The sequence below is a fragment of the Clytia hemisphaerica genome, unplaced genomic scaffold (assembly GCF_902728285.1).
Source record: "Clytia hemisphaerica strain Z4C2 unplaced genomic scaffold, Clytia hemisphaerica genome assembly, whole genome shotgun sequence".
Taxonomy (NCBI): Eukaryota; Metazoa; Cnidaria; class Hydrozoa; order Leptothecata; family Clytiidae; genus Clytia; species Clytia hemisphaerica.
In genome coordinates, this window is record NW_027103756.1 from 102799 (window position 1) to 246977 (window position 144179).

Sequence of the window (144179 nt, forward strand, 5' to 3'; positions counted from 1 at the left end):
CTTTGATGACGTCATCGTACCATGGTTTTGCATTGTCAGCTCTTTTGATGGAATACAGTTCAATTTTCCTTCACTTGCGACGTCTTATGAAATACGCTAACAAAAAACCGACTATTTTCGGATTGCCGAGAATTTTCGTTGAAATGTTCGTGAAAGTCTTTCTCGTTTTAACAATGCTCGTATTCCGACATTTGCTATCGTTGTTTTTAATACGTCATATGTGGCAAAATCGCAACACCATTACTGGGATACCATTTTGGATTGGCATTACGTCATCAGTTGTTTTTATCCCAGTGAATATCGGATTATCTTATCGGGTTTATAAAACCAAAGACTTAGAGAAAGGAAGACGTCGCACCATTGTTTCACCTTAGTTATACGGCACAGATATAGATTTTTTTTACTGGATTGTCCCGTGTTGAAAAATGCTGAGTCAGCAGAAAAAACTAGATTAAAATATTTTTTTAGCGATGAAAGATTTTTCAGAGAAAAGTACAAGCAAATTTCTTGGAAATACAAGCATTTGATAACTTTTGACTGCTGTTTGCTTCAAGGATGGCTGAACCTGGGTATTTTAATGATGACCTTGATGAAGTACTGATAAGTTTCATTCCTGATGAACTAGTCAAGTCAATAAAGAATGGCACTGATCAAAATCTCAACCTGGTCCATACTGGAATTTGTGATAAAATCAATGATGCAACCAAGAAAATTCCAAACATAGTTCTAAAACTGTCTGCTGATGATGTACAAGAAAAGTCTGAAAAATTGTGGAAGAGTGCTCTCAGCTGTTTACAAGACGACAGATCATTTTTTATTGGTGATCAATGTACTATTCAAAAACGAAAATGTACTCTGAATAACTTGATTGCCAATTTATCAGTTTTTCAAGAACAATTCAAAACAATCCTACTAAAAATTTACGAGATGGTAGAACTATGCTTACCAACTACACCTTTGATTTCAGAAGGAAGAAGATTGATGTGGCAAAAGTTTTATACGTATATTTCCTCTGAACAATGTACAATTGACTGGATACCGTTACGCCAAATCTCAACAGTAGCAAACTTTGACTTAATTGTGTATAAGTTGTCTTCTAATCTAAATTGTTAGAATTATTGATCACTGAAAACATAGAATCGTATCTATCACTGCATGAAGAGTCAACAACATCAATACCAATGGGAGAAAAGATGGATGATAGAGAACAGAACATTGTTAAGTATGTTGCAGGCTTTATTGCACATTCTGCAACAAAATATTATAAAAAAAGGGAAGAGGGGGAAAAAAATTTGTTGATGCCATCAAAACGTGGAGCATCAAAACACGTGAAGCCAAGTGCTTTGAGTTTAAAGACAAGTGGGTTGACTTACAGAATAGAGGTGGACTGGTGGATGTCAATGACAATTGCTTTTTGTTTTTTCGTACCGTGGAATATTCAGTGAGAGATGTCTTTAATCCTGTCACACTGAATAACTATGCAGGTGAAAATTTGAAAAAGGTTATCCAAGAAAAAATTTACAAGCGAAAGTATCTCATATATAGATGGGATGAATTAATGAAAGGTGATAACTTGGAATCCTTTGAGAAGGAAAACCTTTTCAAATTGGTGATAGCTCGATGGATTGACATTCGTGGAAAGGCATTTGTCAGAGCTTGGGTTGATGGTCTTAGAAGTCAGTATAAAGATAAGGTTTCAGAGAAAGGGGAACATTCTCATAGAAAGCAGCTGAATGCAAAAAAGAGCACAAAATCTAAATCTAAATCTAGTAAGTAAATTTCAATCCATTAACCCATACCTCCATACCTCCTTCTGCTTGAAGGATTTGTCAATCTGTTTATTTAAATTTTTTGTGAAATTCTTGTTTAGGAAGGAGAAAATCTAAAAAGCACAAAGAGAATGTCATGAAATAATACGTTAGCTTTAGAATGCAGTGCTCTTTTTAGTACTCTTGTTTTTCAGTCCTGAATGTCAGGCGTAATGTCTATCCTCCGTCCGTTCAAAAAGTGTTCACTACACACTTATACAAACACCTGATAAAGAGAAAAAGTTGGTCATATTTAAAAATTGGGAATAACGTAGATTTTATTATTTTCCTTTAATAACAAAATTTGTTTATTGCCTAGTGCAAAGAATGCATGATTTTACCAAGTTTGTTTGCAAGCAAGCTAACCAAGCTAATATATTAGCTTAGTTCTTCTAATTTAAATTTAATTCTTTCATTGTCCCAAAAATCACTCCCATTATTCTGTGTCATTTCATTGTTTTCAGTTGTTTTTTGTCCTCAGCTCAGTCACTTGCTCTATCCAACAAACAGAGACTACCAAGGAGTCTAAATCAAACTTCAATTTTGAAACTTACTTAATTTAATTTTCATTGAGGTGTATTTTTTTAACAAATTGTACAAACTAACTATTGTTTAGAAAATAAACAAAAAAGAGAGTAAGCTTCTATTAATCTTCTCCTTTTGTAATTTTTAAAATTTCAAAAGGGGATTGTGAAAGAAGATAATTATCCTCTCTATAGAGATAGTCAAGAGTAATAAATTATAATTTTGTGCCTTATATTAGTTAAGTTTTGTAGATATCATTATAAACAAATAATAATAATAATAATATACTCTTCCACAAATTTTTGCCCAATATAACAATGTCTAAATTATTATTTTGAGCTAGCAAGTTTTTTCTTTGCTTTATTTTTTCTTTCTAAAGTGGCTCTTAACTTCTAGCATCCAAATGTATACACTTGCATAGAACTCACTCAAATTTCAATTTGAACCCTTTCTTTGTGCAACATCAAATACACTCAGCAGTGTTCTAAACACAATAACCACCAACAATAACTTTGGTCTCGTTTTTTGATTTGGTTACATACAGGGCCGAACCTTAACTGCAAACAAAAAGTAGAAAATAATGTTTCATTCTCTGAAATTAATCAGCAAAAAGTTTCAATAGGCAACATTATATCATAAATGACAGTAAGATAACTAACTCTAACTCTAATGAGGTTTTAAATTTAAAGAGTTGTTGCAATAAACAGACTGTACCTTTATAATTAAAAAGGTTGGTGAGTCCAGACAAAACACAGATTTGATCTGTAGCATCACGCTTCACCTTCACCTTGTCCTAATAGTAATAGATTGTCAAATTGAACAAACTCTCTGTTAGTTTTTCTAAATTTTTTACTTAAAGCTAATCAATAATCAAATTTCACCCTGGTACCTGATAGGTATACAGAAAACCACTTTTGATACTATAAATTATGAAAAATGACATGGACACACGACACAGAAAATTTTTTAAATTTTGTGACTTTATTTCAGTAATGAAAATGAAACAAAACAGTGTTGTGTTGTTGTAAAAAGCGTGAATAGTGTAAGAATAGTATAAAAAAAGTTGTATAGTGAATAGTGTAAGAATAGTTGTATAAGTGAATGGTGTAAGAATAGTTTAAAAAAGTTGTATTGTATGATTCTGATTTTCAAAACACCTAATAAAATGGTAATTTGAGATTTTGAACCTAGATCCCTGCAAAAATCTCTAAGTTAAAAACTAAAAAAAGAACAGAAAGACCTTTATTTGCGCTTTCGACGCTTCAAGGGTATGCCGACATCTTCCATGAACTGTTGTTGATTTTCCTTAGGTATGGTACAGTTTCCATTCAAACTTGCAACATTCTTAGATTTTGCACTGTGCAAACCAAGTTCACTGTGAGCATATTGGTCCTCTGTTGGATTTGTATTGAAACCACACTTCCTTCGTTGTGCTGAAAAGTGCTGTTCAAGGGGATCCTGAGAAAATTTGCCACTTAATACATAAAAGCCAGGGTATTCCAAAAGAAGATCTTTGATTAGTCGCACTGTTGACTTGACTAAATATTTGTAGAATGAACAAAAATTAAACAATTATAAACAATTCAATAATCTCTATAACTCGTCAAAATTTTAAAACATTGAATTTTTTTTACCTTTTGTACTCAGCTGTTGAAAACATTTTTCTTGAAATATCATGAAAAAAGAATTTTGATTATTGATATTATACCACGGTAGAAAAAAACTGAAGAAAAATAATCATATGATACCAAAAACTTGGTTAAGGAAATTTAACCTGTGATCTGCAATCCTTCAAATGTGGGTTGGCTCAAACATAGCTTGTTTCTCTCCTTCTTTGTCAAGTGTATTTGTGATTTTGCTTCTTCTTGCCATTGTATAATGTAATCTTTAATGAAGTCCTTCTCTAGCCACTAGGTAGAAAAAAGTTTATAGAATGTTAATAAATAACAGAAAAACTAAAATTTCTTGAACATTTTAACTCCAAAATCCGAACATCCTATGTGAAGAAAAGTACTTTGCTCTGAAAATGTCAATTGTGACTATCTAAAATTTCACTCACATCAAAACGAGGATCGTTGACTGATTTGTATGGGTTTAGTGCTGGCTTCTTTGTAACAATGCCTTGCCTTTCATATTGCCCATTGAGGCAGTCGAAAAAATAATCGAAGTTTCGACAGAATTCTTCTGTACCCTTTGTTTCTGGATTGTTTCTATACTTCAAACAGTTTGCAACAGTTGTACTGAGAACCTGAAACAGAAATAACCAGTTGCAGTTAATGTTGATTTAAAAGAATTAAAATAATCAAAATTACTATTGAGAAAATATGACTATGCTTAGTTTGGTATAGCATATGGGCAGTTGGTCTAAATTTTCAATTGCACAACATTTCAAATAAAAATCTTGTGAACTATTCAAACTAACCTGTGCAGCAAGCCTAACTTTCATTCTTGAAGAAGGTGTCAGCTTTACATGTTCTTTTCTAAGCTTTGTCATGTATAGACCAGGAGTTGTTGGATTTGAATCATAATTCTTTAGTGAGACAAGATGACCCCAGCTAATCGAGTAACTGTTGAACTGAAAGGTAGTAATAATCTTAATCTGTAATGACGAACATAATAACAAATTCTGTACTGTAAGACTTGAATTAAATGTTAATTAATGCAATTTTTTGACTCTCAAAGCCTATTTTTCAAATATAATGAAATCTTAGGACTTTTTCAGCAAGGTATAAAATTTTGATACTTTTATGTCATAAACACTTACAATCAAATTTCTAGAATTCCTGTTGCCATGAGAATTTTCCCAATTGTTTCTAACTGTTTTTATCAAATGGGGCACATCGCAGATTAGGTAAATTTTTCTTGACTTATTGCACAGGTTGATTGCAAAGTAAGGAAGCTCTTTGGAACCAGGTTTCAAATGTAACTTATAGAACTTCCTATTAGATGATGCACCATCAGATATGAAGCACCTGACAAGTAGACCAATCGACTCTACTGAACAAACTGCATTCCAAGCAATAGGGAATAGGGAATCACATCACATCACAGGTGCAATATTGCTTTAGTTGGGAAATGGTGAACAATGGTTTGAACTGAGTTTGTGTGATGTCAAATTTACAGTTAGCAATGCTGATTTGTGTAGATTCCACAAACCATTACAGCCATGACGTGGGTCGCAATTTCCTTATCTTGTGAAACATCTTTGGAGCAGACTCTTTCTAACTTTTCAATTTCATTTGTTATTTTGTCAAGGTCAACAAAACCAATCAATTTACCCGTTGTCTTGTTGTAGACAAGATCAGCCTTTATTTTCATTTCATCAAATAGTAATGAAATGTTTTTTTGGTGTAGTTGTAAATTTTCAACATTTGCTTCATCGTACAAGCGCTGTAGAACATCTGCATTAAAACCAGAGCCAGGTGTGGTGTATAGCGTGTAGTCTAACAGGGTTGTTTTATGAGGTAATTTTAAAAAAGAAGACTTTTTGATAAACTCATATGCAGCTGGTGAAGTGTGGTAAATGCCAAGACACCATCTTATAACAAGTGGGTGCCATCGCATTTGTTTGGCACTTGACAATTTAGAAGTTTTCATTTGTTCTTCAAATAATATTTCCATTGCAGATCCTTCAGGAAATTGAAAGTCTTTTGCTCTCGAGGCTTTCTTTTCATTTAGTATTTCATTTAAGGCATTGTGCATGTCGTCACCAGTACCAACTCCTTCATTTTCGATGAGATTTTTTTTCTCTCTCTCTCTTAATTGTTTGTTTTCCTTTTTCAACGCATGATTTTCAATTTTTCTGTTAGTAAGCTTACTTTGCATTTGTTTATTGTTCATAAACTTATGAGGAACTGAAGAAGAAGCAGGTACTTCAAAGTCTCTTTTAGCAAAAGGGACGTTTCCTTTTTTGTTTTTTTTGATTTTAAAGCAGCCAGTGTCAAACGATATTGGGTACAAATGTCACATCGTGATTGGTTTTTCGAAGGTGCAATTAGCATTTTGCAAGAATTGTGTCTAATTGTTGATTCTAACCCCAATGCCATACAAATGACATCTTGACATTCACGTGCAATTATTGTGTCCTGTCTATCTTTAAACATAACTTTGTTCCCTTCTTCCCTTCTGCTCTCACACAAATCAGCAAAATCTTCGTTTCCAGAACAGAATACTGCCTCAGTACATAAAGAGAGGATTGATTTACAGCTATCTTCATCTAGGACTTCATTAAAACTACTGAAAATCTCTTCTGAAGTTACATCTTTGTCATCGATGTGAACTTTCCAGCAACAGTCATTAGTCACAGTGACTGTTAAAAGACTAAAAGACTACGAATTTGCAAATAGGGTGAATCTCGCCTAACAAATATTGCATACATGACACGTGTATTATTATCATCAGACGTAACCAAAGCAAAGCCCAATTGCTCAGCAAAATCTTTAACTGTGATGGGTGAAAATGCATCTTTACTATCAACATGTTGTTCAGCAGGTTCAAAAAGGCTTGTTTTATCACCATTTACACAGTAACTTGACTCAGAGTACTGGTTAACCTGCTTCAGCACTCTATTCCTACATATAGCAGCTACAGATGATTTCTTATGGTGGCAAATCAAACATCCCTTTTCAGTATGTGGTTTAAAACAAAACACTTCAACTTTTGGGCAATACTGTTGTTCTTTTTTCAAAGCAATGTTTATCTTTGAAAGGGTCTTTCGGCAACTTTCACAAACTTTCTTTGGATGGACACTTTCAACATCATCATTAAGAAATACATCTAAATGCTTTGCAGCTTCTACATAGTCTATGGCATTTTTAGCATTCCTCCCCTTGTCCACATTTGATTGTTTTTCCACAGATTCTACATAAACTTTCAAGCAGCTTCACATGGCCCTCCATGATGGAAGTAAAATTCTGAGATTTTTGTTCCAAAAAACTTTTAAAATTCAAAATTTTAGGCGCCCTAAACCTCTAATAATTATTTCTTTCTAACAGGTACTCATAATTTATAACTTTTAGAGAGATTTCGAATAAGAAATAAGCAGCTTTACCATCAAAATATACAGCCATTTGTCTCTCTTTCAACATATAAGCCCAAATTTAACCCATGTAAAAAGTGAGCCAGGCCAGTCTGAAAAGAGCCAGGCCACAAAAGAGTCCTTCATAATTTGAAACTTTAACCCTTTTGCAATGCTAGAAATTATTTTCAATCACAAAAAAAAACTTTAAATATCTATTTCAGACCCATTTTAAGTAGTACCTTACCTTTATCACCAAAGACAAGCGTCCATCTTGTTTTTATAAAATATCGATGTTTTGACCAGATTTCCTCATTCAAATAAAATTATTTCATAATATAATTATTCTAAAATCAAACCAATCCAATTTCTTGACATATTTCATGATAATTAGACCATAATTAGCAAAATTACATGGACGAGTAGTTCCAAATTTGGTGGCCTTCGATTTTTGGCGGCCATTTTTTTGGATCTTGTCGGAAACTAACGTTAGATCAAAGGGGGAAAATTTCTTTTGTCCGAACAAAGAGATAATTTTGCATAATTATGCGCTGCGACGTCTTTCTCTTCTAAGTCTTTGATAAAACCGATTTTAAAACAAAGAAGAAGCCGGGGAAGAATGAATAAAGGAAGTCCTGTCACGTGATCAGAATTATCCTAAAACTGTCCATTCATTTGCGATGGAATAACAAACATAGAATGTTGATTTTTTTGTGAGAGAACTTGTCATAATTGATAAATGACAATAGTTTTTATCTTAATAGACAAATGAAATTATAATATTTTATCTTAATTTAAAATTTAGAGGATTGTATTTTCTTTTGATTTGGTTTGACTATTTTTTTTTTTTGAAGAATTCCTTATGGGTAGGATTAAATGTCATCAGAAAAATACAAAATGGAAATCTTACATCAATCAAGATTTTAGAAAATTCTCCGCATCAAGCAATAGACCTTTTCATAAATTACGTCAAGAACATCACTTGCCTCGTTTTGAAATTATTGCCAAGGTGATTAACTCCCATTGGATTTTATTAAAACTACTTTCTATTCATAAAATCATGTCTCAAAGGGATACTCACCATGGTAATTGTTTGAATACGAGGCAAGTGATGTTTGTGACGTAATTTATGAAAAGATCTATTCAAAATCGTTTTTCAATGAGGATTTACTTTTAATGTAGGCTGGGGTCCTAATTTTTTGAAGCGATTAATTAGCCCGGTATAGTATATCTGGTATATGGTAGTTCTCAAGTTTTATCTCTTGTTCCTTAGTCCGCCAGATTCTATTTGTTGTTGAAAGATTAAAGATGGATGGGGCGATATTTTCATTTGAAAAAAGGGTATTGCGAATCTATTTTTATATTAGTTTCTCGCATTTTTGAATTGAATATATTTTTCAACTCCAAGTAGCTTTTTCGTTGATTGGATTTTTCATGTTTGTTTTTTTATTCTCCTATCTACTTCACCAGACTCGACGTCATCAAAGAAGTAGACCCTAGTTTACTTTTAATGTTATCTCATCAAAATCATTGTTTAAAGTTTAATTAAAAAGGATTGCCAGTTTTTTATGGAACAGGCACAATAGTAGAGGGCATTTTGTAAAATCGCTCGATTGTTTTGTTAGAAGCACTTGTTATACATTTTTGGAAACTTCAACCTTAGAGAAATCGAAATTACGATGTTTCCAATTTTTTTCGGACACTTTGGTGTGATTTTTGGACAAATATGACGGTCTCAGGCAAAAATCATAGGGTTAAACTTAAAAATTAATGAAAATTTTAGCTTGAGAAAACGGAGACCTGTTGTGTTGTATATTTTTGGAAAGCTCTCAAAAAATTAGGACTAGAGATATATTGCAAGTATAGGTGATTTCAGTACCTAACTCGAGATATTGAGCTTCAAAAAGCGCAAAAACTGGACAAAACAGCTGTTTCTGGCTGAAAACCACGGTTTTAATATTTTCTCTTTGAAAACTTGGCCTCTGATATATGATACTCAGGGTACTCTCATCTGGCGCAACGTATAACAACTTTGTACACACCTATAGCTATTCATGATTGATATGGTATTCCCGATGTAAGGTTTTCCACGGGAACCAACCAGGCTTTAATGCCACTAGAGAAAAGTTGCTAAATTGCTAAGTTGCCACTACTGACTGTGGCAAAAGGGCGGGATGTTAGGTCGTGAATATTGTTGTAAAGCTTTTCGCTGAGGGTAGGGGCAAGTTTAGCCTACACGCAATAGACAGCTCCAGGTTTTTAGGCCTTACTCTTACGAAGGAGTTTTACGCTCGAAACGGGGGAAGAAATAACGTAGCCTAGGCGCTAGGGCAAGTTCCACAAAAAGCTCCAAATCCAGCCACCAGAGATTTTTTCGAAAAAAAATAGAAGGCTATGTGGAGCAACGCACATTACGTCATTGAAGGTGCGATCTGTTATCCAAAATGGTACCTAAAGCTGTGCCAAGTGCCAACGTGCCAAACATAAACCAGCTGAAATCACCTGAAATCAGCTTTCAATATTCCAGCTTCAGTACATAATTTTGATCTCGTTTACATTTGTCACTCATTTTCTGGAAGTCTGCTGTTGTAAATAGTTACAGAACAATATGTTTTAGAACTTGTGCAACATCTATCTTGATGTTTATAGAGAGTGGAGAAATTCGTGTGCAAATGAGCTGCTTCTTTTAGTGTGTTTTGATTTATTCAAGTTTTAAAAGCTATACATTTTCAATGACCAGAATGCAAATGGTTGTGGCTTCATTTGTAGTAAAAGCAAAAGACCGCAACTTATGCTATACAGTCAGGGAAATCCCTCAATTGCCAGTTGGGTGTTTTTAAGATAAAAACGGCAATTATTGCTCTTCTAGGCAATTATTTCCAAAAACGGCAATTTTTTCAATGATGAAATGCTGTATCAGCAAAATGTGTTGTCCTTAAAAGAGCAAAGATGTCAGAGGTGTTTGAAAATTGTAAAAGAGCATCGAGAAAAAGGTTTTTGGGATTTTTGAAAGTGATTTTTTCAATTTTTTGTTGCTCAATAACATGAAAAGTTCTAAAATAATATGTAAAAAGATCCTGCATTGATGCCCAAACACAGCTAGAAAGAGATAACAAAACCCCGTTGTAAGTTTGTTTACATACAGTCAGGCACATCCTGGCAAATGAACGGGGTATTTTTCACTTGCGACCATTGGCAAATGAACGGGGTCGAAAACGAAAGTGACGTAATAGCGCCGAATACCCAGTTTAATTGATCCGGGTTGGAAATATTTTGCTTCATTTCAAAGAACTGCATAGATGAAATTTTTTTTCCATGGGTCAATTTTGTCTTCGAAGATTGAAGAAACTTTTAACGAAAAAATAAAGTTCCCAGTTTTCTTCCTTTTTTCCCTTTTTCAGTTTGAAGTTCATTTTTATTCATTTTCACGCTTTTAGCCTGAGACGTCCTATCTCATTTACACTGGGTGACGAATACCCCATGCAAATGCTCACCCCGTTCATTTGCCAGGATGTGCCTGACTGACATATGACTCGATTTTGCTATCTACATTTCCAACAAAAACTACAAACTAAGTTGAAATCAAAACTAAACGAGACACAATAAGCCTACTTATCGCGAGGGTGTCAAATACCATGTGTTCAATAATAGAACCAACTTTTCTTTCCAAAAACGGCAATAATTGCCGAAAACGGCAATTTTCATTTATTTACTTTTTTTATTTTTCTGCTGATTCAGCATTTCATCGTTGAAAAAATTGCGGTAGTAATTTTTTATTGCAATTGAATTGCGGTATAAACAGTGCGTCACAAACAGCAATATTTCGATTGCACGGAAGCGCTTCAAAATACCAGCTTTTTTGGAGTTTTGTCTCGTTTACCCAAACGCCTCAATCTCGAGTAGGCTTAGGGGTAGACTAGAACCCCCAATACGAGACATTTGCCTGACTGAAAAAAAATCATCATCGCCAATTTTGTTAATTGTCAGAATCACTGGAAATATGCAACTTTATGAAGTTTCGTTTTTTTTCGGTTGTGCTTCATTTTAAAAATAACGAAGATGAAAAGTTACCATCAAGTCTGCCAGTAAAAGAAGGTATTCCAACTAGTCTACGAAAAGTGCGCTCGCGCGGCAAATAGAATATCTCGCAAATTAATATATGCAACAAACTGACGAAATCCTTTTTTTTTTTATGCTTAGGTGACGTCACCATTGATCCTGACTTGACAATGGAGAACCAAATTTGGCAATGCATAGTTATTACAAGCGACCGAGAAAGTTTGTGTGACGCAAAAATTGCGCGATAAACGAAGCGCTACGAAAACGCCCACTGAAAATTGAAACTAGAAAACACCCCTGTCTCAGTGCCCCGGTGGCCTGATTTCAGTACATGATTTTTTTCAGTACATGGTTTCAGTACATGATTTTTTCCTACGTCACTGCAGTAATCAAATTTTTATTGCCCTCATTTGTGAATTGAGATATAAATTGAATAAAGACAGCGACAATAAAAAACAGTTCTTGAATTCCCAAGCCATTTAGGATGATTACAAATGAGTGCAATAAAAATTTGATTACTGCAGTGACGTAGGAAAAAATCATGTACTGAAACTATGTACTGAAAAAAATCATGTACTGAAATCAGGCCACCGGGGCACTGAGACAGGGGTGTTAGAAATTTATTGAATATTTCACTAATGAAGTATCAAACTTTTTGTTTTTTGTAATTATTATAAATTCATAGTAAATACTATTATTATTATTATTATTATTAGTCTGCTTCCGCATCCCATTGTGGAATATTTTGGTGCGCGCGGCATTTTCGATTTGGCTTAGAAGAGGTTGGACACGTTTTGACCAAAACAATGAGTTTTTCACAATCCATTGTTCTTATATCTTTTGAATTACTTTACCATTTCTCAAAGGTGACCCCTCATTTTTTTCTTATGGTTAGGGCTATCAGATGAGCCTACTTTTGTTTCTTCTGATTAAGTTTGAAAATTCTGTATATTGGTTTTGAAATGAACTTTAAAGTTAATATTTCAGGTGAAAATTTCTTTTCTGTTAGCAAAATGTCCACAACCTATACCCCCCCCCCAAACGTCCAATCCATAAAATCTAGTTTAAATGTCTAGTTTTTTACAATTTGTCTTTAGTTTAAGGTCTGGTCCAACTAACTCGAGTCTTCCCTGCATATGTGATTCAATGCATGCCGCCAGCTCACTGATCAGAATTTTCAGGGGGTACCCGATTCTGCTATTCCGCCAATTTTTTCTCCAATTTCTATCAAACCGTCTAAAAATGAACTGAAATTCCGCCACCAAAAATTCCTTTGAAATTTAAGATTTTTTTCAAAAATTCTGTAATTTTGAATGATTTTTGCCAATTCCGAAATTCTGCAAAGCTTTTTGCTAAATTCCGTTTTCCACACTAAAATTGTCTAATTATCTGTCGCCAATCTCCCAATCTCCATAATTTCGTCTAAATTTTCGCCAAATTCTGCCACTCTGTCCAAAAAAGGGCTGATTCCGCTCCTCCGCCAACCAAGAAACTCTAAGCATTCATAATTTATGGAAAATGCTGACTCAGCAATAACATGAAAGCACAAGCTCATTAGGTAACAAAATTGTTGACGACTGAGAGCTTTTGATAATGTTGCTTATGTTTTGATGTAGTTTTTAGAGTAGTTTTAAAAGTTTTTTGGAGTTTGATAAAGAGGTTTCATGGTTAGTTGATTATGTAAGTTTGCCTAGGTTTACAAAGTTGTGAGATACAGTCAACAAGGATTCATTCACAGACTGTGTTATCCAAATTTTGTATATACCAAACTTTTTTTGTTACACCAGACACAAGAAATTTTAGAAACTTTGTACCTGTGTCTGGGTAAGAATTTTTTAATTTTGAGTCTGTTTTGAGTCTGGATACCCAGTTTAAAAGAGCCCTCCCCAACCCTGAAAAGGTTAAGTGGATAACAGGAAATAATTTTTTACTTGCAGCTAAGCAAACACAACATAGCTTTCATTTTTTCCTTGTTTCAAAGTCTTAGTTAGCAACAGAGAAAGGGTTGATCATGTGTTAAAACACACGAGTATTAGTGTAGACATCTTTTGAAACTGAATTTGGTAGATGAGTGGTGAATAATGCGAATATGCAGGGAATCTTTAAAGAATAACAACAATTAAATTCTATTGAGCTCTAACCATACTCGAGTGACTTAGGGCAAGTCTCAACCTAACAGTTTACCCTAAGTTTTTGTGATCAATAGCAGCCAGATTCAGAGATCCACTTGGGGCTCTAAAGAACCTCTATACCTTGAAGTTAATTAATCAGGTTGTGGCCTAATTGAAAATCACCCCAAAAATCAATAATAAAAGAAATTGGAATCGTGACATCATAATTTAATTGAATTCTGTGACGTCATGAATCGTATAATCACTATGATAAAAGTAAAAGTCCAAGCTTTACCAAATTTGGACCAAAGATGCATCTAACTGAAATGTAACTTTTTGAAAAAAAACTTTTTTTTAAATTTGATTACGTCAGCAAACATTGCGTTTTTCAATTATTGGCATGTTTTGCTGACGTCATCAAATTTTTAAAAAAGTTTTTACCTTAGAAAATTAGGCATTAATAATATGTATCTTTGGTCAAAATTTGACAAAGGTTTGACTTATACTTATAGAGTTAGAGCTATTTTGCGAATCATGACATCATAATTTGATGACGTCATAATTCACATTTTCCTTAATAATTAATTTATAGGTTAATATTTGATTACGTCACAATAAAAAAAACAAATTTAACCTTAAGGTATAGGTCAGCTAAAAACCCATAAGGGAATCCCTGAGAATGGCGACTATTTATCGCAAATTTCGTCATTGACAAATCAAAAGAGCCAATCACAAAATTATTGTCTGAGAAAGCTAAGAATTTTTTTTCAACTGGACTAGAAGTATATTCTTTACGTGCACATGAAAAATATATACAAATTTTACTTCATAAATACTGCAAGATGTATGAAAAGAAAAAAAATCTGTGTAAAAAAAACAACAACTCGAGAAATTTCACTTCAAAGAGGGGGACTTTTTTCTGGGACACCCTGTATTTGACCTCACTTCTGCTACAGTCAATCTGACTTTAAACGAGATATTCTTCTTTTTTTTGAGAGAACAAAAAAATACAAAAACGCAATGAGTCTGTCGCAACTGTCACCAGAACTGGTGGAAAAAGCAAAAGTGGAATTAAATGAGGACCCAGATACTCGAATGAACTTCATCCAAGAATTGCGTGAAAAATCAAAAACAAGACAAGATTTACGAATCGAGCAAGCTGATAAAGTAAGTCAATTGCAGCATATAGGATACAGTGTGTTCCAAAACAGCGGATTCGTTTTTATATAAAGTAAAATCTTCATAATTTATGCCAAATTTTATGACTTGTATATTTAATATTTCAATCTCAAAACCTATTCAATCCTCTTCAGAATCGAGTATCTATTGATTGAACTGAAATTTGTGCGCTTATTTCAATTATTCTAATCCCATTTTAGAAAAATGAGTTTCGAGGATTTTACTTTCCATAAAATTTGTCCGCTTTTTTTGGGACACACTGTATTTCCAACCTCGTTCCCGTGTATCCTAGTGTATGCCAGGTTTTATTTATGTTTCTGATTAACGTCAGAGAATATTATATATGCTTTTTAACTGGCTAACCATTAAGAGACGTAATGTGCTATTTTTCAACTCCTTGGTATGGAAATTTAAACATCTGCCACAGTGCTACCATTGAGTTTTAAGGCTAAAGGGGTAGCGGCGAGACTCCTGGATGGGAAATGAAGCCACTTTTTTCCCATCCAGAACGCCAGTGCGTAGTTTTTACACAAACGCCGGATTGAAACTAAAATCTATCGCTAAATTAAAAAAGTCCACGAAAACAAAGGAACCGCTAAATATAATCCGTCGTTATGATTACGGCGCGTTCTATGGGCGTTTTGGTTGGGAAATACGTGGCTTCAATTTCTCTTGACTGAGAAGGGTTAAAGTTTCGCCTCTAGCCTTTGGGATTGAAACTTAACGAGTGCTACAGTACAGATGAATGAATAATATCTCCAATTTCGTGCGGTCAGCTGAAGGGTAAAATTCTTTATAGAGACGTTCATGAACATTGAATTGTTTTGAGCTACTAGTTCACATGTGTTGTGTTGAGAAATTTGAAATGCAAGGAAGGATTTCATTTTTGTTTTCATCAAGTTCTTGTTAACAAAGTATGGGAAGTTTTGTTGCTGAGAATTTACTTTTCAAGTTTGTAATATAAAATTTCAATTTATTTGCTTTTAGGATTTAATCAAATTCTTACGCGCGCGGAAGTTTGATTTAGACCGCGCGTTCGATCTGATGGTGACGTACTATGAATCGAAACGAGATATGAGTGACTTGTTCACCAACTACAGTCCTTCAGGGGAGATCAAAGCATTCGAAAGTGGTTTCAGTATCGGCTTCAAAGACAGAGATCAAGAGGTTTGGAATAAAGATTTTTCATGTTTTGTTAAATTACGTAATTTCCGCCATCATGAAAGTAAATGTTCGAATCTGTAGAGGTGATCACTTACGCAAATCGAACGTTTGCTTCCATAATGTGGGAAGTTACATAACTTAAAACATGAAAAACCTCTATACATTTATTAAATCTAAGGCTATGAAAAGATAGTGTTGGACTTAATCAAATGTCTGTATATATAAAGAGTCTTTTCCGCCTCAAAACTCTACATAATCCTCCAACATTTCAAGATGTTGTGCTATTTTGCTGTGTAAAATCCATTTTTAGAAGGAATATCTTGCTTTAAGCACTAAAAAATGGAACAAACTCTGATAAAATGGCTTCGTTTGACCGTGATTCACTTGAACCCAACCCCTTTTTCAAGCAGGATTTCATGAATTGGATGGAAGGTTTCTCTTAACATTTGAAAGAGAAGAATTGGGTTTCATTTTGAGTAATATGAACGACTTTAAGAATCTTCTTCTTCCAAATAAACATTTTAAACAGTCTACGAGGACATGATTCTGCACCAAAATATTTACTCCTAGCAAAAATTACAGATCTAATACACCCATCAACCCTTAATGAGGTGGTCGGTTTTTAAGGGGTTGTGTAACGGTTTTACAAGGAAGTGACGTTGAATTTCTTTATCTGTAAGAATGTCAATGCACAGACTTCAGGATTTTTGACGTCATCACTTCTTCCTAGTTAACTCGAACCCAGCCTCCTTACACTTTAAAAGTTGATTTTAGTATAGGGATCATATCTTCTTTTTAATCTAGGGGCGAAAGATTTTCGCGTTCCGTCCAGGAATGTGGGAGCCAAGTGAACGAACCTTGCTGGACAATCTGCGTGCCAATTTGATTGCCATTGAGATGCTGCTTGAAGAAGAAGAAACGCAAATTTGTGGAATCGTCATTATTGGCGATTTCCGGGGGTTTGGGTTCAAACAAGCGAAAGCAATGTCGCCGTCCATCTTCCGTAGTTATGCTAACGTTTTGTTGAACTGTTTCCCCGTTCGAATCAAAGGGATTCACGTCATCGAGCAACCAAGGATTTTTACCATTGTTTTTGCTATTGTTTCACAATTCATGAAAGAGAAGTTGCGGAAACGTGTTTATTTACATGGTTCGAACATTGTTGGAATGCATCAACATATTGCAAAGTCTATTTTACCGAACGATTTTGGAGGTGATAATTCACCGACTGATGTTCAAGAATGGTTAAGGTTTGTTTTGAATGGTGAAGAAGAGTACCAACACCTCTGGATGTAAATGTCTCTGTGTGTATTTTACAGAATGGTTTTGTAATTCACCGAACATTTTGAAATTTTACCGAACAGGCCCCTAAAAGTGAAAGGTGATTGAAAGTTAATACACATTTGTGGATATTTCACCGAATGGTTTGTAATTTGCAGAACGGTTTCGAATTATATGAAAGGAGGCTTCAAAAGGTTGTAGGGGATTGATTTTCAATGTTTGTATATTTGTGGTGATTTCGAAATTTTATACAGTTAGCCCTCTCTAATTCGATTTTCAAGGGACCAACAGCATTATTCGAAATAGAGAAAAATCTGAATTATAAAGTCTGTCTCAATATAATCTGCAGCGGAGACAAAAAAGGCTTTAACTTTTGATAGAATTCGAATTAGATAGCGGTTTTGTGCTTGTTGAAAAGATTAGCAGGAGTGGAATATCGTCATAAAGAAAAAAAAAGATCGGGAAATGAAGATTGAAATGAAGAAGAAGAAAATCAACTTCTTCAATAATTGGGCTGTAATTATCATTTCCACACGAGGAATTCTTTGTTCTTAGAACATCATTAGTGTGAAATATATTCCATCGAAAGATATAGTCCACTGATTGACTTCAAAAACCATAAAAAGGAGCCTTTTTTAAGTCAACCAGGGCAAAGTTTTAAGCTGTATTATTTAACTGAATGAATAATGTTTGAATTTTTTTTCGCGTTTATGACGTTCTAATATTAAAGAATTTCTGATACAAAAATAATAAGATCATAGCATTATTCTAAGAAGTTGATTTTCTTCTTCTTCATTTTTTCATTTTCGTTTTTCCATTCTTTAAATTGATTTCCTTTTTGATAATATTCCACTCCAAATTATCTTTTTAACGAGCACAAAACCGCTATCAAATTCTATCAAAAGTTGCAGCTTTTTTTTGTCTCCGCTGCAAATTATATTGAGACAGACTTGAGGGAGTAATTTAAGGACACGTTTTTTTTTGACTGTACCAAAATGCCGATTTTCAACCAACCCGGTTCAAATCGGCACTAACAGAGACAGCTGAACCCTTTCTTATCGTTATTCAAAAATAAAAAAATAGATTAGTAGCTCTGTCCGATACTTTTTGTCCGATCTTAATAGCTTTTATGGAACTTAAGATATTGTTTGTTGAATCCGGAGTATTTCAGGATGAAAAAAATCATAGTCTATTTCGGATTTATAAAGTCGGCTCTATATTTTGCCTTTGTCGTGTCCAATTTATATACGAAACTTATATCAGGGTGTAGCTAAAGTATTGAATTTTCACATCGACCTCTCTTTTTTGGAAAAAACCGGAGGAAAGTGGGATCAAATTGATCATTTTTGAAATCTAGGTGCTGGTTCTAATCGTATATATTTTCCTGACAAGTCTATCTATCGGGGAAGTGATTTGAGATTTTTGTTTAGTTGATAAGAAAGGAACAAACTAAAGAAAACAGGAATTGTTAAAATGAGTGAAAAATGATTAAAAAGTCGTGATGATTGTTTTGATCATAACTCACTCCGGCCTTTAAAAAAATTACTCCTCAGGCTATTTTATGATTTTAGGCTACCTCAGGCATGCATAGAAACCTCCTCAGGACCGAATAATGAGTCATGGAGTGAGATATGATCCAAAGCACTCCATGATTAATTAATCCTGAAATACTCCGAATTTTGAAATTTCAAATAGCTCATTTTAAAGCCCTTCCCAAATCTCAATACATATCAAAATTTTGGGAAAATTCATCATGCGAATGACGAAATAATTAAAATAAAGTGATTTTCTCGATTTTCGAAAACCTGATTTTGGTACAGTCAAAAAAAAACATGTCCTTAAACCAATTTTCAGATGAGAGGACCAATATTTTAGTTCGAATTACAGAAAGATTCTAAAATAAGAGATTCGAATCAACGAAAGACTGTCTTGTAATCCACGCTACGATCGACTTGTGCAGCAGTGTTGAAATAGATTATTTGATTCTAGCAGAAGATGTCAGTTCCTAACATGAACAGTTTCTTTTTCGGGTTTTGACCAACAGATTATTTGAGAGTTTTTTACTCGTCCCTAAGAAGAATTTTATTTCTTATTTTTCATAAAAGATTACATGAAATCTTTTAAAACTGTTTTCAGCATACTTTTTCACTTCCTCTTATTTTTAATTTTCCCGTTCTTCATCGCCATTTTAATCGTTATTTATATTTAATGAATGTTACTTAATTTATTTTATTTACACCCTGGTTTTAGTGGCCTGTCAAACCTTGCTAAAAGCTTAACCTAGGTTCTAGGTTTAGTGTAAATTTAGCGAACCAAAATCTCAGTACGGTATCATAAAAAACTCGATATAAAGTATTGTTAAAACTTTGAGTATTTGGATGGGTCACAGGCAAGAAACAACAAAAATTTATTTATTCATTGATAAATTTTCTCCCTACTCTATGGTAGAGCATCTTCAGATCTAACATAACTCATAAAAAAAACCTATCTTATAACATCTAGCATCTTCAGACATTTGATTAAAAAATTATTTTTATTCCCTAGATAAAAAATTAATTAAGTTATTCTTATGAACAATAAAATCATTAATAAAAGACAATAAAATGATTATAAAAGATTTTCCCATATGTTTGATAAAAGTTTAATTTCTTCTTTTTTATTTAGTAAATTAGTTTTGTGTTCCTTAATTGCAACTGCCTCTTTGAATTTTCTCATTTTGAAATTCCTTTTTTTATGAGTTATGTTAGATCTGAAGATGCTCTACCATAGAGTAGGGAGAAAATTTATCAATGAATAAATAAATTTTTGTTGTTTCTTGCCTGTGACCCATCCAAATACTCAAAGTTTTAATAATGGAAAGGCAATCACTGAAGAGTTTTATAAAGTATTGGTTTGTAAAAATGTCATTACCAGTACGGTCTAGAATCTTCTATTGAAGCTTAGTTATTGTGAAAAACCCCGGTCTGGTAATGTATTATTTTAGCTTTATTGTCAACTTTTCCTTTGTTGTTAATAAAACGGGAACTTGCGATTTTCATACTTTTTGATCACGTTATCATTTTCGACTCTTTGGATTGGTTTATTTTGTAGTCACATGATCAAAGACTATGCAAAACAAATCCATTTAGGTACGTAAGTGCTAACTGTTAAATAATATAAAGGAACACAAGACTTCCAAACAGTTTCCAGACCGGGGTTTTTATAATGACTATGGTTAAAGTTGGTTCTCAGTCCTCAAATTATTTATATATTTTTCTGCTGACGTTGCACTGAACATGAAGACGCAGTTCTTATTTTATTCTTAGTTCCACCCATATCATCCTATAATTTGTAAAAAAAATGATATTTTAGTAAACAATAAATTTTCCATATTTTTATGCTTAGCGTAATTTTATTAAAAACAAGAAAACTATTTTTACAATGATTCATAAAGATTTTTACATCAATTTTATGTATGATTAAGGATTAAAGTCAACATTTAATGTTAAATTTCCTCTGTGTAGCGCCTTGTAAATGATCATTTGACATATAACCTTGCGAAAACAACGCTCGATGTTCTACTAATATCCATACTTTAGTAACATTATTTTCTTGACCTAAAATCCTCATTCATTTTTCAGTTCTCAAATTAAGCCATTCGATTTTTTATCCATACAGGGGAGTTGGCGAACATTTCCAGCCAGGGGGTAATCAATCTCGTCCACCCTCACTTTTAAAGTATTGAAAGAATTTTTCCAAGGGTTCTTTTGCGTATTTTGCCAGTTTACAATTTCTAAAAATCTTTTTTTGGCTTAAAAAAGTTCGTCCATCCCCCCCTGTATGGAAATTTAATGGAACAGCCCATTTGAACCTCCTTTAATTTGTTCTTATCGTTCTTATAAAGAACATGAGAAGATTTTATGAAATTCATTGCTATTCTCTTTTTTCAGTGTTATTAAAAATGAAAAGTGAAATAAAATGGTTCATTTGGCTTTGTCACCATCCAGCACAGCTCAACTCTCGGTGACATTGGTAAGGTAAGAATCTTTCCAACGCGCAACATTCTTTTGAATAAAAATTTTCAACCTTTTTTTTGAAATTCAAAACTTCGAACTAGCATAATAGCTTGTAATTCGAGAGTGAGACAATGTTTTTGGTTCTGTTAGAAAGGTATTTTATAAAAAGTATTCTGTTTATGCTCTTTTTAAGCAAGTGATCAGGAAGCTATGGCCTTAAGCCTAGGACTTTTTTTATTAGCTAGTTTTAACTTATGTACTTACACTTCTCCGCACACCTCTGTGCCATAGTGTCGGTCAGATCCGCCCCGGTAGATAACCCACTGAAAGAAAACACCAAAAAAGGGAAAACCAGACTTGCTTATGCTTGAAAGCATAGACCCTAGTCAGTTTTTGAGACCTCTACCCGGTAAAATTTTACTTTTCTTCATAGAAACCCTGGTGAATTTCAAAACCTAGTCGGGTCACTGAGACTGGGCTGTTCTTTGTGGCTTCTGAGTGTGTGAATGCATTTTTAAAGTTTTCCTTTGTGATATCACTCAGTGACGCGGCATACATTGGCTATATTGTTGTTTAGCGCGTTATTTCGATCTCTTTAGGTTCTCTGTTTACTTGACCTTGAAATGTATCAATGGTCCCTCGTTATCGATTCCAATTGCGAATGTTTTAGTTGATTCATGATCTTTATGATGTAATGTTTTTTACGGAAACGCCCCGGTTTTTGCCAGTAGTTACAAATTTTAAACAGTTTTTCTCTATCTTACATTTGCCACTACTGGCGAAAACTGGTATTTTCGTAGAAAACATTACGAAATTAATATCACGAATCCGGTGATATTAACCCTATCAACTCTTATAGGGGAAATCCGCTTTTGAGGGGTTTGGTAGTGAATTTACAAGGAAGTGACGTCAAATTTCTTTGTTTGTAAGGATGTCAATACAACGACTTCAGGGATTTTGACGTCATCACGTCTTCCTAGTAAACTCGAACCCAGCCTCCTTACGCTTTCAAGGTTGATTGGTGTATTCATACCGGGTACGGCAGATACCAGATTTTAACAAAAAATCCCGAAATTTTCCTTTTCGTCGGTAAAATCGCTTAAATTTCCTCTTTTGCCGTACCGGATTTAAAAAGCTTCCGTCGTGCATGACCAGCCTCAGACCATGTTCACACGCTACGGTTCCGTTTTTTTCCGGTATGGTTTTCGTTACGGATCGAGTGTGTCCATATTGGTTTCGGAACGTTTCGGAGCAAGAAAACGGGGCAGTTCCATTCCTGATGAAAAAGTGGAGTGAAACCATAGTTTGCAGAGGGGTATGAACCCCCCTAGGTTTATTTCATCCCCCCCCCCCCTTTATACCCATCCCCCCTTTTGTAATGAAATCTTATCCCCCCCTTTTTTTTTACAGAAAATCCGTTTCGAAGGAAACTCGCTTTCCCACCTACCAGCAAAATTATCAACAAGAAAGAGTATGAAGTATTATAGTCACGAGCCAACAATGACAGAATATAACTAGCGTTTTTCATTAATCTTGATCATTTTAAAATATAATCTAAAATGTGTGTGTTCTGTTGAAAGTTCTTCAGGTCCCCCCCCTTTTTTATTTGACCCCCCCCCCCCCCCCCCCTACATTCCCATCCCCCTAGTTTTTTCGGCAGATCTCGGTACCCCCCCCCCCCTACAAAGGCCCTCCAGAAAGTTGGCATCCCCCCCCCCCTATTAAAAAGGGCAAACTATGGAAACCGTTTCGATCTGTTTTGCTTTGTAATGTCTTCTTTTTTGACGTTTCGAATTTTGACGTTCACACTTGTTTCGGAACCGTTTTGTTTCGTAATGGAACGGAACCGTAACGTCTGAGCATGGTCTTATTGCAAACCCTTTCGCAACACAACATTTCATCATGAATATGATTCTGTTGTTTTTTGAGAGATCTGTGTGTGTGTCATCACACAGCTCGTTTTTGAAAGCACAGAGGATCTAAAACATGAGATAAACATGGTTTCCTTATCTCGTTAAAATCTTGGTCTGTCAATGTCATAGATTCATTTCATATTGACATGTTTAACTGATATGTTCTGAGTATATTAACATTTTTGATTTTTTTGGACAAAAAAATGTGGCTTATTTTTGGGGTAAGTTGATATTTGTAAATCGCGATAAATATCCATTTTGTTTTGTTTTGTTGTTAACATACCGCAAACCTAGTAGCTTTCAAATTGATTTAAAGCCACCAGCTAAAAAGAATCTACACTTGGAGTACGTGGTTTCCATTATCTCATTACAGTTTTCATTAAGTCTTTTCAAAACTGAAAATCAGTTCCAATACTGAGGCAAGTAATGTAGCCTAGAAACCACTGAACACCTCCAAAATTGAAATATCCCAGACGGCACACAACGTCAAATCAACGTCCATGTGACATTCATAACGTCCAAATAACGTTATTTGAACGTTAAAACAACGTTGTGTGCCAGCTGGGATCTAATGAAATAAAGTAGAAGTACTAAAATCACAATTCTTGCCCGAGCTTTAAATTCTGCGAAAACGTTAAAATACCCAAAATATCTCAAACTTGATTCTAATTAAAACTTGTACTCTCTTTTTTTTAACAGGTATCCATTTTTCTGCTCAAACTTCCATCATGTCAAACCCTCCCAATGTTAGGGTCTTGTTTCGTCAACGGTATCGTCTCACCTAGCATCTCGCGTGCGAATAGCGTGACTTTTTGTAGCAATGCAGATGGTGGTTCAAGGTAATCTTTGATGTTATTCTTCGGAAATTCATGCAGTGGAGTTAGTCTCTTTAAATCGAACATCTGTAAATTTTTCATTCACAACAATACCTTATAAATAAACCCCAAGTTTCCTTAATTCGAACAAATTTGTGTTTCCCGTGCGTGTTCGAGTTACGGAGACTCCACTGTGTTTCGTTTTGCGTGTATGTAATTATGGATGGTTAAACGGCCTAGTTATTCTCTAGAAATCCGAATTTCTATGGATCAATTCGAATGGATTCTTTGTAAACAGTCTCGTCCCGTGTATCCTGTATTTCAGGCTTTATTTACGTTACTGATGGACGCTAGAGATAATTACCAGGCGTTATCAGTAAGCATCGGAAAGGCGATAATGTACAGGGAGCCGTACTAAGGGGGAATGGGGTCTTCTCAAAAGCGTATGCTTGCGTACAGGGGAGGGGAGGGGTCAAAAGAAAATGTACGTACGCAGAGAAAAATTTTTCATAGCCTTTTTTCGCTTGTTTTTTGTCGACTTTTACGCTTGTTATACGCATCAAGGAAAAGTTGATAAACATTGAGTTTCATGTATGAAATAAAGGTCGGAACCAAACGATTTGAATTCGAAATTTTCTTCAACCGAGGGGGGGTGAATGAAAAAGTACGTAATTACCAGAGGAGGGTATAGCCAATTGCGTACAGGGGGAGGGATTCCTCAATTTTCGACATTTTAGTGTGTACGTACTATGTGGACGGCCCCCGCCCCAGAGAGATAAAGCTCGAATCAAAGGTCGAAAGAATCCTTCTGTAAAACTTTCCATAATTACTGCCTGTACACCTTTTTTTCAGTTTGTTATTTGGTCGCTTTACCGGCAACGACTTTATTGATATATTTTGCCACCGCAATTCGACCGGAGGAATGACGTTGTTCAACATGAACTCCATCCAGGTGTTGAGTATTGCACGGACTTTCTGTGAAGGAGGGTGGAGATTAATGACCGCTGATCTCAACGGTGATTCGAACCAAGATTTAGTATGCTTACGAGCGGACGGAAGTGTCAGCTACTTGTTAAACACAGATGGAGGAACATTTTTGACAGGTAATCCACTGAATCCAAACATTACTGAAGAGTTTTCACCTTTTCGAATGGAAAGTTTGAGCCTTTTAGAATATGAGGTCAGAAAACAAAGTCTCACAGAAATAGTGCAGTCAAATCTTTTCTACATCCTTGTCTCGTTGATCTGGTGAGAATTTACTAATAGGATATAGAATGAAGGTTCTGGATGCCAATGGGGCTGAATAATGAATTTTATCTTGTGTTTAGTTGGTGGCGGGAACTTCAAAATTCTATTGTGTACAGTTCAAACTTACAATTTTAATTAAAAAACTTTGCTATCTTTCCTGGCGAGGATAGGCCTTGAAAATGGGATTGGATTTTTATCACCTGGAAGAGTTTTTCAGGATGAAGGGGTCCGATCTTTTGTGACACAGGGGTGTTTTCTCTGACTAAAAAAAGTACCCGGACAGAACTTTGACATAGATGTGGGTCTTTTTCAGAAATTGATCATTTCTTTTATGAAATCGGCATTTTTTTCTTTCACAGCGGCCGAGCAAAATATCAATGCATCGTTTACGTGTAACAAGACCCTAATATTTGGTGACATCAACGGCGATAACAAAGACGATATTGTTTGTCAAAATGAAGATGGAATCATCCACTTTGCTTTGACTAACTCATCCAATTTAGCAACGGGTTTGTTTACATCACAACAGACATTTCCAACGAGCTGGTGTAATGGAACAATGGATCAAATTATGAAAGGTATTTACTTGGTTTCCCTGTCAACTGACATACCATAATTAGTGTCAAGGGGGCATACCATAATTAGTTGCGATGGGATAATTTTGACAACTTTTCTTTTATTTATCGCGCAATTTTTCATACACTAAATATTTTTCCTTTTAATCCCATGCTAGAGATAAAACTTTATCAAGCCATTCAAGAAAGTACAGTTGGCATTGATTTACCGTAGCCTTACCCCGCGGAAAATTTGGTATTTCTATTTTTACGTTTTCTTTGTGGGAAAACAATATGATATGCCAATAAATGCCAGGAATATGACAAAGCAACTGTCAAGTTTGTTTTTCACTGATTGCGAAATGTGAAGCGCGTATAAAGTTTGTTTTCAGTGTCGAAAGTAAGAGTCTGACGTAAAAAAACACTGCTTTTGAACCGTGAATTTATTCTCTTCATGAAATTAAGCAAAAAAGCAGCTGCTTTTGTGACAGACCCCAGTCCGCTCAAAAATCCAGTAAGAATTCTTTCTGGGATGGCTTTCCCAGTGGATTTCTAACTTTGAAGTTTGAAGAATTTCCGATGACCAGCCTATTTTCTCACCGGGACGATTTCTGGCTGATTTCTTTTCAGTGAGAAAAGAGGGTCCCATGGGGTCTTTCACAACCGGTTGGGAACAGTAATTTTGCCGGAAAACCGGTTTTTAGGCCTACAGAGCCGTCTGGGCATATATGAACCCTCTTTCTCTTAGGTGACCTGAATGGAGACGGTAAGATTGATCTTTTGTGTCACGCCGAGCGAACTTATTTGAGGAGCGCGCTCATTTCTTCGGGAGCAAGTTTTGAAGAAGAATTATTTGAGATGGAGTTGGAAGTGTGTGGCGATGAAAATCAATTTCTATTGTAAGTATTGTAAGTTATGATATGTTGTTAACCGTTTACTATTTCGAATAGGGTTACACGACTTTTTGCGCAATGCAATTGGTTCTTTTCGCATGACGACGGGCCTACACTGCCCAGAGTTGCCCGTCGTTAGGAAAATTTATTGTGACGTCACTTTTTCAAAGGAAAATGAACAACGCGTTGATATCATTTCTCTCATTTTTTTATTTCCTCGGTCAAAGCAACAACCTCGCAAGCTTGGTCGTTACTTGACCTTGGGCAATATTTCTCTGCCCTCCCTAACCGGTCATTATTGTATTAATAACATTAGCAGAAAAAAAACATCATCTTTTTAACGAACAATTTCAGCCTCTGGTTCTTTAAACAATATGTCTGGGAAAGACGACTGAAAAAAATAAAGATTTGTGTGAATTTCTGACATGAAAAATGAAAACAAATGATGTCAACGTAGTGTTCATTTTCTTTGAAAATAATTGGCGTCACAATGAATTTTCTTAACAACGGGCACATCGTGCTATGTAAGCCCGTCGTCATGTGAAAAGAACCAATCGCGTTGCGTAAAAACTCGCACAGCCCGCACAAAAAATAACAATAATTAATAATATAATTTTTAGCAGATTAAGAATAATTTTTTTTCCAAAACTTCACCTACACCTATATTCACCTACATTTATAGTCAACAAGCTAACGGTCAAATTTGGATCAATGACCTCCTTACCGGACATAATATTTACAAAAATATTCTAAATTCTATGTCAAATAGAAGTTTCCATTTCAACAAAGTCCACCACTTTTAAACCAAAATAGCCCAAATTATATCATCAATAGCTATCATTTCCCGCCAAGTTTTCTCCATAACTCAACTGGAATAATTATTACTTTCCCTTGTCGTTCGAGTTGTTAGACTCAACTTTATTTATCACGGAGACTTACCATAGTTTTGCATACATAAGATTTCTTTTCCCAAGATTCTCCAGCCACTTTTCTACTGGAAAAAGACCAGAACTCCGGGTAGCTGAGAAATGATCTTCGGAAAGTTAGGCAGTTTCGTGAGTAAACACAAGATTTTCCGTACCTTTAGAAGAAAATCCTTTCCAATCTCATGCCGGTTATCCCGGGAAAAATACGTGGAAAAAACCCCGGAATAGTGGCAAATCAATCTTAATGCGAGAATTGGAATCTTATGCAAAACGACGGCACGCGTTTTTTTATAAGAACAAACTATATAAGAACATAAGGCTTCGCAGACTAGAAAACACCCAATTTCTTAGAAAAATTGACAAAAATAGTCAAAAAATGAATTGTTTGAATGTTCTTATAAAGAAAACGTATATTCTACTGTCATTTTTTAGAGTTCGTGATATCAACGGTGACGGATACGCTGATCTGGTCTGTAAATCTTCCGACCTCACTGGTACCACTAAAATCATCCATAACAAGCCTGGTGAATATTTTACAGACCAGTCTGTACGCAATGAGTTCCGTTTTTGTGTAAATGGTGGACCGACAAATTTTTATGTGGAAGATGTGAACAGGGATGGCTTTGATGATTTGGTTTGTCAGACCAGCATCGCAAAAAGATATATCTTCATCAGTCGATGCTACTTTTAAAATCTAACACTTCTATCAATATAAACATTTGAAAGACTTAAAATTTCGAAAAGTAATACAGTCCCAAAAATTGGTTTCTCTCTTTGATATGAAGTGAATTTTAAAAGTTGAACCTTTTGGAAAGGGAATATATAAACTTAAATTGATGGGTTGTTTATCGATTGGGCCATTACATCAAATGTTACGATTCTGCAGTTACATTGGTTTCTTTGCTCACTGAGAAGTCATTTTGATCATAATCTCGGGTGCCTAATAAACGTACAGACTAAAATAAACGTACAGGGGGGGGGGGTAAAATTGGAATTAATAAACGTACAGGCTGAAATAAACGTACAGGCGAGAAATCAGAGCTAAAATAAATAAACGTACAGGCTAAAATAAAACGTACAGCCCGAGAGTAACGATCTAAAATTCTGTAACGATCTAATCTAGTTTTAGTTTAAAAAATTTTAAGCTAATTTTTATTGTTTTTGTATTTTTGAGTAACTTGTTTAACTGTTTTTTGTTCTTTGGAATATAACTTCTTCTCCAATCGACCAAATTGGAATTCTAAAAGTCCAATCGAAAATATGTATTCGGTTCTGATACAGAAGGGTTATAATGTTGAGTGTTGAAAGAAAAAAACTCATCACTCTTGCCTGCCCTAGCAAATTTTTGTTTTTGTTGAGGAAATCTTCGATTATAAAATTCCAATTGGTGTTTTCTTTGATTCTAATGTTACACTAATGTAAAATTTCGCCTCAGTCAGTGTCTTTTGAAATAAAAATTGCACCATTAAAACACTTCTATCTCAAGGTATTTATTGGTAAGACTATCTTAATTTAAAATTACAGTTGGTTGTACTTTCTTATAAGCCGGACTAAAAGAGTAACGATATTTAGATTCATACAAGCAAAGAGATTTTTTCCATCACAGTTTCACCTAATGATGATAAATCAAAAATATCCATGAGTCGAGATCGATCGTTTTCATTCGATAAATCAGTATCGCTTTCATCGAGGTATCCTTCATCGAAACTGATTCCTAATCGATCAACATCTTCGTTTCGTTCGTGTAAAAACCGTTTAAATTTCTCAGGACTCGATTCGATTCCATAAGCGAGAGTTGAATTCAAAACAATCATATTTGCTGCACTTATCAATTCCTCGGTAGTTGTTTCGGTCGATTTCTCGACTAAATCGACATTCGATACCATCGTTCCAATCGATGCATTCGGAACAATAACACCCGAATCTTTTCGTTTCTCGACTTGCATCGATTCATTGCTGTCATTACTCGATAGAGGGTCGGAATTATTTTCTAACATTTTCTCATCCTTGTGATTGGCCTTTGGAATACTCTCTTCGCGAGCCACTAATCGATTTTCGAATGTTTCTTCGCATTCGACGAAAAGGTCCAATTCATCTTCGTTTGTTGATGACATTGAGTCTGCTCGTTGCAAAATATTTTCTCGATTCAATGCTTTTCGAGTCACCATCAACAACAGTTTCGAACTTCGAGACATCTTGCGGCTGTAGAAAAGAAGTGTTTTGTGAATTTGATTAGTTGAAGCCTGTATCTGAGGATAGTGTACCATAAAAATATGGTACCGTGGAGTCTCTTTAGGGGGGGATTGTACTTTTATGGTGTGACGGGATCGGCCCTTTCTTAGTACGGTATTACGGGATTTGACGAAAAAATAGACGGAATACGGTATTTTAAAATCAGACGGTGACGGTATTTAGCCTTATTTTTTGTCAGTATTTCGATATTTCAAGCTTTTCAAACCGGTGTGAAGGTGTTATTTTCTTTTTCAATTTCCGGGATTCCACGATTCAGCAAAGATTTTGACGGGAAAACAGTATTTCGAAACCCTACAAACCCCCCTCTTTAATGTTAAAATGAAAAGTTTAATAGGCACCTATAAGTACACTTCCCGACTGTTTAGAAGTTTAACAAAATGCTTTTTTCTTACACGACGATTTTGCAGCAAACACCCAGTACAGTATGTTCATAGATGAATAGAGAAGCGAGCGCAAATAGAGTATGAGAGGTGAAGGCTGTGACAATCCACCAAAGGTCCAACATTTTGCCTGAGGAAAGGAGAAAAGTATGTATATAGAGATAAATTTTTAATTTTTTGAAGCCATGTGCAAGGCTAAATTTTCAAGTGTTGCTTTGATAGTAGTGTTGGCTTTTGCCTTTTGCTTAGTTTTTAAGAAGGTTGGGACGGTTGACTACCTAGTTAAACCTGGGGACCACAAGTGCTTAAAGAACACTAACTGACTGCAATAGAAGAAGGATAAGATTTTGAAATTATCATAAAAGTAAAAGAATCTAAAATTACCTTTATTTAGGGAATGAAATTTTTGTGTCATTTTATCAAAGAGGAACAAGTTGAGACGACCTTCCCTTCCAAAAGTTTTTTCCAAAAGTTGTGAAAGTAAATCATTTTGCAGCTTGAATCGATGTTGACCATTGAGATGGGTGTCTAAAAAAAGAATTCAAACAAAAATTCAGAATTCCAGAGGGGTTTAAACCTCCAATTGCCTCGAATTCTAGGGGGTTGCAGCATTTCCATCTGTCCAAGAGTTGGGCCTCCTCAGCGGCAGTGACACCTTGTGTTGTGGCACGAAGTTAGAGCATCCAGCTACAGTGGCGTGGGTTCAACCCCCGCCCAGCCCCAGCCGGGTCATACCAAAGATTTCCAGAATGGTACTTGATGCCGCTCTGCTTAATGCAAAAAAGAAGGGTCAAGGGTAAGTGGAGAAATCCAGGGAAAGGAGTAGCGGCCCCTACCTTTGGGTGGACAACTAGAGAAAAGGGAGCCTTCGGGTTGCTCTCGACTGCGGTCGCACAAAATACTTTACTTTATCTGGAGGAGAGGAAAATTTGTACACGTTTTTTTTTTTTTAAACTAGTTTTACCAAGCAGCCTCAATGTTTCTTGAGAAATCAGCCTTTTGAGCCTTAAATGTTTCTTACATGTTTCTAAACTTTTTGACATAATCAGCCTATTTTTCATGTTTTGATTGGAAGGTTCTTAAAAAAAACGAATTAAAAATGTCATTTTTTCATTTTCAGCCTCAGCATGTTTCTTAGATGTTTTTTAGTTTTTAGGCATTCTGAGCCTCATGTTTCTTAAAAGTGTGATTCTTAAAAAAAAACGTGTATCTGATGATAGCAACCCTGGTGGTAAGTCTTTTTTCTTAAAATGTTCCTTGAGGGCGGCTTGTTGGTAGTCAGTCACTTTCCCGAAACTTTACTGTAGTGTGAACCCAGGGGCGGGGGGTACTTAGGCAAATGGAGGGTACGGTATGTGCCGCCCTTAAAGGGTACCTTCTTTGGACTTCCAAAGTCCCACTAAGGGCCAGAAAAATAGAAAGATTTCAACCTTTTACTCCCTGAAAAATCAAAATTTGGACAAAATTGGTCAAATTTGTCCCGCGTAGGGTCGTAAAATTCCCAATTTTTTTATTTGTTTTCTCCTTTTTAGTCTCGGAAAGGGTCCAAAGTTCGAAAGTCGGGCGGCATCCCGTCCGTCAGCTTACAACCCTAAACCCCCCCCTCCCCGGAGTGTGAAAAGGAAATCGAAACTTTTCTGGTATTTCAAAGACGAAGGAAATACTTACTTACTCACTAGACTTTACAAAGGTTATTATTTTACTCAAGTTGTGTAAGCACCTGGTCTCCCACCTAGTCCCTGCACGCCAGTCGGGCCAGCCAAAAAAGATTTATTTTATCAGTCACGTCTCACGCTTAAGATCACGCCAAAGGAAGGACCACCTCACTCCATCACGCAAAACAATCGGGGGAGGTTTTGAATCAGATATTACAGTATTTCGAGAAAAGAAAAAAACACAAAAAACTTACCAACATTTTGAGCTTGGTGAAATTTCGATGGTGGTGGATGCGTATGAAAATAGAATGCGATTGGTAAAGTGAAAATAATTGGCAAAGAATTATAAATGTACATTGCTATAACAAACCACACAAAACAATAAATCTTTCAACATGTAAAAAAAAATCTAAAAAACCTCAAAAAAGGTCTAACCACCTCCAAACCTGAGGAACTCCATGTTTGTTTTGATTTTGACACGGAGGACATTGCATTGTCATTTTTGTCAACAATCAAAATAGAGACCAATGGAGTGACTTCTTTAAGAGCGCTCGGCTCCTCCCAAAAAGAGAAGGGCGCAAATAGTAGCTCCGTTTTTTTTGGCATACTGGAGAAGTGGGACGTGGGACGATGGGACGCTCAGGTGGGACGCTCGAGTGGGACGCTCAGGTGGGACGCTCAAGTGGGACGGTAGTGGGACGCTAAGGTGGGACGGTAGTGGGACGCTAAAGTGGGACGGTAGTGGGACGCTAAGGTGGGACGGTAGTGGGACGCTAAGGTGGGACGGTAGTGGGACGCTAAGGTGGGACGGTAGTGGGACGGTAGTGGGACGCTCTTTTATATGTATTTTGTCTTTTTCTTTTTATAATACAGTGAAGAGGGACAGGTCAAGTACTTATAAACAATACACAGATCGATCGAAATGTTTTTTGACTGACTTTTTTCATAGTGAATGGATTATAAAATAAATAACATAATCAATTTGATCGAAGCTACAAAGACACAAAAAGCTAGTCAGTCAGATAAATCAATTTCTGGCTCCTCCTCTTGGCTCTTTTTGTGTAATTCAATTGTGTAATTTACAGAGCAATTTCAACAATTCTAACGCTCTTTTTAGCCTAGAGGCTAAATGTCTAAATCTGCGAGAACTGATTTTAAAGAGTATCATATAAAAAATGAACATTCCAATCAAAGGAATTTCCCCAGAGACAAGATGTTTACTTTTCGAATTCAAAATTCGAATGAAAGGAAAACATTCGAATCGACAACAAAGGGTTACACCATCAGCATGAATAATAAAAGTATCCATATTGTTCACGTGAAAGGGAAAACCCGCGAGGTGAAACATACACGTGGCGCCCAAAAACTTCTTTCATCAAATTTTATGAAGTTGACTAGGCTAAAGATTTTTAAAGTCGCGTGTCCATCGTTGAAAGTTGTTTTTAGATTTTTATTGAGTTTTTTGGTTTTATTTTCATTTGTTTGTGCATCATTTTTTTTCGAAATACGTTATCGGGCTATCGGGCTTATCGCAGACTTACAGTAGTGTTCTATAAATTACTAGCCAAACCAAAAGAAAAGGAGCCAGAAATTGATTTCACATTTTTCATTAAATAATTATAAAGACAAAAAGACAATATTCTAATAAAAGAGCGTCCCACTTGAACGTCCCACTACCGTCCCACTCATGCTGAGGGGAAAGCCCTTTATTACAATTAGAATGTTTTCTTTTCATTCGAATTCAAAATCGTGTTTCTGGGGAAACCCCTCTGATTCGAATGATTACTTTGTTATTCTCAATAAATATAAACTCTTCGAAATATAGTCAGGCTGCTGCTGGACCACTTTTGTAAAAACCTTAGTGTGAAGAATCTAAAACCTATTGAAACTTGTTATATATGATTAAAGGGGGTAAAAAAATTTTACTGGCCATTAGGTTTTCCCAGATTTAGCCTAGACAAAGTTGCAAAGGATTGAAAGTGTTGAAAAATAATAAAATTGTTCTATAAATTAGACAATATGAGCCTGAAGATAACGGTTAGTGTAAAACGCAGGTCACAGGTCACAGGTCGCAGGTCACAGGTCACAGGTCAGTGATGACAGGTTAACTCTAATCAATGTCATTGCAGAGGAAAATGTTTGGAAAACACAAAGAATTATCAAAAATATAATTCTCAAGCAATTTCATCCATATAAAACCATTTCAAACATCAAAATTTAACCATGTGCTTTTATCGATCTTTCGCAGTTTGCGCCGTGTATAAAGCAGACCAGAAAATATTTGAAACCATATTATACGTATAACAGGTATATTACATATTGTAATGTTTGTAATGTTATATGATGGTTACATATAATAAAACACATCGCTCTAAAACTACCTACTCAGAGAACTCACGAGCTTCTGATTGGTGTAATTTTATATCCAGCCATATTGTTATCATCACATTCGGCATGCTGAATATTTTTGGTGTTTTTCTCTTGTAAGACATGATATTTTGTAATTCTGTCAATATTTTTGTCAAAAATTGTCATTAAGTCATTAAAATGACAATTGAATAATTAATTAGTTTCAGTCATTTCATCCTTCTAAAACCACTCTCTTAGGGACCTCACAAGCTTCTGATTGGTGCCGTTTTATATCCATTCACACTATCTACATCACGTTCTGTATGTAATTATAATATTTTCGTTTTTTTTTTGTCTGTTTTTTGCATCATATTTTATGATTCTGTTAATATTTTTTGTCAAAAATTGTCATTAAGACATTAAAATAATAACTGAATAATTAATTAGTTCCATCCTTCTAAAACCACTCTCTTAGGGTCCTTGCAAGCTTCTGTTTGGTGCCATATTATATCCATTCACACCATCCACATCACATTCTGTATAATAAATATTTTTCGTGCTTTTGTCTTGCTAGGCATCATATTTTATGATTTTGTCATTATTTTTGTAAGTAAGTGTCACTATGTCAAAATAGGTTGTTATTCTATTCAATTGTCATTTTAATATCTAAATAGCATGTATTACTTTTTTGTAATTTAATGCGCTATGTATTGATGTTATTGTTATGTATATGTTATGATCTTATTTTTTTTTCCGGTCTGCACTTTGTTGACCTGTGACCTGCGACCTGTGACCTGCGACCTGTGACCTGTGACCTGCGACCTGTGACCTGCGTTTTACACTAACCGTGAAGATAAGGAGCCAGAAATTGATTACACATTTTCCGGTGTTTATTTCTGACTCGCACGCATATTGCTTGGTAGCTTTTCGATCAAACATCCAATTTGAATATTATTATTATTCGTTTATCATCCACTATATGATAAAAAAAATCAATATATATATTTTGGCCGAAATCCTGTGTAGGTTGAAAACTGAAGAACAGATCATGTATATGTGTTTTGTGAAAGTATTCATTTACTCATATTGAGTTCTTTTTTACTCGTACATAATTATCAGAGAAGCAAAAATACAAAAGCCTTACGAGAGAGCGTTCCACTACAGTCCCACCTGAGCGTCCCATTACCGTCCCACCTTAGCGTCCCACTACCGTCCCACTACCGTCCCACCTTAGCGTCCCACTACCGTCCCACCTTAGCGTCCCACTACCGTCCCACCTTAGCGTCCCACCTGAGCGTCCCACTCGAGCGTCCCACCTGAGCGTCCCACCGTCCCACGTCCCACTTCTCCAGTATGCCGTTTTTTTTGCAATCAAAATAAAAAATCGAATGATGGTAATTTAAAAACTACGGAAGCTCTGAGCGGCCACAACGACAACAATTTTTCACAACAATTTAAATCACTTACAACAATATTTCAAACTTCTCATAACAATATCAAAATTCTCACAACAATATTACAAACTTTCACAACAATATCAAAATTCTCACAACAATATTACAAACTTTCACAACAATATCAAAATTCTCACAACAATATTACAAACTTTCACAACAATATCAATATTTTCACAACAATATCAAAATTCTCACAACAATATCAAAATTCTCACAACAATATCAAAATTCTCAAAAAAAAGTCAAGAAAAAGTCATTTGGTTTAAAACGGCTAAACAATGGCGGATGTATACCTTACAACCATTTTTCCCTCCCAAACAAATCTTACATTGACCATACGAAAGCATTTTATTTTGTCATCTCCTAGAAAAATTGATCTGTTTCCTTTTTCTATCTGACAACGTCAGCTGGGAAACAGAGAGTTTTAAGGAAAAGATATTTCCTGGAAAATCGGATCTGCTTCCCCATTTTTCAAAAAAAGCTCTCTCCTGGAAAAGGAAAACAGATATTTCGGGGAAATAGGCTCGTTGGCTGCTTCTGACCATATCATGATACAATCGATATTGCTGGACTTCCTTACAGATACCCTTGTCGTGATTCCCTATCCAGACAAGATCACTTTCCAGTAGCAGCGTCCTTTCAACTACCAAACTCGCCTACACCACGTCCATAGACACTGAGAATGATTATATTCCAGAATACATGTGGCACAATGAAAAGTTTGTAAATTCCTACCGTGAGAAAGTTGTTGAATCTGTTTTACCTCAGAAACAAAGCTACAAGATCAAGTATGTTTCCATCTTTATATGTGGGAGTGTTCATATATTGGGGGATGACATGGTCTTGCTAAATGGGTAACTGATTTAGAGCATTCAGTCAAATGGTCTAAAATCACTAATATCGAGAAAATGCTCTCAACAAAGGCTCAACAAATTGTCAAATTTTTAAAAAATTTTTAAAAGTTTTTGGGAAAAATCGCCGAACATTATGACATAAATCTCAAAATGTACAGTCTTTTTCCCTCTAAGGATCGAAGCGATCGAATTTCGATTTTTGGCCCGGACAAACCCTAGTATACCACCCCCAGGTGAGTTGCCAAAAAATAAGAAACAGTGCCCAAGAAAAACTTATAAAAAATGGGGGAGGGGTGGGTGTTTTCAAACTTGTATTTTTGTGTTTGTGAAGTGACAAGGTCTCAACCACAATGTAGATTTATAAAAAAAAATCTGTATTTTCAAGATACTCTACTTTAAAAAAAAAAATTATTGTTATGACTCACTGAGGGATATTGCCTTGTGGTGGATAAGGTCTTGTTTGTAAAAACATGAAACTGCCATATTGAAAAAATACTTTTCATTACTTTAACTACGATATTTTCAAGATATAAAAAACTCCTAAAGAAATCTAACAACAACGCTTATTTATCTACAATTTTGAATAAAAGTATAAAATTTAAAAAATTCATTATAAAATAAGAACAAATACCACAAAGATTATAAAATCAATTAACGATCATGTGTAATACCTAGCCTGGAGATCCATACTACGAAGAAATCTTTTGTATGCTGATGGCGAAATAAACAGAATGGTTTTGGCTATGAGTTTGGATTTCCAAACCAAGGGTAAAGTAAATTTTAGAAATCAAAAATAAATCAAAAATAAATTATAAATAAAAAATAAATCAAAACTAAATTAAATTTTATTTAGTAAGTGAGGACAGCGCTAAATTCAAATATCCTACTTTTTTTGAAGATTTTTTGGAGCACGTCCTGTATACATCAGTTTATAAAAATACAGGATTGGTCTCTTAACTTTATGATGTCATGGATGTCTAGCATTACATCAAATTCAAGGAAATGCCATTTAAAAACAGGCGATGCTTTCCAATCTGCCTTTTTATTTCAAAGATAATTGCATATTTCTAAAGACCCCCTAAATGCAACATGGCTTCCATTCTCAATCTGCAAAATTTTCCTTGTCCGGGGGGTAAACTAGCTCTGTTTAAGGGTAATTCTGAGTGTCCAGGGGGGGGGGTTCCATTACTTATTAAACCGGTTTAGCGAGGGAATCGTAAAGTTTATATTCACCTGCTTTCTCGTAAACAATATCATCATACCCAAACGCTTTCGGTCCAACAAATTCAAGTGCTTGAGATGACGTCATCAAAGGAGGTGCGGGAAGGAGGAGGACACTCACCCTTACGCCATACCTCACTTCACTGGATTGAATGGGTTGACCTGTATCGCTTTCAACCAATGAAATTAGATCTGGAGTTGAAGCTAGTTTCTGATTGGTCAATTCATTTCGAGCAATTAGATATTCGTTTTGGAACTCAACGATGACGTTTTGACCTTTATGTTTGTCAACACCTTCGATCAAGATACGGCCTTTCGTGAAGCCGTCCTTCGTTTGACGGGACACGTCTGATATCTAAGTCAGAGAAGGTGGAAAACCTAAAGTATCCGGTGTTTTCTTATAATTTTTTCAACTTTTCAAAAAATGTTACACGGTGGCAAGGTTTAAAAACAGTTTTTACTAAAAATGAAAGGGAAAGTCTCGGATTATTATAGGGTCTCCTTAATTCGAACATGCGCAAATTTGGTCGAATTATGGAAATTCCCAGTTATAGAGTAAGGTTTATAAAGCATTGTTAACTAAAGGGACCAAAAAACTTGTTCAAGTTAAGGAGACATTCGAGTTAAAGAGAACTCAATGTATAATTCTGGGAAGTAGTTTTTCTCTCATAAAAAATATTTGATTTCTTTGGTTTGATGTAACCAAAGGTTTTCCAAACAATTATTTTCCCTTACCTTCCCCTTGGCGATGAGAATACCATTGCATTCGTTAAGAATAGCTTGCGTGACGTCACAATGTGCTTTACGTGCGCGTAAGATGACGTCACCGATACTCCACGCTTGCGTCAACGTATGTTGGCACATCTGTGTGCGAACCTTTTCACCGTCGAAACACGAAATACTGACAGCTGCTGCACACCTGAAGGTTTGAAGGAAAAAATCGTAGACTGAATTGGATATGATATTACCATGCAACAGGAGAATATTGGATTGTAGACTTTATTTATGGCATTTATTATAGTTTTCCTTAGCCTTTACTATAGACGTAACGGCTTCATTTCTAAGCAGTAACGTCTATTCCATAGCCGAACGTGCACAACGCACTGCGCTCAACTTCAGTATTTTTCCCAACTAACTCAAAGGCCCAATTGTAGATGCTCAAATAATAGGGTGCAAGAACTCGGAAGACCTTTAAAAATAACAGGCTAAAAGGACTTTCAGCTCCAAAAATTTTCTCTAAATTCGAAATTTGTATCTGCAAACGCGATATTCACCAAGGAACAAGTGTGCCAAATTTTTTTCGAGAAAAACTCGTCCCCAGGCCCCAAAAATGGAAATTTTCAAAAAAATGAAAAAAAAACACCCCCAGATATTCTATACCTAAGGATATAGGTGTGCCAAATTTCAGCCAAGTCCGACAATTTTTGAAGTCTCCATGCTATGCCCTAAAGTTTTTGTGACAGACAGACAGGCACATACACAGATACACAGACATTGTCAGATTGTAGCTCAACTGAAGTTGAGAACTCTCATACTTTTCCTCTAACCTTTCGAACCTCTCGCAGTTAAGCGAAAAACATCATTTGCGTCAAAACACTTGAACTCTTTCGAAAATCCCACTAAGGATATAGCATAATATTTCCGAACACCACCGTTATAGGAAAACTAATAAAAAATGCTCATTTTCCTTCCCGTAAAAAATCCACCATTTTTCAAAATTTTCAGAGTGATGGATAAAGAACATTGAGATGAATTACTGAGAAAAGGTACACATTTTTATCTGTTTTGAATCTCGAATTGCTTAATTTCTGTGACTCAAATCTGAGCTTGGCTCTTTGATTGTTCTTATAAAAAATAGCATGTACTGACACCATAGCCCGTATAAAAAACCCCGGTCTAGAAGCCTTTTGTTTCTTTCCATTGTTTCTTACTTGAGCTTGCGTTGAGAGATTAGTTGTTTTGCTCACTTTTTGATCATGTGATTAAATCTTAAACCAATCCCAAGAGGAGTACTTGGTATCGTGATCAAAAACTGAGCAAGTCGATTTTCGTCCTTTGATAACAACAAAAGAAAAAGCTAACAAAAAGTTAAAACAATAAGCTTTCAGACCAGTGTTTTTTATAAGAACTATGCTGACACAAATCAATTTGTGGTTTCGAGAAAAACATTTAAATTCCACTCACCCTGACTTTACAACTTCACTTCGGAAGAAATTTTCCAAATCCGTCGCACTCTCAGCATGAACCAAGCATACGGAACGACCGTGGTTGTCACACAAAACAGCCGGATAGGCCGGTGATCCGCAAATGAATGGACCGTAGTGTTGAAGTTGCGGAAAGGCGCGTCCCATACCATCGCAATCGATCACTGGAGCCCCAAGTCGTGCTCCGACGCAAAGGGGCCCAAGTGAGTTCATACCACCGATTTCTGCTGAAAGGATAGCTTTGGGAAGTTCTTTCGATGCTTCGACCGTGTCAGTAATCGTCTAAAAAAAAACAAGAGGTTCATAAAACTTTCATAAAAGTCTATAGTCATATGATAAAAACTGATAAAAAAACAGCATTTGTCTCTAGACTGCAGCCATTTATAATCCGTTTAATACAGATCTAGATGTTGTGTGATAATACTGTGCATAATACGGGATAATATTAGATTTTAGAAAGGACTGGAAACACCCGGTGTTCCGGCCTTATGTGAGATCAGGAGGTTACGTGTCGATTTCTCAAGCTAATTGCCTAACCACTGGGATTTTCCGGACTTCTTATGAACTATAGACAAGACAAGACAAGACATACACCTTCCCAAATGGGAATAGGCTCTAATCTAAGCCAGAGATCACTGCACAATAATATATATATGAAATAATAATATATGAATTATAGAAGTAATTAAAAGTAATGTCAATCGCGTATTACTAACATCCCCTAACTCAAATCTACTAAAACTTCACTTTTAATAAGACTTATTTATTAAAAGTCATTATCTATTGTAAAAAAAAACAGAGAAATATTGCATTGGGACTGTCGTAAGGCCTCTTCCCTGTTAATGTTGACGAGAAAAAAGTTAAGCCCTCAAAATACAGTGGTCAAATCAAGGTTTTTCGTCTGAAACGGAAAACTGATTTTAAACACTGACCCTTATATATCCCTGGACCAAGTTTCTCAATCCCGGCAAAGCAAAATCTTTTGATCGGAGTTTTTCTAAAAGTGGTACCCTAATGGCGGCACTACTCAATAGCGGTGTAAATGCATCAAGAGCGCTAGACCTATAGGGATATATAAAGGTCAGTGATTTTAAATAGCAATTTAAGCATATAATCTTGGGCGAATCATACAGAATTTTGAGACAGAAACACCTCTTTATTAACTTCACTTAGACAGAAATCCGTCTTAGACGGAAAAAGTCACTGAAAATAGGTGCAAACATAGCTAGCTTGTCTCTGTTCGCCACACACCAAAAATACCCAGCTCACACCGAAAAATTTTCGGAGCACAATGAAAAATGTTCGGAACACATCGAAAAACTTTCGGAACACATTGAAAAATGGCAAAAGAGACAATTGTACCGGCTCAAAAATATCCTCAGCCTAATGGTTCACCGATCTCAAAGTAATTTCTTAATAGAACTTAAATAGCCTGGGGGACACATGTAGGCATCATAAACTAGCCTGTAGGGATGTAGGAATCATGTAGGGATCATTTAAAGGTTGTTATTATTTTTATATCACGTGATCACACAGTTGTGTCGTGGTCACTTATTTTTTTTGTGGAACGGGGGGGGGACTAGGATTGCGAGCTGACGGGGGGGGGGGGGGGGGGCCGCCCGACTTTCGAACTTTGGACCCTTACCGGGACTAAAAAGGAGAAAACAAAGGAAAATGTTGTGAATTTCACGACCCTTAGTGGGACTGAAATTTGATTTTCTGATTTTTCCGACCCTTAGCGGGACTTTGGTAGTCCAAAAAAGATACCCTTAAGGGCGGCACATACCGTACCCTCCATTTGCCTAAGTACCCCCCTCCCGGGTGTGGAACGAAACGAAAGAGGAAGAATATTCCAGAACAACTTGCACCACTTTTTGATCTTACTGATGGATGTGATACAACAAAACCTTTCGTGAGCGCTATCAAAGTCCTAAAAAGCGTATTCAAGGACTGGGTTCGAATTCGAGAACATTCACGAAAAATAAAGAATATTCACGAAACGAAAAAATTCTTCCTCTGTTTATAATCTTTTTAATATGAGTTTGAGTTTTGTAGGGAGAAATTCTTTTAAAAGAACATCTAAATCAGACCTTTTGAGTTCTTTTTCCCCATTTCGTGAGTACTTTTGTCCATATTTTCCAAAGAAATCGGTTGCTTTGGAGAAAACCTTGGAATGTTATTGAGTTGTTGTTCTTAAAATCTCAGTCAATGAAGCCTTCCCAGCTGCCACACAACGTTGTTCAACGTTAATCTAACGTTATATGGATGTTGTGAACGTTAAATAAACGTTGAAACAACGTTGTGTGCCAGCTGGGTTATGTTACTATATAGTTTGTTCTCCTAAAATACGTATATAATCAAATTTACGAAAAAATTATTCCTCTCCCAACTGGCACACAACGTTGTTTCAACATTCATCTAACGTTCACAACGTCCATATGACGTTAGATAAACGTTGAAACAACGTCGTGTGTCGTGTAAATTTATGCAATCATAAATCACATAAATGTCCTTCAATGTTTAAAGAAAATACATTAACGAACACCAATTAAATATAAACAAACTATATAAGAACATATGGCCTCCATGGCAAAAATATTAGAAAAAACTAATGATGAAATCTCGAGAAAATGTCAAAAGACATTTCCGGCACATTTCTTGCTGGAAAAATTTTCTTCTTTAAATATCTGGCTCCATATGACATTTTAGGTATTGCAATTTTGCATCAGTGTGCAAAATTTCATGAAAAAATGTAATAAAGTACAGCTCGAGAAATTCAAGAGAAACCGTTTTCCAGCGATTCTCAGCTGTTTCGGCGATTTTTAGAAAGTTCCAACTTCAAAAATCAGTTTTATTGACAATTAAATCATGCTTGATGGTGGGCATTATTATCAATAATGTTTTTGTTTGAAAAAACAAAGAAATATTAGGAAAAAGTCCAATGAAAATCTGCAAAATCAGAAAAAACTAATGAGTCAATCTTGAGAAAATATTGTAACAGACGAACGGACGGACGAACAGACAACAGACAAAGGTCAATTTATATGGGAACTCTACCCCATCGGGGTACAATCGTTACCAATATATTATGGCACATTTCGGGCGGTCAAATTTAGACACTGGGCAATAACCTCCCCCTCCCTTCCGAACAATGTTGCTGGGAAAGAAATATTGCTTGGCCGGTCTTTAGCCCCCTCCTACAACATTGTTTTTTTAAACAAAAATCAAAAAACATGAGGAAAACAACCAAATTTCAACAACAAACGGCTTCTCCTACTGCTACATCAACCAAAAAAGAAAGTGAAAATGGCACCGATCGATGCACAGAAAAAAGATGTATCAAAGATAATGATAATATGAGAATCGACAAATTGAGGAACAGAGGAAACAATCAAGGGATGCCAACATCATCATCCAAAGACTTCGTAGCCGAGCTCCTGAGCGACGTCAATATAAATACAGAACCAACGTACATTTTCCGTTTAGGAAAAGAATCTGGTGTGCGCCCAATGAAAGTCATGTTTAAAGACGCACATTTCAAATACAGATTTATGAAACAGTTGAGGGAACTAAAACAACATCAAAAGTACATCAACGTTAGCATAACGGACGACCTAACCAAAATGGAAAGAGAACAAGTTAAAGAGTGGCGAAAAAAAGCGAACGAAATAAATCAAGCGATGTCGGAGAAAGATCATGTACGAGTACGAGTACGAGGAAGTCCTCGCGACAAACTTTATTTCAGGAAAATATTTTGTAAAAGATCGGTTTAAGAGGCCCAATGAGCGCCTAAAACCATATTTCTCTTTAATAATAATAATAATAAAAAAAAATTGTTTAGGGGGGAGAGATGGGAGGGAACTCATTTTTGGGCTTTGTGCCATAGGTTTTGTCAATGATTGTAGGTCCATAAATGAAGACAATCAATCAGAAAATATATCAACGAAAATGCATAACGCATTAAATTTCATCATTGATTGTTGATGGGGGGGGGGGGGAGAGGGAAGTGGAGTAGGGAAAAAAGAAATAGAAAGTTCCGGTTGCACAGATCAGTTTTATTGACAATCGAATCATGCTTGATGGTGGTGTTTTTGTGTAAAAAAAACAACAAAACATATAGGGAAAAAGTCCAATGAAAATCTCCAAAAAAGGCGATTTACGACATATTGGGACGGAAAAAATTTTTTCTCAAAAATCCGAATCGGCCACAATTTACGCACATTACTAATACGCATCTTTGTGCAAAAAATAGGGAAATCTTATGATGAAATCTCGAAAAAATGCAAAAAAAACGGTTTTTCTGGCATATTTTGGCCGGAAAATTTAGTTTACCAAAAGTCAGGCTCCGTCACATTTTAGGTATTGCCATTTTGCATCAGTGTACAAAATTTCATGAAAAAATATAAAGTAAAGCTCCAGAAATTCAAGAGAAACCATTTTCCGGCAATTTCCGACGATTTTAGAAAGCTCTGGGCGAAAAGAATCAGTTATATTGAGAATTCAATCATGCTTGATGGTGGGCATTGTTATCAATAATGATTTTGTGTGAAAAATCAAAGAAATATAAGGAAAAAGCCCAATGAAAATCTATGCCCTTGATAATACACTTGCATTATAAAATCATTGTAAAAAGGAAAGATCGACAATAAGAAATTTAAACAAGCTTAAAATGACAGGGCTGAAAGAACTCAAAAATCAATAAAGTACCTCGAATGCCTTCAAAATATTTCAGTGAAATTATTTTAGAAATCAATGAAAAAGTACATCAAGATATTACTGTGAAAATTTCAAGCCAGTACCCAACCTCGTTCCCTGTGTATTATCAGCTTTCTTATTGCTTACTGATAGCGCTAGATAATACCCTGGCATTGGCTGGTTTTCGAGCGTGTAAGATTACGTAATCCAAAAACAAAACGTCGGATTTCATTCGTTCTTCGTTTTTGAAGCCGTTGCATTGTAGTGTATTCTCTGGCGTCTATCAGTAACATAAAAAAAGCCTGGAATACACGGGGACGAGGATGGCCAGCACCTGCAAAATTTATCATTCAAACTGACAGGAAAGTTGTCATCTTGAATATAGTTCTTATAATTTCAATTTTGGCGAAAAACTATTGTTTCTACAAAATACCCCTAAAATATGTTCAAAATTAGTTCAAGTGTTCTATTGGGTACAGATTCAAAGAAATCTAGCAAAAAAAACTTTTTGTGAAGGAAAATAAGAGCAAAATTTCAAAAAAAACTATCTACCAATAATAAAATTAGCATCTTGATGTTCCTATAAAGCTCGGAGACAGAGATGGAACAGCAATTAACTGAAAAGAAAGTGCAGTACATATTCCAGCCGCGGCTTTCTTATACTATGACTATACTAGTATAGTGAACAATTTTGATAAAATCTATTTAGCACAGCCATACTGTATATTTATAAAAAAAATATTGAATTCTTAAAAATTCGAAAAGAGAACGTTAATCTGGCGAAAACATTCTTCTTGAAACGTTTTTCGAACAATCAACAAACATCATCAATATAACATAAATATTTTATACAAATTAAAGAAAAAAAAATCAACAGATGGGCCGGATGGAACTGACCATTCAAATCAAGACTTTAAATTCTTTACAAATACAAACATAAATTGATTGAATTCAAAATTTGTTTATCCTATTTATTTTAAACGAATTATGGAGAAAATTTCAATTAGCAGATTGACTCACTAGAGCTCAGACCTTGAATACATACATAAATTGATTGAATTCAAAATTCGTTTAAATCCTATTTATTTTAAACGAATTATGGAGAAAATTCCAATCAACAGATGGACACACTATTAGAGCTCCGACCTTGAATACAAACATAAATTGATTGAATTCAAAATTTGTTTATATTTATTTTAAACGAATTACGGAGAAAATTTCAATCAAAAGATGGACTCACTAGAGCCCAGACCTTGAATACATGCATAAATTGGTTGGATTCAAAATTTGTTTATCATATTCATTTTAAACGAATTATGGAGGAAACTTTCAATAAAAAATGGGACTGTATCACGTCAAGTCTAAACAAGTTCGATCATGATTTCGTGAATAATCTGTCTGATCAGTAAGTGAAAAACTCTAATAAAGGCTTGGGGACACGATAAGTTTTTTTCCCGTTGGTGCAATTGCAACATGCTCCATCCCACCAACATGAAACGCTTTCTCCTGTCTCCACACCCTTTTTCTTTCTACCAATAAAGTCAAATCTCACTTTTGTCCCTGGGACGTTGAATCAAAATTGATTCAGGGGCAAAATCAGCGTGTCTTTTGGGTATTTCCCTCACTTTTTGTCCCATAAAACAAAGAAAGAAACCATGAGACATGGACTTTTTTCTTGTGTTGATGAGATGGAGCATGTTGCATTGCACCAACGTGAAAAAAACTTCTCGTGTCCCCAAGCCTTGAAGTCATAAAATAACATTTATACTTTAACATTTTAGCGAACAATGTATACAAATAACCTCACATTGAGTTCCCTTTGTTTTGGTGTGCTTTTGTTGGCATCAATTACTAGGGGAGACCTGATGATTTCATCGTGTTTAGAAGTCAGAAATATCACCCTTATTCCAATTATTACAATCACGGATGAGCCTGTAGGAAATTATATTATATTTGATGAAAACTTAAATTATATAGATACACAATTAAAATACTTAGTCAAATCAATATTGGATAAACCTTGCTTCACGTTTTGGGCATTTTCTCCAATACAAAGCCGCTTGATTCGGTTTACTGAGGAAAATTATAGAGAATTTTTCGAGACTGATTTCCAAGCTATAACACGGACTGATGGGAACGAATTGTTAAATGTGTTGGAAAATATGCCATATAATACTATTACTAGCAAACAGACGATTTTCTTTTTGGTACAGGAATACATGTATACTTCTTTAGAAAAACATCTTTCAGTGATCAAGAAAGCTAAAACAATGTGGGAACGAAAAGAAAGCGATTTCGTGGTATGGAATTTTGATTTTAGAAGCGATGGGTTATTTCTTGATTGGATACGAAAAGAAAACTTTATTCCAGGTGAACAATATATCAGACCTAAGTTCGATCCACACTTGCATCAAATTCTAATGGATCAAATGATCAATCCCCGGTACGACTGGCGTGAAAGATATACTCAGCATATAAAAGTTCAATGTTCATCGTCCAAAGAGCTTCATTTCTATTGCTGGAAGAAATATGGTTATGGTTATGCAATCCATAATTTCTGGAATATTATTGTTCTAGATGTTTTCCCCAACAATTTTCACGCAATCATTGTGGGTGATGCGAAAAGAAGAATATACACTTCCTTTAGGGGAAGGATGACGAGAGATGAATTAATGGAGCATTTGAAAGAAGAAGAAGAAAACGATGAAATAGTTGTCATCCATTTACCTTTTTTTGATGAAAAAGTAGATGATACATACTTTCAACCAATGAAATTCAACGATGAAAACACAATCAATATAATCGAGAGCAGTTTCATTGAACAGTCCCCTGTCCTTCAACATGGAAATATTGTTGTAAAAGATAATCACGATTATCGTAACCCCGTGTTTTTCAAGTTGCTATTTGAGAAAATCAACTCTACTTTGTGTAGAAAAAATTGAATATACATTTTGACTGTTTTACAATTCTGAAGAATTTGGCATTCATCATGATTTAACATTTTTGAATTTTTCAGCAAAAATTATCTCTGCAGGGTGTCCCATAAAACAATAAAATCTACTGCTCATCAAAATCTGTTATTATGGGACCCCCTGTAGGGAAATGAGAGTCTGTTTATCTATTGTAAATTCTGTACATAATATAGAAGTCTATTTAACACTGAGAGACGTGAATGTGAGTTATATGTGAGAGGTGCATTTCAGTATAGTTTAATCTAATGTGATTTCCTTGGTTCTTAATTTGATTAGTTCAAAGAATTTATTTGAATTTTATAGCTTTTGTTCTCCATTTTCTATTCCATTTCAAATCTGAAAATATCCTTCATAATATTATTCATTAGAATATGCCACATCAAATATTAATCTTCAAACAAAACAAGGAGAAACTGTTTTTTCCGGCGAGTTTCGAACATGGCTAATACGCATCTTTGTGCAAAAAAACCCAGCAATTTCGGCTGTTCCGACGATTTTAGAAAGTTCTGGGTGAAAAAATCAGTTTTATTGAGAATTCAATCATGCTTGTTTGTGGGCATTGTTGTCTATAATGATTTTGTCTGAAAAAATAAAGAAATATAAGGAAAAAGTCCAATGAAAATCTGCAAAAACGGCAATTTCCGGCCAAATATTTTCTTAACAAGCTAGATGCTGAATGGACCTACCTGATGATGAAAGTTAGATAGCAATGCGAGGAGAAAAATGTAAAAAAATCAGTCAGAAAATATAGCGTTTAGCAAAAATGCATATTAACGCAATAAATTCATCCTTGATTGTTGATGGGGGGAGAGGGAAGGGTTGTAGGGAAAAAATAAATAGAAAGTTCTGGTCGCAAAAAAATCAGTTTTATTTACAATTGAATTATGCTTGATGGTGAGCATTGTTATCAATAATGTTTTTGTGTAAAAAACATAGGAATGAATATAAAGAAAAAATACGATGAAAATCTGCAAACATGGTAGACTGGGAATCCAGTCGTTTATAACGTTTTTGTTGAAAGCGGGAAATTTTTATGTCGGGATATGGTTAAAATAAACGACTGGGCTAAGGTGGTTTCCGTAGCTTACGGGAGTTCCAGCAGGGCCCGCAGATTTCTGCGGGGTGAGAAAACAATCATATACAACAAAATACATAAACAAATAAAAATTTCAGCCAATGAGAATTTCTAAGTGAAAGAAAAAAAAACAAACCAAAACAAACCAACAAGACCCCCTGAAAATGTTATCCCAAAACATGAAAAAAGAGAATTTTTATGAAAAGTTTGTTGTGCACAAAATATTCTAGACGACTATATTGATGCTCCTGACAAGTTTTCTATTCCTATTTTTTACTGAATTAAGTCGTCTAGCATGCTAGACTACAAACATGGCGATTTCTTGCATTTTCAACCGAAAAAAATTTTCCTCAAAATTCGAACTCGGCCATGTTTTGGGCATTGTTAATACGCATCTTAGAGCAAAAAATCAGAAAAACTAATGAGAAAATCTTGAGAAAATGCCAAAAAACCAGTTTTTACGGCATATTTCCGGCATTTTCGGCCGGAAAAAAATGTTTCTCGAAAATCTGGCTCCGTCACATTTTAGGTATTATCATTTTGCATCATTGTGCAAAAAATCAGAAAAAAATTACGAGTCAACATTGAGAAAAGCTATATTTTCTTATTTGGTTAAAGGGAATTTCCCCAAAATACGAAAATCCGTTTTTTAAGGCGAATAAGAATTTTCTGGGAAAAACTACTTCAGCCATTCTTTAGAGAATCTTGCCCTTCATCTTTGTACAAAAAATCAGAAAAAACTAATGACAGGATTTTGCACAAAGTCCAAAAAACCCTATTTTTAGGCAGTTTTTGGCCCAAATTTGCCCAAATATATATTTTTTCGAAAATCACGCTCCGTCACATTTTTGGCATTGCCATTTTGCATCTTTGAGCCAAAAATCAGAAAAAACTAATGAACATATGTCATATTTCGTCAGTGTGTAAAATTTCATAAAAAAATATAAAGTACAGCTGTTAGCTATGCTAGCGAATATCAACACACCTTGGGCATCATTATGCGCAAGGTTGTTGATATAGCTATCAGGTCCTAGAGATAATTTAATATTGGAAATAGAGTATATCGGAGTTCATAGAGTAAAGACATAAGAAAACCGTAGTTACAAACTCTTACATTTACACGCTTTTTTTTTTATAAGAATACACTTTATAAGAATGTCCATGATGAAAATGGGCAAAAAATTAAGAATATGGTAAGAATATCACCATCATGGAATTTAGCAACTGAACCTAAGAATGTCATTTTTAATGCATTTTAACCTGTAGATTGCCAATTTCGATCTTAACCTAAGAATACCGTAAGAATATTTTTGGATGGTTTTCGCCAAAAAGTTAAGAATATCCATGATGAAATGAAAAAACACCATTCTTATAAAAAAAAAAGCGTGTATCACACCCCCAGAACAACATTTTGTTAGCTCACAAGGCTAACAAATGGAGGTTCTACCGAGATCGTAATGATTCGGAAGTTGTTGTGTTGTTCTGGGGATGCGATACGAGAGTGAGTTAGCTTGAGAGCTATAAAGATGAACAAAACAGTGTTGAACATTTGCATAAAATATTTTAGCATGAACATTTGAGATGTTTCATGGTTGGAATGGTCAAATGATACATTGAGTTGAAATGGCCATTCGAAGTTTCTTGAATTAAAAAGTTTCTTGGAATTGACTTATTGATTGATATTGTTATGGTATGGATATGATTTGGTGAAATCATTTGTTGTCCTGAGCAGGACTATAAAATGTTCTGGGGCTCCCTTGAGCAAGGACAGTACCCCAAAGCTCCCCTTTTTCAGGGTTACGACGAAGTTAATTAACGTATAATGACAGTTACAAGAGGTACGTGTGTACGAATTTTTGTGATTTGTGGGTATTTATGAGAAAATACGAATGTTGTGACTTACAAATATTTATGGTGAAATACGTATCATGAGTAATATAGCCAAAGGAAGGCGAGTAGCAATACACAGATGAATATGTTCCTAATGAGAAAGACAACGGTGTATTTGCTTAACGTAAGCACACATTGAAATGGTAGTCCAGCAAGATTACACATTTAAACGTAAACACGCTTTGGGAAGGCATCAAATAGAAATGAAGTATTAAACAAATAGAGGCACCAAAGATTATGTACCGTATGGGAAAGAGGAATCCCAGAAAGATGTAAAGGAAAAACTTTCGAAATCAGCAAAAGGCTAAGAATTCAATATAAAAAAAAAAGGGATGAGAAATATTATGCGCAAAATGAGAGAAAAATTAAAATAAAATTAGAAGATTTAAATTAAAATCAATGAATCAAGCATGAACACATGCTGAATGTGAGGAAGCAGTTAAGCGAATAACTTGACTAAATTCAAAATCTCATCACAGAAGATGAAAAAAGCTGTTTATCAAGCTGAAAAGTTTTGAAAACAAAGCAAACAAACGGAATATTGTCTAAATGTTTCGAGAAATTGTACCCAAGATGAGGTAAACATAAACAATGGAGAAATTATCTCAACATAGATTAGATAACAAAGTAATTGTTTCTAAACAAATATACAGATTCAAACAAACAGCCGCTTTCAAACAAGCATTCAATCATACAAGCAGTGATATCTGAAAAATCTGTGCCAGACGAAGCAGATTACTCAGCAGAAGAAGAAAGCGAGTCAAAAACAAGCTTATCTTCAATCGAAGAAAACGAAGAAGCTAAAAAGGAACAGTCAAACACACCGTTATCAATAGAAGAATGGTTAAAATGTCCTGAAAGACATAGTTTAGTGGTCAAAGATGTCCGAAGTGAAGGAACGCATGGTTTCACTGAGAAAACAGAATAACATAACAAAACATTATGAAGAAGCTGCCCATGGTTACGTCGCAGTAAAAACGATTGCATCGAGAGAAGAATGCTAAGTTGATCCATGGTTGTAAGACGCAGAGAAACGCAGTAACAGCTTTCCAAGATAATTATGCGTTATCAGATTCTTAAAAGTAAGGTGAATCATGCGGAACTCGACAAGAGACTCGACAACAGAAATCTGAACTATCTTCATCAAGAAACTAAAGCATCAAAATTCTGATAAGGACAAAGATAAGGAGTACAATTATGAGCATATGAACAATGAAGAGGCATAAGTTATAGCAGGAAACTTAAAGCGCAAAACGAAAGACTTCAAGCCAAGATTGAACACTTTCGTGAGAAAATGAGTTTCACTAATTGCGCACTTTATTACATAACATATTGCAACTGTTAGATATCAGAAGAGATGATGTATTTGAAAGAAAACTTGAGTTGCCAGACATGAGATGTTAGATATTATCGCCATGAACAGTGAACGATATGAGAATTCGCTACCCTCCATCGCATTGAAAATTGACACTCATTCTATCCGACGACGAAGTCTTTCTGACACTAATGGTTCAATTAACATTTTATTATATCACTAGAAATAAATATATTATTATTTAAGGCTGTGAACCGTTAGGGTACCAGTAAAAAGAAATTGTTTTATTTAAGAGATTATTTTACAAAATTTGTGGTATTTTATTAGGAGAAAATGTGGAACATTTTTTTATTTCAACGGGGCTGTTAGCTATGCTAGCGAATATCAACACACCTTGGGCATCATTATGCGCAAGGTTGTTGATATAGCTATCAGGTCCTAGAGATAATTTAATATTGGAAATAGAGTATATCGGAGTTCATAGAGTAAAGACATAAGAAAACCGTAGTTACAAACTCTTACATTTATCACACCCCCAGAACAACATTTTGTTAGCTCACAAGGCTAACAACAGCTCAAGAAATTCAAGAAATAATAGGTTGTTCCGGCGATTTTTAAATAGCTCCGGCTTCAAAAATCAATTTTATTGAAAATTGAAACATGCTTGATGGTGGGCATTGCTATTAATAATGTTTTTGAATGAAAAAACAACCAATTGTAAGGAAAAAGTCCAATGAAAATCCAGAAAAACGGCGATTTACGGCATATTTCAGGCATTTTCCGCCGGGAAAAAAATTTCCTCAAAAATGAAACTCGGCCATGTTTTGAACAATAATAATACGCATCTTTGAGCAAAAAATCAGAAAAAACTAATGATAAAATCTCGAGAAAATGCCAAAAAACCAGTTTTTCCGGCATATTTCCGGCATTTTCGGCCGGAAAAAAATGTTTTTCGAAAGTCGGGCTCCGTCACTTTTTAGGTATTGTCATTTTACATCAGTGTGCAAAATTTCATAAAAAAATATAAAGTACAGCTCGAGAAATTCAAGAAATACCGTTTTTCCGGCGAAAATCGGCTGTTCCGGCGATTTTTAGAAAGTTCCGGCTTCAAAAACCAGTTTTATTGACAATTGAACCATGCTTAATCGTGGACATTGCTATTAACGATGTTTTTGTGTGAAAAACAACCAATTGTAAGGAAAAAGTCCGATGAAAAAAAAAAAACGGCGATTTTCGGCACATTTCCGGCATTTTCGGCCGGAAAAAGAATTTTTCTCAAAAATCGGACTCTGCCATGTTTTGGGCATTGCTAATACGAATTTATGTGCAAAAAATCTGAAAAAACTAATGATAAAATCTCGAGAAAATGCCAAAAAACCGGTTTTTCCGGCATATTTCCGGCATTTTCGGCCGGAAATGATTTTTTTTCGAAAATCGGGCTCCGTCACATTTTGGGCATTACCATTTTGCATCATTGTGCCAAAAATCAGAAAAAACTAATAAGCCAATCTCGAGAAAAGCTGGTAACAGACGGACGAACGAACGAACGAACGAACGAACGAACGAACGAACGAACGAACGAACGGACGGACATCGGTTAATTTATAGGATCTCCAAGGAAGGTCCAAAAATAAGTTTTATTGAGAATTCGATCATGCTTGATGGTGGGCATTGTTATCAATAATGCTTTTGTGTGAAAAATCAAAGAAATATAAGGAAAAAGCCCAATGAAAATCTATGCCCTTGATAATACACTTGCATTATAAAATCACTAGCCGTCCCGGCGTCGTCCGAGACGACTTCTTACTCCTTTTAATACGCTCGCTTCGCTCGCTTTTCTATTTTTTAGAAACTTGTAGGGATTTGTATACAAATGTACTTATTTTGCGAGAAGAAATGTTCTTAAATTTAGGCCTTTTTCGTAAAAATTGATGTTTAAAATTTTTAAGGGGACACTAAAATTAATGCACATTAAAAAATATGGTGAAAGTATTTTTAGTTGAATTTTGATTTTTCTTCTCCTTATTAAATTGTATAAATTTGTCATAATTTCTTTTGTTGAAAACCTTCAAACAATAATGTTCTTGACTCGCTAAAAATAATGCTCATTCATTTTTTGGTGAAAATTGAGTTAAAAATTTCTCGCGAGAAATCGGTCATAGTTTAAACGTGCTTTTTTGGGGGTTTTTGGGAGAGGAAAGACTATTATTTTCCTCACGCAAGGATGAAGATAAAAAACAAATAGAAATTCAAATTCAGTATTAGAGGTACTTGGCAACACCGATCACTCCAAAGACCACAGTGCTTTACGGTGGAATATAAAGAGTGCCTTTTTTCAATACCTCTTAACAGAGTCAACAATTATTTAACAATTAAACTCAATGCGTAAGTAAAAGCGTTTTCATTTTGCTATCTCAATAGAACAAAAAAAAGCAAACATTGATTAAAAAATTTCATAATTGAATTGGGAATAAGTCATCAACTTTTCTCATATTGTCAAGTACATTAAATTGAAATGTTTTTATCAGAGTATCAAATAGAAGGGAAATGTCATCGGAGCTTTATTAATCTCAAGGGTAATCATAAATATGATATCTTTTTGAAAACTCAAATTTTATCTTCGACGTATTCCCATGTGAATCAAGATTATTTCATAACCGACATAAACTTTTTTTTAAAAAACTATAAATTATGCTGATAGTGCTATTGCACAGTCAGTTGTGTTTCTCCATCAAGGAGAAATGTGCTCTCTTGAATGGAAGTGCACTTGGCGAATAGAATTGAATATACAATCAAAAAGGCGCGAAAAAAATTGCCGTGTATTTAAAAATCGCTAGCGAAAAAGCCTCATGCGAGAATGGGAGAGTTCCGATTTAAGCGTATTATAATATAGATTGTAAAAAGGAAAGATCAACAATAAGAAATTCAAACAAGCACAAAATGACTGGGTTGAAAGAACTCAAAAATTAATAAAGTGCCTCGAATGCCTTCAAAATATTTCAGTGAAATTATTTTAGAAATCAATGAAAAAGTACATCAAGATATTACTGTGAAAATTTCAAGCCAGTACCCAACCTCGTTCCTTGTGTATTATCAGCTTTCTTATTGCTTACTGATAGCGCTAGATAATACCCTGGCATTGGCTGGTTTTCGAACGTGTTTACGTAATCCAAAAACAAAACGTCAGATTTCATTCGTTCTTCGTTTTTGAAGCCGTTGCATTGTAGTGTATTCTCTGGCGTCTATCAGTAACATAAAAAAAGCCTGGAATACACGGGGACGAGGTTGGCCAGCACCTTCAAAATTTATCATTCAAACTGACAGGAAAGTTGACATCTTGAATATAGTTCTTATAATTTCAATTTTGGCAAAAAACTACTGTTTCCACAAAATACCCCTAAAATATGTTCAAAATTAGTTCAATTGTTCTATTGGGTACAGATTCAAAGGAATCTAGCAAAAAAAAATTTTTGTGAACGAAAATAAGAGCAAAATTTCAAAAGCTATCTACCAATAATAAAATTAGCATCTTGATGTTCCTATAAAGCTCGGAGACAGAGATGGAACAGCGATTAACTGAAAAGAAAATGCGGTACATATTCCAGCCGCGGCTTTCTTATACTATGACTATACTAGTATAGTGAACAATTTTAATAAAATCTATTTAGCACAGCCATACTGTATATTTACAAAAAAATAATCGTAAAGAGAACGTTAATCTGGCGATAACATTCTTCTTGAAACGTTTTTCGAACAATCAATTATCATCATCAATATAACATAAATATTTTATACAAATTAGAAAAAAAATTAATCAACAGATGGGCCGGATGGGACTGATCATTCGAATCAACGACTTAATAAAATAGATAGACCAAGAACTTCATACAATGGCTCTTAAAAATCTTTTGTTTTCTATTCATTTTGTATTCTTTCATCTTGCCGTCTTTCCACCGTCCGCGTAAGTCATATTACAAAGAAATTAGACTTTTTACAAGCATCTCTAAATGGTGTAAAATCAATTATATTGAATTTCTACTGACCATAAACATAATTTTCGATTTTTTTTGCTTACGTCAGATCGCATTTTTAATCATCTTTCTTTCAAGATATTTTTCAATATTTTTCGACAACACTGTTGCGCTTTTCAGCGCATTTTCTTTAAGAACATAAACATTTTTGAAAGACTCTAACTAAGAAAATAAACGTGCGTTCATGGTGCGTTCTTAAGATAGAAAACACAAACACTATCCAAATACAAATGTTATAATTTTAACAATGTTTACTTATTTTTAAGCCTAAAAGTTTGACTTGAAATTAAGAACATATTCACAAAATTTAGGTCATGTGATCAATATCAACCAATAGCTAATCTTAAAAAGATGCTTTTGCACGCGGAATGACATTTTAATGATGCAAAAAATCATTAATTTTTTTATCATTCTTACGCGGATTATTTCAATAGGATACTGGTCTATCTATTTTATTAGGTCGTTGTTCGAATCAAGACTTTAAATACAAACATAAATTGATTAACTGAATTCAAAATTTGCTTATCATATTTATTTCAAACGAATTATGCAGAAAATTTCAATCAACAGATGGGACCATGAACATATAAACGACAGGACATCTATCTTTTATTATCTCTTTGAAGCGAGCTTCGTTGCCGCCTGTACTTCAAAATTGATATGAAAAATCCGACAATATTCCTTCATAATTTTATTTCTTTGAATTACCTAGGTAAAAGGATTGATAGAGCTTGAACACTACTTGTAATTCACAAAAATATTATTTTCGAATTTTTTCACAAGTTTGCAATATATTTTATCAACATTTTTCAACTCTGAAATGCAGAGTTTCAACTGCGTGTATACTTTTGAATCCCTTTTGTCACTCCGATAATTTTTTTTTCGACTTGAAAAAAATAGCTTGCAAAAATTGAGAGCCTGTGTCATAAGAATATCAAAATTAGAATGTGACACTCTCTAAAATTATTCGACACTTTTAAGTCAAAATTTAGAAATATTGGTCGGAGTTTTGACAAGCTGACGATGATTTTGCCTCTGTTATCTTTGTTATTTTATAGATAAAAGACTTGAGAAGAGTAGAACAACAGAGACTTTTGTCGAAGTTTTGACGTTTTTAGCAAGGTATTCCCAAGTGGTATATCATCAAAATCTATTGTTTCATTTTATGCTTTTAACGAGGCGGCAACGAAGCTAGCACTGTTATCTACAAAAAGACAAAGGAGATGGATGTCCAGTCGTTTATATGTTCATGATGGGACGGACCATTCCAATCGAGAGCTTGAATACAAACATAAATTGATTAACTGAATTCAAAATTTGTTTATCCTATTTATTTTAAACGAGTTATGGAGAAACGTTTCAATCAACAGATTGACTCACTAGAGCCCAGACCTTGAATACATACATAAATTGGTTGAATTCAAAATTTGTTTATCATATTTATTTTAAACAAATTATGGAGGAAACTTTCAATAAAAAATGGGACTGTATCACGTCAAGTCTAACAATTTCGATCATGAATCGTGAATAATCGGTCTGATCAGTAAGTGAAAAACTCTAATAAAGGCTTGGGGACACGAGAAGTTTTTTTCGCGTTGGTGCAATTGCAACATGCTCCATCCAGCCAACCTGACACGCATTCTCCTGTCTTCATCCCATTTTTCTTTCTACCAATAAAGGCCGCTACCCACTCAGCATTTTATGGTCGTCGAACAAGGCGCGCGGCTTAATTATTGCATAAATTACATAAATCAAGCCTTCAAAGGCTGTCGCCTTGAGCGCAACAACAATGCCGGAAAAAAGGTTGTAGACAAATGGAATTTCAGTAAAAAATGATGAGAAATAGAGCAAAATGACTCTTCAATGTGTCTGAAAGGGGATGGAAGTTAAGAAAAACACTTTTGAAGTCGTTGCATTGCTTTTGAATTGCTTTTGAGGGAGCCACAAGCAAAAAATCAGCGTTTTGATACTGGTGTAAGCCAGTTAACCAAGCCCTTGTGTTGCCCTTGCGGTTAGACTGCAGTTTTTGCAAATATTGCAGAAGTCTACAAACCTTTTGTCCAGCATTGAAGAGTTGAAACTTTTCAACTTTTTTCGCTAGGCTGTGCGGCTTCCCTATTGTTCTTTTTTAAATAGCCAATCAGAAGAGAAATTTAACTCTCTTGTACCGTGTGCAAAAAGATATCAACAATAGAAAAAAGAAAAAATGTGCAGCATATCTCCCCTTTATTTTGGATCAGTGGAATGGGAAAAGCGTTCTGCGACCAAAGTGCCCGAGCTGTGCGCCTTGTTCGCCCACCATAAAATGCTGAGTGGGTAGCGGCCTTAAAAGTCAAATCTCACTTTTGTCCCTAGGACAATGGATCAAAATTTTGGGTATTTCCCTCACTTTTTGTCCCATGAAACAAAAAAAAGGAACTATGGTACACGCACTTTTTATCTTGTGTTGGTGGGATAGAGCATGTTGAATTGCACCAACGGGAAAAAAACTTCTCGTGTCCCCAAGCCTTAAAGTCATAAAATAACACTTATATTTTAACATTTTAGCTAAAAATGTATACAATTAACCTCACATCGAGTTCCCTTTGTTTTGGTGTGCTCTTATTTGTATCAATTACTAGAGGAGACCTGATGGTTTCATCTTGTTTAGAAGTCAGAAATATCACCCTTATTCCGATTATTACAATCAATGATTTGGATGTAGGAGATTTTAGTAGGTTTAGTGTAAACTTAAATTACAAGGATACACAGTTAAAATACTTGGTCAAATCAATATTGGATAAACCTTGCTTTACATTTTGGGCATTTTCTCCAATACAAAGCCGCTTGATTCGGTTTACTGAGGAAAATTATAGAGAATTCTTCGAGACTGATTTCCAAGCTATAACACAGACTGATGGGAAGGAGTTGTTGAAAGTGTTGGAAAATATGCCATATAATAGCATTACTAGCAAACAAACGATTTTCTTTTTGGTACAGGGGTTAATGTTTAAGTCTTTTAAAAACCAGCTTTCAGTGATCAATAAAGCTAAAAAAATGTGGGAACGAAAGGAAAGCGATTTCGTGGTATGGAGTTTTGATTTAAGTAGCTTTGAACCATTTCTTAATTGGATACAAAAAGAAAACTTTATTCCAAGTCCCATTCCAGATCCAGATAAAGATATCAGGCTTGAATTCGATCCACACTTGCATCAAATTCTAATGGATCAAATGGTCAATCCCCGGTACAACTGGCGTAAAAGATATACTCAACATATAAAAGTTCAATGTCCATCGTCCAAAGAGCTTCATTTCTATTACTGGGAGAAATATAATAATGCTTTTTTTGCGATCATTAAATTTTGGAATATTATTGTTCTAGATGTTTTCCCCAAGGTGATGTTTCACGGAATCAGTGCGGATGATTCGACAACAATATTAACTTCCTTAAAGGGAATGATGACAAAAGATGAATTTATGAAGTATTTTAAAGAAGAAGAAGAAAACGATGAAATAGCTGTAATCCATTTACCATTTTTTGATGAAAAAGTAGATGATACATACTTTCAACCAATGAAATTCAACGATGAAAACACGATCAATTTAATCAAAAGCAGTTTCATTGACCAGTCTCCTGTCCTTCAACATGGAAATATTGTTGTAAAAGATTGGGACGATTATCGTAAACCCATGTTTTTCAAGTTGCTATTTGAGAAAATCAACTCTATTTTGTGTAAAAAAAATTGAATAAACATTTTGACTGTTACAATTCTGAAGAATTTGGCATTCATCATGATTTAACATTTTTGAATTTTTCAGCAAAAATTATCTCTACAGGGTGTCCCATAAAACAATAAAATCTACTGCTCATCAAAATCCTGTAGGGAAATGAGAGTCTGTTTATCGATTGTAAATTCTGTACGTAATATAGAAATCTATTTAACACTGAGAGACGTGAATGTGAGTTATATGTGAGAGGTGCGTTTCACTATAAATTTAATCTAATGTGACCTATTTCCTGTTTTCTTAATTTGGTTAGTTCAAAGAATTTATTTGCATTTTATATCTTTTGTTCTCCATTTTCTATTCCGTTTCAAACCCGAAAATATTTTTTATAATATTATTATAGAATCAAATATTACACGTTTTTTTTATTAGAGCACCTAAAATTTGGCTGAGCCTGGATGTGCTAATTTATTTAGAAATTTTCAGCCTAAAATGTTTTAAAATACGTTCTTTATTTTTCAGACTACTCTAAATCGACAACACCATGCAAAATAAAGAGCACTTAACATTGGTAAAATTTGGACATATTTGACTCTCGATTTAAAAAAATCCTTGACTAAGTTCGGTTAAAACTGCTCGAAATGAGGAAAAAAATGTAGCTTCTTGTAATATTTTTCCAAACTGAGACTGGGCATGTTCTTACGGTGTTCTTAATTTTTCGACGATTTTCAGCCTCGATGCTCTTATAAACTGGGTTCTAATAAAAAAAATGTGTAATCTTTAAAGGTTTCGTTTTTACATAAGTGTTCCCGTTTCATATCAGACACATATTTCAAATCAGGACAGTGTCTTCCTATTGTTACATTATGCTTATATAAGCAAAAAATGTTTTTATTTTCCTCTTTCTGACCAATCTTGCTCCACATCCGTATCGATCCAAAGTGAAAACGCTTGTTAATTTAAATTGATGAGTAAGCAAACGTTATCACGGGAGTTTCTAAACGTCGACCAGAAATGACGACCACGACCGGCGACCACGACCAGCGACCAGATAAATTTAGGTTATCGAGTTCTTCCCTCGCTCCAACGTAGAGTGTTTCTCCTAATCATTAGAATATATTTAATATTGAAGAGTAAGCTCACCCCTGTCTCATCTAATTAAAGCCACGTGCCAAATACGTAAAACAACCATTTCGACGCTCTTGGAGCTTGATTATGGTGTCAATTTTGATCCTTTTGTATTATCAGCATCACAATAATTAATGGCACAAAATCTTTTGAAAATGGTTTGAAAAGCTTTGTATTTCATCATCAGATTGTTATTTCTGTCGAAATTAGTCATTTTGTCAGCATAAAGACAATAGAGTAATTGATTAGATTCATATCTCTAAAACTGGCCTTCCCAATTTTTTCCTACTGACAAGTTCGATCTATCTACTAAAGGCATCTCATTCAGCATAATTAAAATATTTGGTTTATTAAAGCTTACAGACATCATACTTAATGACCCTGTCAATACTTTTGTCAAATAGTGTCACTTTGTCAAGAAAATGACTGGTTACTTCAAAGGCCACTTTTTAGTATTCTGAGGACTTGATTTAAACATTCTCTGCGGTGGAGAGAGCAGATAAACTCGATAATCCAAATTCATCTGGTCGCCGGTCGTGGTCGCTGGTCGTGGTCGCTATTTCTGGTCGATGTTTACAAACTCCCCGTTATCATTCTTATTTAAAAAAAATCTTTAAACAAAACCTTTGTTTGCAACAAGCAACATGCTGAATTGACCTACCTGAGATAGATAGCCGGAAACATGCTAAATGAAGATGAAAATGTTCGAACGAAAAAGAAAAGATAACAGCATAGCACAGCATAGAGATACGCAAGCTTGAAAAACATGATGAAGCTCGTTTCACACTAGCTTTTCGATGTCTTAGAGATAAAGAGCCATGCTAAATTTTTGGCACAAACAAAAAAACACCCCTGTCTCACAGCAGAGAAATGGGATGGAATATGAAAGTGCTACTCTGATTAGCCGAAGTGTTACTAATAAAAGTAGGTTGGTATTTTTTGTTTTTGATACATTACAGTACTCTTTAAACTTTCAGTATCCAGTAACAAATTTTACACCAGCTTTTAGTCTGAAAAGTTCTCATCACAATGATACGAAATTATTTCTTAAAAATTTGATAGAAATTCATTAAAGACAGATTTGATTTCTTATTTTCTTGCCCTTTAGCTTTTAATCTAATTATGCCGTCATTATGCCGTTACATCATTAGAATTGCTACAAATTCTGAGAAAGAAAATATAGGTATCTTTTGGTATTAAAAAGGTCTCCCCAAAATATAAGCTCCTTAAGTTTACTCATAATTTGACCGGAAACAAAAGAATTTCGTCATACCACGCTAATTATACAACTTTTTTAAAGCAACAACAAAAGAAATCCATAAGCTTGAAACAAACTCCCTTAAGGGTATAAGACGAGCCGCTTGTCTATGGTTCTCAAGAAGCTACAGCGGGGATAAAAATTTCCAATGGGGATAAAAATTCCATCGTTCCAAGGTTAACAAATCCAGTGGGATGGTTATGGAGTGCAATTTCTAAACAATGAATTTCGAATGGGGATGAAATCAAAGTCAATCTTCGGGGGGCTGAAACTCTGAGGTATTTTTCCCACCGGGGACGGATCTTTTGCCTAATTTTCCAGTGGGGCTGGGGCCCAAGCGGGTCTGTGACACAGGGGTGTAAAAACAATCCTTTCTTTCATGTAAAGATAACTCTAAGCTCTTTGAAGATAAAATCTAATGAAACAACTTCCACAAACCCAAAATTTGGACCAAATTTGGCTAAAAAATTTTTTTAAACAAATCTTGAAGTCATTTTAAAGGGATAATCGGATAGTTTGAGATATTTAGATTACAGAAGCCTTCAGTGGTACTTAGTAAAACTTTCAAAGTATTTTTGTGTAACAATTTTCCAAAATCGAGATATCAAAATTTGAAATTTTTGAAAATGGGTTCTTATCCAGTTCTTACGTTGAAATTCTATTGTTTTCATCCTAAAAGCTAAAAACTTGTAACTTAAATATCTCGACTTTGGAAAATAGTTAGGTAAATATATTTTGAGATTTTGCTCAGAGCAATAGAAGGATCCCACATGCCAAATATTACAAACCATCTGATTATCCCTTTAGTTACAATTTTGCATCACTGTGTAAAAAATCAGGAAAAACTGAAGAAGAAATTTCACAAAAAACCCTATTTTTTAGTTCATTTTCCCTAAAACGACAAAAAGGAAATTTCCCCAAATAAGAAAATCCGACTTTACGGCCAAAATAAATTTTCCAGAAAAAATGGATTCAGTCACTTTTTAAAGAACCTTGCCCTTTATCTTTATGCAAAAAATTAGGAAAAGTTAAAGAAGAAATTTCAGTCCAAAAAACAACATTTTTAGGCACTTTTTGGCTCAAATTTTCAAAAACATTTTTTCAAAAATCGGGCTCTATCAGATTCTAAACAATACAATTTTACATCAGTGTGCAAAACATCGGCAAAAAATACCAGGTCAATTTCATGTTTTGGCTGAAAGGTGTGCCGTAGTTAGGTAGGAAATCCTACCAAGGTCACGTGACATTACAATAGAATTTCAGCGCTTGACCAATCAGAAGCTTCGCGGGATTTCGAAAACAACAGCAACAATATTTTTTCCCGTATTCATTTTTTTTTGCTCGGGAGAGCTCAAAGCACAATATCTTGCCCTTCGGGTTTTATAAATCTGTGGTTTCATAATGGTGAATAACGATACGTTAAATATATCAAGTTTACAAATTCGCCAAATTTTAAACCAATCACAAAAAACAAAGGATTCCAAGAAAATAGGATGAATGGCAGTTTTTTGACCATTTCAGACACAAATTTGCGAAATCCACGTCACCAGATATCATTTAGGTTTTTCTTGTAACATTTTTTAGATAGAGCCTGGAAAAGGAGCTATTAACAGCAACACTATCTCATTGGGCTTTTCCAGAAAATAAATAAATTTTAGGGGGAAGAATATAACATTTTTTAGAAATTTACCCGCGGAGATGGTGAATTTTGACCCCCTGGACATTCAAAATAACCCTCAAACCGAGCGAAATTACTCCCAGGTAGGTCCACAAATGCTTTCCAAATAAATTTAACAAGACATACTAAAAGGAGTTACTATGCGTCAGATTTTTATGTAAGCCTGAAAATCAATTCTGGTAAGTAAATTACAAAATCAGCTGCTAATGTTTTTAAGTTTGGGATTTAAATAAGATTTTCACTTCAACTATACCAGTTTTCGTGAACAATTTAATTAAAATGTATTTAGCACAGCCATACCGTATATTTACAAAAAATTAATGAATTCTTAAAAATTCGAAAAGAGAACGTTAATCTGGCGAAAACATTGTTTTTCAAACAATCAATAAACATCATCAATATAACATAAATATTTTATACAAATTATAGAAAAAATTTTAATCAACAGATGTGATGGACCATTTGACTCAAGACTTTGAATACAAACATAAATTGATCAACTGAATTCAAAATTTGTTTATCGTATTTATTTTAAACGAATTATGGAGAAATTTAAATGAACAGTTGGGACGGACCATTCCAATCGAGAGCTTGAATACAAACATAAATTGATTAACTGAATTCAAAATTTGTTTATCCTATTTATTTTAAACGAGTTATGGAGAAACGTTTCAATCAACAGATTGACACACTATTAGAGCTCAGACCTTGAATACAAACATAGATTAAATGAATAAATGAATTCAAAATTCATTTATCATATTTATTTTAAACGAATCATGGAGAAAATTTCAATCAACAGATGGACTCACTAGAGCCAAGACCTTGAATAAATGCATAAATTGATTGAATTCAAAATTCACTTACCATATTAATTTTAAACAAATTATGGAGGAAACTTTCAATAAAAAAATGGGACTGTATTACGTCAAGTCTGAACAATTTCGATCACGATTTCGTGAACAATGTACCTGATCAGTAAGTGAAAAACTCTAATAAAGGCTTGGGGACACGAGAAGTTTTTTTCGCGTTGGTGCAATACCAACATGCTCCATCCCACCAACCTGAAACGCTTTCTCCTGTCTCCAACCCCTTTTTCTTTCTACCAATAAAAGTGAAATCTCATTTTGGCCCTGGGACAATGAAGCAAAATTGATTCAGGGACAAAATCAGCTTGTCTTTTGGGTATTTCCCTCACTTTTTGTCCCATGAAACAAAAAAAAAGAAAGCATGAGACACGCACTTTTTTTCTTGTGTTGGTGGGATAGAGCATGTTGCATTGCACCAACGCGAAAAAAACTTCTCGTGTCCCCAAGCCTTAAAGTCATAAAATAACATTTATACTTTACCATTTTAGCGAACAATGTATACAATTAACCTCACATTGAGTTCCCTTTGTTTTGGTGTGCTTTTGTTGGTATCGATGACTAGGGGAGACCTGATGATTACATCGTGTTTAGAAGTCAGAAATATCACCCTTATTCCAATTATTACAATCACGGATGAGGCTGTAGGAAATCCTTATATATTTGATGAAAACTTAAATTATATAGATACACAATTAAAATACTTAGTCGAATCAATATTGGATAAACCTTGCTTCACGTTTTGGGCATTTTCTCCAATACAAAGCCGCTTGATTCGGTTTACTGAGCAAAATTATAGAGAATTTTTCGAGACTGATTTCCAAGCTATAACACGGACTGATGGGAAGGAGTTGATGAAGGTGTTGGAAAATATGCCATATAATAGCATTACTAGCAAACAGACGATTTTCTTTTTGGTAAATGGGTTCATCATCTTGTTTAATACCTTTGAAAAACAGATTTCAGTGATCAATAAAGCTAAAACAATGTGGGAACGAAAAGAAAGCGATTTCGTGGTATGGAGTTTTGATTTAAGTAGCTTTGAACCATTTCTTGATTGGATACGAAAAGAAAACTTTATTCCAAGTCCCATTCCAAAGCCCCGTCCAGATACATATATCAGGCTTGAATTTGATCCACACTTGCATCAAATTCTAATGGATCAAATGGTCAATCCCCGGTACGACTGGCGTGAAAGATATACTCAGCATATAAAAGTTCAATGTCGATCGTCCAAAGAATTTCATTTCTATTACTGGGAGAAATATAATACTGCTTTTTTTGCGATCATTAAATTTTGGAATATTATTATTCAAGATGTTTTCCCCAAGGTGATGTTTCACGGAATCAGTGCGGATGATTCGACAACAATATACACTTCCTTCAGGGAAACGATGACAAAAGATGAATTTATGAAGTATTTTAAAGAAGAAGAAAAAAACGATGAAATAGTTGTCATCCATTTACCTTTTTTTCTTGAAAAAGTAGATGATACGTACTTTCAACCAATGAAATTCAACGATGAAAACACAATCAATATAATCGAAAGCAGTTTCATTGACCAGGCCCCTGCCCTTCAACATGGAAATATTGTTGTAAAAGATCATGACGATTTTCGTAACCCCGTGTTTTTCAAATTGCTATTTGAGAAAATCAACTCTATTTTGTGTAAGAAAAATTGAATAAACATTTTGACTGTTACAATTCTGAAGAATTTCGCATTCATCATAATTTAACATTTTTGAATTTTTCAGCAAAAATTATCTCTGCAGGGTGACCCATAAAACAATAAAATCTCCTGCTCATCAAAATCCTGTAGGGAAATGAGAGTCTGTTTATCGATTGTAAATTCTGTACATAATATCGAAATCTGTTTAAAACTGAGAGACGTGAATGTGAGAGGTGCGTTTTACTATAAGTTTATTTAGTTTAATCTAATGTAACTTATTTCCGTTTTTCTTAATTTGGTTAGTTCAAAGAATTTATTTGCATTTTATATCTTTTGTTCTCCATTTTCTATTCCGTTTCAAACCCGAAAATATCCTTTATAATATTATTATAGAATCAAATAATACACGTTTTTTTTATTAGAACACTTAAAATTTGGCTAAGCCTGAATGTGCTAATTTATTTAGCAATTTTCAGCCTAAAAAATTTTCTAAAATAAGTTCTTAATTTTTCGAACTACTCTAAATCGACAACACCATGCAAAATAAAGAGCACTTAAAATTGGTAGAATTTGGACATATTTGACTCTCGATTTCAAAAACGTTCGGTTAAAACTGCTTGAAATGAGGAAAAAAATGTAGCTTCTTGTAATATTTTTCCAAACTGAGACTGGGCATTTTCTTACGATGCTCCTAATTTTCGACGAATTTCAGCCTCGATGTTCTTATAAACTGGGTTCTAATAAAAAAACATGTAATCTTTGAAGGTTTTGTTTTTACGTAAGTGTTCCCGTTTCATATCAGACACATATTTCATATCAGGACAGTGTCTTCAATAAGTGGCTTCATTTCCCATCCAGAAGTCTCGAGTCTAGCCTTTTAGGCTTGGAAGTCAATGAGTTTCCCCTCCCCATAAAATGTAAAGTACAGCTCGAGAAATTCAAGAGAACACGTTTTTCCAGCGATTATCAGCTGTTTCGGCGATTTTAAGAAAGCTCCGACTTCAAAAATCAGTTGAACAATTGAATCATGTTTGATGGTGGGCATTATTATCAATAATATTTTTCTGTGAAAAAAACAAACAAAAAATATAGAAAATCTGCAAAAAGGGCGATTTCCGACATATTTGAGCGGAAAAATTTTTTTTCTTAAAAATCCGAATCGGCCACAATTTGGGCACATTACTAATACGCATCTTTGTGCAAAAAAATAGGGAAAACTGATGATGGAATCTCGAAAATATACCAAAAAACCGGTTTTTCTGGCATATTTTTGGCCGGAAAATTTTGTTTATCAAAAGTCAGGTTCCGTCACATTTTAGGTATTGCCATTTTGCATCAGTGTGCGAAATTTCATGAAAAATATAAAGTAAAGCTCGAAGAATTCAAGAGAAACCATTTTGCCGGCGATTTTCGGCTGTTCCAGCGATTTTTAGAAAAGTTCTGGGTGCATGTGCAATGTGAAAAAACAAAGAAATGCAAGGAATAAATCCAATGAAAACCCAGAAAAACGGCGATTTCCGGCATATTCGGCAGCAAAAACTTTTTTCTCAAAAACTTGGCTCAGCCATGTTTTGAACATGGCTAATACGCATCTTTGTGCAAAAAAAAATGTGTTTTTCGAAAAAAATTATTGAAAAATTATCGTAAAGAAAACGTTTATCTGGCGATAACATTCTTCTTGGAACATTTTTCAAACAATCAATTATCATCATCAATATAACATAAATATTTTACTCAAATTATAGAAAAAAGATTAATCAACAGATGGGGCAGATGAGACTGACAATACCATTCGAATCAAGACTTTTTAAATACAAACATAAATTGATTGAATTCAAAATTTGTTTATCCTATTTATTTCAAACGAATTATGGAGGAAATTTGAATCAACAGATGGACACACTATTAGAGTTCAGACCTTGAATACAAACATGAATTGATTGAATTCAAAATTCGTTTATCCTATTTATTTTAAACGAATTATATAGAAACTTTTCAATCAACATATGGACACACTATTAGAGCTCAGACCTTGAATACAAACATGAATTGATTGAATTGAGAATTCGTTTATATTTATTTTAAACGATTTATGGAGAAACTTTTCAATCAACAGATGGACACACTATTAGAGCCCAGACCTTGAATACAATGGATTCAGCCACTTTTTAAAGAACCTTGCCCTTTATCTTTATGCAAAAAACTAGGACAAAAATTAAAGAAGAAATTTCACACAAAGTCCAAAAAACCCTATTTTTAGGCACTTTTTGGCTCAAATTTGCCCAAAATTTTTTTTTCGAAAATCGGGCTCCGTCACTTTTTGGGTATTGTTATTTTGCATCACTATGCAAAAAATTAGAGAAAACTAATGCGTTTTTGTATAAGAACATCCAAAATTTTCGAAGCCTTCCGTTGTTCTTAACTTTTTGAGTTTTAGGCCTGAAAATGTTCTTACAGTGTATGGCCTCTAAAATGCTGGTGGCCCCTAAAATGAAGGTTGGTGCTTAGCAAAGTATTTTAGCCTACAGTTACACTTTAAACGAAAAATTTTTCCTAAGCTGTTTTGAGTACTTCATATTTTATAAGATGAAGAAGTTTTTAGTTTCAAACAGTACATTTAGGTGAAATTATGTGGGTTACATAAAAATTGAATCATATCAAAATTACCAAAAAATTGTGTTTAACTGACTCCAGTTCCTATATCCTATATCGAAAAAATACTGCTGAATCGGCAAAAACAGCAAAATTATTTTGCATTTTTGTGTAGAAATGGGTGAAAAATTCTTTCAAAGTCTGATATATTCTTATGGAGTAAAGCGTTAATCATAGAATTTTGACAAGATACACCACATCCGACAAGAATTGTTTCCAAAGTAAAATTTTCGTTCAAAAATTTTTAATGACGCCAGCCGCTAAAAATTGCTATTTCTGCATTTTTGAAATTTTCTATCTTGACATTGCGTTTAAAAAGCTCTCAAATTCTTTAACCTAAAACGATCAATTTTATGCCAGTCAGTTGGTACATTTATCGGATAACGAGAATATGTCAAAATGTTTATCTGTTTACTTCACTATAATCCATAATTTGGATTTAAAGAAACCTACATTTTCAAACTTGCATTTTAACAACCATGAACATGCTGTGAAAATATAAGTAAAGAATTTAAAATCTTCCAAATCACACTTTGAAACAAAGGTAAGAATTTCTACTCGATACCAATAGTAGTTTGGAGAAATCGCCAAAAATTCAAACCTTCATTTTGGGAGCCATTAAAAAAAGGAGATCTAACTTTTGAGCAATTAAAAAATATTGTTTCAATCATAGTTTTTGTAAAACAACTTTTGGGAAAGATAATAGAGATACTCAAGTTTTGAACACTACAAAAAGTTCGGTGAAATATTTTTAGATTCAACCTCTATCTTAGCCTTAAGAACATGCGGAGGCTTAAAAGTTTTTTGATGTTCTAATAAAAGAAACGCGTAGCCTAGTAATCAAAGATCAACATTTACGTCAAGTTAGGTATTTTTGTGGTAGAAACCTGTAACCTGTAAGCTGTAAGCTGTAACCTGTGACCTGTGACCTGTGACCAGTGACTTTTCACGTGAGCAGAAGGAGGTCAAACCATTTTTTAGGTTTGTTCATTATTTTAGCGCGTTGGTGAAAATATTTGAAATGATTTTAAATTTGCATTTAATTTGTGGTTAAAAGTAAACCTACATTGCTTACTCGCGTGTTGATTTTAAGTGTTGATAATCTAGCGTGATGTTTTAAGATGTTTGGTATCAGGTCACGAAAAATGCCACACCCTTTTATTTCAAACATTTGATTTAATTTAATTGTGATGTTAGTAGAAAAATCCTTCTAGAGAACGTTTTCCTATTATATCTTGTTAAATGACGCGCAAAACTTTTTATATTGAAAATAGGAAGCATTTTTAGCCGTGGCGTTCAAATTTTAGGAGCATTAATATATGGCACTGGGCTATGATGTTACAATATATATTTTAATACATTTATTTAAACCCGATAAGATACCATCACATCACATCATACTGTTGTCGATACTGCACATAAAAAAATGAAGACATTACCAATTTTGTTATTGCTTACTTTTTTCGTCTGTCAAATACTTGGTAAGAAAGAAAATAGTTGGTTTAATCTGAAAAAGTTTCGTTTTGAACGTTTACCACAAACAACTTACGCTACATAGAAAAATGCTCAATCATTTAAAACCTGAAGAAATACGGGTTCAGTTTTTCTCTAGTCCGATCTTCAGGGAACTAAAAATTTTCTTCGAATTAAAGAAAGTCTTTCAAACTAATTCTAGCCTGGTTCGAATTGTAGAAAGTTTCGAATAATGGAGAGAGAGACTGTATATTTTCGTTACCGTTAGTTAGTAATGTTCGCTACCATTCTATGTTTCAGGGGCGCCAAAATATCAAGAGGGGCGGAAAGATAAATATGCTGTGAAGGATGCACCGAACATGTACCGTAAGCTAATATGATTACTTTAAAGTCAGATTAACATCACTTAAATTAAGGTCTGAATTGCTGTGAAAAAAATGCTGAGCTTGCGAAAACATTTCAGTTGTTAAAACGAATCACAACTTATGTAGTACAAATTATATCTTTGATCCAAATATCAAAAAATGTGTTGACATCAAAACACAATCTGTTAAAACGCTTTGTTCCAATCAAGGACTAGATAACTCCCCATTGCAAAATCATTAACATCAATCAGTTAAAAAAAGAAAAGCTGTAGTCAGTCATTCTAGATATGAAATTCCGAATAAGAATTAGCAGAGAATCCACTTGTATTGACCCTTTTATAGGCTTCCCAAATTTGTATACAATTATAATTTTTCATCACATCCCATTTATAGTGCGGTCACCCATCGAAAATGGTGATGCCTGCAAATACTTAACAGATGGAAACTATGCTATCAGAGATGTTTTCAAATATTTACAATGCAAAGACAATAAAGGAACATTTGTCCCCTGTGAAGAAAAGAACACAATTTTTGATTCAGAGACTGGGAAATGTATTGATATCAAAACAAAAACTCCAGAAACCTTTTGCCAGGGTCGTACAAATAATGATTGGGTGAATCCTTGGGATTGTCATGGGTTTTTCAAATGTTGGTATAACACAACACATCAATTCAAATGTCAATTGCCTGAGCTTGTGTTCAACCCTTACACTAATCAATGTAATTATAAAGAAAAGTATGCATGTAAAGAAGTTTGTGAGCAACAAGGAAAAACCAAAACTAAAGAACTAAAGGTATGTGAATCTGAGTTCTATTCTATTTAAAACCTTACCTCTTTGATATAGTCAATCTCCTTTAGAACTAATAATACTTATGAATAGATTATAAGATTGAAGAGAAAATAACTTGTACATCGAAATTGATTTGAACAAGAATAAAAAAAAAATCAGTATGGAATCTGATTCATACCATATATCATATCAAAACCGGAAGATACTTGTCTTACAATGGTCAATGATTTATATCCGCTAAGAGGATGTCTTTAAGTATCTCAAATGTGAAGATAAGGTTGGAACAATCATATCATGTACAGTATATGGCCCCCAAAACGGAGACGGCCCCCAAAACGGAGGTTGTCATTAAAATGAGGATTGCGACTTGTAGATTTATCAGAATTAAACGATTTTTGTTTATTTAGAAAGAATGATGGTTATACTAAAAAATGAGCATGTTTTTGATGGTTTGAGACAGATTCAAAATAACATATTTGCGTATAAAGGAGATATTTTAACACCAAAATTAGATAAAAATTGCATATAACTCACTCTAGCTCCTTGGATATTGAAAATAAGTTATGAAAATGGGGTATAGGAAACTTTCTACACCTAATGCCGTTCAGAAAATGCAGATACATCAGTGACTTTAGGGGATGGGTAAAAGATATAGCATCTAAAAGGTCAACCAGTATTTTGGGACCCTAGAATCAGCATTGATAAAACCGAAAATCTAAATATGAGAAACAGCAAAAAATCTTGGAATTCCATTCCTATCAGGTTGAGTTAATAGCTTATAACAAAAAATTAACATTATATATAAAATTTTTCGCTGAATCAGCAAAAATGGCAAATTCTGTCATTTTTTGCAAAATATAGGAGAAAAATACCTTTAAAGCTTAATATTTTCAGTTTCAGTTAAGCTTTTCTTCTCAAATTTTCACAGCTTTTTCCATACATGAATGGAACTATTTTCAAAAGACATTGATTTTCAGAAACTTGATTAAGGTATGTGTACACCTTTTTTCCGATTTTTGTCAAAAAAAATTTTTTCAGTCAAAGTGGAAGAAAAGTTACTGGATTTCATTTTGGTAAAATCGCGATCTTAAAATCTTTTTTTGATCCAGAGTTATAACCATTTGAATTTCAAAACAAAGTTCGTCTTATGATGGATTATTTACTCAAATAATTGTCTCTTTCGGAAACATCAAAGACAAAAGAGAAAATTCAGCTGATGTTTATTCTCACCTCTATTGAATAGTAATATTTTTTACACATTTCACTGATTACTCAAATAAACAGCAATCATCTCGTTAAAAATTTCAAATTGATGTAGAAAAAAACGAAATTTTACCACATCATACTACTTTTAACGAAGTTAAAGTCACCCATAGCATTTAGATATCGACTTCATTCTTTTTTTGTGAGATTCCCAAAAGATCAAACTTAAAAAGTGTCTTAGGATTTTATTTCTAACTGAGTTGTTTTTCCTCAATTTACAGATAACTGAAAAACACACATTTAAATTTACTTTTTTATCGATATTTTTACAGAATTTAGGATTTAAAGAGTTAATGTCAATTCCAAAAAAAATCCCAAGACACTTTTTTAGTTCAATTATTGGGAACATAGTATCGAAATTATTTTTTCAAAATTTAAAAGCTATGGGTGACTTTAACTTCTTTGAAGTAGGTAAGGTTAAAATTCTTAAGATTTTAATTATATCCTGCCCAGTTTTTTAAATTCAGCTGAAACCATTAGAAAGAGAATATTATTGGCTTTCAGAAAATATATACTTTTGATATATAAAAATTTGTTGTTCTAAAGATATGATCAATTAAAGAGAATGTGTCAAGAAAGGTGAACACATACCTTAAGACGTTGTTAAATCTAAATTGTCATTTTGAAAATTTCTAAATTTTCAGTTTGGACTTTGCAATATCGAAAATCTTGAAATATTGCATAAAAATCATAAATTTTACATCTATCGGGTCGTAAATTTAAGGGTAAACACAAATATGTTCATAGTTTTTCCTCCTATTACCACTGGGCTTAATAATTTGATTTTAACTACACCTCCGTTTTATTGGGGGCCCCAAACCTGCATTTTGACAACCAGGGGTATACTGTAAAAAGTTTATCAAACAAATTTATGCCCAAAACCCTCTAAATCACATTTCAAAACTATGGTCAAAATTTTGTATTATTATCTTAAAGATATCTCAAGAAATCGCTAAAATTGCAAACCTCCGTTTTGGAGGCCATCAGAAAAAAGCTACCTATCTTTAAGCGATTGAAAAATATTATTGAAATTGAAAATTTTGAAAAAGAACTGTCGGGAAATAAAGTAGAGATGTTAAAGTTTTGCAGGCAAGAAAAATTTTTAAATTTTATCGCCGTTTTGGGGGCCACATACTGTAAGTTGATAATAAATCTTTTCATAAATTATGTTACGAACAACAGTTGCCTTGTTTCAAAATTATTGCAATGGTGATTAACTCCCAGCGGATTTTATCAAAACTACTTTCTATTCATAAAAAAATCACTTATTGTCTCAAGGGACATAATCACCATGGTAATTGTTTGAATATGAGGCAAGTGATGTTTGTGACGTAATTTATGAAAAGGTCTATTGTATTTTCGCTAGATCAGCAAGCAGCTTTTTATATATCTTTAGATATCATCAAAATGACTTAACTGACTACGTGAAGCCCTAGTCCTTATAAAAAACACTGGTCTGGAAGCTTATTGTTTTAACTTTTTGATAGCTTTTTCCGAGGGGTAAATCACTCGAAAAATTATCGTACACCTCTAGAAAAAGTCAAAAAAAAAGTTAAAAAAGTCAAAAAAAAAGTCAAAAAGTCAAAGAAAAAGTCAAAAAGTCAAAAATAAAGTCAAAAAGTCAAAGAAAAAGTCAAAAATTCTTAGAAAAAAAGTCAAAAAGTCAAAAAAAAGTCTTAAAAAAGTCAAAAAGTTTCTTGAATGGGCAGATGGGTGAAGCAAAATTTATGGGCGGTTGGCGTTTTTGGACAGATTTGGGCGGAAAATGTTGGGCGCCCGAAGGCGGTTGGCGTTTTTGTCGGCAAAAGTCAAAATGAAAGTTTGAAAAAAGTCAAAAAAAAGTCAAAAAGTCAACTAAAAGTCAAAAAAAAGTCAAAAAGTCAAATGGAAATTCAAAAAGTCAAAAAGTATCGTACACCTTTTTTCAAGTGATTTACCCCTCGGCTTTTTCCTTTGTTAATATCAAAAGATCAAAGTCGAATTGCTCAGTTTTTGATCGTTACCAAGTATTCCTCTTGGGATTGGTTTAAGATTTAATCACATGATCAAAAAGCGAGCAAAACAAACTAATATCCGAAACGCAAGCTCAAGTAAGAAACAATGGAAAGAAACAAAAGGCTTCCAGACCGGGTTTTTTATATGGATTATGGTGAGGCGAAGCTTGAATCTTGAATCTTTAGAGCTTTAACGTGGTATGCGGAAAACAATAACGATCTGCTCTCAGGTTATCTATACCTCACTCACTACTCTGACCTAACATGCTAGACAGTAATAAAAGCATATTATGATTTGTGTATTCCTAGACTCTGGTGGTGAAGACATGTTTGAAGAGAAAGAAGCTGATGATATCGTCTATTCTTAGAGAAAAATTCAAACGATCCAAAAGCTTGCTGGTGGATAAGCATTCCCTGCGGTTGAATCAATCAGAAGGCAGTGGCGAAGATTCCATATATGCTGACATTATAATTTTTTTTGAAACCTTCTCTCCTCTCGTTTGTGATTAGTCTTTATTGTTATTATTATATTATATTTATTACATCTTTGTATTTCTTTATGTTCACTAACAAAATACAGTAACCAATCAAATCGGACGACCTTTCGTTAAAAAATGCGGATGATCTGGAGTTTTTTTAACGTCGGCTAAAGATTTCTTCCTGTGTATTTTACCGAACCAGTTCTGTATTCTCTCTAAAAGGGGGTACATGTGTATTGTGGGGATTTATGGTATATTCTCATATCGAGGTGATAATATGATGTATACCCCCCACAATATACATGTACCCTCTATGCCCCAAAGGTCCCGAGGACCCGAGATGAAAATATACCATATACCCCCACAATATAATTGTACCCATAGGACCCAAGATGAAAATATACCATATACCCCCACAATATAATTGTACCCATAGGTCCCGAGATGAAAATATACCATATACCCCCACAATATAATTGTACCCATAGGACCCAAGATGAAAATATACCATATACCCCCACAATATAATTGTACCCATAGGACCCAAGATGAAAATATACCATATACCCCAACAATATACACGTACCCATAGGTCCCGAAACTATGACTTTTTTCTAATATAAAGGTAAAAACTAATATTTAGAAAGAAATTTATGTCATCAAAATTCCTTTTTTTGGCTACTTAAAAACCACGAAAACATTGTAATAACTGGGTCAGTATTTTATCCACGAGCATGTTTCTCACCAAAAATAAAATTGCTATTACGTCATAATTAAGGTTTTTTGTGTGTTTGAAATAGCAATGAACCTAGAGGGTGCATGTATATTGTGGGGGTATTTGGCATAGTATCATCTCGGGACCAGGGGGGGGGATATATGTATATTATGGGGGTATTTCATATATTATCATCTGGAAACTTGCGACCTTCGGGACCTAGGGGTGCATGTATATTTTTGGGGGTATTTGGTATATTCTCATCTGGGGACCTTCGGGACCTAGGGGGTGCATTCTCATCTGGGGACCTTGGGACCTTCGTGAATATATTGAGAGGGGTATTTCTCATCTCGGGACCTTGGGAGACAAATGGCTTCACTTTTTCTTGCCTGGGAAAGATTAGAGATTCTACTCTAGCCCTTCGGGCTTTAAATTAAAACTCAATGGGCATACTACGTCGAAATTAAACTAAACTTACATGACATTTGCCGTCAAACATGGAATCGATATTAAGATGGTTCTTTGAAGCAATATCTTTTATTTCTTCCAAAGATTGACCAGCATTGAACCCCAAGTCTAGCATTTTCTGCTGAATCAGCAAAACGTTGGACAGCTCATTTTTGTTTGGGAGTCGTTCGTAGAGGATTTCAGGAGCACCCATGTAAGCTGTACAGAATGCATATCCCTCTTTGAAACTGGAATGAGAACGAAATTCCTAATTTGAGCAGTCCTTATGCAAACCAATTTTGTCCGTTGGTGTTTTAGAATTTACAAAAAGAAATATAAAGACGTTTTTGTATCGACCGACGACATTTGTCAAGCACAATTTGTTCTCTCTGTCTGTTGCTTGACGGGGTTTACTCTGTACCAGAGTTTATCTCACGTTTATCGCTTCGTAGTACACTCTGTGCGCATTGTCTGTTTGATAAAAAAAATTCCCGTATGAAGACCTCTGCGATGAAGTATGATTTATAAATAGCAACACTTCTCTCGTCGTCTCCCCTCTCTCACCACCAACACTCCATCGCAGCGGTCGGTTTGAAAAATATCAAATGAGAATGACAACAGACCTAGACGATCCTATCGTCTACACAAGATCGCTAAAAAGGGAATAGTTTAGGAGAGGCGTGATAAATTCGGGTGGAGTAAGCAGTGGCGGAGATGTTTACAGTGTTTTTTGTTCCAAAACTCTACCGCAACTTTTTTCCCGTAAACCGCCCTGACGCCCTAACTCTTTCTCGCATTTACTTTAAACGGACGATAGCATCGTCTACAACAGACCCTCCACTGCAATGAATTTTGAAATTAGCCGTAGATACTGGGTCTGTGTACAGATAAGATGAGGTTATGCAGATAGAAAATTCAGTCCCTGACAGGAATATTTTTTAGAGATTAATAGACATTTTATTATTCAGTCTCATCGAGGATCGGGACTCTCCAACATCATCTAATCATTGATTAATTAGTTGATTGAATTGACAATTGTTTAGCGCAGAGGTCACCTTGCGTCTCAAAATGGTAGCCAGGCTGTGCAATTTTGTTCATTACAGTTGACGCTCACTAATGGGCTCTTCCAGAAAATGTCCGTACATGGGGGATGGAGGATATATTGTCCGGGGGTAGCGAAAAATCATCAAAATTTGCATTGTCCGGGGAGTAAATTTGCTCTGTCCGGGGGTAATTTGGGTTGTCCGGGGGTCAACTGATGCTTGTTTGGGGGGGGGGGGTAAAAAACCCGTTGTCCAGGGGGCCAAAAGTCACTTTGTCCGGGGGTAAATCACTTAAAAATTTTATATCCTCCACCCCTGCCCCCTATTCAAATTTCTTCTGGAAAAGCCCAATTCGACGTTTTACTATTCGATAAGCTCCCTTATTCGATGAAATTTAAAGTCGCCGCCGTCAACAAGAAACTCTCATAAACGACGCTCTACTATTCGATACGCTCCCCTTATTCGATGAAATCCAATTCCCCTTGAAAATCGAAATAGAGAGCGCCAAATGGACTTCTTTTTAAGCTCATTGAAGTTAGCGGAAAAACGCAAAAGCCTTCACATTAAAACCTGTTCAAAAAGCCCCAAACTCTTCTTACCTTTCAGGGTGAATAATCCTTGGTGTAAAACCTTCCTCAATCAAAAGCCTTCACATTAAAACCTGTTCGAAAAGCCCCAAACTCTTCTTACCTTTCAGGGTGAATAATCCTTGGTGTAAAACCTTCCTCAATCAAAAGCCTTCACATTAAAACCTGTTCAAAAAGCCTCAAACTCTTCTTACCTTTCAGGGTGAATAATCCTTGGTGTAAAACCGTCCTCGATACATCTCAACAATTCCATTTTTCCCAAGTACGGGCTACCACCACCTCCACACCCAAGAACGCCCGCTCCTAACGCCAAACATTCAACATCATACAAACTTAGTTCCCATTCCCCTTGTTCATTGACGTGTGGTTTGTAATCCTCCACTATTGTCGTTTGAGGACTGGTGCGAGGTTGGTTTTCATCAGTGGTTTGTTGAAGTTCGGTTTCTGAAAAAAGAAGAGAAATACCGGGTGTGCCAAAAAAAAAAAAAAAACAATTGAAATTTTGACGTAGCCTTTGCTACTTGTGCTATACCATTCAAACAGATGCCACCGATATCCTATTTCAAACATTTCCTGAAAGTTTCATCAACATAGCTAATCTAGTTTAGAAGATATGAGAATTTTTGTAAAGTATGTCAAAAATGAATCCGATATTTTTGTACAGCGCACCGATTAGAAGTCGTCTTGTCATTGAAAATTGTGTGACTCAACATGTGTTTAAAAGAACTTTTCTTTATCATGATTGTCATGTTGAATTAGAGCAAAAGTCTGTCAATTAAATGGCGGCCGCCCATGCTAAAGCTCTAAAGGTGCGGGTCAATTTGCCGTCGGAGAGGAATGATAATGTAATGTGTTTGTAATTTTCTTACGCACACGGTAAAAACCTCTGAAGGTCCTTCAAAATAGCCATCCCGCGGAAAATTCTACAACAAGAATCTTGTTGTGCGCCGGAAAGTCCTTTCCAGTCCTTTTAGACGAGCGCGGTCCTTACGATTTTGAGATAGCATATTCATCAGATTGTTATGTTTTCACCAATCCCTTTAGAGCTTCAGCGTGGTGGGCCGAAAACGATCACAATCTGATCTCAGGTTAGCTTAGACGATGTTATCGTCCGTTACAATGATAGTAAAGGCGGGAAAATATGGCGGTATGGCGTTATGGCGGTATACGGGAAAAAATAAAAAAATCGGCGGGAGAGTTTCGAAGAAACGGACGATAACTCTTTGGCATAAAAACTGTTTTGCGGTTTTGCTTGGACTAACCAGTGAGACTGGTTAGTCGCTCCGTGGTGAAAATTGCCTAAGTTTAAAGGCCGAGCTTGGTTCAAACGAACAAAAACACGCTGGTAGAAGCACAAGACAGGATGGCTGTGGCTTTTCTCTGAAAACAGAAAATCCAGCTCATTATGGATTTTTTCTTCTTGGTTCATTTGTTTTATTGAGACTTCCAGATAACTTAGTTAAGGGAGTACTCTTTCCTGTTTTTAAAATGATTTTTCAACTGAAGTCAACAGCAAAAAGACACAGAAACTATAAGGTAAGTCACTTTGTGTATTTATTATGAATCTTAGGAATCACAGGCAGTGTTTCATTAAATATGTGAATGCCCTCATATCTCCACTCTTAATAGTTATTTCCATCTTGTGTTAGCAGTTCTTTGACAACTTGAAAAATTCAAACAAAGTTTATTGTGGATTTTTAAAACTGCTTTTACAACTGTACGACAACTTTCACTTCCTCAAAATTTGGGACTTCTCATTTTGATTTGAATTGTCGAGAAGTTCATTACCTAGTTAAAAATTCAAGTTTTAGGTATACTCTGTAAAAATTATCAGATTATTATTCTAAATTTTTTTAGGTAAGCTATTAAATCAGAAATTGAACTGTTGTTGGATGCATGGGAAAATAATGAGAATGTTTGTCAGTAATTTGCAGAAGAGCACGATACCGAAATGAAATATTTGGCACAGTATCCTGGATCTTTGAGATTAAGACAATATTTCAATCGACGTTCTGGGTATAAGTTGAGATTATGACTTGGAATATTTCACTTGACGTCCTCGTACAATTTGAGATTGACACTTAGAATATTTCAGTTGACGTCCTCGTACAATTTGAGATTGAGACTTGGAATATTTCACTTGACGTCCTTGTACAATTTGAGATTTATGACTTGGAATATTTCACTTGACGTCCTCGTACAATTTGAGATTATGACTTGGAATATTTCACTTGACGTCCTCGTACAATTTGAGATTATGACTTGGAATATTTTACAGAAGCCCTGGTATAAATTGAGATTGTTACTTATGTGTTATTATGACTTAAAACTTTTCACTTGACGTCCAGGTATATTTTGAGATTATGACTTGGAAAAATTTACTATAATATCATGGTACTGTCGGAGAACAGTTTAGAATCATTTTTTTTATCATGATTGAACTACTTATTTATCAGTTATTATTTATCAGAATTTTAGTGTCATTTTAAATCTGCCTTAGGGTTTTTACTGATTGGTATTTTTCCATTTTAAGCTTTATAATTTCTGGGGATTTCTTAATATGGATGATTCTCTTTTCATACTCTTTTCAACGTCTCTAAAACTTTTTGGGTAGAAAAGAAATTCAAGCTCAGATTCATAGCAAGATCGACATACTGCAAAAGCTTTTTACAATTTACAAGCTGGAACTTTTTTACTTTCCGTGCAAAAATTATCATGAGAATTTTCATCCACTGTGTTTTTTATCAACAGGAAAGTCACAAACTGCAAGCATTTTATACTTTCAATAATTTTCATCTGCTTTTGTCTTTGAGCAATGTAAAAGGAAAAATAATAATGATTATAATCAATCCTCAGGCAAAAAAATACAAACCAACAAACTTGCATGATTTCATGTTTTTTAAGGAATTTTATAAAGTTTAGCTAGATATTCTTGTTGCAAAGAAGTTACAAACTTATTTAAAAAATGAATTGATAAAAATTTGTTATTCTTAGAAAAGAAGGTGTAGTTCCAAGAAAATATAAAGGGAATAAAAGGGAGAGGCAATCCAAAAGAAAGATATTATTTCTTGGAATCTCAGTTTCTCTCTCCCGCCAGTTTTCTTTTTGTTTTGATTTTTTCGAATACCGAACACGGCTGGCCTCGCATACAGAAACTCAAATTCATACGATTTTGGCTGTTTTTGTATTTTGCGCCAAAATCGTATAGTCTAAGACTGGCAACTCTACCGACTGTAAACTCTTTTCGGTAAAAAAATCTGTTTGCGAATTTTCTTCGGCTTTGGGCTTTTTTCTTAGATAGTGATTCGTCTTAGACTATAACATAGTCTAAGGTTAGCTTTACCTGACTTCTCATTTGATTTTTTGCTTTCTTTTGCATCATCGTTACTTTCAAAACGAACGTCTCCTGATCCTATTTGTGTTCCCTCCACGTTTGTTTCCGTTGAAACGTCTTGTAGATCTCCAACTGCTTTCACAGTAAGACGTTTACGAGGTAGAGCTACGTACGTCATGTTAATCTCTTGAATATCCAAAATGGCGCAGGTGCTACGAATGGCGCCATTTTGAACAGCCTGCTCTATAGCGTAATCTTTTGCTTGCTGGAGGATCGTCTGCCGTGTGTTTTGATCATCGTTCATTTCAATTAATTTGTCGAAAGTTCCGCTGACTTGACTCAAAGCTGCTCCGACTGCGTTTGCTACCTTTAAGTAGGAAAATAGATAAACTGAATCTAAACTGAAATTTGGAAAATGATAAAACCTGGTATACCTTGAATAGAACAGATTCTCAATAAACCATATACTCTCATTCAAAACTTGATAGGGGTATGTTCTATAGGTTAGGTAAGTTACGTAATTACCACCATTATCGAAGAACACATTCGAATCTATAGAAGGCGATCTCTTACGCAAATCGAACGTTTGCTTCCATAATGGCAGAAGTTACGTAACTTAACAAACATGAAAAGCTATAATGAAAATACTAGAGATTTTTGGTGTTATGAGGCCTCGCAGCGGACCTTCAATTCACGCAATCACGCAAATTTTGTTCACGCGAAGCTTTCCAATTCACCCATTCACGCAATTTTTTTTAAATTTTCGCGCATTCACGCAAACCGCTGGGGGCCCCTGTTATCACAGGAGGTACTCTGGTATTAGAGGGGCGGTTTACCTGATAGAAGGGCGGTTTAATAATTTGGGAAGCTCCAGCAAAAGGTTTGTTGACATCAATCAGAATGCTTCCACCACCAACTAACACTACTGCATAATCTTCCTTTGAAAGCTGGAAAGAAAATGTAGTATCAGATTGATTGATTGAATATTTACACTAAGCGAACTAATTATGGCGCATTTTGAAATAATCAGATCCAAAACTAATTTATTTGCTATCTCGTCAAAACTAGTTTTCATCAAAATTAAAATAATTGCCTCGACAAAGTAAGTCAAAATTAATATTTTGCGATGAATGAAATTAACCCCTATTAATTGCCAAAACACTCATTTTCAGGCAAAAATTGACTGATTTATCATCATGCCATCGCAAAAATGGTTGGTCATGACTCCTCGCCCAAAATAAGTTCTATTAAGAGATTAAACTTATGCACGAATTATCAAAGTAGCAGGAGATATTTTCAATAGGGTTTTAGCGGATACTGTTTGTTCAAAGTTCAAAACGAATATAAAATTACTTTTTCGAATGAGCAAAAGTTTTGACACTAATTTTGAAACATTTTAAGAGAATGAAAATATGAGTAAGTTTGATAACAGAAGGTCCTCTATGAATAAATCACTTTAGACTTCTAGGTAGACTATGTTATAGTCTAAGACGAATCACTATCTAAAAAAAAATCGGTTTTTTTTGCCGAAAAGAGTTTACAGTCGGTAGAGTCAGTCTTCGAAACTCTCCCGCCGATTTTTTTTCCGTATACCGCCATAACGCCATCCGCCATATTTTCCCGCCTTTACTATTACTGTAACGGACGATAACATCGTCTAACTTCTAGGCTGCTCATTGGTTGAGAAACATTAAACAAATGGAGGAGTAGACAATCCTATCAAGGTCACTAAAAAGGGAATAGTTTAGGAGGCGGGATGAACTTGAAAAACGGAGTTTAGCCCGGGCGGAGTGATACCAGCTGGGGTTTTTATAAGATAGCTCACTAATTGGTCATTTGAATAGATAGAGATGATGCGTTTTTTAGAAAAAGTTAGAAAAATGCTTTTATTACATGTTAGAATCAATTAAGAGCTTGTTAAAACTCTACCTTGTCCCGGCGGAGTAAGCAGTAGCGGAGGTGTTTGAAATGTAAACAGTAAATTATTTGTTCCAAAGTCTACCGTCGCTATTTTTTCCGGCCATCACCCACCATGGCTGTCAACTCCGAAGTATATAAGTTAACTATTCCTCTGGCGGACGATAAAATCGTTTAATGAACTCTTCCAGAAAAAATCCATTCATTGGGGGTGGGGGATAAATTATTTTTTTAAATGAATTACCCCTGGACATCGCAGATTTACCCCCTGGACAATGCAATTTCTAGGACTTTTTTGGAACCCCTGGACAATTCATACTCCACCTTCTATGAACGGATTTTTTTCTGGAAGAGCCCAATGAAAGAAACGAACCTTGACAGAATCGACAGCTTTTTCAACAGCTTTCTGAATAACATCAACAGCTTTCTCCGTCAAGTCTTTCGGCAAATGGGACACCTTTGTTTCGTCACCAATCCCTTTGCTCAGACCACTCGCCACCGCGATATCTGTCGCCACGAGTGTTTTGCCACCGAAGATCAACGCTTCTTCTTTTAGCCTATACTCGACGCTTCCTGGACCAACGGCCACAATCTAAAAATGGTGAAAAAAGTCGATAGGCTATTTCACAGTCGAAATGAATCATGGGTAATCAGGACTGATTGCGCCCCCATAACGGTTTCCCGTTGGTTAGACACAAAAACATCCAAGATTTAGACCAATAGAAAGTCGTCAACAGACCGCGGTGGTCCTGATTACCCATGATTACTTTCAACAGTGAAATGGCATATGCTCTATTTGACAACAGAATGTCTTCTTTTTAATATTACATACAGTGCACACCATTAATTAAGAACACTTCGACATTCAAAATATGTTGGATAAAAATTTAAACAAATGGTCTACATTTTTTTATTGATCAACTTCCAACGTCATTGATTTTGTAAGATCACCAAAAAACTTCATATATTCATAGGTTGGATTTAAAGTGTTAAAAGGTGGCTCATAAAACATATATACTCCCAACGCAAGCAAAAGTAAAGACTTGGAGAAAAGTTATTTCTTATCAAAAAACAGCCTTATTTGACTCGGGCTCAAATGAATTTTGGAAGTTATTTGTTGATTTCAAGTAGCCTAAACAATTGCTGTTCGTGTTATGTTTTGCATAATGCACACAAACTAAATTGGGCTTTTCCAGAAAAAAAATGAATATGGGGGGGGGGGTGGAGGATATAACATTTTTTGGAAATTTACACCCCGGACATTGTGATTTTTGACCCCCGGACGAGTATCAGTTGACTCCCTGGACATGCAAACTTACCCTCAAACAGAGCAAAATTACCCCCAAACAGAGTAAGTTTACTCCCCTGACAAAGGGGCAAATTTTGTAGATTTTTCACTACCTCCCGGACAGTATATCCTCCACCCCCAATGTACAAACATTTTCTGGAAAAGCCCATTCTCTTACCCCATCTTTGTTTTGATTGACGATTGAACCACCTCCAAGTCCGATTGACCTAACGTCCGGCATCCGAAAATTCGTGTTCACGCCTGCTACCTAAGACGGAAGACATCAAAGTTACAGCTTTAATAACAACCTTTTTACAGTACAATATATCATCTGGATATATCAACAATTATCATTGCACTTCAAATGGCCGATTGACTTAACTATAATGATTACACCTAAAGTGTAAACTGAAAAACAACATAAATAGAGAAGGCTCGTGTTTGCGATACCGTCATAGAAAGAAGTTTTCTTGGGAATTCATTACCGGTCCCCCAAAAGCTCACTCTCTCAGGCAAGACATCTTTTGTTCAACAAACTTCTGAACCTAGACATAAATATTTATCCACTAAGCCCTTCTAAGCTCTTCAACCTTTTGTTGTACTGTGATCCAGAATTACCTTTCAACATAAATAACATAATAATTAATCTTGTCATTGAATTTATTCTTGACTCTGAAAGGTTTAGCGGTGCCTTATTTTAGTTTGATTATCTCCTTACATAGCTCTAATATATATTTTTTCTTTTAGAGATGGTTTTTTCTTTAAGTTTTTCTTTTATTTTATAGTTTAGTACCCCTGGCGATATCACTTAGTGCCTTGCGGGGGAGGAGCTATCTATTTTTCTGTGTTCGTTTTGTAAGTAGTATATGTTCGTAAGTGTAATGTAGTTTCTCAAATTATAAAGAAAAAAAGAAGAAAAAAAAAAGGCTCACTGCGCCACTAGGGTAGATAGGTGTATTGAGAAGACTCACCTTGACTCTTGTTGAAGCTTCACGGGGGAAACCGTTGACTAAAACACCGACATCTGTTGACGTACCACCGATGTCGACGATAATTGCGTTTTTAAGTGACGATAAATGTACGGCACCTCGCATACTGTTCGTGGCACCCGATGAAAAGGTGAAGACTGGAAAGTCCAACGTCTGCTGCTCACTGTTGAGGAAGAAAACTTCATAAAAAAAGAGGTATTACAATCTTAATCCAATCACGATTATCAAAAATCAAAACATTGCAAAAATTATTTCAGTTTACATTTTAGTGCACACCATTTGCAGGATACCCTTGGGATTACTATAATCAAAGACGTTTGGTCTTATATATTTTTCAGAAAAGAGCCCAAATTACCTGATAAGTGTACCATCGTTTTGTGTGAAAAAAACCGGACACTTCAAACCAATATCGGACAAAGCTGTCCGAAAACCGGATATGGTTTTACGACACAACTCTTTCAAACTTTCATTCAAAATGGTAGCATTTTCACGTTCTAACAAACCAAGGTAACCAAGGGAACAGGATGTTGTGTATGTCAATTCTGGTGCATGCGTTTTGATCAAGTTTTCGACAACTTTCTCTTGAGAATCATCCATAGGGGAAAAGATACCTGGTTGAGAGTGAGAAATGAGATACATCCGATATGACAGTAAAAAGGTAAAATACACAGGTTGCAAAATTAAAGTCTGAAGACAAATTACGCTTTTACTCGAAATTTTTATGTGCTTTTTACATGACATTTATTTCTGATTGGTTCGAATTTATTGAAACTAATAAAATTATCAGCTGTAATCGTATATTGTATATTTTATCTTTAGACCAAGTTCAGACATTACTGCTCCGTATCGTTCCAAAACGAAACGGTTCCGAAACTTTTGTGAGCGTCAAAATTCGAAACGTCAAAAAAGAACACGTTACAAAGCAAAACAGATCGAAACGGCTTTGCTTAACTATCTTATCGGAACGGAACTGTTCCGTTTTCTTGCTCCGAAACGTTCCGAAACAAATACCAACACTCTCGATCCTTAAAGGAAACCGTACCGGAACGAAACGGAACCGAAACGTCTGAACATGGGCTTAAACAGCACTTACCAGAGATGGCAACATGTTTGACACCGTTTTGTTGAATCTTTTTGATAACATCAATAATTTCTTTTTCATCAATTTGTGTGATGACTCTTCCATCGAACTCAAAACCACCATTCACCAAATAACATTCACCGTCTATCTGCAAATGAAGATTTTTGTTGAGAGAAAACCAAAGGTTACAATCATGGTCGAAATATATTGAAATTTTAGTGTATTTTCACGTTTTTCAGAATTTAAAGTTCAGACGAGAATTGCTATTTTAACACTTCCACATTCTTTCATTGAATAATTCGATTTTGGAGGGGTTCGTTGGCTTCTGGGCTATATTCAAAGCCATGTTGGAGCAAATTGTTGAGCTTTTAAATCCTGAGATCCTAAGGTCCTAGTCTTGGATCTAAAGTCTCGTGTTAAAACTCTACTTTTCAACTGTAGTTTAACACGCTTAAAAATCATTTGTGGTGTTTAAAATTTCACAGGGAAATCCCCTTTGTCTCAAATATTTTGATGTGACTTAAGGCTTTTTTACCCTGAAAATAAAGTGAAAAGTAAAATTCTTATTTTTCTAAAAGCTTAAAATTAGGCCACTTTAGGTGGTTTGTGATGGATTTAAGCCAAAAAATCGATAAAAAATGGGGTGCAAAGCATCGGTATGGTCATAACTCAATTTCCAGAAAATGGACTTAAAAAAGCTTTTTTATTTTGATGCGACGACATTTTCTAAAGTGGTTATTATATTATGCTTACTTTTTCCTTGAGGTCTTTTGGAAAATCTGAAAAAGGTGGAAGGGCTTGCGAAGACACTCCACATAATCTGATACATGTTGTTTTTGTTAAGCCAGTCCGTTTAATGACGGCGTTGATGAAGTGGGTTGTACCTATGAAATATGAATAAATAAAAATTTGGGGAATGATTTGAAAAGTCAAGATCATCCTATAGTCAAGTAAAGAGCTTCCAAAATAAATAATGCAAGATTTCAACCCATTCTTAGCACACAAATCATTTTTGAAAAGTTGTTTTTTGTTTTTGTTTTGTTTTCAAAATTCAAAGTAGCATCAAAGCTTTTTACAAGCCAAAAAATGAATCTGGCTGAATCTAGTATCATGGACTATGGAGAGCTAGTTTTTATAATATTTATTAGGCCAGAAGCTTTACAGTGTGATTTAAAAGATTCAGTCTTCAAGATAAATTATCATTTATAAAAGTTAAAATTTAAAACAATAATATTAATGCAGATCACAATTTGCTGAAATTTGAGACAAAATGTCACTTTCTGATATGTGACAAACAGAAACCCTGTCAAAAACTGATTAAGAACTTCTTATTCTGAATGAATTCTTAAATAAATATTTATTTGTAAGTCTGATGATTGTCGTTGGGCATGAAACTTAAAGTAATGCACTTTTCTTAACTTCGAAATTTTGAAATAATTTATGAATTTCGCTCTACATAGTATTGAACACTCTCATGAATGATGTTCAAAAACAATATATGAAGTCTCAAAACTCACCAATACCGATCCTGTGTTTTTTTTTTTTTAACATTATAATTTTGATTAATTAGCTCTAAGTAGTATCGAGCACTCTCATGAATGATGTTCATAAATATTATATTAGACGGAGGATCGAGACAAAAATACCATTAGATGCTAGAAATTCTCGAAAACAATACACAAAGTCTCAACACTCACCAATACTGATTCTGGTGATTTCATTTCGAATATTTGGATGGCCATTCTCTTCTGTATTCTTCAACGATTTCTCAATGGATTGAATAACACCGTCAATGATGTTTGGAGTTGTTGATGATTTGTTCCAACCGACAACTTTGTGACCTTGAACGATCGCCACATCTGTGTTTGTCCCTCCTACATCTATCCCAATCACGAATGATGACATTTTCAATATTCTTTATAACTATTTGGAAAATCTCTTATTTATTTTGCAATGAAAATGTACTAAAAATCAACTCTTTTAAGAACAAGGATCTTGAAAAAGGTCAAAATATTGAAGAATTTATGAACAACACTTAGCATGGAATGACTGAAATTTTTAACCAATTTAAGCACTAAAGTGGTAAAATAGAGGCCTTTAAAATACTTAAATATTGCCCTTTAAATTAGAACAGGATTGGAAAAATTTGAAGTCCAAAGTGCATAGTAAATAAGAACAGCCTGGCCTCAGTAAGGTTTATGATGAAGAAGTGTAAAAAGTGTTGTGGTCTATCACAACAGCCAATTGTAGAAGAAATCACCAAACAACCAGTATTCATGATATGCACCACTGCAATGAATTCACGAAATTATGCAACTTTTCTGTTTTGTTCTACCCAATACGTCACTTTTTCTATTGTTTAAGTGACGTATTGGGTGGAATATTGTCAAAGTTTTCAGAAGACTCTCCAGTGGTGCATATCATGAATTAAAACATAATCACAATACTTTAACATGATAAAATTTCTTTCTTCTATTCTAAAATCAAGCTCTTCTGAGTCAATAATTGTTCAAACAAACTGATATTATATTATCCCTAGGAGCCTGAATAATTCATGTCTTTAAAAACACATTGCTTGTATACCTGATTTGCAGAAAACACTTTTGAACAGTTTTTACAATTTCTAGAAGCACCGAAGGTCCTGTTGAAGCCCACTGTTAAAACATTTTTTCCCGATTTTCACACTCAATTTTTATCTGATTGGTTCTGACAGGACAGTGCAAGAGCTTCGAAATCATCTTGAAAAATACCTTGAACACCAGAGGAAAGACTGAATGGTTCAGAAACTTGCTGGTGTTTCAGGTAATGCATTTTGGCTTGGATTTTGTGGAGAAAATTGAGATTGATTTATGGAAATCCCAAGAACACAAAAAATGCTGAAAACGCACCACCTCGAGAGGAGGTAAGGTGTTTTTGGAAAACTTTTTTGCCAAAAACACCAAAAAAAGCATGAAAGGTTCCGAAAAAGTGTTTCAGACAAAGTGTTTCAGGGATTTTGGGACTTTTTGGACATGAAAGGTTCAGGCTCTAGCTTTTATCAGTGAAGATCTTATCCTGATTCTAAGATTTAGAGAAAACATCAGCTTTTTGCTGATTTTGGCCTTGATTGACAAAAACCCATACACGTTTTTTTTAATAAGGAACACGTTTATGAGGAACTTGAGGCTGAGAATAAGAAAACACATCAAGGAATGGAAAGTTAGACTTGAACTTGCACACAAGTATGGACGAAACAGCATTCAATAAACGTATTTTTCTGTACTGTAGTAAATTGTTATAATTATACAAAAGTTACATACTTAGCAAACCCAATCTCAGCAGCTTTTCCGAGATTTGTAAAATAGCTAAGTCGGCAAAAAAACAATTAAATAAATACTTACAAAATCAGATACTGTAGTTTATCATTGTAACAGCCCCGTATTTGGATCATTATATCATGGGCGCAAAATAAGGCGGTTAACAGGTTAACTAAGTAGCGCCCTTGGCCATGATTGCCGTCTCATATCTGTATTCACCCGCGCGAGAACGCAAGTTAATCATTTTTTCTCACGCACTAAAGGGGAAAACGAAAGTGATCGATATTCTTTGAAGGAAGAACATCAGAAAAAAAACCCATCGACCAAAATGATATATTTTGTGGTTGGTTGAGAATTGATCCTATGAAGATGAAAAATTTTACCAATGCATTTTTTTTGGAACTCTAAAAAACTCTATTTTTGATCTTCCTTAAGCTAAAGAGGTTGTGGGATTTGGGTTAGCGAGGCAAAAATTGCTAAAAAGCTGGTAAAATTGTAATCCTCAAATATTGAAGTTCCAGCTGCACTGAAATTCTCTGGAAAAATAAGGAACTCAAGGCGAACTTAAGGTTCCTTATTAAAAAAAACCTGTAATCTTTTTTAGCTCACGGGAAGGACAAAAAGAATTGTCAATTTTTTTCTACTTCACAGGAGCCATTCTCAACCTCAAACGACATCTTTTTGTTGATGGGCTTTTTTAGTAAGTTTTACCTTCGGAGAATATCGATCACTTTTGTTTTCCCCTGAAGTCTGTTAGAGAAAATATATTAGGCTTGGGCTCCCTAGGCTGGCGGCCTGAACTCATAGACTTGCTTTTGTTTTGTATAATTTAATATAAGGTAACATAATTTATGAAAAAATAATAAATTTTTTGTTTATATTTTCAGGTATATACCGTAGCATTGTGTAATGTCGACATACCTTGTCTTATTCCACCATAGCAACTATCTGGTCTGCAAAGTAGCTACGAGTAGTTAGAGTGATTTTTCAAAACAGCTTATTCCTCGGGCAACTTAATGCATGTCCCGGAATTGCATTAATTTTTCCGCCCCAGTTCCAGTCCCTAAACCATAACCAACTATACATTTTTGGAAGCGTATTTGGATGTACAATACCGTATTCGGTGTAACTTAAATTCTTTCTCAGTATAATTAGAGATATCTTAAGAAAACCTGATTATGACGTCATAATTGATGACGTCATAAATACAAAAAGTTGAATATCTCGAGGAATATAAATCAAAACTTAATGAAATTCGGACCAGTGATAAAGTACATTAAGATGTTTCAAAAAGTTTTAAAAGTATTTCCTAAAATTAATGACGTCAGCAGAAATTGCAAGAATTCGAACTTTTGCGATAAAATGCTGACATCAGCAAATTTTCAAATTTTTTAAAATAAATTCTCCTCTTCTTGATGAGTTCTATCATTGGTCCAAATTTCATAAAATTTTGAATATTATTTCTTGAGATATTCAACTTTTTAAAATTATTACGTCATAAATAATGACGTCATAATCACGTTTTCTTAAAAAAACTCAAATTCTTCTGAGAAAGAATGTGTAAGTTACATCGAATACGGTATTCTTCATCCAAATACGCTTCCAAAAATGTATAGTTTGTTATGGTTTAGGGACTGGAACTGGGGCGGAAAAATTAATGCATTTTTGGGACATGTATTAAGTTACCCGAGTCAAGAGGTTTTATCCATCTTAACAACCAGATACCGTAAATTGGTCTAATATCAACGTCCCTTGTCTAATTCCAACACCCTTCTTTAGAGACAGGAATAATATGAAAGCTTGAATCACTGATTGAAAAAGAATTATTTCTCTCTGACCCATTAAGCAAAGTAAAAACGTTTCAACCTTTCTATCAATTTCAGCTAATAAAAAGAGTGTTGAAATTAGAGGAGGGATGTCGACATTAGACCAAGTTACGGTAGTTACTATGGCAGAATTAGACAAAGTACCGTGAGATTGGGTAACTTGCATCAATGGAGGCTAAAATGCATAGCTCTCAAATGAATGATATAAACCTAAATCAAAATAAAAATGGTAGAGAAGAGCTGCGAGCGGAGCAGCAAAGTTAATTTGTTTTGAAGTTTTGCTGCTTTGATTGGTCAGTCATTTGATGGCTATGCAAGTTTCCCTCCACTGATGCAAGTTAACTGACTTCACGGTATGTCATCATTACACGAAGTTACGGTATGCCACCAAAACATTGACGTCATCATGTGTCATGTAAAGATTTTGCATGTAAACAATAGAACTGACAGACTTTAGTGAAAAAAAATAAATAGGAAGCTCTAAGAATCTTACAATGAGGACGCTGAGTCTCAACCTCACGTGAGGTGAGAATATAGTGATCACAGAAAAATAAGACGCAATCTAAAAATGGTAAATCATATCTTTTTATAAGTGTTCATCAGTTCATTTTGCGAAATAAAGTGTAGGGGGGGGGGGGATTTGTAGAAATTAACTAGGAACAGGTTCAGCCATTTTCCCAGCTGAGATAATCCAGGCGTAGTTAATCGATATAATCAATAATCTTGAGTAATTGTTAAATAATTGATAAGTAATCAATGGATTAGATATCGATTAACCGATAGAATCGATAGGTAATCGATACTCAAGATTTTTTCAAAGCTCGATTATTTATCGATCAATTTTGTCATTGATTGTTTATCGATTATACTTCGATTAAATTAAGTATCAATTAAAAATTGATCGGCTATCGATCACAGCTTTTGATCGATTACATATCGATCAAAAATTGATTAATCATCGATCAAATAGTTAATCGATCAACTATCGATTTGTGATTGATTATTTATCAGATTTTAGGGAGTGGTACTTTAATTGGATTAAATTTTGCCTTCGCGAGATTAAATTTCTTGAATTTTTGCCATTTTCGCAAAATTAAAAGCAACATTTTTCGCTGATCTTGATTGGGATGTACTTTTGAATTGAATCCAGCATAGGGCCTAGAAAAGCTACTACACTCATTTTTTTATAAGCATAGTTTGCCTTTTTTGAGGAGCATTATTAATTCGAAAGCGGGCGTTTATTCAAAGTAATACGATCGGTATGAGATTTGGCGAATTCCAGAAATTTTCTTTACTTCATTAAATAGCTTATCTTGGCCCTTTTCACGCCGGACCTTATTAGCGTTATTTTTGGGCTTGTTGGTGGAATAAGGCCCAGCGTAAAAAGGGCTGGTAATGTCAGTTAGTCACACTAGCGTCCCGCCAAAATGCGTATCAAAGATTAATGATGCGAAAGCGCTATATCGTTTACTTGACTCTCAAGCGAAGAAATGAGCCGCAAAACTTCTAAGGGGATTCATGAAAAAATAACCCGGCGCTTTTTAATGAAATTAACATTTTCAAAAACTTTGAGAAATTGCCTAAAATTTGAGCCATAGATGAAAAAATTTGAGCCAAGCCAACCTTGAAAACTAATTTGAAGATCAACTTCCCAAGAAAAAGATCTACGGGGGAGGCGGAACCCACCTAGATCCGCGCACCACCGGATAGGCTATCTCCCGGAAATTTCGCCGGACCTCAAACAATGACCCATTTACATGTGCGGAATTGTTTTTACTTTAGCGTATAAACAAGGTCTTAAAAATCGAAGCGCTGTCTCGGGAATTGAATGACAAATTTTGGTTGGTTGATTTTGGCTGCTGCACGTTTTATTTTGTTTCCAACTTTCAATTTTTAATTAATATTGTCTTGCGAACTTGATTCAAGTAACTCTCATCCTTGTTGTTGAAATGTATCCTGTAGATGACTGATGTTGTTTTTTCTGAAAGCTTAATTTCCTAGTGTGACTAACTGAATGTAGTCAATAGTCGGTCACGATCGATATATAATCGATAATGATACGTGATCGAAGATAAGTAAATAATTGATAAGTAATCAATGCATGAACGATATAAGTAATTGATGATTGTTAACAATCGATACATGATTGATAAGTAATCAATAGGTTGTATATAGTCGATATGTGATTGATAAGTAATCGATAGCTAGGAAATAATCGATCGCTGATCAATACTCAAGATTTTTTGAAGGTCTGATTACCTATCGATTCTATCGGTTAATCGATATCTAATCCATCAATTACTTATCGATTATTTATCGATTACCGTAAGTTGGTCTAATGTCGACATACGTCTTCTAATTTCGACACCCTTCTTTAGAGATAGGAACCGTAAACGGCCATAACTTGCAACGAAAAACAGCGTTTTTTGACTAAACGATGCTATATCTTTTAACCTAGAAAAGTTATAGCAATGAAACTTTCACAAAATAAGCTTCTACCTTATTCCTTTTTAGATTACCATACATTGATCCAAACAGAAACTTCAATCGAAAACGTCGTTAATCCAAAGATGACCAAAAAATTTTCTTCAAAGTCCACAACTTGCAACGGTGCTAATTTCATAACAACAACATACTGAACACGCGCCAACTCTATCACATGAAAAAAATTTGATTTCAACAAATTTTAATAGCATAATTAAAAAATGGCACAACGATGGAGTGCGTTGTTGTAGACAAAAGACGGATCAATTTGTGAATTACGATTACTTCTCACACATGCAAATTCATAATTGGTTTGGCTTTTTTATGACGATAAGGGAACATTTGCAAAAACATCGATAGAAAGACGGGGGGCATTACTAAGCGGAGAAGCTCAGTGTAACGAAGATCTGGGATTTCGTACCCTTCGACGAGTTGAATGATTTTTCTACACCCCCATCTCAATTAAAGCAAAATAAAGTCTACTTTAATTGGATTAATTTTCGCGAATTTATATTTTCGCTTTTTTGCAAATGTTTGCCTTTCATTCACGAAAATAAAATCTTGCTAAATTGCGAGAGAAAACTGAGTTGCGAAATTCAATACACGCAAAACTTTTGTTTTGCAATCGCCGATTAGTGAATATAAATTCAAAAAAACGAACCTTTTGCCTCGCAAAATTACAGCTTACGAAAATTAATCCAATTAAAGTATGCTGAGATGAAAACGAAATAAAATATTGAATTAAAAGTTGGGATTACGACGGCAGGTTACGGTAACAAATCAAGGACCATCATCTGTACCTTATCAAAAAATTGGAAATAGCGTATAGATGGATTTCCATGAAAATTTTTGAGTGAAAAATGTTGCCGAATTCGCCAAATTTGTAAGGCAAGAAGTCTTCCCTTAACAAAATGGAAAGTTTTATAGAAATATAGTACTAAAGTCTGTCCAGATATAATTGGCAGTGGAAACAAGAATGCCTGTAACTTTTGATAGTCAAATATAGTTATGGAATTTTTTTTTGCTTGTTTTAGAGAATCAAAAGCGCTATATTTGAATGTATTTTTGGTTCAAAAATTCGCGATTTTTAGCGGTTAAATTTGCAATTATAAAATTTGAGCTTTTTTTCTACTTATGCTATAATGTTCATTTTTACACCAGTGGTAGTTCAACCTTAGGTTAAAAAGTTTGGTAAATTTCAAGGCAAACAGAAAGGTTCTTCGGAAGATATGGGACCCGAAATACCCCTTGGTAGCACTTTTCTGTGAAATATCAAATCTCCAACTTATTACTAAAAACGGGGGTAGAGATATGATTGATAAAACAGTTTTTTGATCATAACACATTTTATGGGTGATCTCTTTAATGACCCCATAGTCAAACTGTGTTTAGTGTTTTGGGAATTAGCAAAGTTCTTTAATGACTTAAAAATAACAACGGCAATATAAGTTCATGCTTATCTTTTCAATAAAAACAATTATACTGTAATTCACTTCGTTTCGAAATAATCAATGATACTGTACCAATAATACCAATGCACCAACACATTTTCCAACTTTTAATTGCACTGTTCAAAAAAGATAACATAACCCCCGTTTTTAGTAATAAGTTTGGAGATATTTCACAGAAAAGTGCTACCAAGGGGTATTTCGGGTCCCATATCTTCCGAAGAACTTTTCTGTTTGCCTTGAAATTTACCAAACTTTTTAACCTAAGGTTGAACTACCACTGGTGTAAAAATGAACGTTATAGCATAAGTAGAAAAAATGCTCAAATTTTATAATTGCAAATTTAACCGCTAAAAATCGCGGATTTTTGAACCAAAAATACATTCAAATATAGCACTTTTGGTTCTCTAAAACAAGCAACAAAAATTTCCATAATTATATTTGACTATCAAAAGTTACAGGCATTCTTGTTTCCACTGCCAATTATATCTGGACAGACTTTAGATGTTGTTGACTGGAGAGATCATATATAATATATAATAATATCAATCGTATATAATATATACTTTCATAGGGATAGAACACTAAAAACGTAAAAAATTTCTCGGGAAGAATCTTTAGCGAATATTATTGGGTATCACTATTTGCGTGTTTCCACAAAAAAACAACCACCTTGCTCTTTCAAATTTCAAGTTTGACACATTTTTTTGGTGGTGATAAAACACAAAATGAAAAGACATTCGAGGAAGATTATAGGCTTGGGAAAGCTTATACGTTTAAATAACGGTTTAATATATTATTTGTTTTAAGTCTTTCGTCTTCTACCGTTGGAATCCCCGATCCTCGTCATAGTATGCCAAATTCATTCATCGTTTTGCTATTGAACTTTACTTCCGGGGTGAGAGAGGAGAGAGAGTGTTTTCGATCTTATGTATTATATAATTCCAGAATCTAATTTTTGCATTGAATCGTTGAATAGATACAAAAAAGTTCGTCCCCGTTGATTTCATCCCCATTCGAAATCCATCCAATGTAAAAAATTGCACTCCAAAACCATCTTCATTGTGTATTTTAAAGCTTGGAACAATAGAATTCCTATCCCCATAGAGATTTTGATAGAAATTATTGGCTCCGTTATGGGAAAAAATTCCACCGGGGCTTTGAGACAGGTGTTTCGGCATGACATGATTTACCGTATTTATATATAGGAGATTTGTAAAAATTCGAGAAGAAAACGGATATTTACTTTTTACCATGTATCCCGTCACTGTCTGCCCGGAGTTCTGCGTTCGCAAAGAGTGACACCTCTTAGACTGAGAAATGATTGTCTAATACGCTAATCCTTCTCTGGTTCCCATTGACAAGATACCGAAATATTCATCAGAATACTCATCTCATCTTCATCAGAATACTCATAACGCTCATTTGACGTTGACTTTGCACACACCCCTGTCTCACAATCTATATAGATCGACGAAACGTCCATATACAGTGTTACATATACTTTCTTTTACACCCCTGTATCTTAACTAAATTCGGAACAGGTTTGAAGGAAAAATAATCACTTTTGATTAAAAAAGTTCTTAAGAAAAATTCAAAATTAGCGTTGTACAGGGTGTGTTTTTCTTTTCCGAAGCTCTTATCCTTCTTGCATTTCTTATACTCTTACAAAATTGGCTCTGATATTTACTCCTCATTCCTGAAGGGTTGCTTTTTTTTATCCGTCCTGTCTTTAGGTCATTCTTTTTCCGTAAATCCAACGAATTGTAGAACTTATTTCAATTAAATTTTTCTTATAAAAGAAACGCACTTGAACAATTCTTGACCCCCTGATCGTAAAATTGATGATTACAGTTTAACGACGAATGATTTTATTGATTCCTTTTGAGGCACTTTTATGACACCAGTCTTGTTATTACAGGATTGTTTTCGTATGGACATTAGAAGCAGATTCCGCTGAGATCTTTCCGTTACAATGGTTGATTGATTTAACATGTAAGCATTGGTAATTATCCAATTTATGCATCGAAACGTCTCTTCGTTGTGAAATGTAATCTAGCAACTTCAATCGAAGAATACGGAAGAACGAAAAACTGTACGAGCTGCGGATTTCGACCCAGCAAGGCCTTGTCTTTCTTCTTTCGAACTTTCTAGAAATCGCATCGTAAGAGAACGTCAATCGCCCAAGCGTGGGGGTTTATTGGAGTGACCTAATTATTTTCACTTTTTCATCTTCATCTTCGCAACAAATTATTCAATCGGGCTTGTTTTGCTTGATTAACGTGTAGTTTACCATTTCGAACATTCCCTGAAAAAATGAAAGAAAACGAAGCAATCAACGTGGAGAAAACGTAAAAAAACAAAGCTGTTGCAAGTTAAGTCCGTGTTGCAAGTTATGGCCGTTTACGGAACAATAGAAACTGAGGAAGGTCGGAATCGCTGATTGACTTTGATTAGCGCGATGAGAGGAAAAAATCTTTAGTCTATCAGTGATTTCGATCTTCTTATTATTCCAATCTATAAAGAAGGATGTCGAAATTAGAAGACGGATGTCAACATTAGACCAACTTACGGTACTCAAGATTATTGATTATATCGATTAACTACGCCTGGGATAATGGACAGTTTATGGGCCTCCTGGAATGTGCATGGAACCCCGGGGACACAGAGACTGGCATTATTCAAAATACTTCAAAATAAGGTAATTGAGAACGTTTCATAAAAATTCAAACGGTTCAAAACATAATAGATAATACTGATGACTGAAAGAAGAAATACTTAGTACACACGAACCAAAAAGGCATAGCTCTTCTATAGAAGTAGACACCAAAAATGAATAAAAAATATTTCTAAAACATCACCATACACTTCCTGCACACACACCCAGCCAGCCAAAGGAAAATGCGAAGTAAAACATAATGGCTTTCATTTCTCGGAAATTCATGTAGACTCGGCCCAGTCTCTTTAGTCTGGCCGGTGAGAACTTGTGGGGAACGAAGAACAAGTGCATGTATTATCTCAATCTGAAATTCGGATGGCGGAAGGAGCGGATCAATATAATATAAATTAAAATATTGAAATATGCCCGACCTCTTCAGAGCAAAGCGTGCTGTAGCATATTTCCACATCTGGTACCAGATAAAAGTGTGTACGGACCATTGAGTTTAAAGCCCGAAGGGCTAGAGTTCAATCTCCAACCCTTCTCAGGAAAGAAAAAGTGAAGCCTTAAAAAATGCGCCGTATTTTTGACGACAGATTGAATCTAGCAATTCCTTTGTTAACGATTGATATTTTTTTTCGAAATTTAGCGGTAAATTTTAGTTTCAATCTGTCATTTAGGTAAAAACCAGGCAAGCCGCTCAAGGCCGCGCAACTTTAGTAGGATTTGTTGGCTTCAAGTCCTACCATACCACCAAAGAGATTGACTTCTAGCCCTTCGGGCTTATACTTCATTGGTACGACCACTGACTTCCAAGACTTAGACTCAAGACTCCTGGATGTTAAATGAAGCCATTATTTCCATCCCGCGCATGGTTTTTATAAAAACACTAGACGATGCTATCGTCCGTTTAGAGGTCAGTAAACGCGGGAAAGAGTTAGGGCGTCAGGGTGGTTTACGGGACAAAAGTGGCGGTAGAGTTTTGGAACAAAACACTGTAAACATCTCCGCCACTGCTTACTCCACCTGAATTTATCACGCCTCTCCTAAACTATTCCATTTTTTAGTGATCGTCTATACATATACCAGATTGAAAGTAGAATCTATCGCTAGATTTCAAAGAATGCAGTCCTCAAAAACAAAGAAAACCGCTCGATACGTCGTCATGATTGCGGCGCGTGTTCTGGATGAGAAATAAGTGACATAAAAGACACCCCTGTCTCAGTGCCCCGGTAGAACTTTTTCCCTCAGTAGGGATGAAAATTTCTATCAAAATGCCAATGAGGATAGAAAATCTATTGTTTCCAGCTCGAAAATTCCAGTGGGGATGGTTTTGGAGTGCAATTATTTACATTCAGTTTTCAATGGAGATAAAATCATAGAGCAATTTCGCAGTGGGGTTGAAATTGTAGGATATTTTTTCCACTGGGGACGATTTTTTGGCCTATTTTCCACCGGGGTGGGGGGGGTCCACCGGCTCTGTGACACAGGGGTGTTAAAAGGCATTTACAACATTTACTTTTGTTGATTTACATAAAAAATATTGTGCCAACCACCCCCTTCTCCAATAAATAAAATGACTTGAAATTGAATGTTCCTAACTTTTTCTTTATCGCTTCTACTTCTAGAAATTTATAAAAAATTGTAAATATATATTAACTACAGTGTGATACAAAACATAAAAAAATTTCATTCTTTAAAATACCAAATTTCCCAGTATATTTGACAAAAAAATAAAAACAAATTGAACAGCAGAATTTAAATAAACTTTAAACTGATTATGCATAAAAAACCTATAGATTGGAAGACAACATAAATTGGGACTTAAAGTAAAGCATGAAAAAGGGGTTTGACATATCACATCTTCTCGCTAAATTCCAAATAACAATATGATAATAGTCATATTTTCAAGTCTGGATATTCAGGCTGTAAACACTATTTTTTTTATCTTTAATGCTTCTGGTTTACCGCCTGGTCTTCCCTAATTGATTTGCATTCCAACTTCAGAAGGCAGACTTATATTAATTCAAATATTGTGCAAAGTTAAGTATTCGCCGACACTGTGTTTACAAGCATCTAGATAGAACAAGTTATAGAAGCAGGAAGAGCAGGAAAAGTATAATAAAGAAAAAAATTCACTACTTGGATATCCATGCTAGCCCTAATGTGACCTTAAAAACTCAAAATCTCGAAATCCTTAATTAATCCACATCTGGCGTGCACAACATTGTTTGTACGATCAAAACGTTCATCTAACGTTATTTGAACGTTAATTGGATGTTGTGTGCTGTCTGATCTGTCAACATGGATGGGATCTTGTCAACAAACTATTGTCTAATTTTTGGATCCAAGTGGTCTCATTCTTGATATGCGTAAGTCATTTTTCTAGCGGTAACACCCTAAAAAAGCCGGGATTTGACCTCTCTCTGTTACCAAAAATAGAAACACAGAGGTCAAAAACCGGCTTTTTTGGGTGCTTCCGTTAAAAAATATGACGTCATCTTGACTTACGCATATCAAGAATTTCTACTCTGTGCATTTAGACAATCTCGATTTCCCCCAAAGTGAACCATGTTGCATGCTAACCTTTAAATCTTCAACTTGAACAAAACATGCCGCGTGTATTATCTGCTATCTAACTACCAATCCAAATAAGAAATGTTATTGACAATGTAAATGTGGTCCTAAATCAAATTGCCGATACGGGTTTGTTCACATTTGCATCTTTATGATCGTCATGTTGTTTTTCGTTGTCTTCAATCGGGGTGTATTCTCTTGAATGTCGGTACAATATGTAATGTTGAGTCATAAATAGAATGTCGAATAAAATGGAGAAAAATCCGAGACCGAACTTTGTGAAATCTCCGAAGATTGAATTCCATTCATCTGAAAAAAAGGATGAGAAAGTTTGTGAAAACCAAAAAGATTAAATTTTATGAATTTTACAAAAATCTCCACCACTTGAGACTGAAATACCAAACATTCAAAATTTCAGACAAACAGAATACCATTATGAAGGGAGCAATCAGTCCTGATTACCCATGATTCCTTTCGATCATTACATGTCTTATGAAACAAAACCCACCCTAAAGATATCTATCAAACTTACTGTTATTATAGGCGAGGAAGAACATTTGGATTAAGCTGAACGAACCACCAGTGAAGTCCAACAAAACATTTCCGATACTCCATCCAACAGTCGATTGACGTCGGTAGTTCATCACCGCCTACCAAAGAAAAGTAATGCTTATACAAAGCATTTTGCACACACAATTCGGAATTGGCACCAAACTTTCATATAAGTCATAATATTTGAGAAAAAAGGGAAATTCAGCAGGAATTTTTGAATAAATCAATCGATTTGTAAGTGCTATATAGTAGGTTCGAAGAGTAGAGTTTTAACTCTGAGTTTTAACACTAGACTTAAGACATCTTACCTTAGGATCCGAGGATCCAAAAGTTCAAAAATAGTCCAATAAGGCTCAGAATATAGCCTGGAAGTCTGCTAACCTCTCCCAAATTGAAATATTCGATTAAATTAAAGAGATAGCCCAAAATCGACTTTCTCACCGGAACTTTAAATCTTGAAAAACGTTAAAATAATCGGAATTCTCAATATATTTCAACCATGATTGTAGCTAAGGAAATGGAAATTCTAAAAAATGTATATTCTAATAGTCTTTTAAAATCTTTTTTAAAGCTTATATTTAAGTAACTAAAGTAAGTAAGTCCATTGGTTCGCTTTATGATGATTCTGATAGCGCTAACGGTTGTACCTACGTCCATCTATAAAATCAAAAAGTGGTGTAAGTGGCTCTGGGTATTAGGAGAATTTGTCATGTTTTTCACTCGCTTACCTGCGGGATGTACTTTATAAGTGTGATTCCAAGCTTGATATAGGAGAAGAAGTTAAGATAGGTGTACCAATTAATTTTTCCAGTGAGTGTGACCACAAGGGAAATACCAGCAAACAACCAGGCTACAGACGTCAATCCTTTACAAATGTTCGAAATGCGTTGATCACCTCTCTGTGAAGAGAAAATCTTGTTGTGAGTGTTCCGGTGGAAATTACGTGAGCAATGCAACTAGCCTATCTAGTGTGTGAAGGCATATAATATCTGTGATAAAAACTACTCTCTGGTACCTAATAGCAATGAAGTATAAGCCCGAAGGGCTAGAAGTCAATCTCTTTGGTAGGATTTGAAGCCAACAAATCCTACCAAAGTTGCGCGGCCTTGAGCGGCTCGCCTGGTTTTTACACAAATGACAGATTGAAACTAAAATTTACCACTAAATTTCGAAAAAAATATCAATCGTAAACAAAGGAATTGCTAGATTCAATCTGACGTCCAAATTACGGCGTATTTTTTAAGCTTCACTTTTTCTTGCCTGAGAAAGGTTAGAGATTGAACTCTAGCCCTTCGGGCTTTAAACTCAATGCCTAATAGCCATCCCCCCCGCTAGTTAATTTTTCGAAAATTTTCCACCCAGGACATTCTTATTCCAGCCCCCCCCCCTTCGCTTATTAATTTTTGGGAAAATGTTTTTGAAAGTTCCCCTCTTTTGTCCTAATTCTCCTATATTAGCCTCCTTTTCAAAAATTTTCCACCCAGGACATTTTTATTCCACCCCCAACTTATTAAGTTTTGAGAGTTTTTCCAATCCCCCCGGCTATTAGGTACCCGAGAGTAACACTTTAGGCTTATAAAGTTTCGCAATTCTCGCACGAGTTTTGGGCTTTTCCACGAATGTTAAAATGTAAGACTTATTGCACTTTTTAGCCTGTTTAAGCCTCATAAGTCAAAAGACAAAAATTACAACCCGTATTTATGTTCCTCTAAACTATTGTTCTTGTGATTCGTATTGATTCGTGAAACAATTTTTCCTTGCATTCGCAAAAGTTTATGTCGTAAAAATTCACGATTTTACGGCGTCGCAAAACTTTTCGCCCGCGAAAATTTGTAAACCTGAAGTAGAAAAATTGTGTGTTGAACGATGAAAAAGAATGTGGTTATTATATTTTGGTTTTTCTTTAAGTAAAAAAGTTTGACTTACATCGAAGAAGAAGCATTGTGTTATCGTGACAATGGTGAGGACGACAGCGTGTAATGCGAAGAAAACGTCGTTCGGTTGAACGGGAATCACCGAACCGCCGTATTGCGCAAAATATTCGTCCTACGGCGTGGAAAGAGAAGGGATAGTTTGATGTGTTTGATTTAAATTTGAATGCGTTCCTATAGTTTGGAAGGGAAGCTTCAGAGGAAATAAGTTTGAGATTATAGTCCAGTTTTACGACTTAAAAGTCAAAGGCGACTCAAAAGCTCCCTTTTCTGTGGCTATCTACCTGAAGTTAGGGGAGGTCACAACTTTTCCCCCATGATTTAGCATGATAAAGGATATTCTAGGCAAAGAGGAGTCAAAAAAATTAAAGTGACAAAAAGTAAAGAACATTCTTGCCACTCTTATTAGCCAAATTCAGGAGCCGCTCGCTTCGCTGCAAAACGGCGTTTGTAGGGACAAAATTCAGCGGCAGCCATATTTGTTTAAGTTTTCTAGGTGGAAAAGGCTGCAAAACTGTTGAAAATGGAAGATGTAAATTGTAGTTCATCACTTTGCTTCAACAACGTCAGGACCAAAATAAATGCAGTGTTAATAAATATATAGACTGTCTTTATCGAAGAAAACTCAATCCATATATACAAAAATTAGTTTGTATATGACTGGTGAATGACCTACGAATTGGAAACATGAACATTTATTTATTTTGTGTTGTGGAGTGGACCAGAGTGGAGTTTGTGAAAAAGTATGAAAAACTTGAACTCAAGACTGCAAGACAAGCCAACTACTGAACATGTTGATCGCAATTCAGAAAACCATGAACTTTTGGAGTTGATTGAGGAACAAAAATACAAGTCCTTGTATATTATAAAGCTACAGCAGGCTGATCTGACAGGGCATCATTATTCATCTATCTTTAAAGAAGCTTCTTCACTTAGGAAGACCTGATTAATAAACCAAAGACCTTTAAACTTCTCTGTGGAATTACAGTCGAGGGATTTCAAATGCTTATGGACTATGGAGTCATGTGTTTCTCCATATAATCAATGTTTTGAAAAATTACGACACCCAAACAATTTGGATGGGAAACACAGTATATATGGCGCAACCACAACAATTTGTCATCATTCGTTGCATTTTGATTTTATGTCATTTGTAATGGGAACATCCTTGACAACTATGCAACCATTTGGTAATAATTGGATAAACGGTACTTAATAATAGAATTGATTTGGAACCAGAACGTCAAAATCAAGAGAACGATCAATTCTCAAAAACTGATAATCAAAGAAATTTTAATATTGCCTCAACACAGGTGTATTCATGTAGAACATTATATTGGTTGTGCTCGAAAATGGAAATTTTTAAATTACATTTGGCAAATGAACCGTGTTGATATTCTCACTTGTGTTTGGCAAATATTTTGTGGCATACAATAAATCTCACGTGACCACTGGGAAACCCGACCACTGATTGTGCCAAAAGACTGAAAGAATGAGGCAACATTTTTAACAATTTTATACGTCACTATTTGTATTTATAAGTTTTTTTATGAACAAATTTTAACACAAATCAAAATATGAGCAGACCTAATTAAAACCAAACACGAATAAGAATAAACATGTTCGTACTGTATCAAATTTTAATGATAGTATTCATTATTTATATTTTGTTTAAAATTAGAATTATCTGGGACAGCCTGCACTGATAGCTTTTTCCTTCTTCAGATTTAAGCTTTAGATTAGCTCATTTTAACATACTCAGGAACTGATCCACCTTGCCTTGTTTCACCAGTCTGGGAAACATGTTTCAAATATAACACAGTACAATACACGTGACAGTATAATAGGCACTACCACCGACGGGACAGTCACAGTAGACTTTTACAGGGATATATTTTCAAAATAAAAGAACAGCAGGTCTAATTTGTGTGTCCATAAGACATAAGATTTTTAGATCATAGCCAAAGTTATAGCCATGATGTGGGGCACTTCATTTGACTTAATCAGGCTATTAATAAAACTGGAGTTTTGTTCTCAATTTCAGTTTTTTGGGTAAACTTTGGGTATTTGAGATATGTTTTAATGCGTGAAATCAGTTCCTCTTTTGTCCTTGAGCATCCTCGAAAACGAAAGTGAAAATGCGCCATCTTTGATTTTTGTGCCTAAAAGCGTCATTTTGCAGCGAAGCGAGCGGGTCCTGAATTTGCCTAATACGGTACTTCATCACCAAGCGTCACACAACGTTGTTTCAACGTTCATCTAACTGATATATCTACGTAATATGGACGCCATGAAAGTTAGGTGAACGTTGAAACAAACGTATCAATAACGGTACTTACTTGGACGGATTTGACATAAAAGAGACCAACATTGAAGAACGAGTAAGCCAAGAAGCCCGTAAGATTGTAGCAAAGAAAATCAAAATTCAATCCAACAACACTGAAAGAAAGTCGACAAAGTAAAAGATTGGATCTTCTCGTTCACATATTTACTAATTTTACATATATCGATATATAATTTTACATATATCAATCGTGGCCGGGTAGCTTAGTCGGGAGAGCATTCGCCTTACAATCCAAGGATTGTAGGTTCGATCCCCCGTCACCGCCAACTCAGCGGATGAGTAGCTTAGATTGGGTAATCTGATCTAGGCGGTAAGTTACTGGGAGCTGAGAGTAGGTGTGCTGCTCCACCTCAGCATTCGATCTCCCAGGTCTAGCGCAAAAAGAAAAGGGGATAGACTCCCTCACTGCCGAATTTTTCTGTAATTCGAACTAAAATATGGGTCCGATCAGCTGGAAATTCGTATGAAATACCATCTGTAATTCGAATCTTTCTGTAATTCAGAGAGTCGGATGAAAAGAAAAAGAGAAATGGGCTTTTCCGGAAAAAAATTGAATATGGGGGGGGGGGGTGGTGGTCGCTACCCCCGGACAATATAACACCTTTCCCGAATTGTTTGGTATTTTTCGAAGGTCTTCAAACCATATTGAAAACTATATATTTGTATTCCTCCTATAAGGACAAGTGCATGCTGAAGATTTGAGCTCAAAAGCTTTTTTCTATCAACTTTTATAACTGTTTTTGTTCACGGTGAAATCCCTTATAAAAATTGAAACATACAGCCCGGCCTCGTTTCCATGTTTGTAATTCTATTGTTTATAAAAAAGAAATTTCAAATCAAAATAACTCAAGAAACGGAAGTGCTTTTTTCATAATTCTTTTTTTATTTGTTTAGTTTTGCAACATACAATTTTATGAAACTAAATAGAAACACCCAAACATTAAAACCAAAAAGTCAAAAAGCATGAATAACAATTCGGCAAATGTGTATGAATGAAAAAAGAAAAAGAAATGATTAGCAAACCTTCTACGACGGAAATTTTCGATTGTTTGTGGGTAGAAGGAGATTGACCATGCCAAGAAATATACCCAACCAATCACAACGTTGATAGATTGTAACGTCAGAGAATGTACGACTCTCACTTGCACTTCTTTACTGCGAAGGAAAAATTACATGTTTTTTATAAGAGCATGGGGAAAATACACGTTGCTTATAAGCACAAGGGAAGAAATTTTGGCGGGAATTTAATTTGGTGGATGACGGATTTTTAAATCTGAAATCATTGATATCGGGGAAAAATTGTGAAAAATCGGACATAAAAAGAAACAAATTAAATTTGGCAGGAATTTAATTTGGCGAATGACCGAAAAAATTTAACTTGACGGGAACTTAATATTTGGCGGATTTCAGACAAATCCACCAAATCCGTCAAATTTTCTTCCCACCAAAATTTCTTCCCTTAAGGTACACTTTTTTATAAGAACAAGGGGAAAAAATACACGTTTTCTATAAGAACAAACTATATATACCATAATTCTAGTTCTTCTTAGTTCCAAAAGTGCTCGATGATATCTAGTTGTTAAGAATGAGAATTGTAGTGTTTGGTAAATAAAGTTTCACGCCATTTTTATGGACGACAATCATCAGCCAAATAAAAATGAAACTTTAAATCTACAAGTCTCATTTTTAACAACTTAAGAACAAACTATATAAGAACATAAAGCCTCGATTGCCAAAACTTGAAACGTTTCGTCAGCCTTTTCAGCCAACAGCCTCAGTGAAAGTAAATGAATTTATCTTAGAATTTATCAGTCAAGAATAGAGACAAATTTATTTTCCGATACTTGGAGTTTCGTGCCGTTTCAGGCAGTCTTCGGTCAGATTTCTTAGAATCTTAGAACTTACGTACTTTGCAATTGGATGTGTACCGTCCGGTAGAAGGGAGACATTTCTTCCATCCGTAACATTGATGTGTGTTGAACCAACTTCGTTCCCATAAACAAAAACTATCTGTGGCATGGTACCATGTCTGGTAGAAATGTGAACTAAAGAAAGAAACAAGTGATACTTTTTATGGACCTACCTCGTTTATCTATAAAACATTGAACATGAAATTGAACCTCTCCCAAATTGAAATATTCGATTAAATTAAAGAGACCAAAATCGACTTTCTCGCCGGAACTTTAAATCTTGAAAAACCAAAATTCTCAATTTATTTCAACCATGCTTGTGTATAAAACGAAATGATTGAAATCACTTGTCATACATCAGCCTTTGAATGTTCTTAACTTTTTGAGTTTTAAACCTAGAAATGTCCTCAGAAAGTAAAACAAGAACGTAATAGGGAATATAAGAAGGGAAACAATTTTTTTGTAGCATAATCTTTATACTTACATTACTTTTCAAGGGGAATGCTATGCTTTTCTCGTCACTCTCTAGTTTCAAATTGATCGGTTGATCGATGTTTTCACTGAAAGGTAAAATATTGTTTTTCAAGTTCTTGTGTAAAAAGGAAACTCAGCCATCCTATTGGTTACATTCGATTTTTACGTCACTTCTAACCAATAGAATGGCTTGGTGGTTGATATTTTCACTGAAACACAAAAGATTGTTTTTTAAGTCCATATGTAAAAAGGAAATTCAACTTTTAAGACCTGATGCTAAATGTCAATAAAACATACAAAAAGAACCTAACAAGAAATTGCCGAGTTTTTTATCTATTTTTTTTCCGCAAAGGAGAAACTTTTGATTTGTTTAGAATACTGACTAAGGACGACGGTAAATCAGCACCCTTTCTGTCCTCGATTTTGCAGGTCAGAACTGCAGGTTGTTTCAAAAATAGTTTCGCCATCCTCAAAAGTGCAAAATACAAATACACCTTTTTTTTAAGAAACACACTTTTAAGAAACATGAGGCTCAGAATGTCTAAAAACTAAGAAACATCTAAGAAACATGCTGAGGCTGAGAATCTTCAAATCAAAACAAATGTTTTTTTGCATGAAAAATATGCTGATTATGTCAAAAAGTTTAGAAACATGTAAGAAACATTTAAGGCTTAAAAGGCCGATTTCTTAAGAAACATCGAGGCTGCTTGGTAAAACTAGTTTCTTAAAAAACATTAGCTATTAATCGAGAACACAAGGAAAAAAAACACCCCAGGGAAGCAAATAATTTTTGATTGCTTAAAAAGTTATTAGTTTCTTAATCTTACAAGCCTTACTTTCAGCAAAAGTTGTAACATTTCTGGGCACTATACTATCATGGCATGGTCGAAATATATTGGGATCCGGGCGAGAATTTAAGCATTTAAGCAATTTAAGCATTTCCACTTTTATTTAATTAGATATTTCTATTTGGAAAGTATTTATTCATCTATTTGGCAATATCTTTATTCTTAATGGAACATTTTTTGTTTTTGAAATCTTTAGTTTAAGGTTGCCAGCCTTAAATGAAACTTGAATTCCAGGGCTTTCAAGGATTTTCCAGGGTATTATTGTGATTTACCAGGACTTTTCAAGCCCTTTTTCCAAGATTTTTAGGGTACTTAAACCGAATTCTAGGACTTTTAGGCTGGAAAAATTTATGTATGGATTGAATGAATGAATGAATGAATTATAAGAGTAGCTGACACACAGAACAATTTAAACCGTTAGTATAAAATAATTTGCATCAAGCACCAAAATTGAGAAGATTTTCCGAAATAATTACTAGTATGAAATAAAGATGATTCAAAAGTTTTCAACTTCCAGGATTTCCCAAGACATTGGGAAAGGTTGCACTGTTTAGCCTACTTGTTCTTATCATATTGTTTCTTACCTGAGTTTCAGTGTGAACATGGTAACATGAAATTCCAATTCCACAGTCTGACAATCTGTGACAATAATCTCAACTGCTGAAATGAAAAGCAGAATTCAATTCACTTACTTACTTTGATTATCCTGAAATAACTATGTTGTCAGCTATACATTAGTAGTGAATAATACCAGGTGTCCCTGGATGTCCCAGAAAAAAGTCCCCCTCTTTGAAGTGAATTTTCTCGAGTTCTATGAACTTTGAAAGCATCAATCCTTTTGCATTGGAAAAAGGAAGGATAAACTTAAAATTTGAGGGGTCATTTTTAGTCAACTAGATAAAAAGTTATGGTCTAAATGCTAAAAAATTACTTTTAAAAAAAGTCGAAAAAACGCGAAAAATGAGGGTATTAAATTTATTGTAAGACAAAGACACAAAAATGTATTTTTATTCATCAGGAAATGTATTTCCATTTTTTCCAAGGCACGAATCAACAAGATTAACAATTCCTGCAAAAGCCACCTTGAAGGTAGGCTACTGTCTATTGTGTAGTCTACCTTAAAGGACAACATAGAAAAACTTGATCGTTAATAAATTGATAATAGAAGTGCTTTCTTTGATGATTTGATACAGTTGATACCCTCATTTTTCGCCTTTTTTGAAAAGTAATGTTTTAGAATTTAGGCAATAACTTTTGGAAATTTGTGAATCGAATGTAGCCTATAATCTAATGTCAGATTCATACTCTTTCCACCAGGGTTAATGCAGTGGATATACTATTCAAAGGGATTTTTATATGGTTTACCCTAATATAAAAGTGTGTTCAGGTAGCCAGTTGGCAGGCTACTAAAAATGCGTATTGATTTCTTCGCACTTAATTTTCATCTTCATTGATTTTGCAATACAAGTGTCTAGGTATATGTACTAGTTATTGCATGATTTCGAGTGCAATACGAGAAATATTTTACGAGTTCCGAGATTTTTCCGTAATATTTTTCTGAGCCTTTAGGCGAGGAAAAATATCGGTAAAATCTGGGAACGAGTAAAATATTGAGTATTGCACGAGAAGTCATGTGATAACTAATTTATTGTCGACTCAAAAAATTGTCCTCTTTTTGTTTTAATAAAACTTACTTCTGCCTTCTTCTGCTTCTGTGTAGTTTCGAATGTTTTTATTCGAAAATCTAATTCGAACGTTAGATTCGAACAAAAACATTCGATAACTTCCCGCCGAAAATATTCACACAAACAAAACTTTTCGATCATTTTCGATCCAGAAGTTTTGTTTTGAAAAGTTACAGATTTTTCAAAGATGTATTTGAAAATTTCTAGATTGATAATTCAAAATGCAGATGATGTACAGTATTGTTTCGATAGAGAAGAAACCCTCCATCATTGGATTAATCAGATTGATAACATTCAGTCTTTTTCGATGTTTTTGTTTCGATGACATGGCCATGGTAAAGAATAGCAGAGGAAAGGAGTCCCAGGATGGAAATGTATGCTTGTGATAATGGTTAAAGAACAACATTTGGATACTTTCTTGATTATCGTCAAGCTCTAAATGTTTCGAATTTTAGAAGGAAGATGTAATGATTGTTGAGTTGAAAAGTCATGGACGTACGTTGTTGTCGAGAACGAGAATTAGGAGAGAACTTTTATAAAAATTACTCGTCATTTGGTTTAATACAAGACATTACACTTCCCTTGTTATGTTATGAGAAATTTTATTGGCAAACATTCAAGAATCTCAAGTTTTTTGTATGCATTGATAAAAAACTGTTTGGTTACCACACGGACAAATTTGCCAAAAGTTGAAAATATTTGGGTGGTGTCAAGTAGTTTTATAATTTCTTAGTTCATCAGATTTGATTTTAGTGTCTTTTATGGAAGAACTCCAAAGTAAAAGTTAATCTGAACATACTTTTGTTGCGTTTTTCCCTTTGATTCCCAAGACAGTTTCTCCGAAAGTCAGTTCTTTTCGGCTGTTTTGTTTTGATTTTTCTCCCGCCGCTTACCTAGTCCCCCAAAAGTCAACGCGGTCATATTTCCAGACTAAAGAAATATGAAATATCGCAAATATCTCGATGCTCTCGACCAATCAAAACACTGATATTTTTTTGGGTCGGCAATAAATATTAAGCTACAGAGTACAAACACAGTAAATAGGCACATTTTGTAACCTTTTAATTCCATGTATACTTTTGGACACGCTGTTTGGACACATTTTTAAGATATACAGTGAGATAAAAATCAAACAGGTAGAAATTGATCCATTGCTAATTTTGTGGAGTGTTATAATGTAATATTTTTGCCTCTAATTTATGGAGCCCAAATGGTATATAATGAATAGCAAAAGGTCTATTATACCAGGAAATACATTAGAAAAGCGAAAGAAAGATTGCCTGACAGTTATAATGTCTCTCAATGTTAATATTAAGAAATCAAATAGACCTTTCCCTAGTCCTAACACCATAAGTTGTTCTAATGGCAACATCCCACATCTTATTCTGAAACCCTTCTTTAAACCTGGGAATAATAGAAAAGTCAGAATTGCTGATCACTAATTATTATAGCAATCAGAGAGAAGATCATATATTTTTTCAAATTTCAGTCCCACTAAGGGTAGGAGAAATAGGTAAATTTCAACTTTTTACCCCCAGAAAGATTGAAAATTGGTCGAAATTGGTCAAATTTGTCCCAGTAAGGGTCGTAAAATTCACAAAATTTCCAAGGGTTGAAAGTCGGGCGGCTCCCCCCGGGAAGGGGAAGGGTGTTGGAATTACATGTCTACATTAGACCAACATACAGGGCAGTACAAATTAAAATTAAAAATGTGCAAATTGATCTACAATCAGACTACAATCGTGTGGAGTCATTGAGTAATGGTTTTTTTACCACATAAATGGTATCGTGCACAGCTGTCACCTAGGGACAAGATAAATTTATCCTGTTTGTAACTGCCGAGGCACAGCAGGGAAACCTGGCTGCTCTTGTGCTTGGTTTACGTCATCTTTTGGTCTTTTGTTTTTTGTTCCGTGTCTCTTTTGTCTCGTTTCTGTTGCTCTTGGTTTCCTTTGTTTTTTGTGTCATTCATTTTGTCTTGAGAATTACGTTCCGTTTATTATACACATTTTCTTTTATTAGAGTAATTAATTTGTACATACGGTAATTATCTAGTAATTAATATAAAAACTAGGAGTTGTCAGTAGAAATCATTCATTCACATCATTTGTTTTTCTGAGTGCCTTTTTTCTGTTCTACAGTACCTGCTGGTCTTACTGGATTAGAGATTTTCTATAGTTTTGTACATTTTTCTAAAGTAGTTTTGTATTTTTTTGTTCTAGCCTATCGTTTCAATATATTGTTTTATCGGAGCGATTGAGTCCATTTCCTGATTTCCTGAGATAAGTTTCTTCGGCATCAACACTATTCTATCTATCTATTTCGTTAAGCCAGACGTCCGCGCTCGATAGGATCGATCATCGGAACGGCTCGATGACGGATCGATATGTGATCGATGGATTACTTAACGATTCGGATGGGAGATCGATAGAGGATCGATACTCAAGATTTTTTTAAGCTTATGATTAGTTGATCCATTATCGAGCTAGTATTTCAATCGTGTAAACCGATTCGTCATCGATCGTCAATCGATTCGTCATCGATCGTTAATCGATTTGTTATCGATCGTAAATCGAGTATGAGTCGATAGGGTCATAAGATCGATACAAGATCGATGATAGATCGATAAATAATCGATACTCAAGACTTTTTAATGGCTGAATCTTCCATCGATCTCCCATCCAGTTACATCAAAATGCCTCGAAAATGTCAATATGAAAATTGCGTAATCAGAGAACGTATGTCTCGCTCATTATAAAAAGGCCGACACAAACTTTCAATAATTGGATTGTAACATCGAGTTAAGTCTCTTTTGTTAAGTCACCAGGGGGTAAATAAAATAGACCTTGATACATTTATCATTCGTTTCAACTTGACCATTTGTTTAAAACTCAGCCTCCTAAATATTTGGGGTAGGTAAAATATGTACAAAGAAATTCATACTTTTCCAACCCGGCCAATCTTTAAAAAAGAAGCGAACAATAAAATGTCATTACCCTTTCCAAATAAACCTCTTTGGTGGCGAGCGTAGTCTACTCTGACCCACTCTGACGTAATTGTAAAATTTATGTAATGGGAGTTTGACATAGTAATGTAATGTTGTTTGGGGAATTATGAAGTTCTCTGGGATTTCGATTGCATTTATTCAGGTCTATTTTTTATGACTTCTAATGGTACTTTTTCTAACGAGTTTGATTACTCTGTTCTCACACTTATGTCTTTTATTTACGCGTCCTTTTCCGTGATTACTTTTATTTATATTTTTAAAGACAGGTAAGAAGGCATATTGATGTAACTGCCATCTGGATCGTTAAGTAATCCATCGATCACATATCGATCCGTCATCGAGCCGTTCTGATGATCGATCCTATCGAGCGCAGACATCTGGGTTAAGTTGCAGGCAATAGGCTTTAAGGCCCACTTTCACAACTATAGACGCTTTCATGGAGCACCCCTTTGCCTTTAGCACCTTGGACTGACTATCGTGAGTCGGGAAACTTGCATCAGTGGAGGGGAACTTGCACAGCCATCAAATGACCTCAAATGACTGACCAATCAAAGCAGCAAAATTTCAAAACAAATGAACTACACAGCTCTGATCGCATATAGACTTTAAACATTAGACTACTTTACCATTTTTGTTTTGATTTAACTTTGTATTTTAATGAACAGACAGGTTATTCATTTAAGGGCATGTTTGCCCTCCACTGATGCAAGTTACCCGATCTCACGGTACCCTAACCCTATTCCCCTCCTCCTGCTCACATGGCATTATGGGTTGACATGAAGGTTCATTCACTTGTGAGCTGCTGCGATTGTTGGAATCAAACAGAAATTCTATTGTTTAATCTGTTTGTTAGTATAGAGGCACGCCTCCTTTCTATACTATATCATTAAGGCAAAGATCTTCACAAGAGAAGACAGACACAAGACTGAATTTTATAAAAATATGAGAACAATTTTTTCTTACCTCCAGAAACATTCAGAAAGAAAGCAAAACATAAAACCAGGATAAAGATATTCTTTCCACGAGCTTGAAGAGCCATGTTTCCAAGTAATATACTGTGAAGTTAAATTATGATTGATGAATTTTGAAACTTGGTGTAAAAGTATGTGATATTTTTGGGTTTCAAAATTTTATTTGTTTTGATCATGTGAAAGGTCTTGCCTTTTCACGTGATTTCATAATAACCTGTCTACACTACAATCTGAAAAAATGCTCCACCTGGTGATCGTTGTGAGGGAAAATAATCTCCGATTAGTGTAGAAAGAGTGTTATAAGAATTAAAAGCCCGTGTACATGGTAAAAGGTCAAAATTCTCGGAACTTGATTGGCTTAAAGTCAGCTCTCGTCTAGACAGGGCTTTAAATTATGCTAGGAGGTTCAAGTTCAAGTTCACTTTTCAAATCAACAAGCAAGGCCACGGGAAAGTCAGACAGTCAGAATTCAATTCTTCAGCCATTCTGCCATTTGCTGAAAAAAGAGGTGAAATAGTTCTTCGTTTTTTTTGAATAAACAATTCGAGATGGAAGCAGAAGACTCTAACCCTTTTCTATCAGATGAACCTTCAGAAATCGATAGCAAGAACCCTTTTGATGACACAGGCGACTTCATGGATGGGGGAGGAGATCTTGATGAAACACCAGATTTTGACTTTGAAGCTTCCAAACCAACACTTCAGGTATAGCTAACCAATCTTTTTTCATGTTAAGGAAATGTGGGAAGTTGAGGGTTATGATTGGAGAACAAACAAGGAAATTGGATTGAGGAACATGGAAAAATAATGACAGAGGGGAAATAGTAATTAAAAATAGACCTTTTTTCAAAGAGGACGTCCTGTTGAATAATTATGTAGTCCAGCCATAAGAACAATGATAGAGCCATGCATAATTACTGTATCATGTATATTGTAATAATTATGCATGGTTTTATCATTGTTTTTCTGCTGGACTACATAATTATTCAACAGGGTGGCCTCTTTGAAAAAAGGTCTATTTATTTATAATTAATGTCGACATCCCTCAGTCAGAGGATTAACCGCCTAAATAGGAAGAAATTTTTTGATTTCACAAATACTCTTATCTAGGATATAGGTACTTATCTAGGCATATTTTTTATTCTAAAAGATAAGAATATTTTATAAAGATTTTTATTTTACACTAAAACTAAAAAAAGTCGCATGTATCAATTATTATATATGTTTTCATATAGGTATTTTCTAACTGTGTTCTAAATTTCAGAAAGATTCATCAATGCAGTCAGTATAGACTTCTCGTATATCAAGATTACGGGATTTCGAGTATATACGGGCCGATTTTACTTTTGTTTTGATTGAGTGTTTTCATTTTCTATTTCAAACCAACATCTTTGCAACGGGGGCTCGCCCATAGTTAGAGGGGTTTGTGCAAAAAACTAAACATAGAAAATTTTCCAAATCCCCCATTTCCATTAGCTAATGCAATGAAAAATGAAACTTTTCTATGTTTCACTTTTTTGCACCTATTCTTCAAAATGAAAATATTTAAGATTCTTCTTTTATTCAATGATTTTTTACGGCGCTTTGTTGACAAACTTATCTCTCGCATCAAATTCCCGCCTTCTTCAGTATAATTGAAGATGAGAAAAAATCTAAGCCACGGATCACAGATTGAAACAAATATATGAAGGGTGGGATTTTACAGCTGTCCATCGTGCAAGGCACTGAAAGGCAGTACGGTCAAGTATCGCTTTTTTTTGTATTACGGAAAACGCGAATTAGAGCTACGCTTTCGTGTTTTCACTTTCGATTTCGCCTAATTTCATAGCAAACCCATAGCAACGAGGTGCACAGGCATAGTTACGAGTGACTGCGCAAAAATCCCAACATAAGATTGATTTTAAAACTGTTTCATTAGATAAAGCATTTAAAAATACACCTTCTCCATGCTGGATTTTTTTCTCGAGTTAATAAATCTCAAGATATTGTTCAAAAGATTTCCCCTTATTTCACAGATAAGAAAAAGTAAAGCTTACTATACTAACGCGAGCGCTCAAAATGAAGAATCACGTGACATTTTACTCTGTAATTAGATTTTGCGTATACGTCAATAATAAAATAAGAAGTCCGTGAGGAATTACTGGCTGATTGGAATAATTTCACAGTTTATAATTCATTAAAAGCAAAAATGACATAATCAAAGAAATTGTGCATATTAATATATTTAAATCTTTTAGGAAACAAAACACAAAATTAGAATGTGTTCGTAGCTTTAGCGAAGAAGCAATTATAAAATACAACCTTTTTACCCCAAGAGAATCGACAAACTATGTTATGATTTCAACAATGATAGCAAGACTACTAATGTTAGCGGAACTCTCTAGGGAGTCTTGTTGTGATGTAACAGTAATTGTCTATGGAAAATATCATTGCAAACTAATGGTAATGTACTGATTGAAAAAATGCAGAAAATGTCATATCTAGATCAATTTTTGGGTGTGTTAGAATGTGTTGAACATTATAATCGAATTATCTAAAGACGTTTTTCGTTGGTTGATGGAATAGCTGTTTGCGATTAGGTAAGTACCAAATGTTGATTTTTAACACCAAGAAACGCGGTCTACGTCGTACGAGGGGTAAATCGATTGAGAATAGGGTCACCTGATTTTTTTACATGCTTCAGCTTTTTTCACATGCACGTAAAATTCTACTGAAAGTATTACAAAACACCTCTGGTAGAGTTTTTCCTCGTTGTCAAAAAAGATGTACGTTTAATTTACGTAATGCCTTTACGAAAAATTTTACGTGCACGTGAAAAAGCTTAATCTTGGCTTTTTACGTAAACACTTCGAAATTTTTTTCCATCCTTTTATTATTTTTGACATTTCAAAAAATGGACACGTGAATTGACTTGACTTTACCCCTCGGAGATCGTTATATTTGTTAGCCAGGAAACACTGTCTAACCTTTTTCTTTTTTCCTGCAACATCCAAAAGAGAAAATGCTGAACAAGGAGTTTTTTCGAGATTTCCGCAGTGAAGCGATAGACGGGATTCCGGTCTATATATTTGTCTGTTACGGAAATCTAAATGGGACAGAAATAAACTGTCCAAAACTAAATATTCAGTTGGAATGGTTTTTGCAATTTCTGATATTGAATTTTGAATGGGGACGAAATGAAAGTGAAAGTGCGGCTGGAATTGTAAGGCTTTTATGCTAAAGGGGACGAAACTTTTATTAAGCTTTCCAGTGTGTCCACCGGGTCTGTCACACAGGGGTGTATAATTATTTGCCATCTGGTTTGTGTATTACTAATATCATAATGAATGTACAAAACATCAAGATGAATATAACACCCCTGTGTCACAGACCTGGTGGATCCCCCACCCCGGTGGAAAAATAGGCCAAAAAATCGTCCCCGGTGGAAATTGCTCTATGATTTTATCCCCATTGAAAACTGTATGTAAAAAATTGCACTCCAAAACCATCCCCACTGGAATTTTCGAGCTGGAAACAATAGATTTTCTATCCCCATTGGCATTTTGATAGAAATTTTCATCCCCACTGAAGGAAAAAGTTAGTGAAAAAGTTCTACCGGGGCACTGAGACAGGGGTGTAATATACAAATTTTTGCTTTTAGATGAATCATGGCTGATCGTTGCGGGTACAAACAGAATTCTACGGTTGGAAGCACTTATGACGAGAAAGATTTTAAAATATTACTGGCAAAGATTTTAGATTGTGAAAAGAAATATCTTCATCCACTTAACGGGTAACACAGAAAGCTAATACCTTGAAAACAGAATAGAAATCACACATCGTCAGGCTTACCGTTTGAAGTATTCATTTTTTGGTTCCATGTGAATCATATTTCTTTTATTTATCAGTAACTGCTTAATTCAAACTTAAGAGACCTACTTTACTCTTTTTTAGTTTCGCTGGCTTAACATGATCAGCCGCCAAATACCAATTTGCACCAGAAATTAAATATGTGTATTTATTGGGGGGTTATATGTTGATAACGAAGAATGCAAAAGAAGCGGGGTTTCCCGATTTGAAGATACGGGAAACAAAGTTTCTTTTAGGATTCTGGCAGTGCAGTGCGCATGAGCAAAGTCTCAGTGGCATAAATGCCACGCTGTTCCAAGATGGTACCATCTCGGCTCATCTGGTTATCGTGTATACTTAAGCATTTCCTAATAATCTTATATTTTCCTTTCATGTCTCGTCTGTTTACATGATGTTGGAAGTTCACGCTGAAGTCAACTAACCTTCGGAGGACATTCGGAGAATCGCCACAACCAAGAAATCAGGCTACCCATATCAAATCTATCGCCTGTTCTTTCCATTGATGTGCTGCGTCAAGTTTTGACACCTTTAGAATGAACCCGTTTTATTTCATTTTCCTTGTTGATCACACGCTGTAACACTTCCAGGAAGGATTTATCCTACGATATATTGCACGCTTAAAAACACTCAAGGACTATTGCACTTCAAAGATGATCTCAACTCGTCGTATTCAAAAGGACTCTTCTTCCGTTGTCATTTTACAAGTTAATTTTATGAACAGCTTCCGTTACATACGAAAGAAAAAGAAAGCTAAACCCATGTTTTGTCGCAGAAGTTTATCGAAATGTTTATACGATTTAGGTTAAACGTAGTATTATAATATTATTGTTATCTCAAGTAATTGTATTATCGAGGGTAGGAACGTAGGTAGCGGACTGGGCTTCAATCTTAAGGTTTTTCCTTGTGAAAACATCATAAAGCACCTCTGTTTGGCAGACTAAAACAACAAGAGAACACAAGGTTTTCATCCTGGGTAGGAGTGAGTTGCACACTTTCCAAAAGCAGCTTTACTTTGTGCCTATGCCCAGACGCCCGCTCCTACACAACTTTGTACGTAACGATGTCACCTCACATGATCAGCCGCCAAGTACGGTTTATTTATTGGATCTTATATATAAAAAAAGGCTGATAAGCTCTAACTTTTGGATAGATTTAACAAGAATTACATAGAATTGGGAATCGACAGTGCAATATGAGAAATATTCAAAACAGGTTACTTTAAGAGTACGTGAAATATTTACAACGTACTTCAAATTCGAATAACCTAGACACACCGACACACGGAGGGGACTAGGCAAATATATGGTACGGGTATGCGAACAGAAAAAAATTTATTTCAGTCGCCAATGAGTTACGGAAAAGAGCTAAATTGCCAAATTTTCTGAATAGTTTCTACGGTTTTGCCCTCCAAATTTCTGATTACCAAACATCGAGCGGGCCAGCCCGTCTTCCAGCAAACCTAGTTCCCGCCGCAAATTTATTTTCCGTAAGCGGCCCAAGCCCTGATTTAGTAGCACAAGCCCTGTTTTAGCAGCCCAAGCCCTGATTTAGCGGCCCAAGACCTGAATTACCGGCCCAAGACCTGGGAAACTTTGCGATTTTTGAGACTTTAAAAATAAAATTGACGAAATTGCGAAATTGGGTTACGGTTATAGAGGGAATTAAATCCACATTAAACGTGTTTTTACCACGCCCTCCAAGAAAGAAAACGTAGACAGAGAATCGATATACTAAAAAACTCATTACAAAAATTTAAAGTCCTAGTTACATTTGCTGAAAAGAATTTACTTTTAATAAATATACCTTGCCAGAAAAATTAAATCATAATAAATATTACGTGTTTTGCTTTGCATAATTAACGGCTCTTAATCACTGCAACAATTTTCGGATGGCTGCACTGAATCTGTTGTCGGATCTCAAGGGAGTAACGCTTCGTTATCATTTTGTTAAATGTCAAATGAAGAGAAATTGCGTGCTGACAGTATATGGTTTGACTTTGATGTGAAGTGGTATTCTGAAAAGAGAAATAACAACAAAGGTAAGCTAGCCGTCACTTTTCCTAATACAAAATATTTTTAAACTTGACTTCACTGAAAGGCCACGGGTGCCAAAAGGAAGGGCCGTTTGAAATGCAGCAACCTCGTTGGTGGAAATTAGATAAACAGCTGCGAAGGAGCGCTGGGAAGCAATCAGTAGAAGAGCCCACTTTCATTTTTGTTGCAGATTTCTATAAAAACTTCTCTCATGGATTACTTGTCAATGTACATGTACACATGTGTCGTGTCAACTTGTCAGCATTGTATTGTTGTACCGTAGGTTGGGGAAACTTCGGACAGATTTTCAAGTTTTTTCTTTATTTCTCAAGGAATATGAAAAATAGATCAACCAAACTTACTGTACATAACATTTGTGTTATTGCCTTTCAGAAAACAAACGTTCCAAGTGAATCAGCCAAGTCATCATGAAAGAAACATGATCTCAATTTCATAAAGGTCAACTTCGTAAAATGTTAAACTTCGTAATGATTTGCCGTCACTCCAACGATCTAGCTACCATCATGACTGGATGCTGCGCTATTTCAAAACAAAAACATTGAATTTGAAGTGCCATTTGTTGAAAAATACCAAGAGACAAATTCGTGTGAGCCGAGAAATTAACAACATAAAGATACGAGTTGCGCTTAAATTGGTCATTAATTTTCTGGGCGTGCGATGGAAGTGTGAATAATAAAACTCATCAACCGATCATTAGTTTTTGCACGTAACTTTTTATGGACGCTAAACACATGATGAGAGCGGGTCTTCCTCAGAGTAAATTGGTGAAACAAACACGTTTTATAAGAACTATTTCAATTAGACTGTCTCGTTTCCTTATGTTACTATCATATTTCATTAGATATTTTTCTTATTTTTCACGGGACCTTCGGATGCTAAGTTCTGGGTATTATTTTTTTTTCGGAAGCACATAAACTTTTCGGCTTTCAAATAAAGATAACAACGGTCTTTTTAAAACACCCCTGTGTCAACTCCCGCTCCACTTGAAAAATTAGGCCATGAGATTTCGTACCCGGTGTGGAAACATCTTTTTTCAATTTCAACCTCAATAGGAACTTGAAAAAAAACATTTGAAACGACCCCAATAGAATTTACGAGAGAACAATAGAATTCAAACCCAATTTCGATAGAGAATTTCAACTCTGTTGTTTTGGCTGAAGTTCCACCGGGGCTGTGTGAAACATGGGTGTTATAGACATATAAGCGAGAGAGCTAAATGTTCATTGTGAAAAAACTGTTTCAAGTTTTATTTTTCGCAATATGAGAGTTTAGTTTTGATTCCCGTATTTATCCAATAATAGGGGCTGTAGCGTACTTTAAATACATATACTTAAGTAGTTTTAATGAAATCGGAATCAAATCAGCAAAAAGCTGTCGCTGTGGACAAATGGCTGTTTTATACAAGTCAAGTGATATTTAATGTTTGCTAAAAATATCGTTTTAAATAACTTGAGTTACTGTAGACGTAGTAGACTACAATTTTGATTTAGATGATTGTTCGACGACAGCACCAACGATGGACCAGATGGATCGGATGTGCGAGGAAGTTAGCGCGATCAAGATCATGGTCGAAAATAATAAATCATGCCTTAGATAAGTGAAAGAAATTGGAACAAAACGCGTACTGTAAATTGCGAATTAGATACGATTTAAATATTTTGTTACCAGTGGGACTAAGGGCGGTTCACAAGTTTGTCGATGCAGGTTTCATAGATTAGATCAAAAAGAGAGGAAAAGAAATAAATGCAAAATACCTACCGAGTAAGTAAAAAAACTTCAATGGTAGAAACATAATAAATGTATCTAATTCTGTTTCATTACCGCTGTATATAAATGTCTTTCCCCTCGTCTTACCCTACTTTAAATAAGACACTCCTATCTTACAGCGGCCCCGGTGGAATTTTTGCCAACAGAGGGGATAAAAATTTCCATCACAGCCATTTAGTGGAAAGTGGAAACACCCCTGTCTCGACTACCGAGATGATAAAAATGTTTAACCAACTAGCTATCGTTAAGGGGCTGAATGATAATAACTTAGGAGTAGTTTTCACATCAAAGCCACAATAGACAAATTATCCCTATTTTGGAGAAATTCGGCACCTGGATCTGCTGAAATCACTGATCACTTTAGGCGTACAAACGAGCACAAAGTTTTGCGAGACTGAAAGAGCGCAAAGTTTACAACAAACTTTCACGAATCGTTAAATTTAAAATGTTTACACAAAGAATGGCTTATTAAAGGGACAAATACTTCTTGAATATGAATTGGATTGCAACCTTTGTCTTTTGACTTACGAGGCTTTATCATCAGGCTAAAAGTGCAATGAATCCGTGTGAATCTTAGACTAGTCTATGTGAATCTTATATTTATTACAGCTTTTTACAGATTTTCTATTTTGTCAAAAATATTTCGTCTGCATAAACTTTCGCGAATGGCCTGAAAGAGAAATTTCAAAGACATCAAATCTTGCGAAAAGACCAAATTCGCGAAAAGTGCAAAAGTTTCTGCTCGCTAAAGTTTATAAGCCTAAAGTAGGGCATAAAAGAAAGAAGGAGATTCTACGGAATACCACAATGCAAAATCAATCTTTGAGACAGGGTTGTATGACAAGACAATATTTTCAGTAGACATGCACTATTATCACACCACCATGGAAAGAGCATGACAAATGCGTGACTGATGGTGACTTACAAGCAAGCATTTTCCAAGAATTGTTTGACATATTCTAATGTTCTAATGAAGAAAATCCACCATCATCGACTTCTAATAAAAATAGGGTTTTCCCTTTACCTTACGTTATACTAATAAAGCACCAAATTATCTGCACGTTTATCATTAATGTCTGGTGACGTCAGAACAAAGTTCTTATAATTGCTTCGAAATCACATTATGTTTCTCTTGGGATTCGTTTAAAGAAGATCTTTCTCGGCTGACGGTAAAGCTATTCTCGCAGCGACTTTCTCGGCGAATTTATGGAGCAACTTTGAAGAGCTATTGAAGATTGAGGAATGCATATTTTTAGCCCAAATATCTTTTAACGTGACGTTCAATGTCTCTTATTTTCATCACGTAGATAAAATTATGAGGTCGCCGCTTTAGATATCTAACAAATCTCTTTACAATGGAAGATGGTAAAATATCGTGGTTTTCTTCAATTTCTTCTTCGTTTTTCTTTTGGCGTTCTGTCGCTTGATATGTATAGTCGAGTGTACTTCATTTCTGAACTGTGAAAGAAAAAAGTACGATAAAATGTTAAATCCTCGCGAAGTAATCACTTGTTAAAAGATTTCAGTCCGAAGTTTCCTTCGTTCCGAAGTTTCCCCGACCTACGGTATAGGAAAAGATAAAAGAGGTAAGAATAGCCTACTTTCTAATGCTGATATAAGAGTTTAAGTTTAGACTGGTAGTATTGAATTATTGCATTTTAAAGTTTCCAGGCAGATTCCACTGCTTATTAATGGTCTATTTACACATCAAACCCCGTTTTTTTAGTAAAGAGAGCCTTAAAATGTTCCTATTTAAGATATTTTTTACAAAAGCTAAGATTTTTCACCCTTCCACCCATCAAAAGTGCTGATTTTTGGAAAAAGAAATTATTATTACATCTATTAGTCATAACTTGAACATGCGACTTTGTTTTGAAATGAAAAATTTGGAGAAGAAAGAAAATGTTCCTAGCTTAGAATAAAAATATGCCTAGATAAGTGCCTATATCCTAGATAAGAGTATTTGTGAAATCGAAAAATTTGTTCCTATTTAGGCGGTTAATCCTGACTGTCCCTCCCTCGTGTAATACCAACACCCTTCTTTAGAGCTGGGAATAATAGGGAAGTTGGAATTGCCAGTTGCTGACTAGCAGTCAGATAGGAAAAATATTTTTTCAATCAGTGATTCCAAACTATACCTTTTTAAGAATTGCATATTTGAACTTTGTACCCAATGCAATGCTGCACGCAAGCACTTACGCTAGCTAAGTCCTGAGGAGAAGGGACAAAAATCAGTTTTTTTCATGCATTTTTCCTTTTTTTGCAAAAGTTCCGTAAATGAAAATAAATTATAATTATGGAAATAGACCTTTTTGCCTTTCCATCTGCCATATTGAATTGTATGCAAAAATTATGGTGGCCGAATTGCCGTGGTGAAATTCCCTTATAAAGTATGCAAAACATATGCAAAAAGAAAGTATTAATATAAAACTTACATGCATAATTGGCATTATATTGAAGTGTAATCTCGTAGAAGAAAGATTAAATAATTTGCTTCTCTTGAAAACTAAAAATAATTATATTCACTCATCTCTTAGAACAACCACTTCAAAAAACCATAACATTAGACATAAACTCAAGCTGAAAAATCACCAGCGAAGGTAAAAAACAATCCTTATTCGGCTGACGGCAAATTATTCTCCTGGGAATAGAGCCGCCAAATGATCAAATCAAAACATTGATAATGTGTGACGTCATAATTACTGCTTTCAGTTTGCGTGTTTTGAAAGTTTGATGTGTGTACTCCGTCTTCATGGATTTTTTTGATGGCATGAAAACAGAATATGCTTTGTCTTTAAGAACAAATTTCTAAAAGGCTTTTGTTGCTCTGTAAATATTTCTTTTTGGATTAAGGAATTCCATCTTTTATTGTTCTAATGATTATAATATTTATTTATAAGATGCTTTGTTGTCTTTTTAATCTTTGTGTAAACTTGCATATGTTTTGCATGCTTTCCTGTATTTTTGGATTACAATTCAAGATGGCGGATGGAAAGGCGAAAAGGTCTATTAAAAACTATTTAAAAGAAACTAATAAAAGATCAAAGCGAAAAGCCGTAAGTGGTCAAAAATGATTGTCTGCCAATCTTGGGGTTTGCCAAACTCAAAATTAAGTTAGCAGCTATCATGAGCTTTCCTATGATATATAAATGAAGACTCCCCAGATTGGCAAACATGAAGAAGTAGAAGAAAAAGTCCATGGGAAATATCTAAATTGTTTAATTTTGTTCAATCTTAGACGCTCGTTGCAAAATAGTTGCAATCACTGTGATATCAACTGTTTTATCTTGTCCTTTCAAAAAATTGCTGTGGGATTGTTTAAAAAGAAGTATCCAATCAAATGAAGTAAAGAGCTTTCATCCAATCGGAAACGGTTCTTTGAAAATATAACGCTCAAATCAAATTCCCGCTTTTGTTTGAGAACTAAAGATAATTTTTTTATTTTATTTTTTTTATTTTCCAATTATTTTACGTTGGTCTGACATAGTTATAATTAAATACTAATTAATACCAACTATGAATTATATAGAATACAATAATATAGTATAGAATAATAAATTTGGACTTCTGACCTTAAAAATTGTGCAAAATGTCTCAATTACAGTAGGTTAAATTTTCATAAAAAAACACTACATCTTGAATTTTCTGACTTTGACATTTGATGCCCTGCCCAAGCAATGGGAAGGAACTCGTGAAATTTTTTCCTTCTTCTTTCCCCCTTCTTGGCATTCCCCAACCTTCTGAACTACAGTGTCTATTGTGACCAAATGGCTACCCCATTCTAAGCATCAATACCCTTGCTTTCCCTTTCTAGTGAAACTATACTAAACAGTAAGGAAAATACAGAGCTTGTACCGGGTGCCTCAGAAAAATCTTTGGACGTTTGGCGAGCCACTGAGGCCAAGCAAAGTCTTTTTTGAACTCAAAACCATTTTTATTAGAAAGAAGATAGTCTAACTTAAATTTTGCAGTATAGCTTTTTAAGTTTGGTCGAGTAGTTGTCAAGTTATATGCTTTTGAAGTTAAAATTCAAGGAAAAAAAATTCAGTTAAATTTAATACACCTTTTTTTACGTGTTTTTTACACTTTTCGAAAAGTGAATTTTGACTTCAAAAGCTTATAACTTGGCAACTACTTGACTAAACTTAAAAAGTGATACCGCAAAATTTAAGTTATAGCATGTCCTCTTTCTAATAAAAGTGGTTTTGAGTCTAAACAAGACTTTGTTCGGCCTCAGTGGCTCGCCAAACGTCCAAAGTTTTTTCTGAGGCACCCGGTATAAGAAAATAGTCAGCCCCTCCCCCTTCTTGAATAGTACCCCTTCCTTTCTATCCCCCTCCTTCAGATTTTGGAAGGTGTCATCACCCCTTAAAGAAAGGCGGGTTCGAACTATGTTATGAGAAGGTTATTTAATGAGTTGAGAACTTCCAAGAAATTTAAAGTATCAGGTCAGATCAAGTTGATTTCTTATCATGGTAGCTGTATAGCTTTATTGTCTACTCGTTTCCCTATATCTTCTGGCAGCTGGTTAGCTTTCTTATATAGACAGATTGAGTCAAGAAAACACGGGTATGGGCTTGGTTATCTATGATCTAAACAGATATTCGAAGGAGTAAATTTTTCGTTCACAAATTTATTCGTTTGTAAGACTGGCTATCTATAATCTGAACAGATATTCGAAGGAGCAGGGATTCAAAAATGTGAAGTCTGCTGGCTCAGGCACTAGAAACTAGATCAATAATTATTAATTTGGAGAGGAAACAATTTGGAGGAAACTGGAAATTTTTATAGGCTTGCTTTGCATATGAAACGTTCCCATAGATAAAACAAGCAGATAAACGTCATTTGAAGGCTAGCAAAATAAAGTCTTTTGGGTGTAGCTCTCTTTAAATGCATTAATTGATTTTTAAATTTAATTTGTCAGGTTGAAGAGAAGTCACCACCAGCAAACCTCCCAACATACACGTCACTTGAAGAGGAACAGGTTCACACCATCATGCGGTCCGTCTCCATGGAAGATACAGATTCGTTAGAAGACCGCAAGAAAGCGATGTCTGACTCACAGGATTTGTTTGTCAAAGTAGACAGTCCTGAAAAACATGTTGAAGGATATGTCAGCTATGGTGTTATAACGCAGGTTTGAGTTTTTTGTCTCCTGAGCTTCAGTTAATTTCTAGCTTGCCAATTCAAATGTAAGGAAGTTTAAACCAATATGAAAGTCTTGTTTATAATTGTTTCCCAAAAACAGTTGAGAGGCAAGAGTTTTTCTGCTTATTAAAAGGTTTTCCCCTCAAATAATTTAATTTCCATCTTTACTTCTCTCTATTTTTTAGACAACACGTACTGAATTTGAAAAAGCAGAATACAAAGTGAGACGACGCTACCAAGACTTTTTATGGCTTCGTCATAAACTGGAAGAAAGCTACCCAACACATATCATTCCTGTGAGTTTGATAGATTCTGTCATAGGTGTTTCAATATAATATCAATACTCTTAGGTGCTAAATAAACACCTCGTACCTGTTTGTTGATTTTGTTTTGATTTGTTTTTTCCATCTCTTCAGACTTTTTTAAGGACCCTTCTTTATTAAACTTTTGCAAATAATGTTTTCAGCTGTCAAAATTTTCAATTTGCTCTAAATAGCCTGGTTTTAGTCTATAAATACTTTTTTCTGGGGTATTCAGAGGTACAATTTCCAATCTCTCTGGTAATTAGGTCCCCTGGTTTATTCCAATCTGCGATTCACTTGGTTTTAACTTATAGAAAACGGGTTGTATTGAGGCGAGTTTGTAGTTTTTGATTGTTGAGCCAACTTTTGAGTATTTAGTCAAAAGTATGCTATGAAGAGGTTTCGAATTGCCCTTTTCTATTTAAAAATCTTCTCTTTTTTCAGCCACTTCCAGAAAAGTTCTCTTTCACAAAGAATTTGACAGACAAATATGATGCTGATTTCTTAAAGACACGTCAAAAAGCTTTGGACAAGTTTATGTGCAGAGTTGTGGACCATCCAGTACTCTCCTTCAATCAAAACTTGAAAACGTTCCTCAGTGCAAAAGCTTGGGTAAGGAAGATCCATCCAGCTGGAATAGACTTTATCGGAGTTTTTTATTTTTCTAAAAAAGCGATACATTGTGGGATTTTTTCGGGAGTATTACAATAGAGTTCCCTCGAGAAATTCCTAAGAGATTTCTATTGTAATACTCCCGAAACAATCCCACAATGCATCGCTTTTTTAGAAAAATCAAAAACTCTGATAAGATCTATTTTAAGTAGCCAGCCAGGGTGTTAGGCTTGCTGATGTATAACCTCCATTATATCTTGATATAGACATTCTCCCAGTGTTAAGTATTGTGCTCAAACATCACTCTTCTTAATTCTTTATTGCCAAAAATCAAGTTTTCAACACATGTTTTTTTTAAGCCTTCTTTGTTGTTGTAACAGTCATCAAATCATGTTGCCTAGTTAACTAAGCCCGTATTCACAAGGCTAAGACACACGGCTTATGGCAATATAGCATTTTCAGCACTTTAAAGATTTTTTTTATATTTACGGATTTTAAGTTTGCTTTGGAATACTGGCTCGTCCTCGCCGCAAACTTTGAATTGTCGTTGTTGTCATTTGATAAGCTACAGAGTTTACTTTTCTTAAGCTAGTTATTCAATCACAACTTACCATCAGATTTACCCTAGTGACTGAATCAAACTAGCTTAAATTTCTAGGCTACAAATCATGATGGGTTTTTTCTGCACCGTTTTCAGGAGATGACAACAGCACGTAAGAAGGCACCAGGTGCTGCATCAAAAGTTGGTGGATCGGTGAAAAACACAGCAGCACAACTGATGATGAAGAATCGGGATGAATTGTTCACCGAGCAAAACCAATACAACACAGCTTTCCAAGCTAAAACCAAGTCCTTCCTTACCATTGCTGATATGATTGCACAAGACAGATTCTGTAAGCATATTGTCACCTGAGATAACCATGCTACTTTCTCTTGAGCATTTTTGGACCTACCTTGGAGGTCCTTTAAATTAACCTAATGTTCGTCCGTTTGTCTGTTTGTCTGTTTGTCCGTTCGTCTGCTCGTCTGTTACCAGCTTTTCTCTTTGAGATAACCATGCTATTTCTCTTGAGCAGCTTTCTTTTCCATTGTTCCTTGAACCTGTTCATGTGACAGACACTTTACTTTATAATATACTCCCGGATATATATATTCTTACCATCATCATACGATTAAAATATACAAAAATTAAAAAAAAATTAAAACAATACGAACAACCTTCTCATAAATAACACGCATGTCTAGAAAAATTTCGAAATTAAAAGTTCAATAAGAGTAATTATCGTCCACCTCTAGGCAAAACGCACTGTCGAATATTTTTAGATATCCGATAGCAAAATATCTCTTCTGTAGCAGCAAGCATAAAAAAATAGTTTTTTGATCAAATAATTATTTAAATGTCACATATACAAAAACAGATAAAAAGAAAGTTCTTTTTAACAAAAGAGAAAGGAAATTCGAACGTTCTGTAATTAAAGAGAAAAAACAATGAAATTGACATTCTTAAATAAGATAGTAAAACGTTCGAAAATGTCATAAAAAGAGAGAAAGACTGAATGCAATACGCAATAGGGAAAATTAGAATGCTTTCATGCTAATTGGTGGACGATAAACCATATATTCGACTTGAAAAATCGGATATCGAAATTATTCAGTCTCGCTTTAATGATATTCGACTCAGCTTCGCTTCGTCGAATATCATCAAGCTCGACTGAATAAGTTTTGATATCCGATTTTTCTTGTCGAATATCTGCTTAATATAAAAACATTAAATTTTCAGCACTATTAGTATGCGGCTTTTGTGTTCCTCCTTTGTATAAAGCTAAGTTTCTTGATCGTTGATGATCGAAGCTTCGAGTGCCATTAAAGGATTTGTTTTAAAAAAAGATTGATATCGTTTGCTTACTCATCAATTTCAATTCACAAGCTCTTTCACATTGAATTGACACGGATGTAGAGCAAGATTGGTCAGAAAGAGGAAAAGAAAAACAGTTTTTGCTTATATCAGCATAATATGATAATAGAGAGACACTGTCCTGCTATGAAATATGTGTCTGATATGAAACGGGAACACTTAAGTAAAAACAAAACCTTTAAGTTTCGTCCATCCTTGGATTTGGTTTTAATTATACTTTTTCTCTTCATTTTATAGTCCTGTTAGAAGACTCAACCGAATACGGATCTGCATTCAGGTTATGGGCCAACAGTGAATCCAAATTGGCTGAAACATTGAACGGAGTATCTGAGAGTATTGACAAAAGTTGTGTAAACCTTAAATCTATTGTAAGTGTTTCCCTTCAGTGTTTTGGACGCTTTGACTTTATTACATATCTGTTACTTTACTTGTACAAACTTTTGTAAGCAAAAACGTTTACGAGGTCGAAGAATCAGAAAATTTACGTCTTAAACTGTAGCGTCCGAGGGGGGGGGGGAATTATGGTCGCGTTGGGTAAAATATAAAAAATATTTAACGATGGAAACATTCTTTGAATCTGATAAAACAGCTGCTCTTAAATTTAAAAAAGTGTTGAAGACAAAAATTGTACTTGAATTTTGATATTTCCACAATTACATTATAGATTTTTTATTCTATTTTTTTCATAGCGTCAGCCTGGGTTTAGGTCCCAGGCAAAAATTAGGTCCCACGTGAGTTTGAAGTCCCCAAAGATTTATGAATTTTTTGTTAGCCCCCAGGACTTTTGACCCTAGACACTTTCAAAAGATTGATCCAATAAAAAGGGTTTTCCAATGTAAATTGCGTGCAGGTCTAAGATTAAGATAAATTATTTGGCACACTTTCTATAAAAATATTGCGCCGCAGGGGAAAATTTTTCAGATTCATGAGCTTCAATTTGAGGAATTGAAGCCAACTATTACGCTGAATTCTTTTAGCCCCCATGTTTAGTGATGAGATTTTAGCTCCCCCAAGTGACGCTATGTTTTTGTGTGCATAAACTTTAACAAATTGAATACGTAGGGTTCAAGTACTATTAGATCTCAATAATGATATGCTGGAAATATATAATCTAATGTATGGTTGCTAAACCATTCTTAATTTGTATTTCTTTAGCTGCGCATTCAAGAATTGAGGTTTTGCGAACCAATCAGAGAATACAATCTTTATTGCGACGCCGTCAAGGTATGCACACTTATTTAATTAATTCCCCTGAAAATCGCTAAATTGACGCAAATTTAGGTTATAAAAATCCCCAACTTAATTTTTTTTCTTCAGGTGCTTACAGTTCCCCTTCTTCTTTAAAGAAATGTTAGTTTTCAGTTTCATTCAAATAATTTTTTTAAATCACAAACAATTTTACAAAATAACGTTGAAAAAGCTCCTACAAAAATGTAAATTACCTTTTATAAAATATCTAAAAATGTATTTTCGAGTATTTATGTGTCTTCGCATTTGCAGTAGTTATATTCGCTACGTTGGTTGCAATATCGTAATAAATCTTCAAGTTCATTATTGTAAAAGTCAAGCGCACAAAATTCTCTACACTCTTCTGGGCAATCAACCCAAACGGAGTCATGGTTTGAATGTGTAATCAACGTTATCAGGTTTTGGGTGTTTCTATTAAGTATTAAGAAGTGTTGATTTCAGCGCATCAAAAATATTGTCTATTCGTGATAGTCATGACGTAATAGATTATACGAAAGCACCCGAAATACTCCACACTCATTTTTAATTCAAACAACAAAACTAGTGGCAAATGTCCGGGCTATTTTGATTGCTTCCATAAAACATTGTGTTACTAATATGAATATCAACCAACAACTAATCTCGACCTTTTCTTATCAGTTACCACATTTTTATTATAGCATAGGAAGTGTTGTCTAATTTTAAGAATTTTTGGCGATGATTTTCTCCCATCTTTTAATGGTTCGATTGATTTGTATTGGTGTGTCTTGCGATGGAGTGCTCGCTTGTTGTTGTTTCGGTTGCTTTGGTCTCGCCTCACGCTTCGCCTAAAAGAGAAAAATCCACCTTTTTCAGTAACTTTTACCTTCAAGATAAATTACATTAACGCGGTGTTTTTCCGCCTCAGACAGATTTCCGTCTCAGCAAAGTCTATAAAAAGGCCTTTCCCCCTCAAAATTCTGCATAATTCAACAAAAATTTTCAAGAATGTGAACCAAAATTGCTTTCACTGTTCACACTCGGGATAAATGAGGTTGTTGGCCTTCACTGTTAGAATTAGGAATACGTTCACACGTTTCATTTTCAATCTGTTCTGAAACAAAATGAAGACATTCCTTCGACAAAATTAACTTGAGACCCCATACGTAAGCCCATAGGCATAACCACTGACCTTCATAAACCCCTAGAGGAAGGTCCTCGTTTTCTGCAAATCAAAATCTTTTATCTGAGTTTAATGAAGTTGGTACCTTAATGGTAGGACTGTTTCTAAAAACTCAGAATGAAGATTTGGTGGCAGTTAGTCCAGGGTTTTATTACAGGTCATTGCCATTACGCCTGAACGTGGGCTCAATCCAAATAGCAATTTTGAAATTGAACAAGAATTATACGACTATTTATTTTCTTTGCAAGATTGGTGTAGAGAAAAATGTTGGAAAACTTACCGGCTGTTCTTGTTTATGTTGACGACGCTGCTGCTGTTGTTTAGTAGGTGTGTCATGTCTGGCTTGCGGATGTCGTTGGTCTGGTTGTTGCTGTTTCTTTTGGTTGTTGTTGTTGTTATAGTCTTGTCGTTGAGGAGCATCTTGTCTCGCTTGCTGTTTATGATCGCGTTGGTCTCGATTATGGTACGACAAAAGCTCTTCATCATTGGCATCTTCATGGTCATCAATAGTAACCAGCGGTTTCCCTGACAACCAAAGTTCGTTCAAACCATGCTGCTTTTGTTTCAATAGTTGTCGCTGGTGTTCTTTCTCTTCGTACGCGCGTATCCGCTCCTCTTGTTGTCGCCTGTCGAAAAAGGAAAAATTAGTGGACCATGTAAACCAGAGCTAATAAATTCTTTCTAACTCAAAAAACTGACATCTGCATTCAAAGATTATTATTTTCCGTCAGGAAAGCTCTATATCTACAATCATGGTCGTAATATTTGAGAAAAAGGGAAATTCACCGGGAAGTTTTGAAACCACAATCGATTTGTAAGTGCTCTAAAGTAGGTTGGAAGGGTAGAGTTTTAACCATTGAGTTTCAAGCCCGAAGGGCTAGAGGTCAATCTCTTTGGTAGGATTTGAAGCCAACAAATCCTACCAAAGTTGCGCGGCCTTGAGCGACCCGCCTGGTTTTTACACAAATGACAGATTGAAACTAAAATTTACCGCTTAATTTTGAAAAATATATCAATCGTAAACAAAAGAATTGCTAGATTCAATCCGTCATCAAAAATCGTCATCAATTTTTCTTGCCTGAGAAAGGTTAGAGATTGACCTCTAGCCCTTCGGGCTTGAAACTCAATGGTTTTAACTCTGAATTTTAACATGAGACTTAAGACTTAGGTAGGACCTTAGGATCTGAGGATCCAAAAGTTCAAAAATGGTCCAATAAGGAACACAATATAGCCTGGAAGTCTATAAACCTGAACCAAATTGAAATATGCGATTAAATTTAAGAGATAGCACAAAATCGACTTTCTCGCTCGAATTCCAAATTTCGAAAAACGAGAAAATAAGCTTAATTCCAATAGATTTCGTGTTCTATATAAGATATCTGTTGTTGTTTTCACGCACCTTTCGTCTTCCTCAATTCGTGCTTTTTGTTCAAGCAGTTTCAGATATTCTTCTTTCTTCTGTTGAATCTCTCTTTCGATCTTCTTTTTCTTCATTTTTTCTTCTTCACCTCTTCGCTCCCATGCTTGTGTCAGAGGCTTGATGTTGCTACTATATCCCGTGTTCGGGCTCTTGTTATTGAAAAAAAGATGTAAAGATTTTGTTAATCAATCATTTCAACCAAAAATCAGGGCAGAGCGACTTTGTGAAATTTAGTCTCTCTCCTTCGCATACTCAGCTTTAAAACTTTCTGTTTGTTAAAACACTGATTTGACCTAAAAAGGAGGGAGGGGCTCGAACTATGATGTATAGTAAATGACGAGCTCCTCTTGAAATTGTATTTCAAAGAACTACAGTACTCTGCAACTCGAATGTCTTCTTAACTCGAACAGGTTTTCTCGTCTTAGTTAAAAATGCCTTACAAAATCTTAGTCCACAACTTGAAATTTCGGAACAAAATTGTTATCCGCGCAGACTAGAGTTGTAGAGACTTACTTAACTGAATGACGTTTGACATTTTGACGTTTTGGCTTATTGGTACGCAATTGAATAATGCAAATTTCTTGTTTACCTTTGTTCGGTGATGTTTTTGTCTTGGTTTGTCATTGCCGTCTATTGGAAGATGTGCTACCAAGTTTTCACGCTCAACTCTTTTTGTGATAACCTGGTGACTTTGCTCATCTCCCGCTGCGCGATATTGTTGTTTTGAGGAGCTTGAATCAACCTTATTGACAGCTCGTTGGTGATTTTGTTCTCGTTTTTGCTGACGCCCTTGCTGGTTTGGTGGAGGGTGTGAAGCAGAAGTTTGTTGGCGTTTTTGTTCTTGATTTGTTGGTTTGTTGTGAACTTCGTTGGCTTTCTCCGCAGCTACCCTGGCTTCCATCTTTTTGAAGACTTTTGGGATAATAACAGCATTCTGTTTGTCCCTTGCACTTTTCTTCTTTGTTGTTTTATTCTCTGCTGCGTTCTCATCCTCTGTGCTTGTCCCAAAGAACGCCACTAAATCATCACGTGAGCCAAAGATCGGCTTCTTGGTTAGGATCCCTTGACTTGGTTGTGAATCTAGACTAGCTGCTCTGTTTCTCTCTTCATCTTGTGGTTGTTGTGCACGATGATGAGTCGGGTTGAGTGTTCGTTTCTTAAGTAACTCTTTTTCTCGAGTTTCTAACTCGAACATTTCTTCCCGTATTTTGTCCATCACGCTGACTTGTTCTTCTTCTCTTCCATCCTCACCCTCTGCAACATAATCATTTTCTTTCTCGAATTCTTCACAACTATCATACGGTTCGTCATACAAAGACTGGCGCTTCTTCAACTCTTTTTCGCGTTCTTTTAACACCTCCATCTCCTCTAAGATCTTCTCACGTGTGTTTTGTTGCTCCTCATTACCTGAGCGCATGAGTTCCTCATCCCCATCGTCACGCAGTTCGTCCTCTGTTTCTTCTGCTGCTGAATCGTAGTTGTACCTAAAAGAACACACCGTTAAATCATTTTAAAATGATTCATGAAAAGCTTCGATTGGACAAACGTTTTCTCGAAGATTTATATCACCGGGACACTTCTCTAGAGCCTATAATAACGTCCCTCTTTTCGTCAAGTCATAGTCATTATAAAAACACTGATCTGGAAGGTTTTTGTCTCTTTCTATTGTTAAAAGATGGAGCTTATGTGCCGAAATCGATTTATTTTGCAAACCTTTTGATCATGTGATTGGAAAATAAGAAAATAGATCAATCCCAAGAGGAAGTTTTGGTAACGTGATCAAAAAGTATGCAAATCGCAAATTGTCTATTGTTTGTAGCAAAAGAAAATTTAACAAAAAGGTAAAACAATACATTGCCAGACCGGGGTTTTTTATAATAACTATGGTCAAGTCAAGAAGCAACAATCAGATCCCAATGCACTAAATGAACTTACAGATTTTCACGGCTGAGAGATCGATGAATTTCTTTCAATTCTCTTTCCTTCATGTTTTGCTCAAATAGCTCTAGTTTGATTTTCTCTGCGGTAGAGAGCTCTTTCCCTTCGACACCCTCCTCCTCGGATTCGTCATCGTAATCATCCAGGCTCTGTATACTCCTTCCCAGACTCCTGCTGCTGTGACGCAAATCCAACTCTTCACTTGTATAACTGACATCAAGGTTACTTCTTCTGGCTTCTATATCTCGAAGGTGATCCCATTGAATCTCTTCTCGAATCTTTTCTTGTTGTCGCAATCCTTTATCCTTCGTTTCTTCGTAAAACTCCTCATTCGCCCCCTCGTCGTAATAATCTTCCTTCAAATCGTGAAATTCGTGGCTCGCTTCTCCGTTCATTCCAATTTCATCGCTAGCTTTCAAAGGGAACTCTTCTCTAGGTTGTTCAATGAACTCCTCCTTTTTTTCGGTAAACCCTCCACCTCCGTTGCTGTTACTGTTGTTGTTCCGCTCTTCGAAATTCTGCGTTCGCTCCGCTACACTTTCTCGCCTTTGGAACAAATCGTTTTCGTTTTCCGGGAATTCATCCGCATATGCTCCTCCAGTATGCTCTGGAAACTCGTCACCTTCTGGGAAATAGAATTCTTCTGCTTCCTCGACGTTCGCTGACGTAGCTTTTCCGCCATATTGTTGATCTTCGTAGATGACGTCATCTTGTAGTGAGCCACGCGATTCGTTCAAATCGATTCCGTCAGGAAGGTCGATGGATGCTTGGAACGGGTTGCTTTCGTTGCCGAAAAAATCCATTTCGTCCGAGGTGTACTGAGTCGGTTGTGATGTTGATGAGTGAATCGGACTGAAAGGGTTGGTATCGTTGAACCCGTTTCTTTGTTTCAAATCACTCTCGTCGAGGTCTATTAACGTGTTCCCGCCATATTGGTTTTCTAACATGACGAACTGATCGGCAGCCGGTGGTTTGGAATCTGCTTCTTTCAATGTTTTGTCTTTAGACTTCTTACGTCGCGGTGTGGTTGATGTTTTGTTGGAGTCTATCCTTTTCTTTACCGTGCTCTTACTGGTTGAAGTTTTGGTCCGCGGGCTGGCGCTCACTGTGCTAGATTTTGTACGCGGGCTTGGACTGGTAGCTGATTTCGTCCGCGCGCTCGTTGCGCCCGATCTTGGTGTGGTTGGCGTTGTTTTCTTTGAAGTTGGTTTCTTCATGTGTAGATCAAGCTCTAAAGCGAGTTGTTTTTCGCGTTCTCTCATTTCTTCTAGCTTCTTCTTTTTGGCCGACAAATCCGTCTTTGGCTGCTGCACTGGCATGATTTTGATTAACCTTTCTTCGAAAAATGTTTCGTCTTATTGACAAATGTTTCGTATCAATTTGGTGAATCTTTTGGAAGTGTTGTTTTTCTCTTGACGAGCAACTTTCTCTTTTTCTTGTTTTTTACACAAAGTTTTTCCTTTCGGTTGCAGTCAATCTCCCAAAATAAATTACTTTTTACAAATCTATTTTGTAACTTTTTCCTTGGAAATTATTTTTAAATTTTGCTTTCATAAATTAGGAATGGTGTTGCATATTTTTGCATTCGGAATGTTATGTTTTATTTACTTTTTGTTTCATTCTGCTGGGATTCAATTCATCCCATTGGTCTATTGAAAAGATTCGATTAATCTGATTGGTTCATTAAAAAAGTTCAGCTAATTTGATTGGTTGAATGAAACAAGACATGAAATATTAATTTTTTGATCGATTGATCATTTTTTAGCGAAAGATTTTTTCATCTTTTGATGGACACGGCTTTCGTTAAATTATGCAAATAACTTTTCTTTTGCGAATCCTTCATCTACCGCAAGAAAGAAAAAACGGCTTACCGTTGGTTTGGTATGGAGACATTGAGTTGTCAACAGCAACAACTCTTTGTCGCTAGCCCCGTCTTTAGAAATATCTTAATGCTCTCACGACTTTCTTCCAATTCCAAGACCTCAAAATATTCGGATCTCTAAGATTTGAAAAACATTGACTTATTGCCTGTCACACAATTAGTAAACTGAAATATCTTTAAAATAAGAAAAATTCTTAATGGGGTAAATCCTTGGAAAGCTTTAAACTTTTCTTGAAGTATGAATGCGAGAAACCCTCTTAAAAATTCCGTTACTTTAATGACCCTTTTTGGTTGACTTTTCTTTTTCGAATAAAGACAAGGAAGCGTAACGCTCACTTAGCCTGTTCGGTAAAATATACCCCTTAAAACACAGACAGGGGTAACTCTCGGACGTGAATTTTATACCTTAAAGGAAGAAATTTTGGCGGAAAGAAAATTTGGCGGATTTGGCGGATTTGACTGAAATCCACCAAATTAAGTTCCCGCCAAAATTTCTTTTTTCCGCCATCCGCCAAATTAAATTCCCGCCAAATTAAACATTTTCAAAATATGATCTCTTTTAAGGTGTTTTTGCTATATTTTCGCTGTTTTGACGCCATCCTAAGGTTAAATTTTTAAGCGACCGCCAAATTAAATTCCCGCCAAAATTTCTTCCTTTAAGGTACATGATATGCATCCATTATATCAAAATCAATTTCGGGGATGCGAACAGTCTATGGATACGAGAGAAACCCTCGTATAAATTACCGTGACCGCTTCAATACTGATGTGAACTCGTTGTTTAAGTAAAACCTTTGTTAAAACTTTTTTTTTGTTTCTTTACAGTACGCATCGAAACGTCGTGATCAAATCCAAATGGAACAGGAGCTAGTGACGGAGGAATTGGCTAAACGAAGAGCAGAAAAAGAAGAGGTACGCAGGCTATTTTCTTACCGTCCTAACCGTTTCTTATATTTCAGTAGAAAGAAGATAACTGTTATAAAAAGCCTAAATTTACCTGCAGAAGGACTTTATTGTTATCTGTAGAAAATTCGTAATCAAAAAGTGACGAAAAACCGCTCTGTTACGAAACTATTGGCAATGGCAAGTGATGAAATTTATTACCGACGAATACTTTTTGCTGAAGAAATTTTTAACCAATGAATTTTTACTGGTAAGGCACAGAAGAGAAAATACTGAAACGCTAGTAGCCCTCTAACTTTCTTTCTAACATTCTTTCACAGGTGGAGAGCGGAGAAGCGAAATCTTTTGCTCAGTTCTTCGGTAAAGATCCCGAAAAAGCAAAAGAAGAAAGATTGACCAAACTCAACCAACAAATCCGTGACGTAAGCCCTTCTTCTTTTCTCTCTTAGATACAGTATAGGCAACTCTCTTTAATTCGAACCTCTATTATTCGCATCTTCTTGTTATTCGAAACATAAAACATTGGTTCGAAAAATTGCATAAAGTCCTCTCCACAATTCGAATGTTTCTCGTATTCGAAGAAAATTCCTGGCACCTTGAAAATCGAATTAGATTGAGGTAACTTTACAGTAAACTCTCTAATTCGAACTCTCCCTCTAATTCGAACAAAAACATTGGCCCCTCTCAGTTTTTTTTTTCTTCGTAATTAAAATCCTTCCCTAATTCGAACAAAAACTTTGGTATCTTGAAATTGAGTTGGAGAGAGATTACTGCTTTACAATCAACAGTGCTTTTTTGTCTTCTTCCTCGACTGAATAATCATTTTCATGGTGGCTTTACGAACGTACATTTTTAATTTGCAACAAAGATTTTATTTCCATACGTTCTCAAAGGAAAACTGGGTTAGGGTGTTGTTGCAATACAAGTACTTTTCGAATGGATAAAACCCTGGACCAAGCTTTATCCAGCATCTTTGATCGGTGTTTTTTAAAAGTGATACCCATAGATTTATAAAGCCCAAAGGGCTAGATGGTGTACTTTTGCTGAAAAGTGTGCCGTGGTTAGGTAGGAAAGCCTACCTAGGTCACGCAACATCACAATAGCAACAATATTTTTGCCGATATTCACTTTTTTGCCTGCGATAGCTTAAAGCACGACATTTAGCCCTTCGGGCATTCTAAATCTATGGTGGTACCCGCTAAGAAGCCAATGTGGTGTTACAATTTTTTCCTAACGACAAACGGCGCTTCATCACTAGTGTGCAAGCAAAAGTAAATGCAGCGCTCTCGATGCGGGTACAAACTCCGATCAATTTGATTGAGAAGCTGCCTCCAGGATCTATATAAAAGTCAGTGGTTAAACCTTTCTCTTTCTTTCCTTTTCACTCACAGTTGACAGCGGAAGTCGAAACGCTGGCTAACAATCGAGCCAAAGCAGACGAAGACTTCAAAGCAGACCTTGAGAGGTGGAACGCTAGCAAGAAAAGTGATATCAAAGCTCTTCTCATGGACCTCGCTGATAAACACATCAAATTCTATGAATCGGTAAGTTCATCGCTCACAGTTATATCAGATATGTTACCTTTGTTTAGCTTAGGCGTCCACTTACCAGACAAAACTTTAAAAGAATTTCCACTATTTTCCTGGGATATTTAAAAGAGTTTTTTCTCAAAGTACGGAAGATTTTGTGTTGAATAAGGAAACTGCCTAACTTTCCGAATCTCATTTTTCACCACCCAGAGTCCAAGTCTTCTTAAAACGGGAAGTGGAATCTTACCCCCAAACGACGGATCAATGTAAAAAAATTGGGTTGAATTCAATCTGTTTAAAATTGATATTTTTTGTGCTGTGCACTCGATACTTTACCCAAATGAAAAGAGTTTTATTCTGCATACTAACCTGTGTAATTATCGTTAGAAGAACTTTGAAACATCGCTGCGTGTCAGCTGGGTTACTTTACTCGACTACTCGCTCTTTGCAATATAAATTTCTCAATAACTGAGAACGAAATTGTGGCTTTGAGAACGATAACGTTTATAGTTTTTGTATTTGTTTTGGTTTCTACTCCTAGTACGAACAAAAATGTTTAGCATTGGATTATTAATTGGATAAATGAGCGCTTTGATATAGTGGTCATTGACCTTGGTTAGACAAGCTACTGAGGTTCGACATGGCTTGGCAGCAGGTTTTAGGTGTCCCCTAAGAATTCAGGTGACCCCTAAGATTTAGGTAACCCCTGGTTGCCAAATATTTTAGGTGACCCCTAAGCCAATGACACGTCAAATGTTTTTTGAAAATCCTTTTCATTCAAACAATCAAAGAAATACAATAGTTAGTTTAGCTTATTGCTAAATAGAATAAATGCCCTAAGAAATAGGAAATAAGCTAAGTATTCCAGATTATCAAGGTTTTGTAAGTCAGGATGCAAATCCTTTGCCAGACAGATTTTTTTATCTAAGTAATATATACAGATAATATATTGGAATACAAAATTTTCAGTTTTTGGGCATTGCTTAGATTGGGCGGTTCAAGTTATGGTCCATTACCCCCCTGTGAACGACATGGATTATTCGTAACAATTTACTTTTGAAAAACTTAAGGATTTCCGGATTAACATTCAAGATTTCTTACGGGAATATCTTGAATTTTTCGAAACTTGGCAAGAAAATAGAGCAAATTTTATGGATTTTCCAATACATATGACTAAATAATGAGGAAAAATCCTGGATTCTCCGAAACCTTTTTCAAACTTCTCAGGATTTCCAAGTGAAAAAAAAAATCCCAAAAACCCTGTCGTCCACAACTGTGGTAATGGTTTTTTTCTGGAACTGCCCATTAAAATATAAGATGAGAAAGTGCCAACCTATGGTCTGGTAGGCTGCTTATGATGAAAAACAAGCTCAGAAAAAAATCACCAAACATAGAATCTAGCCCCCAGGCAGGTCCATTTGAAAAAATTTAGGTGACCCCTAACATGGTTAGTGCCCCCTAGCCACAGGCCAAAATCAGGTACCAATTGCTGTTTGACCTTTTAGCCCCCCCCCATCAGGCCAGGGGGGGTTCCAGCCATGTTCGATTCCCACTGAACCTTCGCCCGTGTGCAATGTGAGTGGAATTGGGTAGTCATTCCAAGCTGGCGCTCATTGACAGTGTCTATAGTTGCGAAAATGGGCCTCACAGCTTCCCGAAACTCAACCAAATGAAATGTGATTTATCTTTTAGCAGCAGATTAAACGATGTTCTTCTTTCTTCTTTTTTTGCTCGCAGAACATCGCGGCATGGCAAGGCTCACTTGAAGTGATCGGCAAACCACGAAAAATGCCCGCAAATATGGAATGATTGGATGAACGTTTCGAATGCTGACGTTATGCCGTCGAAATGAGCGCAAACAACGTTAAGTGTACAGGTTTCACGGCAAGAAATGATAGAATAGTTTAATTTTAACCTTTTTTAATTGCCTTTATTTTTGTAGGGATTTTTTTTAAGTAGAATGCCACTGATCTCTATCTTATCCACTATCATTTATGAGGGTGAATACGACACGGGGGTGAGCGATCCAGTGGAGTAAAGATATAGATCAGTGACAGAAAGTCATTTTGTATGTACCCAGCTGGCACACAACGTTGTTTTAACGTTCAAATAACGTTACTTGGACGTTATGAATGTCACATGGACGTTGTTTTGACGTTGTGTGCCGTCTTGGTAAGACTTTGAATATGTAATGTCTCCCATGTCGTACTCCAACTCCATTCACTCTTACATTGATTGGTTGATTGATTGATTGATTGATTGATTGATTGATTGATTGATTGATTGATTGATTGATTGATTGATTGATTGATTCACACATTCATTTGCATGACATTTCATCGGGGGTTTTCGTCTTATTTTTCTTACAAATAACAATTATTGTAATTTTTTTGGAATTAGAAAATGGAATTTTTCTTTGTATTTATTTATAAAGGAAAATAAGAATCTTTTGTTAAAAAAGAAAAATTGCATTTCATTGACACTTGCTGTGTGGGCCTCTACACCCTTTGGTTCAATACACCTTTTCGACCGTAGTCGCGCGGTCAGGCGCGTGCCACTTTTATCCCACTAAACTCGATCCAATCCTTTTTTGACACAATTTTCTATTGTCTATAGGTGCGAAAAAAGGACTGGGACGGTTTTAGTGGGATAAAGCGGACAAAAAAATGCCCGCGCGGCAATTGGCGACTACGGTCGAAAAGGTGTATACAAATAGAAACTAAAAAGGACTACACGTACGTTTTTTATAAGAACAAACTATTTAAGAGCACATGGCTTCGTTGGCCAAAATATTAAGAGCAGGTTAATAACATTTTAAGGCTTTGCGGAATCCAAATTACCCGATTTCCTTGGAAAATAGACAAAACTAAAAGAGTTTTTTTGATGTTCGTGTTATAAAACTAGTACATAGCTTACACTAACATGCCACCGCAGCAATATAATATTTAAAGAATTCTATAATAAATTGTATAATCATAACAATGTCAATTGCAAGATTATAAGAAATGCATGGGGACAAAAAAATAGTAAGTAACTACACGTTTGGTTAAACGAAGAAATAAAAGATTTTCTTTTTTCCTGAAAATAATAACAATAACACTCCATCTAAATAAATAAAAACGATGGCCTAGTTATAATTAAGGTTTCGACGAAGACATGAAAAAATCTAATTAAAAAGAAATGACTCTTATGTTTTGCAAGCTAAAGTTTATTCCACTTAAATTGGCATTCATTTTTGCTATCATGTGGAAACCATATCAGAGTAATTAGACTACTCGAGTACCTAATAAACGTACAGTAGCGAATAAACGTACACGAAAATGGAGGCATGCAAACCTAATTGAAGGATCTTTTTAATGAGGTTAGGGGGTAAATATTGGGTAATTTGCTTTCTTTTGACGAGTAGAACAAATCTCAAAAGTCAAAGATGGATATTTATCATTAGAAACAAAAGTAGGCACTTGAAATTGAGGAAAATTTTTGTTAAAATTAATAAACGTACATGTACGTTTATTAGATACCCGAGAGTATCTTCCTTGAGAGTGGTTTGTGTACATGGTAGCAAAACAAACTTCCAATTTACATGGAATAGATTTTAAACGTAAGACGGGTTCAAGAAACGAGCTTGTCGGAACAGGTTGACGAGATAAAGCTTTTAATGCTTTAAAGATTGAAACATAAAAAATAATCAGGAATAATTAATTGATTTGATTATTGATTGATTTAATTACTGATTGATTGATTGATTGATTCTCTATTGCTACTTTGCCTAATAAACAATAGTCAAGAGGATACTGTGGATAAAATTTATCAAAAAGTTCTGCGCCATCTTAAATAGGGCGAAATAGAAACCAATCCTAGCTAAGGCCCGGACTCCACTCGCTTACGCTTTGATTGTA

At 35.1% G+C, this 144179-nt stretch overlaps 9 protein-coding genes across 10 annotated transcripts in view; 4 read left to right on the plus strand and 5 right to left on the minus strand.

Moving 5' to 3' along the window:
• The window catches only part of LOC136805509 (TLC domain-containing protein 2-like), a 4433-nt gene extending 3343 nt beyond the window's left edge, over nt 1-1090 (plus strand). The window contains exon 4 of the mRNA XM_067062075.1: nt 1-1090. This exon is cut by the window's left edge and continues 22 nt beyond it. Coding sequence (XP_066918176.1) covers nt 1-374 — 374 coding nt within the window. The 3' untranslated portion in view covers nt 375-1090.
• A 2265-nt stretch (nt 1091-3355) lies between these two features.
• Nucleotides 3356-7651, minus strand: LOC136805519 (uncharacterized). The gene is made up of 5 exons (XM_067062086.1): nt 7598-7651; nt 4756-4908; nt 4393-4581; nt 4108-4243; nt 3356-3871 (listed from the first exon to the last, which is right to left on the minus strand). The coding sequence occupies exons 2-5, from the start codon at nt 4825-4827 to the stop codon at nt 3576-3578; spliced, it is 693 nt and encodes a 230-aa protein (XP_066918187.1). The 5' UTR covers nt 4828-4908; nt 7598-7651; the 3' UTR covers nt 3356-3575.
• A 6868-nt stretch (nt 7652-14519) lies between these two features.
• Nucleotides 14520-17527, plus strand: LOC136805510 (alpha-tocopherol transfer protein-like). The gene is made up of 3 exons (XM_067062077.1): nt 14520-14687; nt 15687-15866; nt 16668-17527. The coding sequence occupies exons 1-3, from the start codon at nt 14541-14543 to the stop codon at nt 17157-17159; spliced, it is 819 nt and encodes a 272-aa protein (XP_066918178.1). The 5' UTR covers nt 14520-14540; the 3' UTR covers nt 17160-17527.
• Nucleotides 17528-23166: 5639 nt separating this feature from the next.
• Nucleotides 23167-28321, plus strand: LOC136805511 (uncharacterized). Its single transcript, XM_067062078.1, has 6 exons — nt 23167-23273; nt 23752-23891; nt 24720-24970; nt 25475-25693; nt 26418-26568; nt 27921-28321. Exons 1-6 carry the CDS (start codon nt 23256-23258, stop codon nt 28177-28179), a joined length of 1038 nt encoding a protein of 345 aa, XP_066918179.1. The 5' UTR covers nt 23167-23255; the 3' UTR covers nt 28180-28321.
• Nucleotides 28322-28962: 641 nt separating this feature from the next.
• LOC136805512 (uncharacterized) lies at nt 28963-32254 on the minus strand. 2 transcript variants are annotated; one of them, XM_067062079.1, is made up of 4 exons: nt 32031-32254; nt 30506-30649; nt 30134-30251; nt 28963-29690 (listed from the first exon to the last, which is right to left on the minus strand). In XM_067062079.1, the coding sequence occupies exons 1-4, from the start codon at nt 32131-32133 to the stop codon at nt 29063-29065; spliced, it is 993 nt and encodes a 330-aa protein (XP_066918180.1). In that variant the 5' UTR covers nt 32134-32254; the 3' UTR covers nt 28963-29062. The 2 variants fall into 2 exon arrangements, with proteins under 2 accessions (XP_066918180.1, XP_066918181.1); XM_067062080.1 differs by having other exon boundaries at nt 32035-32127.
• A 4697-nt stretch (nt 32255-36951) lies between these two features.
• LOC136805513 (uncharacterized) lies at nt 36952-88522 on the minus strand. The gene is made up of 14 exons (XM_067062081.1): nt 88259-88522; nt 87315-87445; nt 86574-86709; nt 85836-86091; nt 85463-85643; nt 84670-84759; nt 83577-83795; nt 82123-82233; nt 81296-81653; nt 78147-78396; nt 76354-76570; nt 39842-40143; nt 38393-38576; nt 36952-38012 (listed from the first exon to the last, which is right to left on the minus strand). The coding sequence occupies exons 1-14, from the start codon at nt 88464-88466 to the stop codon at nt 37629-37631; spliced, it is 3027 nt and encodes a 1008-aa protein (XP_066918182.1). The 5' UTR covers nt 88467-88522; the 3' UTR covers nt 36952-37628.
• Nucleotides 88523-100804: 12282 nt separating this feature from the next.
• On the minus strand, nt 100805-114578 carry LOC136805514 (cystinosin-like). The gene is made up of 10 exons (XM_067062082.1): nt 114566-114578; nt 109495-109570; nt 108073-108148; nt 107588-107723; nt 106702-106833; nt 105674-105773; nt 103330-103449; nt 102132-102302; nt 101384-101501; nt 100805-101160 (listed from the first exon to the last, which is right to left on the minus strand). Exons 4-10 carry the CDS (start codon nt 107695-107697, stop codon nt 100964-100966), a joined length of 948 nt encoding a protein of 315 aa, XP_066918183.1. The 5' UTR covers nt 107698-107723; nt 108073-108148; nt 109495-109570; nt 114566-114578; the 3' UTR covers nt 100805-100963.
• A 428-nt stretch (nt 114579-115006) lies between these two features.
• On the plus strand, nt 115007-142208 carry LOC136805517 (sorting nexin-7-like). The gene is made up of 11 exons (XM_067062084.1): nt 115007-115277; nt 127167-127379; nt 127576-127686; nt 128137-128304; nt 129002-129197; nt 130457-130587; nt 131375-131443; nt 138674-138760; nt 139072-139173; nt 140143-140295; nt 142018-142208. The coding sequence occupies exons 1-11, from the start codon at nt 115122-115124 to the stop codon at nt 142087-142089; spliced, it is 1458 nt and encodes a 485-aa protein (XP_066918185.1). The 5' UTR covers nt 115007-115121; the 3' UTR covers nt 142090-142208.
• LOC136805515 (glutamic acid-rich protein-like) lies at nt 132067-137536 on the minus strand. The gene is made up of 5 exons (XM_067062083.1): nt 135964-137536; nt 134618-135512; nt 134008-134177; nt 132889-133234; nt 132067-132273 (listed from the first exon to the last, which is right to left on the minus strand). Exons 1-5 carry the CDS (start codon nt 137283-137285, stop codon nt 132148-132150), a joined length of 2859 nt encoding a protein of 952 aa, XP_066918184.1. The 5' UTR covers nt 137286-137536; the 3' UTR covers nt 132067-132147.
• Nucleotides 142209-144179: the final 1971 nt, after the last annotated feature.

Bases quoted from the DNA above. Each gene is read 5' to 3' on its own strand.
- LOC136805510 (XM_067062077.1), top strand. From the start codon at position 14,541: ATGAGTCTGTCGCAACTGTCACCAGAACTGGTGGAAAAAGCAAAAGTG. The intron at 14,688-15,686 runs GTAAGTCAATTG...ATTTGCTTTTAG, and splicing joins GAATCGAGCAAGCTGATAAA to GATTTAATCAAATTCTTACG. The intron at 15,867-16,667 runs GTTTGGAATAAA...TTTTTAATCTAG, and splicing joins TCAAAGACAGAGATCAAGAG to GGGCGAAAGATTTTCGCGTT.
- LOC136805511 (XM_067062078.1), top strand. The intron at 25,694-26,417 runs GTATTTACTTGG...TCTTTCTCTTAG, and splicing joins AATGGATCAAATTATGAAAG to GTGACCTGAATGGAGACGGT. The intron at 26,569-27,920 runs GTAAGTATTGTA...GTCATTTTTTAG, and splicing joins GATGAAAATCAATTTCTATT to AGTTCGTGATATCAACGGTG.
- LOC136805515 (XM_067062083.1), bottom strand. From the start codon at position 137,285: ATGCCAGTGCAGCAGCCAAAGACGGATTTGTCGGCCAAAAAGAAGAAG. The intron at 134,178-134,617 runs GTAAACAAGAAA...TTCAATAACAAG, and splicing joins AAAAACATCACCGAACAAAG to AGCCCGAACACGGGATATAG. The intron at 133,235-134,007 runs GTGCGTGAAAAC...CTTTTTCGACAG, and splicing joins CGAATTGAGGAAGACGAAAG to GCGACAACAAGAGGAGCGGA.
- LOC136805514 (XM_067062082.1), bottom strand. From the start codon at position 107,697: ATGCCACAGATAGTTTTTGTTTATGGGAACGAAGTTGGTTCAACACAC. The intron at 105,774-106,701 runs GTTTGCTAATCA...ACTTTCTTTCAG, and splicing joins GAAAATTTCCGTCGTAGAAG to TGTTGTTGGATTGAATTTTG. The intron at 101,502-102,131 runs GTAAGCGAGTGA...TTTCTTTGGTAG, and splicing joins TTATAAAGTACATCCCGCAG to GCGGTGATGAACTACCGACG.
- LOC136805513 (XM_067062081.1), bottom strand. From the start codon at position 88,466: ATGTCATCATTCGTGATTGGGATAGATGTAGGAGGGACAAACACAGAT. The intron at 86,092-86,573 runs GTAAGTGCTGTT...ACTCTCAACCAG, and splicing joins CAAACATGTTGCCATCTCTG to GTATCTTTTCCCCTATGGAT. The intron at 38,013-38,392 runs GTAAGGGAAAAT...TCTCTGACTTAG, and splicing joins TTCTCATCGCCAAGGGGAAG to ATATCAGACGTGTCCCGTCA.
- LOC136805517 (XM_067062084.1), top strand. From the start codon at position 115,122: ATGGAAGCAGAAGACTCTAACCCTTTTCTATCAGATGAACCTTCAGAA. The intron at 127,687-128,136 runs GTGAGTTTGATA...CTCTTTTTTCAG, and splicing joins ACCCAACACATATCATTCCT to CCACTTCCAGAAAAGTTCTC. The intron at 138,761-139,071 runs GTACGCAGGCTA...ATTCTTTCACAG, and splicing joins GAAGAGCAGAAAAAGAAGAG to GTGGAGAGCGGAGAAGCGAA.
- LOC136805512 (XM_067062079.1), bottom strand. From the start codon at position 32,133: ATGTACATTTATAATTCTTTGCCAATTATTTTCACTTTACCAATCGCA. The intron at 30,252-30,505 runs GTAATTTTAGAT...TCCTTTCCTCAG, and splicing joins ATTTCATTCCCTAAATAAAG to GCAAAATGTTGGACCTTTGG. The intron at 29,691-30,133 runs GTAAGAAAAAAG...TCTTTTCTACAG, and splicing joins GTTTGCTGCAAAATCGTCGT to CCGCAAGATGTCTCGAAGTT.
- LOC136805519 (XM_067062086.1), bottom strand. From the start codon at position 4,827: ATGACAAAGCTTAGAAAAGAACATGTAAAGCTGACACCTTCTTCAAGA. The intron at 4,582-4,755 runs GTTAGTTTGAAT...TTTCTGTTTCAG, and splicing joins AAGTTAGGCTTGCTGCACAG to GTTCTCAGTACAACTGTTGC. The intron at 4,244-4,392 runs GTGAGTGAAATT...TTTTCTACCTAG, and splicing joins TCAACGATCCTCGTTTTGAT to TGGCTAGAGAAGGACTTCAT.